This window comes from Ostrea edulis, chromosome 3 (genome assembly GCF_947568905.1).
Source record: "Ostrea edulis chromosome 3, xbOstEdul1.1, whole genome shotgun sequence".
Taxonomy (NCBI): Eukaryota; Metazoa; Mollusca; class Bivalvia; order Ostreida; family Ostreidae; genus Ostrea; species Ostrea edulis.
Window position 1 is genome coordinate 65,122,415 of NC_079166.1, and position 144,179 is coordinate 65,266,593.

At 35.1% G+C, this 144,179-nt stretch overlaps 10 protein-coding genes across 15 annotated transcripts; 4 read left to right on the forward strand and 6 right to left on the reverse strand.

Annotated features, from left to right (window-relative positions):
- The first annotated feature begins 4,097 nt into the window (after positions 1-4,097).
- Positions 4,098-9,071, forward strand: LOC125676326 (uncharacterized). The gene is made up of 3 exons (XM_048914208.2): positions 4,098-4,314; positions 5,304-5,635; positions 5,728-9,071. The coding sequence occupies exons 1-3, from the start codon at positions 4,098-4,100 to the stop codon at positions 5,854-5,856; spliced, it is 678 nt and encodes a 225-aa protein (XP_048770165.1). The 3' UTR covers positions 5,857-9,071.
- A 33,001-nt stretch (positions 9,072-42,072) lies between these two features.
- Positions 42,073-49,064, reverse strand: LOC125674843 (uncharacterized). The gene is made up of 3 exons (XM_048912152.2): positions 48,177-49,064; positions 47,874-48,002; positions 42,073-42,610 (listed from the first exon to the last, which is right to left on the reverse strand). Exons 1-3 carry the CDS (start codon positions 48,901-48,903, stop codon positions 42,201-42,203), a joined length of 1,266 nt encoding a protein of 421 aa, XP_048768109.2. The 5' UTR covers positions 48,904-49,064; the 3' UTR covers positions 42,073-42,200.
- A 1,458-nt stretch (positions 49,065-50,522) lies between these two features.
- On the reverse strand, positions 50,523-54,761 carry LOC125674840 (complement C1q-like protein 2). 2 transcript variants are annotated; one of them, XM_048912150.2, is made up of 3 exons: positions 53,700-54,761; positions 52,497-52,625; positions 50,523-52,256 (listed from the first exon to the last, which is right to left on the reverse strand). In XM_048912150.2, the coding sequence occupies exons 1-3, from the start codon at positions 53,716-53,718 to the stop codon at positions 51,847-51,849; spliced, it is 558 nt and encodes a 185-aa protein (XP_048768107.2). In that variant the 5' UTR covers positions 53,719-54,761; the 3' UTR covers positions 50,523-51,846. The 2 variants fall into 2 exon arrangements, with proteins under 2 accessions (XP_048768107.2, XP_048768106.2); XM_048912149.2 differs by having other exon boundaries at positions 53,952-54,759.
- Positions 54,762-61,395: 6,634 nt separating this feature from the next.
- On the reverse strand, positions 61,396-64,128 carry LOC125676039 (leucine-rich repeats and immunoglobulin-like domains protein 1). 4 transcript variants are annotated; one of them, XM_048913928.2, is made up of 3 exons: positions 63,814-64,128; positions 63,074-63,140; positions 61,396-62,883 (listed from the first exon to the last, which is right to left on the reverse strand). In XM_048913928.2, the coding sequence occupies exons 2-3, from the start codon at positions 63,086-63,088 to the stop codon at positions 61,453-61,455; spliced, it is 1,446 nt and encodes a 481-aa protein (XP_048769885.1). In that variant the 5' UTR covers positions 63,089-63,140; positions 63,814-64,128; the 3' UTR covers positions 61,396-61,452. The 4 variants fall into 4 exon arrangements, with proteins under 4 accessions (XP_048769885.1, XP_056014539.1, XP_048769887.1 ...); XM_056158564.1 differs by having other exon boundaries at positions 63,074-63,098; positions 63,814-64,113; XM_048913930.2 differs by lacking the exon at positions 63,814-64,128 and adding an exon at positions 63,352-63,370.
- Positions 64,129-69,686: 5,558 nt separating this feature from the next.
- Positions 69,687-73,947, reverse strand: LOC125675765 (leucine-rich repeats and immunoglobulin-like domains protein 3). Its single transcript, XM_048913558.2, has 2 exons — positions 73,705-73,947; positions 69,687-71,219 (listed from the first exon to the last, which is right to left on the reverse strand). Exons 1-2 carry the CDS (start codon positions 73,705-73,707, stop codon positions 69,816-69,818), a joined length of 1,407 nt encoding a protein of 468 aa, XP_048769515.1. The 5' UTR covers positions 73,708-73,947; the 3' UTR covers positions 69,687-69,815.
- A 1,555-nt stretch (positions 73,948-75,502) lies between these two features.
- LOC125677177 (leucine-rich repeat-containing protein 40-like) lies at positions 75,503-77,356 on the forward strand. The gene is made up of 2 exons (XM_048915153.2): positions 75,503-75,647; positions 75,908-77,356. Exons 1-2 carry the CDS (start codon positions 75,642-75,644, stop codon positions 77,309-77,311), a joined length of 1,410 nt encoding a protein of 469 aa, XP_048771110.2. The 5' UTR covers positions 75,503-75,641; the 3' UTR covers positions 77,312-77,356.
- Positions 77,357-82,518: 5,162 nt separating this feature from the next.
- LOC125677147 (toll-like receptor 7) lies at positions 82,519-84,838 on the forward strand. Of its 2 annotated transcripts, XM_048915112.2 has the most exons (3): positions 82,519-82,692; positions 82,793-82,818; positions 83,398-84,838. In XM_048915112.2, the coding sequence occupies exons 2-3, from the start codon at positions 82,801-82,803 to the stop codon at positions 84,805-84,807; spliced, it is 1,428 nt and encodes a 475-aa protein (XP_048771069.2). In that variant the 5' UTR covers positions 82,519-82,692; positions 82,793-82,800; the 3' UTR covers positions 84,808-84,838. The 2 variants fall into 2 exon arrangements, with proteins under 2 accessions (XP_048771069.2, XP_056014541.1); XM_056158566.1 differs by lacking the exon at positions 82,793-82,818 and having other exon boundaries at positions 82,550-82,692; positions 83,379-84,838.
- A 10,431-nt stretch (positions 84,839-95,269) lies between these two features.
- Positions 95,270-97,521, forward strand: LOC125675126 (uncharacterized). Its single transcript, XM_048912625.2, has 3 exons — positions 95,270-95,635; positions 96,748-96,920; positions 97,027-97,521. The coding sequence occupies exons 1-3, from the start codon at positions 95,514-95,516 to the stop codon at positions 97,092-97,094; spliced, it is 363 nt and encodes a 120-aa protein (XP_048768582.2). The 5' UTR covers positions 95,270-95,513; the 3' UTR covers positions 97,095-97,521.
- Positions 97,522-103,940: 6,419 nt separating this feature from the next.
- LOC125676045 (uncharacterized) lies at positions 103,941-104,762 on the reverse strand. Its single transcript, XM_048913938.2, has 2 exons — positions 104,439-104,762; positions 103,941-104,313 (listed from the first exon to the last, which is right to left on the reverse strand). Exons 1-2 carry the CDS (start codon positions 104,444-104,446, stop codon positions 103,986-103,988), a joined length of 336 nt encoding a protein of 111 aa, XP_048769895.2. The 5' UTR covers positions 104,447-104,762; the 3' UTR covers positions 103,941-103,985.
- A 4,633-nt stretch (positions 104,763-109,395) lies between these two features.
- LOC125677493 (four-domain proteases inhibitor-like) lies at positions 109,396-115,048 on the reverse strand. Its single transcript, XM_048915573.2, has 6 exons — positions 114,911-115,048; positions 112,735-112,816; positions 112,357-112,409; positions 111,827-111,911; positions 111,569-111,615; positions 109,396-109,560 (listed from the first exon to the last, which is right to left on the reverse strand). Exons 1-6 carry the CDS (start codon positions 114,972-114,974, stop codon positions 109,553-109,555), a joined length of 339 nt encoding a protein of 112 aa, XP_048771530.2. The 5' UTR covers positions 114,975-115,048; the 3' UTR covers positions 109,396-109,552.
- Positions 115,049-144,179: the final 29,131 nt, after the last annotated feature.

The window sequence follows — 144,179 nt, forward strand, 5'->3', positions numbered from 1 at the left end:
TAACATACATGCTAAAGTAATATCCATGCTATATTGTGATATTGATATCACCCTTAATCTGCCCATATAGTGACTTTCAAAATGGACTCATTTGCATAAACAGGGTTTCCGTACTTAAAATTTTCATCATCGGCACGACACCCCGAGGTTTTTGAGTAAAAGATGTTTGATTTATGTGGCATGTGAACTTTGGTGCAAAAGGTAAGTTATGGGAACAAATTGTGGCTTCAACAGAAAATATGTTTTTCAGGCTAGATTCAACTTGGTATGTGCAAAAATCGCTGCATCTTGCAAATTCAATGCAAAACTTAGACATGTTACAAGTCACGATAAACTTGCTCCCAACACTTTTCAAATAAAGAAATAAATATGCTTTGAAGTTATGTTAACTTCAATTTGCATTGATATCTGGATATCGTGCCGATGGAACGATTTATACATACACGGTACGATTTTATCTTGATATTTGATCACGTGATACAGCTGATGAAAAGACTGTCGGCCTGGTGAAAACTGTATGGGGGGCCAATATGCACTGAATGATATCTACATTCAGTGATATATTTTTTTACAGAATTTGTCAAAAATTGATCTGTTTATTAATGCTTTTTTTCCTGACATATTTCTATGGCCTACTTAACACAACTGCGTCGAGGGATATTTATCGTACCACACATGCTTTGACACGGCACCTCAGTTTTTGCGGTCTCATCGGAAGGACCGCCCAATTTAGTCACCATTTACGACAAGCAAAGGGTACTGGGGACCTATTCTAACCCGGATCCTAACGGGATCATCACTCCTCTGAAAGTAGTAGAACAACAGATTGAATGAAAACAAAAAATCAATTTCATAAATCCTATAAATTTCAATTTAATTGCCACATAAGTAAAGTAGAAAGTAATCTGAAAAGAACCAATACCTCTGATAGACTTAACCCAAGGTCCACAGGTACTCTTGAACCACCCAGCTAGGGAATGAAATATAAAAGTAATATACAAGTATTGCTGATGTTCATATTTTTCATTCATGTTTTAAAAGGAAGTAATTAATTATGAAGATGTGTTATTTCTCATTCGATATAATACAATATTATGCAAAGGTATCCTGAATTCATTTTGCATTGAATTTTCTATTCAAATAGTCAACTATAACAAAATGCACATGGCAAACATATTTAGGAATTTCAAGTTTGATATATTTGAATTTGATAGTAAATCAAACAACAGTGTGTTTCTATACATTGAACGACTGGATGATGCATGGTATCTATGTCCAGGGGTCCGTGTTTGCCCAACTATCTATTTTGTATAGCTTATAGGAGCTATGAGATTGATCACTGTTCGTTATTTTCACCTTTTATGGTATCTAAGGTACATTTCATCCAGAGCTATCCCGATATTTAGTACTTCCCAGTCTGTAACGTCTCCTTACTGATTTTCTCAATGCTATCTTACATAAGTTGTCTAGCAGGTTTAAGTTTGGTGAGGCCGCGGGTCATTCAATTACGGTCATGTGATTCTGTGTGACCCAGTGTCGGGTGTGTCCTGCAGTGCGGGTCTCCCAATGTTCATTTGCAGACCATACCGAGGATTAGTCTCACAATATTTGAATGCAGCAGTCCCCCACATTTCACAATTATTTATAAAGGATAAAATTCATATACAGAAACAAGCTACATCAAATCCAAGCTTATTCCACTGCACCCTGTTCCACCAGGTGAGACTTTGAGCGTCATTCCCTGACATCTTAACTCCCTTTTTGCTTGTACATGTACGTGCATGTAGTGGTGTGGTGTGAGGGTTTAAAACACCCACCCCTTTATTTTGATAAAAATACAGTAGCCTATTATATTTGCTTACATTATACATGTAAAATACATGTATTAAATGTTAGGCTGCAATAACATGATGTGCAACAGACTTTCTGGGGAAAATTCAAGATCCGCTTACATATTTGTAGTTGCGATCGCTCCAACAGGTAGCACCCTCATCATATCATTCAGATGGGATTGTGAAAGAATCGGCTTATTTGAAAGGTTTTATAGCCTCTTCTCGCATACTGTTCTATTGAACAGATATATATATATATATTTATCCATCGTCATATATGAAAGAAAGCATCAATAACCACAAGTATGCGACAGTTCCTAGTCAAGAATTCAAGATTAGACTGATTTTGTATTACTGAAAAGTATCTAAAGTATACATGGAGTTCTAAACAAATTTATCTTCTATAAGAAGAACAACGATTTAATTATCCAAGATAAACAGAATGGGTGGTGATGTACAATCATCATTCAAACCATGGAGTTTATCACTGCGTTATTTTGTTTACTCATTATTTTCAAAATATTGATATAGTATAGTATATGATTTCTTTACACATTTATAGTTACACATAATGCATAATAACCTGCTGTTAATGAACGAATGTCAATCTCAAACATGTAAATCCAATGAATAATACAAAATTAAGAGAAGGATAAACATAGTTGCCTGGACATACCAGTGGCGGGATCAGGTGCCTCAGAAGAGTAAGAATCCCCTGTTGACCGGAGACACCCGCTATGAACCATATATCTCAATCAATATACGGAGTAATCCATAATCAAAGTAAGATTGTTACAAAAGGTCTAACAAATGACATGAAACGTTCAACAGCATGTAAAAGCTTGCATTTATAAATTAAATCATTTTAACAACCACGGAATTTTACAACCTGCTAACTTTAAACGAAACTGTGGAAACCCTGTATCACCGATGAGAATTCTAACCACCATGGAGAAGAAACTTCAGGGTTACTGTGTCAAAATGTATTCGAGAAATGGCGAACATCAAGTGTGGATTCTTTGAAATTCCGAATAACTCTTAGAATTTGAAATCACAAAACTTTTCCAATGTTAACATCATAACATACAACGTTTCATCACTTTACTATATTTCCTAAGGATAGATATAAGCGTAGACTTTTTGATACCACACAAATCTCTTCCTGCAATATAAATGCAACTCGGAAACATTCATACCTTGTCATCATTAATGAAAACAGTGCAATGCTTAAAACCATTCTGATTCTATGTACAAGAGCATTAAAGATGATATTGAATAGGTGATTGAGTTCTTGATCTACAAAACCCATATAGTCATTAGAGAGCAGGTTTTTCAATTGGAATATTAATGGGTACGAATAACTTTCCTTGATTAATTTACCTGTACTTATATTCTTATAATACACGATTATCAAAACACTTCCTTATGAGAAAGTATCTGTTGTTGTGGCTTATGATTTGACATTTAGATACATCCAGGACTTTTTGTCCATTAACAATATTCATTTTCATTCATATCAACATTTGATACACCAAAACAAACTCCAAATAAAGCATCACAATAATCCACATATGTTTCAGATTTGCATGATTCATAGCAAATAGAGATTAATAGAAAATCAACAACTCAACTTCATAAAAATAAAAAGGACGACTCCTCCATTATCAACTCCATTATCAGCCCCTCCATTATCACCTCCTTATATTTATGAAGCAATATTCCATAACTGTTTCCATATTGCATCTATATTTGCCTACTAATTCAATACGCAAAAGCATATTGTGTGTATCATTAATTTCTAAACAAGGCAGACTATGAAACAAGCATTGATGTTATCAAAGTATAGACAGTTTCTTTTCAAGGCAAAAGTTGTCATATATATTGACTACAGATTTCGCTATTTACTGGATCAATATAGAGGGCTCAAGGCGGGTTTCACCGCTCAGCAGGGGGTATGTATTCTTCCTAGGTACATGGTCCCACCTTTAGTATATCGAATGTTCCGTGTTTGTCATGTTTCGATTTTATATTATTCATAGGATTTATGAGATTGATCACTGCTTGTAATCTTCACCTTTGTCATGTCTTCATATATTTCTAGATGCACAAATCGTCACCTTAGAAAATGATAGACGTGTCAACCATACCTCTGATCCGAATGGGCCATTGTATATCCAAGGAAAAAGCTATGTAAAAGAAGAAATAAACAATGATACGGAGAGTTTTCCACTGTCTTGTTCTATACGATCAACATCAAATGCCAGTATGATAAACATAGAAGTCTTCGATCTACGCTTGTCGACCAATAACGGTGTCTGTACCCAATCGATAATCCTTGATGATGGAAACAAATTCATTAACGTTACGTGCAACAATAACACCGATTTCATCAAGTTTTACCCTTTTGAAACAGATACCAGCTGTTTAAGCCTAACGTTGTCAAATTCAAGTCATGACGGATACTTCTGGTTTAAATTCACAGGTAAGCCAGTACGTAAAACTTATACAGTACCAATGTTGATGCACCAGATGAACATTTCGACAAATAATGTCTCTTCAGTGATGTTCAAGCCGAAATTTTGGAAATTCGAAATAACATAAAACTTGGTACCATATAAGTTTTACATGTAGAGAAACACGTGTTGTGGAAGAAGTGTCACAAATTTAAACTTATGAATGGTGCTCAGGGCCGTTAACTTGAGAGCTATTTATCGTGCCACCGGTTTTTAGGTCACCCTCGAAAAACTCGTAACTTTTACATCTAAGGACGGACGATTTGCAAAGACAGTCACTAATTGTAGTGAACGTGATGGGCTTAGCGTTAAACCCAGGACTCCCAAAGTGGTTACAAAGTAATTCAAACAAGGCAACCTTTTCAGACCTTTGACCTCTAAAAGAAATAATATATATATATATATAGAGAGAGAGAGAGAGAGAGAGAGAGAGAGAGAGAGAGAGAAAGAGAGAGAAATTTGTAGTTCAATTAAAACATGGCAATTTCAATATGTAAACGACCTGTTTTTCCACTGATATTTGTAGTTCTGTTTTAGTGCTACATGTAGTTTCTATTTTATCCCAGAATACATTTTATCCTACTGAAGAAGGGACATGCCGATCCGAAATCTTGAGAATTGAACATTCTTTATGTCGCTGGTCATCTCTAGTTATATTTATGTATTTATCTTTTTGACCTCGTATCTACAATCAGAACCTTTATTTTGAATGTTGATTGTTGTGGTTTTTTGTGATATATACATATGCATATACATATGCCAGAAGTGGTGTAATTCAATGTGGATTCTGATACACACAAGTACTCTAAAGTTGACCCCCCCCAAAAAAAAAGATGCTAGAGTTCCTCATTGACAATATCGTCGTAGACTTTTAAGATTTTGTTTTCCAGGTTTTTTTCGACCTGGTTTTCGCAAGTTGATTAACATGTTTCATTTATATTTTATTCACAAATTACAGCTATCGGATCTGTGTCTATTGAATGCCCCCCGATTTCTTGTTCGACTATAACAGCACCAACACTTACAACAGAAGCAACAACAAAAGGATCGACAACAACAACAAGCAGAACAACTACAGATGATCAACAAATTTATACACTAACAACAGAATCAACAACAATGACAACAGAATCAACAACAATGACAACAGAATCAACAACAAGAGAATCAACAACAAGAGAATCAACAACATCAAAAACATCATCTACAGATGATCAACTAATCTATATACCTTTGGGAGTTGTACTGTTTTTAATTGTTCTATGTGTAGTTCTCGTATTGTGCAATAAGGTAAGGTATATTATAGATGTCATTTAAAGTTTCATTAAGACAAATATGGTAAAGATATGACATAAGAATGAGTATGTTTTCTTTTCCTACAGAATAAGTGCATGCTTTGGAGAAAATCCAGGATTTATCCACTCACTGATCTTGGTATTGAGTATAGACCACGAGCAGAGATTCCAGATGCTGAGGAAAACATGTCATACTATAATATATACAATCACTGAATCCGGTTTTTTTTATGTTGCTTTTGAAATTCGCATTGCTTTCATCCTCGACATTGAATATATGTTTGTTGCATACTATTTTGATCCATTTTAGTACCACCTGTCAGCGTCATCATTACCAAATATGGAGCGGCGTCAAGGTTAACGGGTTTATTCAAGTAATGAATGGGTCAATGATATGCTATTTAATCACTTAAATCTAGTTAATATTTTTGAAAAAAAGAAAGAAATATAAATATAAACGATAAAATGTCATTTTTGGGTTCCCTTTTTCTCGGGTTATTAAAGTAGCGCTATAGTCATTACAGAAAAAATAGCATAACTGGTGGTGATTTTTTGCCTTCTTCATCCGATCAAACAAGAAAAGAGGATTTTATAGTTTAAATGATAAGCATACATTACAAAGAACCCAAATAAAGAGACACGTCTTAATATCGAGAATAGATCACGCGCAGAAATTTTAAGTAAATGCACTTATGCTTCAGATCATGATTTTGAGAGTGTATCACAAACAGAAATTTCAAATGAATGGATACACGTGACAATTTATGCTATCGAGTATAAATCACAAACAGAGCATACATTTGTAGAGGGGCATGCGATATATATTGATTTTGAATGCGGACCACGAGCAGAGTATTTAAACGGAGAGAGGCAGGCGACATGCGCCACATCACGAAACTTAAAACAAATCACAACAGTGATTCTAAACAAAACGAGTCTCACAGCACTTCATGAAATCACAAAAATGTCACGAAATGATAATCCATGCAAAGAGAGTCTCGCCATTTATCGTAAAATTGAAAATATATCATGAGGAGAGATTCTAAAGTAATAAAAACACGCGACTCATAATATTGAAAACCGATGACGAACAGAATCTGATTAAAATCAAACGTCTTTAATCCGCGCCGTATACTCTGCGCAAGAAGATCTGACATAACCCGATTGGGGGTCATATTCTTGTGAATTTTATGCTAGCCAATCAGCGCGTTGCCTATCAAATCACCGGTGCTCACAATACAAGGAAAATGGTTGCGATTGTTTGGTTTGAAAGAAAACACATCGCAGCTAGATGTAACGTTACAATGCACTGTTTACATCGAGTGGCGTTATATTCCTCGCATTAATTAAGTAAACATCTTGAAAACTATTCAAATCGTACCCATCCCTATTCATACATCAATCGCATTTCACAATTAATTTAATCTGGGTGTATTTTATATCGTACGTTTTGTTGTTTGTATGAATGGAATGGATTAGGCATTACTGAGAAAGTTTAAAATTCCTTATGTGAGAATACACAATTCTATAGTGTGGAATAATTTTGTGGGAGAGGGAGTATTGCAACCTGTTCACGAATTGTCGGGAACCGCCTAAATAGCCATCATTGTCTGTATGACGCATTGTGACTGGCTGATAGTTGTCATGAATATTCCAAGCGAAAGGTCATAGAGACATGACCCCCTATGGGGTTATGTCAGATCCTATTGTACGGTTATTAGCCTATCCTGGGATCTGATTTGAATTAGATTGATGACGAACAGAAATTCTAAACAAGGAAAGACTCGCAGCAGATTATGTAATTGAAAAGAAGAGAGATACGAGACGCATCATGAAATAGAGCACATACATGTATCACGAACAGAGACATTTGATAAAGACGGACACGAGACACACCATATCATAGAAAGAAATTATCAATGAGGAGATACACGAGACACAGCATGGTGCTGGTTTATCACAAACAGGGCAGCCAAATGAAGAGGGATATGCGTCATTCCATGATATTGAGGATGGATCACGAACAAAGAACCTTAATGAAGACCCACCCTCGATTGATTGTATATTGTTTAACGTCCCTCTCGAAAATATTTCACTCATATGGAGACGTCAACATTGCCGGTGAAGGGCTGCAAATGTTAAGCCTATGCTCTGCGCTCACGGCCTTTGAGCAGGAGGGGGATCTTTATTGTGTCACGCCCGCTGTGGCATGGGACCTATATTTTTGCGGTCTCATCGACACTCGAAACATTCTTTTGTTGAGCAATGTGCTTGGCTAAATGATATCAAGCAAGCATTACGGATAGGTCTTACAAACGAAGGAGATTTGACATTCGAAGATAATTAATCTAAAAGTCTCATCGAAAAGGTAGAGAATTTCGATACAGGGCATTTTGGGATTCAATTGAATAAGGAAATTTCACCTACATTAATAATGAGGAAAAATATGAATGAAAATAGCAAATTAAAACTGTTCCCTCTGTTTTTCTTGATGCGATGACGCCTTTGCTATTTTAGAATGTTCGTTTCAAGCCACGTTCAATTCGATCCAATTTATGTAAAGTTCATTTTTACAGAAAACGTGGAAATCGTTTTAATTGCTTTACAAAATATTGAAATAACTCTTTACCTTGTATAGCAACATGCAAAATAAATGACAATTAGTGGAAGAGAAATTATTTCAAACGAATGAATAGTAGCAGAATAAAAGCAGGGAAAATTTGAAACGTTCGGGTACTTTTATCCTATTGATGTCTGCAGGAGTGTGGTAATCACCGTCTTGTGATAATTAATTACTGTTCAATGCAAAGTGCCTTACAATACTACAATGCATGTGATGTCATCGTATTATGTTTTAAGATGTCACTCTATAATTCATTGCCATCAGTCCTTAAAATGGTCAATCTTTAGCATGATACATCCTACGAAAGTAGATCATTTATCCGTTCAAAGGCTTATTACATAAAGCCCGATTCAAACTGTGTTTACCATTTTGTCAATTATTGCACATCCCTTGTCATCAAATATTGAAAGATACTTGTGACAAGTGTCCCTGATGTGGTCGGGTCTGGGGTCAATGGTAGTGTATCAGGCAGTGTTAATTAATTAAGCTGGTTTGTTTGTTTAATTCAGTGTTTGTGATTTGATATCTTTCCTGGAATTTCTACATTTGACAAAAGTATTTTTTATCAGTATTCAAGTTATCCATCCTATGAAAACGAATTTAATACGGCAAGCTTTAATATACCCTGTTTGTTAATACTATTGCTGTAAATCCGATAAACACACCGCCAATTTCAGGTGTAAGGGGAGTAAGTACAAAAAAGTAGCCACGACATTACATACTATACGTGTTAGTTAGCAATTTTCGTTATGATTATTTCCATAGGGTTTATTCCAAACTGATACTTTCTATCATATCAATAAATATGAAATGATTTAGATTTTGTTGTATTGTGTGATTCTAGTCTTGTGGAAAAATGGAAAGTTATCCTTAAATTGAAACTAAGAGAGTCAGCAAGAAATTTAGATTATACGATTATGCTACAAGAATTGTCAGTATAAGTTTTAATAGAATGCTTGTTGTGGAATTCTGTGTTGTGCACAAATAATATAAATTCTAAATACATTATTCATTTTATTTGAAACAATCAATTAATTTAACATCAGGCTGTATAGTCTTTGCTGTCTCCGAAATTCATTAAATTATAGTGTTGTATAATTTTGCACCCACAGAAGGCGTTCACAATATGATATATAGGAAAGGGGCAACTTTGTGGCTGAATCGGGACTCGAACCCGGGACCCTGCATTACTAGTCAGGTGCGCTAGCCACTGAGTTACCCAGACCAGTATCCACAGTCCATATACTCCTAACTACTACATGTCCACCATCCTTAATTCGACTTCGCTATTGAGGACTCACTATATACAACCTAGCTGCAATAATGTAGTCCTCTCCGATTTTTCTTTGGAGAGGGCTACAACTCCTAAGGATTTTCGTAATGGTGCAAATGTGGGATTGATTCACTCCCGCAACATTTTCGATCAGTCTAAACATCTGCTGACTTTCTTTACGTAAATAAAATTATATTCTATTTTCTTAGTCAATATTTAAATTTACAACCTGCAACTTACGATTTTTGAGGCCCTATTCTACCGTTTTCAACAAATTCGATAAATTCCAATTTCTCGATTCATATTTGTGCGCCATGCTTGATGTACTGATGTTTCAACTTCCGATTGTCAAGTTATTTGCATATGCCATGTAAGGTAGTATTTATATCAATGGACGAGTACGGAGGAGAAAGCTATTTTGTCGGTGTTAAAAAGGTTTGAATCTAATATCAAGTTAAAAACCGACCAGCAGAGTGTAAATTCTTTCTGCAACCATATGCTTTTATTTTCTTTGTCTAAATGGCTCGAGTAACTACATTTTCGCGCTGGTTGACAATGTTTAGGTTTTTCAGTAGATCCATCTACGAAATATTGCGATAACAAGCATGGCAAAGCAGATGAAGAATTTTGCATGCTGTAAATGCTATTTAATGACAAACACCTTTACTAGGCATGCCCGAGCACACAATTTGTACTCCTCTTGGTGTAAACAACATTTGGGACTTAAACACGGAGCTTATTATCGGTTATTCATAAAATTATTTTGCACCATTACGGAGATCTTATGGAATTGTAGCTCTATCCCGAAAACGTTAGAATAAAAAAAAATCGGATAGGGATACATTATTGCAGCTATGTACAACCCAGATTATCCCCCTGGTATGACTTTCACCTGAAGTCCAGGGGTGGCCAACGGCATCAAATGTAATAGATATAGGAAAGGATACTTTTAGGCTGGACTGGGATTCGAGCGTAGTAGTCTTGTATCACTATCGGTAGTCAGGTGTTCTAACCACTGACCAACCCAGGCCAATATCCACAGTCAATATAAACCTATTACCACTACAACAACAAATACAGCTCATCACATAAACTCATTTTTACACTGTTGTATAAGACAACTACACTTCTCCCTATGATTGATGGCAACGATAACTATAAAATCAAACTAAGTCAATGTGAATTGTTGGCATATTGCGCCTTTTTGAATTTTAAAGGATATGAAAACTAAGTCCCTTAATATACAGTTATAGAATGGGTAGTTCAGGAAATAACTTATCACCCATGACAAAAAAAAATCGATTTCCCAAGTCAACTCGCATTTTGGTCTCGGAGAATGAGAAAATTATTTTCAGAATTAAGCATTTTTTAACTGTTTTATTATACTGAAACAATGTAAAGAGAATATGTATCAGACATTATTATAATTTGATATATCATATATTTTAACACTGACCAAATCCTTGATTATGCAGTAATTGCCATCTGTGAGTCGATGCTTTCGTTGCTTGAGAAATAAAATATCCATTAAGACTGAATAATAATTAAAACACTGTGTTCATTAAAAACCTGTCAACAATTCTTTTATCATCGTGTTTAATACTTTAAAAGATCAAAACTGGATAATACATCCCGGTTTAAATGAATTGTGCTCGATCACCTGTATATACCACTAAACTGCAAGATATTAGAAATACGAGCTCGGGTATTACTATCAAACATGAAATCCCGAGAATAACTACGGGGAATCACCCAATAAAATGATTATTATGCAGCATTATATTCTGTAAGGTTATTGCCGATGATTTGCCATGGCCGCTTATGAATATGGAAGCCAGGCATCATTTTGTACCTTACAGGGCATCCCCGAAAAATAAGCAAAATCTTTGAGCCCTCGTAAAAGATGCTAATATGCTTGTTCAACTAGTCCATAATAGAAAATAATGACTCTACTGTCAATTCATGTAAAGTTTACATACAAGCACTAGAGGTGAGACAGAATGCCATCGACATGTTGGAACTTTTGTCCGCAGACATAACGATTGAATGCCTTTGATAAAAACAGTCAGGTTTGACTTGTAATAATCAAACAAGAAAACGAAGCCGCAGTACCCGTAGAGGAAAAATAATAAAAAAGGAAAATCATCATCATCAACCAGTTTACAAAATTATGTACACGACGACCAAAATCTTTGAACCAAAGGAGGATACGGATGGGAGGGTGATTTTTTTCCGGATGAATAGGGCTACACAGCGTACAGCAAGACTTCGCGAGATTTCGTTTCTGGAGATAATCAAATGTGTCGAGTGTCACATGATACCTAGTGCGATGACATTTTCAATCTTACACTGGGGATATTACATAGTGGGAACAAATATTTTAGTATCAGATCTTGAGGAACTGTTCATTAACATACGTTGTTAAAGATTACTTTTATAAAAGAGATGTACTATGTATGGGGTAAAGCATGAAGCTCAAGGATCCATGGGAGACTGAGCTATAAAGTCAGCTGTTACGGGATGTGGAATTTTAGTCGTTTGAAAGGTAGATTATAGATTTTTATTACTAAGAAACTTTTTTTGCTTTCCATTTTGTTTAATCGTCTTATATAAAAGAAAACCATGTATACTACCTCTTCTACCCTAATTGCAATATGAATTCAAATTATATGCGCCTAGCTGTTTACAGTCATTGTTGACCATGAGTATGGATGTCATTATTCCGTTTCTCCCAAAGAAAACTACAAAAACGTGAATGACTCAGACTAACTGTTTTATATGTTTACATTAATAATCATGGAAAACAGAGCAGAACCCATAAAACTTTGTGAATGGACATAAGAAAGAAAAATCACTGTCAACCTGACATCATTCTCTATGAAAGCTGAAGATAGCGAACAGTGACCAATCTCTTAACTCCTATAAGCAATACAAAGTAGATAGTTGGGCAATCACGGATCCCCGGATATACCAGAGGTGGGACCAGGTGCCCAGGAGGAGCAAGCATCCCCTGTCGATCAGTCACACCCGCCGTGAGCCCTATATCGTGGTCAGGTAAACGAAGTTATCCGTAGTCAAAATCAGTGTGTCAAGAACGGTCTAACAATCGGTATTTTACACGTCAGACAGCATTTGACCCAATGACAGGTTGTATGGACGAACTAGATCGTTATAGCGACCATATATTTGCAAAATGCTGACTTCTATCGAGACTATTTGAATTCCTGTACTACATGCATGAATTTGTTTGTCAGTAGCTTGCCTCGATTTAAAAACTGACCATACAAAGAACTTGCTGTTGCTTATCGAATTAGTTATTACAACAATAATAATAATAATAATAAATTCTTTTATTTAGACAGGAGAGCACAATTAATACAAATGACTAGTTTACATTGTGGTCCTGTATAAAACATATTCACAGACAGATAAATGAGAGAATAGAAAATAGATAACATAATATAAAATATATACATAAAATACACACACGATATCACTGGGGGGGGGAATAAAAAAAAAATATATATATATATATATATAAATACATATACATACACACATACACATATACATATACACATACACACACATACATACACATCATATCTATATATCACTTATTTGAGAAATAATGCTGCAAATATGCTGATTTAAAAGATGTAATAGAACCACAGCTTCTGACAGACTTGGGCAACTGATTCCATAAAATTGTGGAGGATACCTTAAAAGACCGTTTATAATATTCAGTTCGAACTTTTGGTAAATATAAAATACCACTATCGCTACTTCTTGTTGTTCTGGAACTAACTTGGCTGACAAAATTAAAAACGTTCATATATTCTGGTGTCATGTTATTAAGAACCTTAAAAGCAAGCGCTAGTGTTCTATATACAAAATAATCATGAACAGGCATCCATTTAAGAACACTAAAAATATCAGCTGTAGAAGTCTGAGTTACTTTCACCTTCAATATAATTTTGGCTGCCCTTTTCTGTAACTTAAAAAGTCTGTCAATAAAAACCCTGTTTTTGGCTGAGCACCAAACTGTGCAACAATAATTAAAATGAGGAAATATAACAGTGTTATAAATTTTCAATAATGCTGCATTTGACATAAAAGTTTGCAAACGACGTAAAATGCCTATTTTCTGTGAAAGTTTCTTGCATAAAGAATCAATGTGTACAGACCAGGTTAGACATTCATCTATTTGTACCCCAAGAAGTTTGGCCGTTTTAACAGTATCTAAAACAATATCTCCTACTTTGATACACATTTTTCTACACTTTGAGAGTTTTTGTGCAGTGCCAATCAACTTACATTGTGTACATTATAAAGACATAAACACCATACGCAGGCGACAATGGAACACTGCTACATAAATATGGGAAGTTGACAATAGAGAAGCTGAAATCTTCCCGTTTGCCATATAGTTGAGTTGTCAGTTTGCCGTTAATGTCTACTTTCAATAAAATATCTAAGTATGAAGCAGAAGTGGACGACTCTGTGGTGTAACCAATTTTGATCTAAACATATAAAATAGTTAGTCCAAGTCATTCACCTTTTTGTTGGTTTCTTTTGGAGAAACTGAATACTGATATGCATACTCATGGTTTTAATATAGTTACACAAAGAATATATCATTTTCACAAATTCTATAGTCGTTATAACTATCCAGTTAGCCAATATAACCTATCATTGGGTCAAATGCTGTCTGACGTGTTTCATGCCGATTGGTAGACTGTTATCGTACCTTTCATATATAAGATTGAATTGTACTTCATATATATATAGATATATGCATATGTAGAAAGACTACAAAGCATTTCAAATATTAAGAAATGTTCCCGTTGTCTTTGAAATTAGTGTACGCCGAATCACTTATTCCAAAGACAATGGAAAATTCTTTTGAAGTTACACACAATTCCGGTAACAGATATATCTATATGTTTCAATGGTAAACGATTGTTTTCAATTTTTGGAACAATCTGATACTATGAAAAAAATTAAACAACCTAGAGATATTACCAACAGCCGACGGCAGGCCCCCGATCTAACAAAAACAAAAACATGCTCACCAAAGCCCGTTTTACAGACCCAATTTGATTTTCCTATAGGAAAAACAGAAATGCGGCGATCCTAGATGCGGGATCTGTACCTTTATCTATGAAGTAATCATCTAAGTAACGTTTCCAGTTTCACGTATGTATTTTGCAAAGTCTGCATGCAAGGTGAAGATAACGAACAGTGATCAATCTCATAACTCCTACAAGCAATACAAAATAGATAGTTGGGCAAACACTATTAAATATCAAATATTGCCGGTAATATATTATAAATCCTTTCCTATAAGTATCCCATATGGAGAGTGAGTTCCCATTGAAGATCCCTTAGTTTGGAGATAAAATTGGTCGTCAAATTGGAAGTGGTTATTTTCAAGTATAATATTTAGACCTTCAACGATAAAATCCTTTGAGAATCTTTAATAATGTCTCTAGGGTATTTCTCAATCCTGTACTCTACTGCTTACATGCCTAAATCGTGGGGAATATATGTGTGTAGACTGGGAAAATCAAAACTGACAAGAATGGTTTCTGGTTGCATTGTTTTCGGGATGTAATTCACGAAATTCATATCAGCTGCAGCATAACTTTCTTACATAGAGGTTTGAAATAATGTCTAGAAGATTGCTTAGTATCTGTGTGCTAGAAGAGGGTCCCGCTATTAAAGGACGTAACTTGAGATCTGCAGGTCTTGGAATTTTGATGTAGATTTCTTGGCAGTTCTTTATAGCAAAATTGGCCAGATAATTTAATTCCTTTTAGGTGAAGTTATCATTGTATTTCTCAATCATTGTTGAAGTTTCTTGTAGAATTTGTTGTTTTGACACTGATGAAAGGTGAAGATAACGAACAGTGATCAATCTCATAACTCCTCTAAGCAATACAAAATAGAGATAATTTCTTTTTAAGAAATAAGATATCATTTTTGAATGTTATTGGGATATGGCAAGAATTTGGTCACCTGATCAAATCCTATAACGCCCGAAGATTTTATTTCTTATATTCATATTTTCTATTTTGATTTGTGTTCTTACCGAGCTTCCATAATTGTGTAGCAGATGACCTAAATAACGATCGTAGAACACAAAATGTAGTTTTATCGAATATAAAATTGGAACAATATCAAAGACAATATAAGATATAGATATTTAATTGAAAAGGTTAATAAAAGATGAAACAGGTGTAAAATAACGGTAATTTAGAGCGTTAAGTTCACTGAAATGAAGACATGAAGAGCGGAGTAAACTACATCCATGATGTGATTTGGTTGCGATCAGCGATGGAGAAACTGGCGTTGGTCTAGTCTACTAAGTTGAAAACACAATTGTTGAGCACAGATTTCGACAGAAATTCCAAGGATCTGGGAGAATTAATGGAGGATATGATGAGTCAAGTTAACGTTAAGGTCTTAGTCAGGTTTTTGGAAAGAAACAACGGCGTGTTCATCGTTAGGACTCACGGCTGTGCATAGCCATGCAGGAGACGACTAATTCCAGACAGTAGGACATATTTAGGCAAAGTGCAGGTAGGTTGCTTCTTTTATTTACCTTCAGTGTGTATAAGAGGAACTAAAAACGTCTTGACGGAGTTTTTGTTCATTTGAGAGATTTCTGTTGTAGGATTTCAATCAAGACTCGCACCAGTACCTTGACATGAACATATAAATTTTGTGAGCCTCGAAACCAGCCTCGCTTATGATCATGCCGAGTCATAGCCGTGATGGCAGTTGCCAGGAAACAACAGGTTAACTTGTCATCATAAAGTAAATAGGCTTATAACTCTGCCTACATTTATTCGCTTCCAATATCATATAACTTTATTTTATAAATTCACCATGCAGAAGATGCAGACGGTATTTAAAACTGTCTAAAATGAAGCAACAGAACGGTATGTTTAATGTTTTTCATTTATAAATTGATGAAATTCTTGTTTGTTTACAAAATAAACTATGTATAAATATCCTGCTGCGTTAGTTTCTGTTATGATGTCATTGCAGTGGCGGATCCTGGGTTTACGAAAGGGGTGTGTGTGTGAAGGTCAAGTATTAGCCAAAATACTCAGTTATTTTGGGTGCCAATCTGGAATTTTACTCACACTATTTCTATTATTTAAATTTGCGGCGAAAGGGGATGGGTCTAACCCCCCCCCCCCCCCCCCACTACATTGCATAAGAAAGTGAATGTGCAGGAACGGACTTTTGAAGCGGTGATTGTATTCGTACGCAAGAACAAAGTAATAAGAAAGCGTATCCATATTTCAAATGATCTAAACAACATGGAATTGGGAAATTCATACACGCGATGATGCATTGCGATGCTAAATGTATTTACAAAAACTAGAATATCAGTACAGCGGAAATCCCTGAATGTTTGAAATATATGGTGTTCAGAATGTACCGTTAACTCTTTTAAATCAATATGTGAATTAAGATCAAAATCAAACATCAAAATTGGTACCGTATAAGTTTTACATTGAAGACATTCTGAAATATATCAAAGAAATATGCTTATGAAAGATGAAGATAACGAACAATGATCAATTTCATAACTCCTATAAACAATACAAAGTAGATAGTTGGGCAAAAACGGGCCCCTGGACACACCAGAGGTGGGATCGGGTGCCTAGGAGCAGTAAGCATCCCCGACCGACCGGTCACACCCGCCCTGAGCCCTATCCTGATCAGGTAAAGGGAGTTATCCGTAGTTAAAATCAGTTTGCAAAGAACGACCTATCAATCGGTATGAAACATGTCAGACAGCATTTGATCCAATGATAGGTTGTATGGACGAACTAGATTGTTATAACGACCATAGAACTTGCAAAATGCTAACTTCAATCGAGGCTGTTGAAACCCCCTAAATGTCACATTGAAGGCCAGAGCAAGAATCGTTTTCTTCTCATGTAGAAGCTATTGAATAAATTCTTCTTTATAGCAATAAAACAGCAGATCAGCTAACAAAGGAGCACAATCCGTGCCCATGGGAATTCCAACAGACTGTTGGATAATGTCGATGAGGAACTCCAGCATATTTTTTATTTCATCTTCAGAGTACTTGTGCATGGAATAAGAATGGTGTTTAACAAAGTATTATTTTGGATGACTGATCAATCGATATGGATATTTGCGTTTTCCATTTTTGTTGAAGAAGCAACTGTCTATGATGACAAAAAGTCTAGTCTTTAATTTATCGTGAGGAATGGTCGTATAAAGTATTAAAAAGTCATACGTTTTGATGTTGATTTGAGAAAAGTTTTGGTATTTCAAGTTAACTAAAAGTTCTTTAGAATTTTTTGGAATCCACATTTGATTTACACCACTTCTGGCATATGTAGTCGCACAGTGAGTTTGAAGTTTCTACTTCACAGCTGTTAATATTTTCGTGATGAGCATAGATAAGGGCTTGTTAGAGCACTTACTGGATCCAGTAATGTATATTTGTTTGTCAAGGTTTTTATGCTGTCTCCCACTTTCATGCCCTGTTCTGCAATGTTTGGTAATAAAGTCAATGATAAACATTGGAACCATTTTGAGGTTCCGTTAATTATCATATATTGCAGCTTATTGATTAATAGAATATCCATCAACGTCAGATTCACGTTGTTGTAAATTGAATTACATAGAGAACGGTATTAAGTTAAATCAAATTCATTATTCCCTCAGAAGACCACAATCCAACCAAAATAAGCTTCCTTGTTGAAGAGTTTAAGTTTTGTACATTTGTGCTGATATCACGCAGTGTATGATTGCCATGGAGTGGATTGTTTCTATTATTATTTTACATTCAGGTAATTACTTACCCCTTGCTTACGTAAAAACTTAAAACTAATGATAAAGTACTGATCAGCTAAATTGACGATAATTTCAAGTTGAGGAGTCTCACTGCGATCTTTGTATCAGAAAAAGTAAATGTTTTGGATTTCATTTCAGAAGATAAGTCGAGTATATCATCCAATGTCCAAATATCATTTAGAATCTCTATTTCAAACACCTTGAAATATGAAAAACATGTCAAAGGATTGTCCACAAACATACCTAAAGGGACTGAGTAGCATAAAAGCCATCAAAGGACCGCACCAGGACAATATCTGTGAAGATGAACTCAGCCCTGAACAATCGTATGCGTATCATGAAAACTGCATAGGACGGACACACTGCTCTCCCAATGCTACAGAATATTTTGAACTGCAGCGAAGGCATGTTTTCAAACTACACAACGTTTATGGAAATGGAATATGAATGCATTGCAAGTAAGTCATATATACTTTATATTTGAAAAAGAAAGGTTTGCGAGTAACTGGAAGGTCAACGAGCTAAACAATGAAATGGTATAGGGTTGTACTAGATGATACTCCCAAAATGCATTAAATAGAGGGTAGTATTGCGTTGCAGTACTGCCGCTGTGCACACTATGTTAGATCGTTTGAACTGAATCATTTCTAAATTGACGTTCTTATCAGCTAAACCACAAATTCAAAAGCATTACATATAATGCAATTGATTACATTGAATATAGTTTTTCACTCGACGATTTTATATCCGCTTTCTCTTAAAGGAACCATACAAATGATAAATACTTAATCATGTAAAACTTTTACGGTAACAATTTTGATGCACCAGATGCGCATTTCGACAAATAATGTCTCTTCAGTGATGCTCAACCGAAATGTTTGAAATCCGAAATAACAATGAAGTTTTAGAGCTATTATAGGGAAAAAACAGTGTGCCAAAAAAGTGGAGTCAAATTCGTCATGCATCATATGAGAGTCTCAGGACAGCTCTTTGACTTGTTCTGATACTCATTCAAATGTATATCTACAATGAAACATCAAGTCATCATATTGCATATTGAATATTGAATATGCATGATTTACAATAAAAGAGCTATATAATTACAAAACTCTGATATTTGATAGAAGTATGAATGAACATCATATTTTTTGAAAAAGTGACAACAGTGAACTGTGACTATTTTCAAAAACTCTATTGATAATACAAAATTTAGCGTATGACATTCCATACGTGGGCCCTTGGAAATCCAGAAGAGGCGCCATCAGATGCCTGGGAGAAAAGATCCCCTGTTGACCGGACGCACCTGCCGTGAGTCCTACATGTATATTCCGATCACGTAAACGCAGCCATTCATAGTTAAAATCAGTGTGTAAAAAAATGATAACACTTGATATGGAACATAATAACATTCCACCTACATGTAATAACACTTAATCCAAGATTCCTCTAATTATTTTTCTTGCTTTGCTACATGTATCATGAGATGTGCTTGGTGAGGCCATATTAAAACCTGGGAATTCAGTGAAGCCGGCTGGTGTCACTGCTTTGCCTATCCAATACAACTTTATTTTGCGGATCTACATGTAGCCTCCGAGAAGCGATGCATCAGTAGTAAAATGATTATTCTAGTCGTTAATCATGACGAACTCGATGATGTTGGCGTTTAACACCGGTTGGATTTGTTTTAGCATCAATCGAATGTCGATGAGGCAACTTCATTCAGAGTGATGTTTCATTTGTAGATGGTGGAACTGGTGTCGGTGAAAAATCCAAAATTCAACATGGCGTTTATTTTATTGAAAGGATCTGTCTATGATGTAAAAAAAAGTCTGATATCTAATTCATCGTAAGGAATTATGATATAAAGTGTTCAAAAGTAATACGTTTGATACTGTTAATTTTTGAAAAGTTTTGTGATTTCAAATTTACTAAATGTTCAAGGGAAGTTTTGAGAATTCACATTGGGTTTGTACTACTTTTCATTTATCTAGCGGTACAATATTTTGAAGTTTTCGAATCACAAGCTTGTGAAATAAGAATAATGAAAAATCCTTACTAATACTTCCTTTATAAACTTTTATCATAACATCGTTATATTTCTGTATGTCAGAAAACATTCAATCGTTTTATCACAGAACACTTTTCTTTCTGAATCCTCAGTGCGAATTACCATTAGAGATTACATTTTATCTTTGGGTGGTTAGGTTTTGTTGATGCGTTATTTGAAAAAAATACACAGGTCTGCTTTAGTTAAGCTCAGTCTAATCAATGATGTTGCACACCTTTTTCTTCTTTTTAAAAAGGTACAACCCCCTTCACAATCTACTCCCCTTTGCATTTTGCGATGCAGAGTTTCCATTCAGTCCTTTTGCAGACACTGCAATAGGCTTTCGTCAGGGTGTTTGACATAAAGTTAAAAAAAATGATATTCCTAAAGAATTACTTCAAATTAAAATAGTAGTTCCAGATCTACTTGGTAAATATATACATTAAAGGACAAATATCAGGGAATAAACAGTTTCTTAAAGGCAAACGTTTACAAATTATATGGTCGTTGTATATTATTTGCAAATACAAACTGTCATTGGATCGAATGATATCTCACATATTTCAAACCTATTGTTATGACCGTTTTCGTAGATATTGACTATAGATAACTCTGTTTACTGGATCAATATAGAGGGCTCAAGGCGGGTTTCATCGATCAACAGGGGACGCATACTCCTCGTTGTATCGAGTGTTTCTCATGCTTCGATTTTATATTCTTCATAGGATTTATGAGATTGATCACTGCTTGTAATCTTCACCTGTGTCATGTCTTCATATATTTCTAGATGCAAAAATCGTCACCTTAGAAAATGATAGACGTGTCAACCATACCTCTGATACGAATGGGTCATTGTATCTCCAAGGAAAAAGCTATGTAAAAGAAGGAATAAATACTAATGCGGATAATTTTCCACTGTCTTGTTCTATACGATCAACATCAAATGCCAATATCATAAATATAGAAGTCTTAGATATACGCTTGTCCAGCAACAATGGTGTTTGTACCCAATCGATAATCCTTGATGATGGAAACAAAACTATTAATGTTACGTGCGACGATAACTCTCATTTTGCCAAGGGTTTCTTTTTTGAAACAAACACCAGCTGTTTGAGCCTAACGTTGTCAAATTCAAGTTATGACGGATACTTCTGGTTTAAATTTACAGGTACGATAGTATTACATTCCTTATAAAAAGTGAGTCCCGTTTGAGAATTTTTCACTCATATTGAGACACATCAGCTGTAGAAGAAGTGTCACAAATTTTAAATCATGCATGATACGCAGTCCGTTAGGCTTTGGGATGCTTTATCCTCCCACTAGTCTCAAGGTCATCTCCGAAAGATTCGTAACTGTCACGTCTAATCGGGGGCGATCTGCGAAGATATTCACTATCTGTATTATAAGTTTACCCTGGCGCCGGAATTATACCCGGGCTTTCCGGTTGCAAAGTGATAATCTAATTTCTAATTTAAGTGTTTACTGGTTCAACACTGGTTCCATTGGTGTAAACATATTATACATCTCTTACTGAACCTTATCCAGTTGAATTGTTTTGTTAATTCAAACTTTGAAAGGGTTTGGCAGGGATTATAGTTTGTGGCACGAGGATTGATTAATCAAAACGTTTTAAATCTGCATGATATTACAGTTTCTGTTTGATCCAATGTATCTTCTATTTCTATACTCCAATGCGTGTATTTCAGTTTTATAATCTATTATACAAGTAATTGAAACTTACTATAATGACGTCACAATGAACGTTTTACTTTTCAACGTTACCATCTAACTATGAAATGTTCAAGAGAAATTGCCTGAAGAGACGGAAGGCGAAGGTAGTAGCAGAAACTGATCGTTAATTATAATGTGATCATTGTGGATTTTATTATTTATAAATCCTATGACAACTGTGCCGAATTTTTCATTCATTTGACATTATATATATAAACATGCTGTAATTCATGATCATTAAATTCTATTATTGGGGGGGGGGGAGGGTGGAGGGGGTCCTATAATACAAAGTATTCAATGTGATTTCGCGTATGAAACTTTTATGTTCATTAACACGACAACTAAATGGTGATGAAATAAGTTTTTATAATTATAACTATTTTGCATTGGTATTTTGGTGAAACAACACACAGTTGGTACAGTCTAGATATGTACCCAAACACTGTGTGCATTCAGTTTTTCAAACCAACATGTCACTTCATCGTACTTTGGCGCATTTATCTCACACCATCACAGTTTGGCGTGTCACAATATCGCACTTTAGCGCATGAGAGAGGACGATCACACTTTGGCGTGTCACACCATCGCACTTTGCCGTGTCACGCTATCGCAATTTGACGTGTCACATCATCGGAGTTTGGCGCAGATCATCACACTTTGGCGTGACCATCGCACTTTGAAGCCCCCCCCCACATATATATATATATATATATATATATATATATATATATATATATGATAACATCTGCAACGTGAATCCCAACGTCTTTGCACGGATTTGAAATGTTGTGCAGTGAATCGGGGGCGCTTTAGAATTATGTTAAGATTCAGATTGTCTTCTGCTTTTGTTTTATTTGAGATTCTTTTATCGGTATTTTGAGATTTTGGGACTGTTATGCTATAGGAATATATGCACGCTGCGGTACAACCGTAAATGTAATCATCTGGAGAAAGGCAGAGAAGAAATTCTTAAATGCAGCAAAAAATCAACACCCAGCTTTAACCTGACATGCAAATCTGAAATATAATATATTGCATGACCTGCCCTACCTTTAATTAAGGAATGAAGCTAATTTTGACCTATGTTATACGATATAATGTAACTTGGTACAGTTTACGCTTTATAATCCGCGAAGCTTCATTCCTTATAATTTAATGTAAAAAGACGAAACTACACTGTACAAGTCTTTATTTATACAAAAAAGTAAACAATCACTTAGAAATAGAAATCATTTGCACCGCGCAAGGATTCACTTGGCAACAGACTGAGGAAGGTTCGAGTTTTTACCGTTAATGTGCACTTATAAATAAATATGTACGCCTTGGTTAACATCGATAAGATTTTAAGTAAAACAAAGGTATTTTAAGTAGTTCCAGCTCCTGGTTGTCAAGGGTGTGTGTCCCCATAGCAAGTTATATTATACAAAATAATTTATGTTCCCCATGCATTAGTTTCAGCCAATCAAATTGCGTGTTACAAGTACAATTAAATTATTGAAAACTATATCGGACAAATCAGCAAACTGAACGCCCGTATGTGAGTCCAAAAGTAGCAAATTCGCGATCCAAGTATATCAGAAATTCACCATGTTCTGAACATTTTGCCAAAATGTATAATGACTGCGAAATTTCAAGAGTTACAAAGGAGGACTACTTTATAAAATTGTTTAATCCAAAACTTGATAGGAAAAAAACTGTTTAGAATTGAAACTACATTTTACCGAACTCTATAATTGTTCATTTATTTTTTAATAGGCACATATACAATATAAATACAGGACAATATCACAGAGGAACACATAGTTAAAACAAAAGTTGTTGTTAAATACGTTAAGATAAAAAGGATAAACTTTAACAGCTATTTGACTTTAAGAGCACAGTGAATAAATAGAGAGTAGCACATTTCCATTTCCATATCACACCCTGTATCAGCCCGAGACACCGATATCAGCCAGAGGGCCGAAGGCCGAAGGAATTGGGTATGTGTTATTATGTTTATTACATGTTTATTGCATACTTAGTAATAACATACAAAATATGTCTACTTTAACAAATATAATTTAATCAACATTGACAAGAACTTCACGAGAATGTTTAAATTCTTTTTCTGTTATAATATTCATGCTCAGATTTTTGTCTGAAAAATAATGATTTACACTCCCTTGAATTGACATCAGCGTATCAGGTTCATAGTCCTCTCCGTTTGATTTCTTTGCATTCATAAACAATCTTCATGTTCGTTCATGTTCATGTTGTTTAAATCTTCGTCTGCAAAATATTGAAGCGAAAAAAAAACAACCAGAGGAATCCCGGTTCTGCAAGTGAGTCTGATACGGATCTGCAGTGTTGATGCGGATATCAGCCCCGGGGGATGATACGGCTATTGTAAAGTAAGCTGTATATATATATATATATATATATATATATATATATATATATATATATATATATAATATACAGTTAAAGTTTATCATTGAGGGAGTTAGCAAGATTCCAGTTCCCTGAAGGCAGGACTATTTCCGAAGGCGTTAGCCTCGGGAAATAGTCTTGGCTGAGGGGAACTGGAATCTTGCTAACTCCCTCAATGATCATAATTTAACTGTTTTATTATACCGATACAAATTGAAAATATAAATAACAAATGTTTATATTCTTGTTGAATTTTATTAACATAAAACAAATATTTTGAGAAAATTAGCAGGTCTTAACTTGAACACAAAAAATCAATTCCAGAGACAAATTATTTCACTGTATACAAGTATGTCTATTTAGAAAAATTAAAAGTGACTTAACAGTTTGCAAATCTAAACAAATTGTTGCTTGTGGATGCCCAAAAGGACCACTTTCGACATTTTCTAGACTAAACTCGTTGTTCAACAGTTCATTGATTAGATTGGTTTCCAGAAAATCGGGACACGCATTTTCAGGTGGAGCTGCACTATCCGATTTTGACATGGTTTCATACATGTCAGATGTTGCAGATATACATGTATTTCTACACAAAATATCAGACATTTCCCTCTTTTTCGCCTCACTAAGTTTTGAGCTGTAAGATTTGATAGACGTTTCACTACGATGTCCACTGATTCCCATTATGTGTCTTGCCTCCACCCCCTTGTGGTCCAGGGTCGTCATAGTCATCAGTATATGTTTTGCTTAAATTGGCCTCTTTACTTAAATTTGCCATGAAGGAATGAAGTGTGTTTGGTTTTTTTCGACAGCTGAATTTTCATACCACGTTTCACTTTCGTTGTATTTCCTTTTCTTGGGACGCTGCCAGAAATTGGGGTTTTCTGGATGAAGCTTTCTAATATACTTCTTGAAGAAATTTACTGGACAACGAGGATCACCTTTAAAATAAACAAAACACAGAGTTAATCATGAAACAAAAATATTTTTCATTTTCAGTAATTTTAAAAATCTACTGAAATTGAATTGACCCCCTCCCCCCAGCCCTGGAAAATACTAGTTTGACATACGTTACACTTACCAGGTTTGTCATACATTCTGCCCTGTTTACTTGTCATATCCTGTAGGTCATCTCCCCTATTGTTTTTCGTTTGACGTTCCCTGACTGTTACATATTCCCTTCCTGTAGAATACATGGCTATAGTGAAATCGTCCTTTTGAAGTTCACGCAGATTCTCCCGTCCGCGATTGCAGAAATAATAAATGTATTCAAACATTGTCTTTTTCTGGACTTTCCAAGCTGAAAACAGTCTCGTATAGTGTATCCATGTCTTCTTGTGTGAGAGGTTCCTTTGATTTAGGTTCCCCAGTGCCAGACTTCTTCAGTTTCACCAGCACGGCTTTCAACATTTCATTTGCAGTTTTGAATCTCTCATCGTTAATAATGTCTTCTTTTCTCACCTTCAAAAAATGTTTCTGTAAACCATATCGCAGACTAATCATAGATTTCTTCGCATATCGCTCTCCATCAACTTTTTTCATCTCTGCATAGAATTTTCGCAGAACAAAAGTTAATTTGATCCGCTGGTTGTCGCTCGAATTCTGATAAAGCCATGCCTTTCTCGGTTGCATAGTTTTCTAATACAGACAATGATACCCTAATGAGTTTCTTTGTGTTTCGCTATCTCTAGAATCAAGTAGATTCTCCAATTCACTCTCACCTAAATCATAAAACCTTGTTGATGTCGACTTGATCAATCAAATTGTTGTCGTCTGTAAAATTAGAAATCACGTGCCGAACAACGAGATTTCATTAGCTGAAAAAGTATGGAGAACATTTTGGACCTTTTTGCTATATTCCAAAGTAAAATCTAGAAAATTACGGATGACCGGGAATTAGCTTTGAAAGCAGGAATTAATTCAATATTGACTAATGCACGGCAAAACGGGAATTAGTCCCGCAACGGCGATATCCAGGAAATTAACCACATCTAACCGTCTAAGTTTATATAGTGAAAAATCAGTAGAAGTATGATAAATATATATAATTAGACTGGCTTTCGGAAAATACAGGGATTATTCATCTGTGTTTAGCATGTTGATTAACAAGTTTCAAGTGTAAAATACTGATTTTATACACAAATTACAGCTATCGGGAGAGTGACCATTGAATGTCCTCCTATTTCCTATACGAATCTAACAAGACCAACACTAACAACAGAAAAAACAACAAGAGAATCATCAACAGCAACAAGCAGAACATCTACAGATGATCAGCTAATCTATATACCTTTTTGAGATGGACTGATTTTCTTTGCTCTATGTGTAGTTCTGGTATCGTGCTGCATGTACAAAAAGGTTTGCAATTCAAATTATTATTAAGACAAACATTGTAAAATATTACACAATTATTAGTAACGCATATTTTTTTTATTTTATTTTATTATTATTATTATTTTGTTTTTTGCAGATGAATTCAAGAGTTCATCCACTCGCTGATCATGCTATGGAAAATTGAGTACGAGAAGATTCAGAGCGTGCCTTAGTATAATATTTACATTCGTTGAATCATTTCTCTTACATTGCTTTTGAAATTCACATTGCTTTCATCCTCGAAATTGAATATATGGTTTGTTGCATACTATTTTGATCCGTTTTAGTACCACCTGTCAGCGTCATCATTACCAAATATGGAGCGGCGTCAAGGTCAATGAGTGTATTGACTGTTCTGTTTAAAGTAAAGAATGGGTCAATGATATACTATTTAAATTCGTAAATCTAGTTTATATCATGTTTTTAAAACATATGTGACAATACAAATAACAGAGTGTCTATGTTTCTGTTGTTCTATCGGGTGATGAAAGACTGGAGAAAAAATTATATAATCGGTTATTAATAAAAAAAATTATTATTTTTGCAATCCTTGCTACCTTCATTACCCGATAAAACAGCAAAAAAGGATGTCATTTTTTGAATAATAAGAATATATTACAAACAAAGAGACACGGTGAACACGTTCTAAGCCTAAGCACCCCACCCCACCTCCCGGGGGATATTTTGATTTATAGAAAGTGAAAATAACGAACAGTGATCAATCTCATAACTCCTATAAGCAATACAAAATAGATATTTTGGCAAACACGGACTCCTGGACACACCAGAAGTGGGATCATGTGCCTAGGAAGAGTAAGCATCCCCTGTCCACCGGTCACACCCACCGTGAGCCCTATATTCCGATCAGGCAAACGGAGTTATCCGTAGTCAAAATCAGTGTGCCAAGAAGCATGCAATGTAAACAACCGGTGATTCAGAAAATTAATATAAGTATCGCGATTTACAGAATTTGCCTCAAATCCAAATCCGTTCATATTGACCATGAACAGTGCAGAAATGCTGTTCACTTCTTCAATGTATCAACACATATTTTGCACATAACAAACTGTGAGATATTTTGTATTTTTAGAGTCTATTGATATATCTCGAAATACCAGCATTTCCCCGGGATTAACATTATTTCATCCAATCGTGTTCACCGTTAGATATAGAGTTTATGAAATTGTATTCATGAAGCATGTTTTATTTAGAGGTTTTAATTTTCAATAACTTGAGATTGATTTGCTAACAATGATGGTTGCTTTAATGTAACAATGGCGCTTAAGTCACTCCGTGTATAATGGCGGCTGTTTGAACGTATCTGGATTTTGTTACAGAAGAAATCACCAAAATCAATCAGAAAAAAAAATAATGAATCTAGATTATTACAAAGCAGTTTGAATTTAGCGCCGGGATAACTTATGACGAACCTTTTGTGTCTAGATTTTTACTGCCATGAATTCTCATTGTTACTTTAAATTGATGTATTCTTCAAATAAAAATATTTTGGTGTTTAGTTTAATTTAGTACTATGGAGTATCTGTATTTCAAACTGTCTATGTATAAATTGAAACGAACTGTATCATCTCTACATACTGTTCACATTTCCGTAGATACAATCTCGTAAGCACTTATTATAATCTTCAGCCGTGTTTTTCCTACCTGGGTTGATGTCTCGCAAAAGCAATAGAACTAGCACAATGAATATGATTGTTAAAGACACCAGTCCAGAAGCATGACACACATTGAACTAACTAAGTAATTCTTATATGCGAAATCACTCTAGCCGAAAATCAGAGAAAAAGTGAAATGCAATTACTTTAAAATGACGTAATTAAGATGCCGCCGTTTTGAATTTCCTTTAATGATTTTTTGTTTGTTTACGAGATGATTCACGCTGTCTTCCCAAAAATATCAAATGTACAATGTACCATACACCCGTAGTGGCTTCGTCTAATTGGAGAAAAGCAGAAGATTTGGTGTCTTGATAAAATGAACTGGTGTTCAATAACGTGTTGCATATTCTGTATTTTACAACATTACTGAAAGTAAGGCTATTATTTCTGATCATGTTCCTTATTTTACTGGTATCTTGACCTAGCAGGTGAGGGATTAGAACGCGCCATATATGATCCCGAAGTCAGCCCAAAAACCTATATAGAATTCACTATGGGAGTTTTATTTATAACAAAGAAATACGAACCCGCTCCAGTACCTCAAAACGATCACATCACAAGTGTTTGGGTAACTTAAAGAGGATATGATTCAATGGAAAGTGTCACATTGTATACTTGCGGAGTTCTTTTTTCCCCATCAATCTTAAATATCACGAGGAAGGGTCCTGAAGTATACCCTTTTGTGTGGTGGAACGCTAACGTGATAGGTTTTGGTGTGTTGAGTTTGAAATCTTTCACCATATTTGGAGTAAAGTTTAATTTCAATTAGATATGCGTATAAAGAGACAGATTTCCCAGATATTTTTCACAAATTCATACTCAAAATACGGAAAGAAGTGCCCGAATTGAGGCTGAATTTACGACTTGTACCTGCACGCATAGCCATCAACCTAAAATGTTGTCAGGATATATTTTCCCTAAAAGGTTATATTAGTGTTATCTATGTTTATTGTCGAAATGTGTGTTATGTACAAATAAGATACACTGAACTTTATTTGAAATAATCAACGAATTTAATATCAAGTGGTATAGTCTTTTCCGTCTGCAGAAATTATCAAATTATATTGCTATATAATGTTTTGGAAACATAGTTTACTGGACTAAATGTAATATGAATAGGAAAGGAGAAAATGCATCGATGGACAGGAAATGGGACACGGGATCCCTGCATTACTAGCATGGTGCTCTAACCACTGAGTTACCCAGGCCGATATCCACGGTCTATATACATGTACAGCCCCTACAAATGGAGGTCCCGTCTCGTGTTGGCACGTTAAGGTCTAACCATGACATCCAGACTGGCTTTAATTTTTTTTTAAAAACTCCAAAACTTCCAGACGTCTTACATTGCTTTCCCTGGGTAAGGATATATATGAAGTTATCAACTAACTCGGCACTCCTCTGCCTCTTACCCCCGCTTTTATATGGTGACATGTGCGGGGGATGTAGATAGTATAACAATTGATTGATGTTATGAGCTGTATTTGTTGTTGTAGTAGTTGGAGTTGTTGGTTTTGGCCGTAACAGTGAGGATCCCTGAGACAACCAACCTCCTCCAGAACTAAATAAAATTTACATTCGTTAAGTCTCTATGCACATTGTTATTTGAATCAGGTCCAGCAATTGTCATTCTATTTCCCCCAAAACAAAATGAATAAATTCTTAACAGCCTGTATGATTATCACATAAAGTTGCAACCATTGCGTTTTGTATAATATGACAAATGCACCATTCTCTCTATTCGCATATTTAGACTACATACACGCATGTGTAACGGGAACCAGTGTATCTCCAGGGACTAGAATAAGCCAAACCTTTCCCAAAGTACAAGATCTAATCTTTCTGTATTTATTTAATTGATTATGGATAGTACTTGGGATCGGAAGGACTTATTAAATTATTGAAAATGTAAATCACACTGGTTGAAATGTATACCCAAGTTCTTTAGTGATTCCCAGATTATGATCATCACCTTATTTTGGAAATGAAAAGATTTGTAAAGTTTATCAATTTATTATGACAAAAGTAAATATGATTTTAGACTAGTTGATAACAAATAACAAATATGTTTTCTAAACATATATATATATATATATATATATATATATATATATATATATATATATATATATATATATCACAACTGGAATTATCCAATATAATTTAGTAACAAGATATATGAAAAATAAATTATATTGTAAAACTTTAAATATGGGAGAAATGTTACTTTATCAAAAATATGTAATATTTGCGCTAAAGAGCTTCCATACACCCAAGAATGTAGACCATTGTTATAAATAAACATGGGGATAGCCTAAGTGTAAATATATAACCCAAAAATGAAATAATGTAAGGGATATCTAATTCTACCCTGCACCAATGGGTGACTCTACTATGGTTAACTACATTCCTAACTTTCAAACTCTAAACTTTGCTATCGAACATGAAGTTCTTAAAGGCACGAACCTTAACGTTCTTGACCCCTAGCAGTGTGAATTTCACTCTTCTGGGTAGCTCTATTTATAGGCAAAGCAAGCCAATAAAATACCAACAATAAATGCCTAATCCAATTAGTCAGGACTTAGTCTCTTAGCCAATAGAATTATAGAATACAGATAACGCTTGGGATGACTGGCAATATGGCGGGTATAATGAATTACTTAAAGAAGTGAAAGGTAAACATTTGTAATATCAAAATATTCACTTTATATGATTTCAAAATGACTTTTGAAGTAAATAAATATATAATATTTACTGACTATATTTCCAAACTTGTTCAATTTAACACTAGCAGTTTCTTTGATATTTTCATTCAAAGTTTATATTTTTTCATCAGCTCCATTCTTATATTTCAAGCTTACGGCTGATTCTGATTTTATTGGATATAGTCAATAAGAGATGTTTTATCTTAACAATGAAACACCGTAGTTGACACTAGATAATATCTAGAAGTCAGAACAGTAAACTCTGTTTCTTATTTAATTCATCTAACTTCAGAATTATGGATAATGATTCATTGATTGAAGCTACAATATATTTGTTGTTCAGTAGATGAACAGAGATATTATCTTAATTTTCTGTTAGTTAGATTACAACCCAATAAGTTAGATATCATGATTATTATGTAGTAGTATAACAGTAGAGGTATCTACACATGCTAAGTCAACTTATATCGGTATATTAACTTAATAGCGTATTTGATATATAGCATGATATATATCTAACTTACACTTAATTCTGTTTCAAATAATTATTCTTATAGGTGGAGTTTTGGAGAAATATGAATTAAAACAGTCTGGTAGAATGATTAATTATATTTTGTCTGCATCTTGTCTATATTAGAATGGAAGACGTTCTAAAATTCACTGATTTTGACTGCGGATAACTCCGTTTACTTGATCAGGATATGGGGCTCACGGCGTGTGTGACCGGTCAACAGGGGATGCTTACTCCTCCTAGGCACCTGATCCCACCTCTGGTGTGTCCAGGGGTCCGTATTTGCCCAACTATCTATTTTGTATTGCTTGTAGGAGTTATGAGATTGATCACTGTTCGTTATCTTCACCTTGCATAATAGACATATTATATAAACTTAAGAGCTGGAAATCTGATATCCTAAGATCAGTGAAAAGCACAATTGTCACATTCCTCACTCCCCCCCCCCCTCCCTTAAAACAAAAATTACAATTTTTGTATAATATTGTATAACATTTAAGAGACAATTTTTATGTTAACCTAAAGAGTCAAAGTTTAAATCCACCATGAGGGAACCTGTGATCACGGGCATTGTAGTTTTCCGTAAGGTTGATGAGGGATTCTCTGGGGAGGCTATTTCAGTGAGTAATCCTAGCTCGTTCTCTCTCCTCTCTGTGCATCCTTTTCTTGGGATATCTGACGGATCCAGGGTTGACAAATTTCTTATTTTCCACAATCTTCCAAGGGATATCTTCTATATATTTTTTCCTTATGCTTTTTCTTAAAATGTCTTGTTATTTCAGATCTTTTAGCGTCTTTGACCCCACATATAGGGCAACTGAATAACTGTATTCTTTTTCGGTGGAAGCGGTCGTAATGGGCCTTATAATTTCCAAGATGTTGAAAAAGATGCCCCTTAAAGCTGCATCCAGATACGGGACAGGTCATGCCCCTTTCAGGCCACTCATCTCCTTTATCTTCCCCTAGAAGTTCTCTGAGTTCTTCCTCCTCAACATTTAATTTTAGAACGTCTTCCATTCTAATATAGACAAGATGCAGACAAAATATAATTAATCATTCTACCAGACTGTTTTAATTCATATTTCTCCAAAACTCCACCTATAAGAATAATTATTTGAAACAGAATTAAGTATAAGTTAGATATATATCATGCTATATATCAAATACGCTATTAAGTTAATATACCGATATAAGTTGACTTAGCATGTGTAGATACCTCTACTGTTATACTACTACATAATAATCATGATATTTAACTTATTGGGTTGTAATCTAACTAACAGAAAATTAAGATAATATCTCTGTTCATCTACTGAACCACAAATATATTGTAGCTTCTATCAATGCAAGGTGAAGATAACGAACAGTGATCAATCTCATAATTCCTACAAGCAATACAAAATAGATAGTTGGGCAAACACGGACCCCTGGACACACCAAAGGTGGGATCAGGTGCCTAGGAGGAGTAAGCATCCCCTGTTGACCGGTCACACCCGCCGTGAGCCCCATATCCTGATCAGGTAAACGGAGTTATCCGCAGTCAAAATCAGTGTGCCAAGAACGGCTTAACAATCGGTATGAAACACGTCAGACAGGATTTGACCCAATGCGAGGTTGTATTGACGAACTAGATCGTTATAACGACCATATAATTTGCGAAATGCTGACTTCAATCGAGACTGTTGAAATCCCTGTACCATCAACTTGTTTGTCAGTAGCTTACCTCGATTTAAAAACTGACTATACCCAGAACAAGCTCTTGCATATCGAATCAGTTGAGATATATAAACACCATATGCAGGTGATAATGGAATATTGCTACATAAATGTGGGAAGTTGACGATGGAGAAGCTGAAATCATCCCGTTTGTCATACAGTTGAGTTGTTAGTTTGCCGTTAATGTCTACTTTCAATAAAATATCTAAGTATGAAGCAGAAGTGGACGACTCTGTGGTGTTCTTTATTTCGAGCTCACAGGGATATATCAAATCGACATATGAATGAAAGCTATCATTGTTAATAGACAAAACGTCATCGATATATCTAAAAGTCGAATTGAAGGTCACAGCGAGAGATTTTTTCTTCTCACGTAGTTTTTGAATAAATTCTGCTTCATATGAATATAAAAACAGGTCAGTTAACAAAGGAGCACAATTCGTGCCCATGGGAATACCAAGAGACTGTTGGAAGACCTGATCACCAAAGACCACGAAGATATTGTCAATGAGGAACTCTAGCATATTTTTTATTTCAACTTCAGAGTACTTGTGCGTGGAATCAGAGTGGTGTTTAACAAAGTAAGTTTTTGAATGACTGATCACTAGATATGAATATTTCCGTTTTCCGTTTTTGTTGAAGAAGCAACTGTCTATGATGTCAAAAAGTCTAGTCTTTAATTTATCGTGAGGAATGGTCGTGTATAGTGTTGAAAAGTCATAGGTTTTAATGCTAATGATTTAGTGAAAATTCTGTGATTTCAAGTTTACTAAAAGTTCTTTAGAATTTTTTAGAATCCACATTTGATTAACACCACTTCTGGCATATGTAGTCGCACAGTAAGTTTGAAGTTTCTCCTTCACAGCTGTTAACATTTTCGTGAGGAGCAAAGATAGGGGCTTGTTAGGGCACTTACTGGATCCAGCAATGTATCTTTGTTTGTAAGGGATTTTGTGTAGTTTAGGAATCCAGTATAGGTACGGTAACTCATATTCATTCGACCCATTGACTGGAATATTAAATGTGTCTAAAACTGAAGCATGGTTTTGAAGAATTTCGTCTTTTGAAAGGGCAGTTGGAGTATAAGTATGATTACCAAACGTGGAATTAATGCCAAGTTCGTTTAAAATACAGTTGTAATAATGAGCCTTACAAACAAAGACAATGTTGTTACTAGCTTTGTCAGCTGGAACCAAAACATATTCCTCATGTAACCTATCTAATTCTTTTATCACTTCTGGTTTACTAAACACAGAAGGATAGATGGTACGTGCTTTTGTTTTCATGTGTCTAATGCGGGATTTTAATATCCCTCTTATGCTTTTAACCCATTCTGACAATGTATCAAGTTCTTCTTTTTCATATTTAGCCCCTCGTCTGGCATAATCTTCGACAGAACTCATAATAGAGATGAAGTTCTGTCTCCAATTAAAAGACCGAGGTTCTCTGTATTTAGGACCTTTAAGAATAAGTGATTTGAGGTCCTCATTTTCAACTATATCCATAATTCTGAAGTTGGATGAATTAAATAAGAAACAGAGTTTACTGTTCTGACTTTTAGATATTATCTAGTGTCAACTACGGTGTTTCATTGTTAAGATAAAACATCTCTTATTGACTATATCCAATAAAATCAGAATCAGCCGTAAGCTTGAAATATAAGAATGGAGCTGATGAAAAAATATAAACTTTGAATGAAAATATCAAAGAAACTGCTAGTGTTAAATTGAACAAGTTTGGAAATATAGTCAGTAAATGTTATCAACTATATACACCATATCTAATTGTCTAATATAGATATATACATAAAAAAAAGATTGGCTCAGGGAGAATAGATATCCCTAGGTTTAATAGCCCTGCCAACTCTGGACCTCTTAATTACTGGACTGGGGTGTCTTAAGGGGTGTGAAATCAATCCATCTTCACTAATGAGTTTATTTTCTATAGGGGTAATTTCTAAGTTTGAATTTGTGTTTTCGGGGGAAGTAACTTCTTGTATCCAACTGTCTGGTGGAGAAACGCCCTCATAAGGTTTCAGGTGATCAACATGCACTACTATACATGAACTGTCTGGTGTTTTCTTAATCATATAAGTGACATTTGTAATTTTATCAATGACTTTATATGGACTAAACCTAATTTTACTCCTGCTGTTGGAGGATACCATCTCCAGACAAATTCATCTTTTGAAAATGTTCTTGGTTTCAAACCACTATCATAATATTTCTTCTGTTTTGCTGCAGCTTGTTCCAGATTTTAATGTACAAAACGAAGGGTAACAGCCAAAACACCTTTCAACCATTCTACATATTCGCTTGGACAAATTGGATTGGGAGTGTCAGGAGGATTGCCTATAATTAGATCTATAGGACTGTTATTTTCACGACCAAACATGAGCATGTTGGGAGAACAGCCAGTACTTTCTTGTATCGATGACCTGTACGCCATGAGAACATAGGGCAAATTCTCATCCCAATTATTTCTGTTTTCAATTGCATAGCTAGTTAGCATTTGCTGTAAAGTCCTATTAAACCTCTCTACCAACCCATCGGACTGTGGCCTATAAGGTGTAGTCCTTGTTTTTTCTATCCCTAGCTTTTGACATAATGTTGAAAAGAGTTCCGACTCAAACTCGCGACCCTGGTCAGTATGAATCTGCCTAGGAACCCCGAAAGTACAAATAAACTCGGAGACAATTTTATCCCCAACTGTTAAAGCTTGATGATCAGAAACTGCATATGCCTCAACCCGTTTAGTAAAATAGTCACAAAGTACTATAATGTATTCATTTCCATCACTGGTGACTGGAAGGGGACCTACAATGTCAATTCCAACCCTATCTAGTGGAGCACCTGTGATAGTCTGACAAAGAGAAGATATCCCTACTCCTGGACCATTTTTAGCTCTAGCACATGTATCACATTGTGCACACCAGCGTTTGATATCTGATGACATCCCTGGCCAATACACTCTACGTTTAATGGATCTGAGGGTACATGTACGTTCTCTACCTAAATGACCTGCAGTTCTATTGTTGTGAAATTGTTGGAATATTGTCGATCTGATTTCTCTAGGAGCTACAAGCAACAAAACTTCTCTATCATCTGACATTTTCCACTTATAATACAGAATGCTGTCAACTACTTACTGTCAATGACTCCCACAAACCCCATAATGTTTTTAAATTTTGGGATGCATCTAGTACAGTGTGACGAGGTGGTTTTGTAATGTAAACTTCTTTGAGTCTAATGATATCTCTAATTGCTGGTTCTGCTTGTTGCATGTTTTTCAACTCATCATGTGACCATGTGTGCAACCAATTTGTGTCATTATCATGAAAAGAATCTGAAGTTGGATCTGTTTCATTATCGCTAACGGACTTACTAGAAGCCCTTACAGGAGCTATCCTACCAGATTCTGTATGAGAACCATTGTGGATAGATTTTGCCCCTTCACAACTATGCTTCTTTACATGACAATCTGGACAATCTTGATGTTTCCAATAACTGGCAGGTCTTCGAGATAAGCTATCTGCATTACTATGTAACCTGGTCTATGCACTGTACTAAAGTCGTATGATTCTAAAATGGAAAGCCATCGAGCCAACATTCTTTCAGGGTTTTTAAAATTCTTTAGCCAGATTAATGATGCATGGTCAGTCCTAACTGTAAAGTGCCTACCCCACAGAAAATGTCTGTACTGCCTAATGAATGTAATTACAGCTAATAGCTCTTTGTATGTTGTACAGTACTTAATCTGATGTTTATTTAAGGTGCAACTAGCATGTGCTACAACTCTCTCTTCACCATTTTGTATCTGAGACAAGACAGTACCTATACCAGTGTTAATAGCGTCTGTATCTAGAATGAACTCTGAATGGTTATCAGGGTATGCCAAAATGGGAGCTGTAGTAAGTAGTTCTTTGAGTTTGTCAAAAGCAGCTTGGTGTACAGGGGTCCACACAAATGTTGTCCTCTTTCTAGTTAAATATGTCAGAGGACTAGCAACTGTTGGAAAATCTGGGATGAACCGCCTATAATAGCCTGCAAGCCCCAAGAAACTACGAACTTCTGTAGCATTACTAGGAACTGGCCAAGATTCAATACTGTTGATCTTGTCGGGATCACACTGAATCCCTTGTTTTGATACAATGTGACCTAAGAAAGAGACTTTTTGTTGACACATATCACACTTAGATGGTTTAAGGGTCAAATTTGCTGATCTTAACCTATCAAACACTGTTTTCAAATTTTCTAAAGCCTGTTCAAAACTGAAACCAAAGACAATGATGTCATCAAGATAACAAAGATATTTTTCCCATATGAGACCCCTTAAAACTAGTTCCATTAATCTTTCGTAACAACTAGGAGCATTAGAAATTCCAAAAGGTAAAACTTGAAATTGATATAAACCCATGTGTGTAGAGAATACAGTCTTAGGTTTATCTTCCTCTCCCATTTCACATTGCCAATAACCAGAGACAAGGTCTAAAGTACTGAACCATGAGGCACCTGCTAATGCATCTAATGACTCGTCTATTCTAGGCAAAGGATAAGCATCCTTTTTAGTGACTTTGTTTAACTGCCTATAATCGACGCAAAATCCCCATGTCTTATCTTCTTTTCTACCAATAACAAGGGGGCAGACCATGGACTTTCACTGGGTTCTATGATGTTGTTATCTAACATTTTCTTAATATCTTTTTCCACTATTTCTCTTTGTGCAAATGGTAGCCTACGAGGTGGAATCTTTATAGGTTTGTGATCACCAGTATCTATCCTATGCTTGACTAATTTGGTTCTACCAAATTTTCCATCCGGACCAACAAATATGTCCTTGTAGGAAACTAGCGAATCGAACAAAATTGATTTTTGTTCTTGTGTCAAGCATTTGGATGACCTATCAAACAGAGAATGCAAATGTTCAGGTAATTCTGGTGAATCATCAACAACTAACTCACTATTGGGATTTGACTGTACAATATTTATAGGTTGTAATGAAGCAACAGTAGTATGCTTGTCAAATCTTATTGCCTTGTCTGAGATATTTGCAACAGAAAATTGTATATTTTCTGGATTAACTAAGGTTCTGGCAACTAATAGACCTTTCTTTTGTAGAAACTGAAATGGCTCAACAAGATTATTTACAGATGTGTCCTTGACACCTACAGCATAACCTGGTACAATGGCTTCACTATCAGGTGGAATGACGACTTTCTTAGACAGCTTGACCCTAGTACAAACAGGAGTGTAATTTCTCTCTAACTGAACGTGTTGCTGATCGGCAAACGTCAATAAGCCTTGTGCAACCTGAATTGTCACATTATGTTGCTCGAGAAAATCCATTCCCAGAATATCCTTAAGGTCATCTACCTCTGCAACAATAAACTCATGACAAAAACTACCATTTCCAAGCCTAAATTGAAGGTCAACTGTGCCTAAAATGTTCAAACTAACACCATCTGCTGCAGTAAGACTTGAATCTGTTTCTACCAATGTTGGTCTATTTTTCAAAGTCATAAAAACATTTTTGGATAAAATACTAGCCACTGAACCTGTGTCAACTAAAACTTTATGTACAACATTCTCTATAGAACAATTTGCGAATAGACAAGACTTTCCCAGAATGTTGATCTTAATAATCTTGCCCTCTTTTCCATTACAACTTTGGGTCACACTATGGGCATCTAGAGCAACCCCTAAATGTTTTCCTGATTTCCCTGTTTATTTGTCTTTTCAGTTGTAGAAAATTTGGAGCCTTTATGAGGACAGTCCTTAGCTATATGCCCTAAGTTTTGACAGTTATAGCACTCTATATATGACATTTTCCCCGAATGTTTCTTTCCCCCTCTGTTTGTTCTATTGATTGATTTGGATAGTTTCTCTTTACAAGATTCTAATGTCTTGAACAGTTCACTCAAACTTTTCGACTCAAGTGGAGAGTCTTGTTGATGTTTATTTTGTAGGGAATCTACCTGTTGAGAACCACTGTCTGATTTAGATTGAACAATATTAACACCCTTTACTTTCACTGGTTTTGACACATTCACCTGAGTACCCTTAACTGCTTCAAATTCAATAGCTAATGATATAGCAGCTTCTAATGGTTGCGGAGGATGAAAAATGACATGGTCATGTATTGCAGAATTGCCTATCCCATTGATAAACTGTTCAAGGACATTGATCTCCCTATCCTTATATGTCATGTCAGGAAATTCCAACCACCCTAGCCGCCTTAAAGAATAACCATAGTCAGCAGAACTCTCACCAGACTTTCTTCTACGTGACCTAAATTCACATCTATGAGCTATAACTAACTCTTGTGGATTGAACTTTTTGGTCAAGATGGATTTAATTGAATCATAGTCAGATCTCTGTTCAACTGTACGATCACCTAACAACTTCTGAGCTTCTCCTCTTAAACACATAACTAATTATTGACCCTGTACATGATATGACCACTTATTCCAGGAGGAAACTTGTTCAAAATGCACAATGAAGTATTTCCACTCTACTGATCTACCATCGAACTTATCAGGTTCTTTTTCCTTTCTAACAGGTTGACTATGATCTGACCTATTGACTCTAGATGTGTCTACAGATGTAAATCTATTTGACCTTTCTGAAGGAAGAGAGTGTAGTGTGCCTAACTGTGTAGGTGTAGTCCTAGCTGTCTGAGTTGTGCCTATTTGACTAGATGTATCTGCCACAGACTTGTATGCATCTAACTGTGACCTATGTAGTGCTATAAATAACTCTAACTCCTGTCTCTCTAACTCCTTAATTTGCCTCTGTAATGCATCCGTATCTGTTTCCCTACTATGTGAAGATGCACCCAAACCTACAGGAGAACCTTGAGCTGAATCCTCAAAAGTGACTTTCTGGTCTATTCTAGCACCATTATCAACAAAAGCATGATCACCTAATTTGGCACTCTTGTTCCGATGCACTGACTTTCTCTTCTCATACTCATTCTTCACTCTCTCATAACATGCAGTCAGTTCTTGAAACTCTCTGTCCATCTCTTTCTCATTCATGCTATCGGGCTCTTTTTCAAGGGCTACAAAATCAGGGTAAAGACTATCATCTAATGCATGAGAACGGGCACCTTGAAAATGAATCTTAGGCCTAGCACCACTATCTTTGGGTGTGGATGTATGGAAGGGAGGTAAAGGCGAAGTCATGGTTTCTGTCTAGGAATCCTGGTTTCACAGGCACCAAAATGTAACGGGAACCAGTGTATCTCCAGGGACTAGAATAAGCCAAACCTTTCCCAAAGTACAAGATCTAATCTTTCTGTATTCATTCAATTGACTATAGATAGTACTTGGGATCGGAAGGACTTATTAAATTATTGAAAATGTAAATTACACTGGTTGAAATGTATACCCAGGTTCTTTAGTGATTCCCAGATTATGATCATCACCTTGTTTTGGAAATGAAAAGATTTGTAAAGTTTATGAATTTATTATGACAAAAGTAAATATGATTTTAGACTAGTTGATAACAAATAACAAATATGTTTTCCAATATATATATATATATATATAATATATATATATATATATATATATATATATATATATATATCACAACTGGAATTAATTATCCAATATAATTTAGTAACAAGATATATGAAAAATAAATTATATTGTAAAACTTTAAATATGGGAGAAATGTTACTTTATCAAAAATATGTAATTATTGCGCTAAAGAGCTTCCATACACCCAAGAATATAGACCATTGTTATAAATAAACATGGGGATAGGCTAGGTGTAAATATATAACTCAAAAATGAAATAAAGTAAGGGATATCTAATTCTACCCTGAACCAATGGGTGACTCTACTATGGGTAACTACAATCCTAACTTTCAAACTCTAAACTTTGCTATCGAACATGAAGTTCTTAAAGGCACGAACCTTAACGTTCTTGACCCCTAGCAGTGTGAATTTCACTCTTCTGGGTAGCTCTATTTATAGGCAAAGCAAACCAATAAAATACTAAAAATAAATGCCTAATCTGATTAGTCAGGACTTAGTCTCTTAGCCAATAGAATTATAGAATACAGATTACGCTTGGGATGACTGGAAATATGGCGGGTATAATGAATTACTTAAAGAAGTGAAAGGTAAACATTTGTAATATCAAAACATTCACTTTATATGATTTCAAAATGACTTTTGAAGTAAATAAATATATAATAGACATATTATATAAACTTAAGAGCTGGAAATCTGATATCCTAAGATCAGTGAAAAGCACAATTGTCACATTTGTATATTACAAGCAAAGAATTATAACTCGATAATGTACACAGGGATGGCCGAATACTAAGATATCACGCATATTAATGACGATTGTCATATCTTCACTGATTATTCTCTATATAAAAGTACTACATAAAACTGTATATTTCCCTGAAATTAACTATTTCCCCCATCTGAGGACTACTCACTGCAAAATCAGTGCTACTCCCTTAGACTACTCAGGAAATCCAGTTTTAGCCATATCAGCATTTTGGAGAACAGTTATTATACACTGATGATGTAATGATATTTTTTTTCAAAGAAATAATATACAGTTATTAATTACAATGGTGTGAGTAGTTTTTGTAAGTATTGCTTAACTTCCAGTTATTTCTTAATCAGAACAATTTAAATCCGGAAAAGGTCGTAATATGACCACCATCACTGTAGTACCCAGTACCTCCTCCCCGCCTCACCCACACTCTGTCAGCTTTCTGTAGAGGCAGAACAACAAGATTAGTTCCCGTCTGATGAATCTGAATTTTAGACCCACTGTTATACCAGGCTAAAGCCCGAGCTTTCGTAGATCCGTTTAACACTATATCAAAAGAAATGTATTTCTGAGAGGCAGATTGAACAGAAATATAGAAGACATAAGTCCCTGCAGAGAGTGCAGTGAAGACACCAGTATTAGAATTGTAGCCCCCTCCTTCATTGTAGATGGCATGGGGGAAAACGAGAGTACTCCCAGTCCAGCTACGATCACCCGATTTTATCCCGGCAGTAAAGGCCACATTCAATCCGTTATCTACAAAGAGAAAATGAAACTCTTTTTCATGTAATGGTTTATGCTTAACGTCTTGGATATTTTGACGGAAAACACATACAATCGACTGTTTGACGGTTGACTGAAAAACAATCATATCCACCTACTCCCGGAAATATTCCCCTACCCAAATGCATAATTAACACACCAGTATATGGATTTATAATGCATGTGATTGTAGGCAATACAATAAAGAAGTAGGATACATTGATTGGTGAGATTTGTACATGCTCTAACCAACAAACTTAAAACAAATGTCAAGACAGTGGCCCAATTCCATGACCTATATATAGGGCAACAAGGCTCATGTAAAGCCTTTTCGTGATGAATGCTTCAACATATTGAATAATCCATGTAGTACGAAACTATAAAAGTAAAAAAGCAATTTTGAGTACAGTCTCCAAAAGAATCTTGAAACACATAAATCCATTTTGAAGTTTGACAGCACAGCAAAGAGAAGGACTGAACATCAACAGCTTCAAGTAAAATATTCACATACAAAACTAGACTAAGCTAGAGCAGAATATGTTTAGCATATTTTGTACCACATATTTTGATAAACGTCACTTTATACATGTACTACCAAATGGACTAGATTTAGCTACATAGATGCACTGATATTATGAAGTCACACATGTGTACACAACATCGTTGCATGCGTGACAAACTTAACAGTGTGATAACCTTGACACTCTTATGTCACTATATTTAGGACACACCGATGTTTAGGTGATGATTAAAGTTCTACAAATATACACACATTAAAACTTCACAAAACTACGATAAACAAATTAAGCTCGAAAACTTACTCTATGTTGGTGGGATAAAATTGCAGAAAGTGTTGGAAAGGCAACATCATTTGATAATGCCGTCCTGGTGTGATTTATCAAAAATGCAGAAATAGGACTCCATCAGGAAACGATACCAAGAAAGACAACTCTATGTCGTAACATTTACAGCTCACCCAAATCACCTAATTCATACACATATGAAACCTGAAAATATGGTGCAATAGCAGTTTAAAACTTGAATATCTACTAAAAAAACAACATTCAAAGCTACCTATATTACACACCTTACATGTACATGTAGTTTTGTCGGGGCGTCGGTATCGAGGAGCGGAACTAGGGCTTCTCAGGTAAAAGTAAGCGTTCTAACCACTAGACTACCGATTTCTTTATAGTCATATACAAAATTTCAAACCGTTGTTTTAGCCTTATTTTTGATCGGGGACCTATATTCTGCGCCAAATGTGGATATTCCAATTCTAATATATGAAAGTGTGCTTTAATAGATATCAATAAGATATCTAACACAAACTCAAGGTCCGGGATGAATTTTCATGGATTAAAAAAAACATTAATGTATGCTAAAAGGGGATGTTTTATGATTCTTTTAAGATGTAACAGTAAAATCTCTATTGAAGTTCGGTCATGACCCACGGGTCCAGGTCCATACAGTCTTGACTATAGGTACACTCTACATGAGTAATTGACAATTTGTAGCATTTTAATTCTTGAAAGAAGAAAAAACCATTCCAACATAAACAAAACTCAGACTGTGGCTCCACCCTGACCCAATTGGTGACCATTCTGGTCAGGTTGTTCTTGGGAAGAAAAATGAACATCATCCTTCATTTGAATTTTTTTGAAATTTGCATTCCTTTTACAGAAGAGTGCTTTTCACAAAAATTCAGCTAATATGATTGGTAGTTCTGGAGAAGTCGAAAATGAGAAACACCGACGAATATAACAGGCATCGTATAACCCGCAATGCTCATGTGTATCACTATATGGCTCATCAGGTGAACTAAAACCTGGCCATGATACTAATGCATTAGAGCTAAATGTATGTTACTTTCTACTAATTTTGTAACGTAAGTGATCTCGAGAAAGGCATTTAAACATTCCACAGTTCTGACTTTGATTGAAGATCGTGAATCACTTTCAGGTCTTACGTGATTACATCTAAAACTGCTATTGAAGGAAAGAGAGTATACTTAAATCATTGAAGGATCTAAGTAACACTTGCCCTTGATTTCAATCATATGAACTTTATTCACAATCATTATGCATTTCTACGTTCTAAACAATAATGAATCTTAGCCTGATGATTTAAAGATATAAAAAGTGACAGTAGAATGAAAACGAGATTACTACAAGTATTAAAACACGAAGACATAAAGATTGAGATGTTGCACTTTGTTCAATCAATACAATTCCTCAATATATCATTAAATCAAGGCTAAAGGCTTAGATGTGAGTTTATAAATATAATAACCACACATAAAAATGATCTAAACGCCAAACTCCAAGCAGACAAGATATATTGACTAATATCACACACAGTATTTTCTTAATTTTTGTGAAATAAACAATGAAAGTTTGTTTTTACTTTTGCAGACTCATGAAACTCCGAAATAAATTTGAGCAACTTCCTGTTACACTAGTATTTGTCTAACAATATTTTAGACCAGAGCTTTTAAATAAGGTATTCAAAGTCTTTGTTGACTGTTGACTGTTATAACGATGGCAGACCCCAACGCCCTCCAGAAGATGAGAAAACATGTTACTTTACGAGGTGGAGGGAGACTTTGACTGCATTAGATTGCATCAAACTCCATGTTATATTTCCTAGTTCTTCCTCAGTTGGGATCCCAAAAACGATCTTGCTAAATAAATGAAACATTTGGACATATCGCGATCAGCAGACATGACCTTCCTATCCAAAAACGTCTCAGTTTTTCTTGGATAATTGATGTCAACATTTCATTTTTAAGATCCCCGTCGAATGTAGGTCTTGAGCTCGCAGCACGCTCTGTCAATCATCAACAGTTCATTCGATCCAATTGGGTTCATTTCCTTAATTGCTATGCAAGGAAATATGTTGCTTTGGCAAATTATGACCACTCTATCCCAGAGCATTGGCTGTTAAGAACCACTTCTTGCGTTGTTTCGCTTGAGGTGGGAACACTTGGTCAGATTTCCCCACTTTCTCGGATTGTTTCAGCATTCCACAACTGTGTATGGCTGAATCATCACAATTAGAAGTGAACATTTTCTTCGACGCTTCAAATAAGCAATTGCAACAGCATATTTGAAAGGATGAGGACATCAGTGATGTGAGCATTTTCATAAAATAGGCAAATGGTTCCTCATCCCATGGTATTTCAATCCTGAACTTTAAAATGTGCATAGCAGTAATGACCTTTGGGAATACTGAGATTCCGAAGGAACAGCTGAACAACAACGTTACAGTAATAGCCAAGTTGTTCATGATACATACACATGTCGCCAACGAAATCAGACACGTTAATGAATAGAATTCAAACATAGTGTTACATGGGGCATATGATTGATAGCTACACGTATCGACAGACAACATCCCGCTGAACTAGCCACTCGTCCTTTTGATTCAAAGTGTATTTCATATATTACGTGTATTAAAGGGTCAGACTTCTTCACAAATTACACATCTGTAACAAATACATTGATTATCCTATATACGGACAGAGACACGAGATCTAATTTAGCCACATACAAAACAGGGAAATATGGCCTGCATGCTTGGTTTCAATGGGGATTCATATGTAGTATTGAAACGATGAGAATATCTTTTCTTTCAATAATGCAAACAAACTTTTCGTTGCTATCAGGGGACCTGTACGTCAGTTTAACTCTGATACAGGGATTAAGTGTGTGGGAACTGTCAATGAGTTGTGAAGAATCCATCCGTGTTGGGTTTTTTTTTTACTAAGAAGGCGAATGCCTGTAGCCCTTTATTTCTCTATATGTCTCCTATTCCGTGAGTGACCCGCCAAAGAATTAGGATTCTCAACAACATACTACGCATTATTGCGAAAACCCTACACACGAGACTCACAAATTTCATGGCGGAAGCAAGGGTAGTGATGAATTTTAGTCCCCTAATTCCTTCGAAAGAGGATGCAGAGATAACTTACTATCTTGACATCGTCCATGTTACGTGCCCATGAAACTAACATACCTCGTATTACCCGAATTTATTGCATTGTGGGAGCAAAAAGGGATCTAAAACTCTCAATGACGGCATGTTCCAACTAGACGTGTTCAGATGTTGCAATTGATATATGTACCTGATGAGACAAACCAAGTGAGATATCCTTTTTACGTGTATATTGTGGAGTGGAAAAGAAACTTGCATGTATGATTAGAGGAAATGATTTCTGGGGGAAATGGGAACAAGAACATGTGTCTACCCTACAACCATGGCGTAAAGGGACATGCGAATATGACATTTCTAGGGAAGAAGGCGTAGTTTTCATGAATAATGCTGATTCTTTCAGAAATGTGTGCCAGGCCTTTAACTTTTGTCAAAAGAACCTCTCCTTCAGCTGATGAACGTGTTAGTGAAGTAGTGACCCGAAGAATCAAGGGAAATAATCACGTTATGTAAACCAAATTTGTTCTGAAAACAATTGAGCTTATCAAAAAATTAATTTCATTCCAATTCTCGTTTCTATGCGATTAGTTATGTGCACACTGTAGTAATATCACTAGTCAAACGACTTCCCAAGGAGACAGTAGAAGAGTGTGATGATGTCTTCTTCTTTTTTCGAATTGGTTCAAATTTCACTCTAAATTCTAGTGTACAAGCACAACGAGTTTAGTAAACATTTTCTCGTTGGTTATTAGTTCAAACAGCACAGTATGTAAATTGTTTTTGGTATCTACAGCGCTGTGATTATTTCAATCCCTGCCTTAAACATTATAAACATTATCAATCGACGTATTTTGACAAAAATTACATTTCTCGGAATCTGTAAATAAACCATATGGGCATGCCTTTGTATAAATAGTGGACTGGATTATACTAGGTGTAAATATATTTGATACGATTCTTTATTCGCACCATACTGCGAATTCAGATGATGTAATTCAACAATCGCTGCCATAAAAGAGTAGTTTTGCGAAAATATAGATCATTTAAATCATCTTATGACAGGATGCAGCTAGTATATTATAGATTTGAATTATGGCATATTGTTGCATGTATAGATAGTAATTTTTCCGCTGTGTTAATAGAAGGTTTACGGTATTTGAAATGCGCATAGATCGACTACAGGTGAGGATCGATTTTGTGTTTTGCTTTTCATTATTTTTGAAGTCTTTCAGCATTAACTAGGAGTAGCATTGGCGCTAGCATTTGTAAAAGTACAACTCGTTTGATGACAGCTTACACAGGGTAGTTGTAAATTTCATCTTACCACAGTTTGATTTTGAAACATTCATCCTGAAAACCTCTAACGATGAAACCGCAGATGATAATTTGAGCTGTTCATCTGTTGTCTTCTTTGCCTGACTCTCCAACTTAATCACGGTATTGTTCAGGTTTTCTGTAATACCAAGCAGTGCACATTTTATTATTTAAATATGCAGAGATGTAAAGTTCTGTATGCAACATTCTAACTTTTAATCATACTTATATTCCACCCGAGATGTAAAGAATTTTATATTACGAATTTATATTTTTGATACGCAGACTACAATAAAAGAGAAAGGTCTTTTACCCATTAAAGTTCTGTTCATTTCTGATTGTGAATCCTGTAAGTGCCTGATCAATGCCGATAAGTTGCTGAATTTTCTTCTAGTTTCCGATTGTTCAAATTTCAGATGTTCAATTGATGTATTCCAAAGACTTTCAATTTCACGACTTTTCTCATCTTTGATTTTATTTTCGTTTTCAATCTTCTCCTTTAAATCTAAAAGTGTCACAGAGAGGTATCGCACTTCCATTTTAATATCTCCAACAACTTTATTCGTTTTGTTAACGATGCTTTGTCTTTTCTCATCATTTTGTCTTACAATAGAAATTTGGTTTTCAGTAATAGTTGTAATGTTTTTGTCGACAATGTTAAAGTGGTCTTCAAATTCCTCTATCTTACGATGACACTTCATATTACCGTCCTTAAGCTTTTGATTTTCCTGTTGCAAAGTGTCCATACGTATTTTCAATGCAGCTATCGTCTGCTGAAGACTTGATACCGTGGTCTCGGTGGACACCATGTTTCGCTTCATGGTCTGAATATCGTTCAACAGTGCGTGGACATTCTTGGTCAGAGCTAAGCGAATCACGGTTTCCTGGTTGATGATCTGCCGTAAGACATCCACATCTTTTATTTCGCGCCGGTTACCTTCCAAAGCAGTGGAGTTCTGATCCTCAATATCAGTTAACAGCGAGTAAGTCTCCGCTTTAATGAAGACAGCTAAGACTGCGCAAAACCTTAATAACTTCATACTGCCTCTACAGTGAACTGTCCTAACAGCAACAGAAGTTTATATATGATATATATATATATATATATATATATATATATATATATATATATATATATATATCCCTCTTTGTTTGATATGATTGACATTCCTTAACTTAGGATAGGCTGGTGGCCACTTACGATTCAGTTCTTAGTATTTTCACATTGCACGCATACGGATATGTAACGTATATATGCTACTCTCAGTTTAAACAGTTCGCTTTAACATAATATTAGTATATTTAACATGTTCCCCTAAAATTGATAGAAAGATTTATTTCTGGAGGTTTTTTCCGATAACCGTGAATCATGTAAAATCGCAGCGAGGGTAACCTACTGAAAAACTCTGAATTTCGATAAATGATCCAGCACTTTGATTACATGCTAAACTCTGAATTTCGTTAAATGATCTCTGATTACATGTTAAAGGTAGTTGAGTGACCTAGCGCTCTGAATACACACTGAAGTCTAAAAGTAAAGTGATCCAGCGCTCTGGTTACATGCTGAATATAGTTGCGTGATCTACAAATGTAGCTATAATAACACTCTGATTACACGCTGAAGTCTGTAGTTGTGTATTCTAGCACTCTGACTTCATGCTGATCCCCAGCTTATTCTTCCGTATATCATTATAGTGAAGTATGGTTTACATTAGCCACGGTGCCCGTGCAATTGGTTTGTGGACGATTTTTCGGATCTCGTAAGAGGACTGACGTTTACATTACATATGGACATGGTGGCATTTCTGTGGACTCCCGTGAAGTGGTCGGGTTAAACCTGCATTTGTGATGGCTGTGCGGAAATTGTACAAACACTGTGCAGTTATACGCGATCTCCGCAACTTTCTCTACGAAGCCCTCGCGACTCTAGTGGAAGTGCCGTTCGATTGTCCTACGAAACTGGACGACATTAATGACATCGATGGTTTGGCTACACGCTTCGCAACCGGGGATGGGGGTGGAGTGGGGATCTATTCCGTTCCGGTGCAACGTCAATCCGATGACGGGCAAGCAAAAAAAACCAAACAAACGACCTCGAATGTATTCCAATAAGCTCCATTTTTATATCAAATTCACATTCAATAAAAAAAGACTTACTGTCTTGTTTCTGATAAATATTTGATAGAAACGATGAGATCTCCCTATTGTACGTTTAAAACATGTTGATAATAACTAAGTAGGGATTTATACAGAGTTTGGAGGCATTGATTTTGTATAAATTCCGCACAACCGGAGGCGGAGTTTGTATATTACATGTAACAACAACCGGAGGCGGAGTTTGTATATTACATGTAACAACAACCGGAGGCGGAGTTTGTATAATACATGTAACAACAACCGGAGGCGGAGTTTGTATATTACATGTAACAACAACCGGAGGGGGAGTTCGTATATTTACAACAAGTATGTATATTCACGAATTGGACTACAAGCTGATGAATCAGATTCATTTTGGGTTGATATCGTCACACTTAAGTCTAGACCGTTCATTATAGGCACGTTTACCGGCCTCCTCATGATCAAAGCTTTTTATAGTGTTTAGAGGATAAAATCAGTCAACTAAGACTATCATTATTGGTGATTGTAATGTATTTCTGCAAAATGTTTCAGTTTCTTTATTCCGTGACACTTAATATATCATACATGTAGGCATTACAATGCATGTACAAAGCATATATATTATTATATAATACAATTACATACATGGTATAATAACATCATATATTATTGATTTCTTTTTCAAAATTGCAATCGTAATTGTGTTTTGCAAAACTATTTTTTCCTAAATTAATTAATTACTACACATTAACTGTATCATCATGAAGACACTTTGTCTTCAGGAGTAGTATGATTCTTGATATACTTTTATTAAATAGTTCGCATGCATACCATAGGAATTACAGAAGCATTTTAAATGTATTTGGTTTTATACAATTTATGGAAAATCCTACAGGAGCAAAAACAAATGCATGCCGTTAATAGATCATATCTTTGTGAGTAACAAAGACAAATTTGTACAGCCTGGTACAATTCTTTTTGGCATGAGTGACTATGATATGATATATTGTACAAGGAAAATATGTAAAGGTTAAATAAACAAGCACAATCCTGTCAGAATTAGGTGGATGATTTTTTAAATTCTGACCACTTTGTGAAAGAGCTTGAGAAAAGTAACCAGAACTCAAGTATGGTATTTAATTCTGTTTATACGAATTGGGATAGATTCTGAAATTTCTCCAAATATTTTGAATACTTATATTACACTAAAAGAAGTACGGTTGAAACAGGGAACAGAGCTCGGGTGTGTTAGAGAATTTCAAAAAGATAGGTTTTATATGTTTTTCGAGAAAAGCAAGAATCGTCAAGATTATTCAAAATTTTGTTAAGAAATTTGGCCCAAAGAAAGATGCATATAGCAAAAGCTGCCCATATTTCAGAGAAAATAGATGAGAGCAAAGACGAAAATAATAACCTTAGTTTACTTTTAAAAGATTTGGGATACAGAAGCCAGAAAAGGGAAGATTCGAAAGACATATTAGACAGTGATGGTCAAACATGTCCTGACACGGTCGATATAGCAAAATATCTCAACTTATTTTTTACCACTCTTGATTCAAAGCTTGCGAATGCCCTTCCCTTTGCGTATGGTTTTGTGGGGGTCATGTCAGATTGTTTTAAACAATATTATGAAAATAGAAATGTAAACAATAGCATTTTGAAAACATTAAGCTGTTTAAATGTGTCTAAAAATACAGAAATCTGTGCTGCTGAATTTGAAAAAAAGAACAATATATAGATAGATAGATATATGCTCAGGTTACTTTTGGAAATAAGAAGTTAATACAGTTAATACAGTGGGACATGTACGTGTTCATGCTTCTCAGGTTCCGGTTGGATTACTGTCTACAAGTATTAACAAAAGGTTAATAAATCTGAAAACCAGAGAAAGTCATGATTGGAACTGATTGAGAATAATATCCTGATCCACTATTTCTTTTTACATATACCCTATCACCGCGCTGTAGATGAAGGAGAACCATGTTTGCGGCGTTCTGGTATATATTAAAGGAGGGTGATCCAGTTATATACGCCATTGTTTTCACTTTGGCGTTGTCATTATGAACAATATCGAAATATACGTATTTTTTATTATAAGATTGTGCTGAAAGAAAGAATACGAAATGTCCCTCAGAAGGAGAAGTGAAAATCCCTGTTTTTGAATTGTATCCATCTCCTTCGTTGTAGAGAATTGTTGAGAACACTAGCGTGCTTCCGCTCCAGCTACCACTGCTAGATGGCATTCCAACCGTAAAACCAATTTTCCCCTTTTGATCTGTGAAATAAAATTTACAAATTTCGATGCAAATTTAAGTGGTCATTAAAACCTGGACGTGGTAAATGGAATAACACAGTGATAGTTAGCCATCTCATTAATTAATTGACCGGTGCTTTGTTAAAAAGTATCTTTTTAACATTTGTCTTACATAGAGCACATCGATGCATGCAGTTCAAATTCAAAGTTCTAAATGAGGTGGATGTAAAGTTGAAATGTCAAACAAAAAATGACACGTACCACAACTGTTGCTGGAGAAGTTAATTCGGAAAACCTCCAGGGATGACACGGAGGCCGACAATTTCAATTGTTCAAACTGCATCTGTCTTAATTCTGCCCTCAATTTGTCTATTGTTTTGTTAACGTTCCCTAAAACATACCATTACATATGAATAAATAGTAAATTTCATCACAATAAATATAATCCTGTTACACATGCTGACTATATTGGTTTCGTGTATACATATACAAGTATTTAGATTGAACATCGCATTTGATGCCGGTACAGCAATATGTATCTTTGAGTTCTGATATATTTTAATTCACTTTATATTTTATCTAAATTATCTATCATGCCACTGATTAAAAAGTAACATTATCCTTGTTATAACATATGATAAAAGGGTTTAGAAGATTACGTAATTTCTAATTTCTAAACCTTTGTTACAAATTGCTATTAGGATATAATCATCATAACGAAATTTGCAATGTATAAAACAGATGATAGAATTCTGAAATAGGGGAGAAGAGTAATGAATGGAGTAATGAATTGGCAAAATAATGTGGGACAAAAACAACAGTAAGATGCAGAACAAAAATGTCTGAACTTTTCACCGTGAGGTGAGGTGACGGAGATTATTAGAATGCATGTTTATAGCTTGTTTACAAGATCATGAGGGTGAAATCGATTTTGGTCAGAGGAAACGTGTAACCAATCGGAGTGTAAGAAATCAGTCACCAGAGGTCAAGCATTTATATATATTATTTACAAGAAAAATGAAATTAAAAATTATGCAAAACCTTAGAAGTAAAGTTGAGTATGCAACGCTAAACTATAGATTTTTCAAGGAAATAATTGTGTTGGCTTTGAGTTTGAATTAAAAGCCAATGTCAATATTACAGATTATTAAGATATAACAAATATGGTAAGGAATTTTGGAGGATGTACGGGGGTATAAATACGAGGAACAGAGACAGAATTCTTCATTAGCTGAACAGAACTTTGTCTTTGGCCTTTCATTTATACAGGTAAGATATTAAGTATAATTGCGCATTTCTGAAATAACTTTTTAATTTTTCAGATGGTTTCGCTAAATTTTGTGTGTGAACTTTTATATTAATGCTTGTAATTATCATTGTATATTGTATAATATAAATTGTAATCAATAATTATAATGATGAAATGTTTAATTTCTTTAATAAAAAAGAGTAGCTGAACAGAACCTTGTCTTTGGCCTTTCATTTATACAGGTTGAACGAGATAGAGCTACTCCGTTCGGCCTGTGAACACACAAAGATCCCTGGTACCTAATAAATATTTGCATATCACGCTTTGTGCCATAGCTGACTCCAAAATACTTCTTCCCCCAAACTTGTGTATGAGCTATTACGAAGTTCGAGTCAGTTATGGGGCGAAATAGGATATGATGTCACACTTAAAGTGAATTAGAGAGGAACAAAAATGCTATATTCTACCCTCGACATCTGAAGACATCAAAGAATATCCTTTCTCTATGGCTGCTATGGTGTTGTTTAAATGTTCCTGTTTCTTGTTAGATGCTACTAAATTGCCCTCAACCTTCATCAAAGACTTGTTCAAACGTTTAGATATATTATTGTACATTTCTTCAACGCGTCCAGGAATCTCTTTTCGTATTTCTCTGGTACTTTCGTTCAAATCAAAGAGTGTAATTGACAGATATCGAACTTCAGTTTTAGTATCTGTTAAAATTTGAGACATGTTTTTCTCAAATATTTCCCTTTCCTCGCTAAATCTGCGTTGAAATTGTTTTCGATCGTTCCTGATTTCTTCTAAGTTTTTAATGATATCACTACTTTGATTACTGATACCATCGGTCTTTCCTTTCAGTTTCTGATTGTCCTGCAGCAGTTGTTTATTTTCATCCTTCAGTGTTTTTATTTCCTGTTCGGTTGTCTGCTTTAAATTAGAGAGACCGTTTTCGGCAATCGATAAACTCTGCTTCAATGTAAGCATGTCTTTCATCAGAGCGTGTACATTTTTTACTAAAGTCATCCTTATAAGCGTTTCTTGGTTCAAAAGCTGTCGGAAAATTTCGACATTATTAATGTCGCTGGCAGAAACTTCCATTTTTGTAGCATTCTTTACTTCGTCTGTCACAAGTGATACCCCCTCCATTACTTGGATCGGGATGACCGAAACCAAATACACACAGAGGAGCGGTGATAACATTTCAAAAGATTCAAACTGGAAAGCTTAGAGTTATTCCTACTGAATATTCGCATCTAAATGACAGGTCTGACACTAATGTGTGTGTATATATAGTTTCATTAGTTCGTAGTGTATTCTAGTCTCTGATTGGTTAAATAGAAACTAGGATATGCAATTTATTTTGTATAATATGGTTTAGTATGGGGACACACACACCCCCGACAACCAGCATCCGGAACTACTTTTCTCACTTTCGTTTTGATTTCTATAAAATAGAAAGTCAATGTGTACAATAACATACTTCTGTTTAATACACAGACTTTTCTCTCGATGCTAAGCAAGACGTATTTAGAATCTATCTATGCTACATGTACTTGAATAATAGATTAAAACAAATTAGATATTATATTCGAATTAATGGTATACCGAGTACATTCTATATTTGTAAATTTTGCCCTATTCATTTTAAAATACATTTCTTACTGGGGAGAGGGATATGTTTGATGCGTCACAATTTAACAGATGACGTCACCTCACAATTGACTTGTGGATCGCGATTAATCGGGCCGCGCAAGAGCGCAGTCTAGACGGCATTAGCCTAGACGGAATCGACAAAAGTGATCGAAGTGGTAAACTAAATAGACTTTGATGTCACAGAAAAGAAAACGCGGGAAAATATATCATCCGGTAAATAGTTTCGAGACTATTTCTCGAGGGTGAGATAGTTTAGAAACTATTTCACGACTAGCGTTATCCAGAAGAAATAGCAAATCCATTCACCTAACATTTATATAGCAAAAACATTCTGAGGTATAATAAATATATAATTATATTAATATTCAAGCATTCCCAAATAGCCCTGTTTGAATACTAAAATTGGAAATAAGTGAATTATTTTTATTTCTTTTTTCGGATTTACCAAACTCGCCCGTTTTCATTATTTCATATAATTTGTAAGAGTTGTAGAACTTTGTTTACGTGGCGTCATCGTATGAACGGGAATGTTTACAGATCTGATGCTGCTATTTATTTGCTTAGGGAATGTTACCTTATACTGAAGTAAGTTTGTTTTTTTTACCGTTTCCCATCTGTTTAGCATCTATAAGTCGTTGAAAAACGTCGGAAGATATTGGTTCTGCTTTTCTCGTTTTATTGCCAAGTCCTCGGGATTTTAGATTTCAGAAATCGTTTTAATTTTCTACATCAAAATTACCGTAAATTAACATTTTGATCTCCATTAGGACCGGGAATTTCTAATAATGCTTTAGTATCACCCTCCATAATCCTCCTACTGTTTTCTGTCGCCTAGAACGCTGATTGTTTTTAAATGAAGTTAAACGTGTTATTGTTCTAAATAAACAATTGTTACTTGGGTTACCCCCCTTTGCTTAGATACTCACTACAATTTAGCGCTGTTTTTGAAAACGTTTTTATTTAATTCTTCTGCTTAAATTAAATTTTGTCGTGGAAGAAAGCATTATATTTGAAAAAAATTTGTGTCTAACATATTTTTTTCATGTAGTTATGTTGGATTTCAAAAGATTAAAGAAGAAATAGCCATTTGAAATTCGAGGGCGAGACAGCCCCTTGACAACGGGCCGAGACAGAGATATCTCGGCCCTTAGGGCGAGACAGCCCTACCTACTTGCAGCTGTCTCACCCTAGCCAAGATAGGTGTATCAGGGCTGATACACTACTAGGTATATGATATATTATCAATTGACATGGGGATTTCACATGGGTGGAGGCAAGTCTACTTTTAATTCACATGGGGGTAGATCTATTTATGATTCACATGGGCATAGGGGCATAAGATATACACGTATATATGCTTTCCGCACCGTATCTTTACGGTTATCATCATCTTATTATATTATACACTTCTGAAGATATTTTAAAATCAGCCCTTAAATATCCAAACTTGCTAAACAAAATCATTTCATTTCTTTGGTAAATTGTACATGTGTAATTAATATGTCTCAGGGCGTGACCGTGTTTGAGGGTGAAGCAAAAAGTATTGGCATTAGTATCTATATCCAAAACAGGACCAAAAACAACCCGAAGTTAGCACAAGGACAGAGTTCTATCAAAGTATCCAATTTTGGACATATGATCCGCCTGTATACTGAACGCAGGAAATATAACGCGATTGATGTAAATAGTCATTGTGACGTCATATTCAGTGTCGTTATTTAACAAATTTGCAAACATAGGAGACAACTCAGATATGGCACAATCGTGTTAATCGATGAGTGATTATATATTATTAAGAAAATAAGATTTACATGCTTTTACGGATTTCATGTAACATCTCAGAACGACGTGAACTACATGTCCACGCGCTAATATTCAAATCGACGTCATTAGGACCAAAATTTTAAAAGTTCCATAGGTATGGTTTAATTTTTCATTAGTTTTTTTTTTTTATATTTTCCTTTTAAACATGTATATACGTGTTACCTAAAGGGAGAGTTCCGCCCTTCGGGCCGTGAAAGGGCTTCGCCCTCTATTATCTGTGTCATATCATTTCAATTTTTAATCACTGTAACATTCGCAGTTTTCGTCATACTTTTTGACTGCACATCTACATTGCACCTAAACTGTATGCATAATATACAGTGAATTATGAATGCAATCCATGTTTTCCCCCATTGTATCTCAGTCATATTGTCACTGCCACCTGGGTGTTATGTAGTCCCTATCCCGATTCATACTACTGACAAACAAGTTGATGGCACAGCATTCTGCAAATTCTATAGTCGTTATAATGATCTAGTTTGCCAATACAGCCTAGCATTGGGTAAAATGCTGCCTGGCGTTATTCATACCGATTGTTAGACCGTTCTTGGCACACTGATTTTGACTATGGATAACTCCGTTTACCTGATCAGGATTTAGGGCTCACTGCGAGTGTGACCGGTCGACAGGGGATGCTTACTTCTCCTAGGCACCTGATCCAACCTCTGGTGTGTCCAGGGGTCTGTGTTTGCCCAGCTATCTAATTTGTATTGCTTATAGAAGTTATGAGATTAATCACTGTTCGTTATCTTCGCCTTTCAAACTCCATGACGTAATGCATTTTTTGCCTAATCCCGTGGGGATCCGGGTTAGAATAGGTCCTCAGTACCCTTTGCTTGTCGTAAAAGGCGACTAAATGGGGCGGTCCTTCGGATGAGACAGCAAAAACCGAGGTCCCGTGTCACAGCAGGTGTGTCACGATCAAAATCCCCCCTGTCCGATGGCCTTAAGCGCCGAGCATAGGGCTAAATTTTGCAGCCCTGACCTTCACTGGCGGAGGTGACGTCTCCATATATGAGTGAAATATTCTCGAGAGAGACGTTAAGCTGTATTCAAACAATCAATCAAACATTCTTTGCCTTTAATTGATATAGTCCTTTTGCTATTCCCCTTCCTTTATCAGAATTCTTGGGGCTGTGGACACAAACCCCTGCTGTGCCTCCGGTCCAATAATTTGACCTATCTCTAATTAAACCGAAGATTAGTGGAGTTAAATCAAAGATAGGTGTTTATACTTGTACTTTATGACATATCCACAAAATATTTCAGATTTAATTCAGTTACATCTACTTATAAATCAAATATTTTCCACTATTTGGACTTATCTGCAACGTAATTGGACTTGTCTAATTGACTTTATACTATTCAGTTGAAAGAACCTGATATTATGATTGAAGCTATCATTTATCAAGAAAGTCTTTGATTACTTATGCCTATCTTCAATTATTTGAAGATGGGTCTAATTAATGAAAATTAATTTAAATATTGCAAAACATGAAATATTTCTACACACAATATTCACAAATATTTGACACTATCTTAAAAAATAATTAAAGAAAGGGTCAAATTCTATTAAAGATGGGTCTCAATTACTAACATTAACCGGGAAAAAACCCATTCAAAATAGAATTTTACATGCTAAAAACCATTGCATATGATATCAGCACTCGGGCCCCCATATCAACCATCAGGATACACACATACACACACACAAATATATATATATATATATATATATATATATATATATATATATATATATATAAAATTCCCGGTTGAAATGCTTAGGATTCAAGCATATATATATATATATATATATATATATATATATATATATATATATATATATATATATATATTAATAGCAATGAATTCTTAAATGAGCATAACTGCCCTAAGTGAAGATATATTTAATACAAAGCACAGAAACTTTCACTTCATTTGGATACCCACTTCCGCCCCTACCGCCCGCCTGAACTCACGACCTGCGGAACCAAATCTCCTAGCAGCATGTAACCAGCGCAATAGACCGCTCGACCATCTAAGCAAGTCTATATATATATACGATGAAAATATTTTCATGAGAGTACATTATTGTTATACAATGAGATCACTCTTATTGTGGTATCAAGACGGATTTTTTTCTGTTACCAGTTAGATTTATAGTTTTGGTCGAGGATAAGATTTTGATTAATACATTTACATATTTAGTGTAGAAACCACCCATGCTGACTTGTCATATCATAATCAATATCACTTTTGAATCCTAAGCATTTCAACCGGGAATTTTACACCTCTATCATTAATCAGTTGTTCTTAACTTGTCTTTAAGGATCTTCAAAATGCTTCCAGTAAATATCTACATAACAATGTTTTACTGTCTAAAATAATTAGAACTTCAAGTCTTACATATCATACAATTAATGACCCATTTGAAACCACATCTTGACTATTTCGTAGTGGTGTCCTTGGATAATGCACTTGAACATGTCTGTTGCACTGATAAGAAATTGCGTCGATCCCCGATATTTGCTTTAGTTGTCCGTGGAACGACTCGTGGTGACATGTGCAAAAGGTTATCGGACGACCTTCTTTGGAGTACAAATTTTGTGATTGGTGGAGAGATTGACCAATCAAAGAAACAAGGAAGTTGATGTCGAGTCTTATCAAAAGACGTTCCTGTGCTTTGTAACTTATATATGAAATATAGTGTTTACAAAGGTCAAGATTATTTCAGTCGTCGTACAAGATATACATTGTACATCAATTTCATTTCTTACTCATTAAAAGCTTTCAATGTACAATGGTGTCTAAGTGTTTTAGGTCAACAAAATGATTGATAAGAGTTAGTGCCGGTTCGTCCGTTATCAGTGTGCAGTTGACGAAGAAACTATCCAATTTTTATCAATTTATCCTTATTTGTGATTGGTATGAACACTTCTGAGAGTTGTATAATAACATGATTATCATTGTCTACTTTACAAAACACCCCAAATCAGAACATTATCAGTATAGCTACATATACTCGCTTCCATGTAACGTTTTGTGGCAACAGCATGCATCTAGTTATAATGAACTTTAGGACCTTTATTATGGAAATTGTGAAATTGAAGACCATGGGGGTCAGGATTTTAGACATACGTGGGAGCTATATACTCAAAAAAGGAATTCATGAATTAAGAATGCAAACAAATAGTTTACGGTTTACAGCTGGGAAACTAACTGGCTTCATGGTTATATTAAGAAGAAAAAATTCATTTTTTGAAAATACATTAGGGTATGAACTGCGACGGACTTCATGAAGAGCATTATACCTTCATGAAAAGTGTGCTGACGAGAAGTGTTGCGGTTCATAACCTCATGTTTTTTTAAATAAAGGTTTATTTTTATATTTACAATCTACTTTCATTTCTGTCGAAATTCTCAGACGTTGAACTATAGACGTACTATATTTATCAAGATTCAAAAGCGAATTGTTCATACATGTATAAATGCAACGCTTTCATGAGAGAATATCTACAGTATCATTACAACATTTCCAGATTGGAAATGTAAACATAAAACAAAATGTTTGCATGGTTTTACGTACTTTTAAGTCTTTTTCACTTACATTGATAAATTACCAACTGTAGGTGAAGTACCACAAATTTTGACATACAATGTATGCATGGTGTACAAAACCGCTTCAGTGATCATTTTATTCAATGAATTAAATATGTATAGCAGTGAGGATTAGTAATCATGCTAACGCCTGCTGCGACACGAAGCCTCGTTTTCAAAGTGTCATCCGAAAGCAACAATACGGAAGTCTCTATCACAATACTGAGTTAATGATGAGGTCTAAGGGTGAATCGATGTGGATTTGATAATACTGGAAATGCTTATCAATTTGCTACACAAAAAAATTGTGAAATAAATGCGTTTAGAATCAACCCCCAATATTCGTCATATATACTGTATCAAATCATTGAAAAGTTAGATAAAAATAGAGCGGATAAACTTGTATGTAATGAACAGTGAGGCGAGCTAGTGTGAACTACTTATCCCTCGGTCACGGGTTCAGGCCTCATGTAGCAGGCTTAATGAAAATGAATTATTAGTCATTCCTAAAACAAATTAACAAATAAGTTGGATGCCTGTCAATTGTAGGTAACAAACTTGTGAAATTTCATGAATTCTGGATCAGGAGTTCAACACACTGAGCCAAAGTTTTTGTATTTCGCATGGACTGAAAATATAGTGAAAGTCAATTCACCAAGCGTAGAAAATCACCATGTACACATGTTTTATGATTTATCAGTGTTAGTCTACGATGATTTAGTTGACAGTGAGAGTAAGCCTGTTTTATATACATGCCTCCTACACAGACAATGAAATACATCTCATGCTTTCATCGCTGGTTCAGTCTGTAAAAATCACAATAAACTATAATGATTTCTGCAAAAATCGTTTATTTACAAACGAAACTTGATTTGTTATACAGTTGTTTTATGGGTGGGTTGTATGGTTATAGGGTGGGATATTATGCAACTCTTTATACTCGGGACATCTCGGGATGTATTCCTCAATATAATGCTCAACCGTGTCAAGAATTGTATCACAGACACCTTGTATTCTTATGGGAAATGCGCTTCTCTGACAGGTATCTCTTTTCTCACGGAGCCACACAAGTGTTTCACACATACAATCCAATCTGTTTTCATTTAGAAGCACGTGTTCTATGCAAGGCCATACAGAGTTAATCGCTTTAGGTACTGTTGTCAATTGTGTATATCTGAAATCTAGAGTTTTCAGTCTAGGTACTCTGCCAAACGCTTTTTCAGATATATATTTCAAGGAAGAATTCTGAACAATGAAATGTTCTAAATATCGGAGGTCCTGCAAGTCGTTCTCATCAATTGTTTCTATATCATTGAGGGACAAATCTAAATCTTTCAAATATCGAATTTCAGAAAGAGCAGCGGGAACTCTCAGAAGGGAACAGTTTCGTAAAGTTAGATTAGTCACAGTTCTTAAATCACCAACATTCAAATCACTTAAATATCTTAGATTATTGTCATCAATACTAAAATTTTTCAAAGCTGGTAGGTAGATTAAAACTCGGGGAAATTGAGTCAGAGAATCGCCATTCAATGACAAAGTCTCCAAGTAAGGGGACTTTAATGGAAAAGACTGAATCAAAATTCCGCGATCTGTGACGTAACGATTCTGATCAAAGTGTAGCTCTTTTAGATGTTTTAGTTTGCTAATTCCAAGCGGAACTGCAAGCAGATGTGTGTTCTTGATGTTCAAATACTGAAGCGTAGTCTCGAATCCATGAAAACTTTCAGCTGAGATGTCACGGACAAATCGACTTAGACCGTCTACAGCAAGTTTATTTAGTATCGGTAAGTGATGTAGCGATGTCGGCCATGATGTCAAATATTCATTTCCAATTCTAAGGTCGGTCAGTGAATCACCAAGAGCATGCATCACACTCTCTGTATAATCAGTACCACGAATCATAGGGTTGTGAGTAACATCTAGTGTTTGTAAGACAGCGAGTTCTTCCAGCGATTTCGGTAACTTTGTAAATTTGTTGTAACTCAAATCGAGCACTAGAAGAGTGTTCTGAACATCTTCAAACGCAAGTGAACTGATATTTTGTAAGAGATTTCCTTGCAAGTAAATTTCTTTGAAATGTGTTCCCTTAAATGTTTGAGACGGGATGCTTCGAATTTGGTTAAAGGATATATCGAAGTAGTCATATGATGTGGAGAAAGTGGGATCCGGAGGGAATGCTGGGACAGACGAGAGATTTCTATGGCTACAGTCTACATATCTATCCCGACAAGAGCAGTATGAAGCAAGACCTCCGGGACATTGTGCGGTTACTATCACAGGAAGTCCGAGGAAACATGTAAAAATCAGCACAGGAAACTGAAACGAAATTTCCGGATTTATCAAGTCAATATATTTTGAAACATTTTATTGTTGTTATACTTTAGAATTGTTTAATTTGATGATTGAAACTAAATGTAGATTGAAAAGAAAGTTTGATGTACAATGTATTTCGTCCGTGCATCAAACACATTAATTATATCAAAATCATTTGCGTATAGTTTCATACCTTGCAGAGTTCCATATTCTCCTTCCTATCGTTTGGATGATAACAGACTGACAATATTAATAGTCAACTAAAAAGAAAAAGCTGCTTAAATTCGTCGAAGGTAAACACCTAAATAAACATACCTAAATTGTCTCGAAATTCAAGCACTCTATGTTGAGAAAGAGATATCTTAGATGCCTCGTTTATCTAACGCTTAGCCTGATTAGATTACGTAAGCACCACATGCAACATTTTTGAATTTCTTTATGAATATAAAATCGTCTTTGTTTGTAACTTACACGTACGATTGAATATCTCCAGTAGATTATAATATGTCTCTATAGAAACTGAGGATAAAACCCCATACTTCCTTTTAATAAAGAAATACACATGTATATGCATATGTATTTCTTTCGGATAAAATCACTTATCCCAGATTCACATTAAAAACGTACACCATCCTGCATCATCAAACCAAATCATAATTTATCACGAAAGCATATCTGAATTTGTCATCAAACCATATCAACATTAGCACGTATATCAGAAGACTTTGCTATCAAAGCATATCATCATCTAATACATATTATCAAAGTATATCGATATTTATCACCAAAGCATGTATCAATATTTACCATAATTACATATGTACTTGCAATGAAAGCATTTACAAGCATTCAATATTAGAATTTGCTAATATGCTAACAATATTGATTTTTGTAATATGTACACGACAACAGTACATGCACCGAAATGATCACCTGCATCACTGTATCAATTGACACACGAGTGCTAATCATTGAGGAGACTAGAAGATCTGGACCTGACTCCACAGGACGATTCTTGTATATCTACACTCGTACAATATGTAGTCCGTATAACTGGCACAAATATTGTTTTAATTTTTCTCCCTGTAGTTTACATTTTAGATACCGTATTCAGCACAGAAAAGTATATTGCAACAGAGTTTAAGCCTATAAACTTCATTCCATAAATGATTACACTTATATTATGCAGTAGGCGTATCCAGGCAATAGAAAATGTTTTTTCCTGTATGGTTTACGGATCCACTCTGATTTTTATCGCGCGTTGAACGAAATTTGTAGGGCATGTCATTTCCGGATTACAATAACAACTAAGTAAACAAGCATGGGATACTTCAATTGCTATTTTCAAAGAAAGGAATCACTAAAACCATTTATAGGAAAATACATTTGATTAAATTATGTGAGTTGGCAAGGAGAATAGATAAATGGAATATCTTGAGGATATCGGTAAAACCTCACGCCTTCCATCCAAGGATACACGTCTAAATGCGCATTTTCCTTCAATCTAATTTACACCAAGATACTAAGCACCAATAGTGACTTGGATCGTCATCGTGGGATTGCGCATATCTATTTACGGATCGTCTTCTAGCGAAACCCCAGTTGTCTCGATGTCAACTTTGCCCTACAATTGCTTACTATCGGGTGACCGCGGTGTGTAAACGTCAAGTCTAATCGGTTGTTCCGGCACATCCCGAAAGTTCTGTATTGTGGGAAGCCTTGGAACCAGGAACCATAGTTTAAATAAACTAAGATAACATTACTTGTATGTGCTACAAGAGAATCTTACATAGTAATTTACAACGACTTCCTTTCGTTATCTTGAATGTTTTCCCCCAAAAAATCCCCCTTTTAATTTGCTATCCACATATATGCGTCCACCTTGATTTCGAAAAAAAAACAAAAACCTCTACGTGAATGAAAGATGAAGATAATGAACAGTGACCCTCTCCACTTGTATGCGTCCACCTTGATTTCGAAAAAACAAACCTATACGTGAATGAAAGATGAAGATAATGAACAGTGACCAATCTCATAACTCCTATAAGCAATACAAATCTATCACTATGATGGTGCGCTCTGATAAATCCAATAAATCGAAGACGTTTGGTTCTTGAGAAAGGTTTTAAAAAAAACAAAATATCCTTTCTATTTCTGTGTGTAATACTTTGGATTCTGATCATGGTCTACCCTGGTCCGACTTCCATGGTTTGTTTCTAATTCTGAATTTACTCGTACATTGAGATTCAGGATTTCAAGGACAAGTTGTTCTAGGGAAGATTTTAAAATTAATTTCACAATATCCCAATTAACTACCCCCTGGAAAGAGGCAAGAGGTTGAAGGGTCCTCTGAATTTGCTTTATTTATTGATAGGTGGACTTTGTGACAAGATACATATGAAATACCAAGAGGTTCTGAGAAGTCGGAAATGTGTATACTACATCGACATAATGGCGGACGTCCTTTTTGAAACATGAATGATGTTGGTTAGTTGGTTATTTGTTTTACGCCCCGTTTAGAATTTTCACTCATATTGAGACGTCACCAGTTGTAGGTGAAGTACCAGACCCAGGGCGGATCCAGGAATTGCGGTTACAGGGGACGCCACTTTATGAGGAAGTGGGCCCAGCCCTGGTGGGGGTCCAGGGGGCGAAGCCCCCGGAAGCTCCTAGATTTTACAGATTTTATGGGGCTTGAAATATTTCTCCTATTTAGTCATTTGTACTATTTTCTATCATTTTAATAAGGTGAAATTAATAAAATGACCCAAATCTTAAGGGTTTTTTGGAAAAAATTAAATTTTCCCAATAAAGTAATTCAAGAAATCAAAAGATTTTGTCATTTATTTCTCCGGGAGTGGAAGAAATTATTGCTTCTGTTATGGTTTAGTACATTTTCCGAAACAAGATACCGCGATTTACCTTAAATTTGAAAATTTTAGGGGGGGGGGGGCGGCTGAGCTCCCCTCTAAATCCGCCACTGAGACCTATGCTTAGCGCTCAGGGCCGTAGCAGTGAGGGTTCTTTTACGTGCTAACACCTGCCGCGACACCGGACCTCCGTTTTTATGGTCACATCCGAATGACCCGTGATTCTCACTTCCAAAAGTAAATAATGATTAAGTTACATGTAGCTCTATCCTTATAAGTTTTTACAATTTATTTAAACTTTGTGCATGGTAACGAAGCGCAGACCATTAACTTTGGTTTTCAGGGGGGAGGGGGGGGGGGTCCATCCTCATCATGCGTTATTTTCACCTTTTTAAGCAAACTTTTCAGATGAAATTGGGAGGGGGGTCCAAACCCCGCACCCTCCACCCTCTCCTTTAGATCTGCCACTGGTAGAAATACATGTATATCTTTGGTAGGAATTTATTTCACTGGGTACGATGAAAAAATTGTTAAACTATTTGATACTAAAAAAGTTTGTCTCCTATAAATAGATAATCCATTATCTCTATTTTAAGAAAATGTCATGGGTAATCACTCCTATGCTGGTTCATGTATCTTAAACGGTTAGAATAAAATTTTGACATTTTAACTAGTTTTTATACATCTTTTATGCTGTTTAATAAAAGTATGTAATTATCTGATGTTGATATAATTCTGTTTACGTATGCCTGGTGTCTTTAAATAAGTAGCAATATATACATTTTATTGGATCATTGATTAAATCGAACAGTATTTAGTAACAATTTGGTTGAAATCAGATCCTTTGATCCGCTCATGTAGATTGCTACCTTGTTCAGGAGCGGATCCACGAATTCTGGTTAGGGTGTAGGTGTGTGGGATTTTTTCCAGAGGAAGGGGGTCTGGGGCCGCCCTAAGGCCCCTAGTGGCCAAGGACAAGACTCTGGTGGGGGCCCAGGGGGTGAAGTCCCCTGAAGTAAAACTGTGTGAACAACACTGTCTTTGAACATAAAACGCATTTCAATATAATGATAATTAAATTTTTAATAAATCAATAAATTCAACACTATTGCACATATATGCGCGCAGATCCCGCCCCACCCTATGCGTACCTATCTAATTTTAAAAAAAAATGAAATTCATATAACAATCCCCTTGTAGCAATGGCATGTTTTCAGAAGAGAAAATTAGAACAATATTTATGATATTGTACATAATCCTAGTTGTAACACCATGATGAAATCTTTCAGCATTCGAATATTATGGAATAAATTGCAACATATTTGAGCCCCTCTCTGCTGTTACAGTAAGGGTACATTAAGATTTATTCACAAAACAAGAATTAATTAATGATTTTCAGTCGTTAATAGCAAGTGGCATGGTTGGTTATCAGGGGGTGGTTTGCATTACCGGACGTGCCGAGGAAGTTTTTAATATTTTTAGACGCTGGAAAAAAAAAACCCCTAAGATTTTAAAAGAAATGTTTTCGATACGGCCGAATTCCGTTTATTTATTTGTAATTTTTCAAATAGGTTAAATTCACATATCTACAAGTTCGTCCTTTTTTTTTTTCTTCTTATAAGAATAATCAATTCCTTTTGAGACTATAGTATTTTAATCAGATTAGTAGTTTGCAGTAAATTAAATACAATTTGTACTCGATGCGATATTACGTATGCCTAATGTTTACGTATACATGTTTTCTCCCGGTAGCATGACTTTTACAAATGGAAATAACAAGTATTTAGATCCGCCACTGTCAGTCTTATTATGACGTACGTCAAAACGTAGACATGATGTCACACATCATCTTAGTCTGCCTTTCATCAACATTGCACTTCGTTAAACATTTTTCGCCTAATGGTGCACTGAATTTTGGAGCTAAGAGGCCACAAGATTAGGATGATAATCCACGTAAGTTCACAATCATATTCCAAGGTGTGACTTTGCGAGATCTCCGCCATTTTTGACAAGGGACTTCTGGGATTGGCGTAGTCTCGTGCAACCAGACGCTCTGCTTTTTCCGTAAATATCCGAAGAGCAGAGAGTCTGGTAAGATACGCGATAACGTTTGTAACGTCAGAACGAGGCTTACCAAAATTTCGGTATTTAATTTGATTGGTTGATTCAACACACCTTCAAAATAACGACTACCGAAGAAATTTGTAATAGATTGAATTTGCCGTTTAAGCTCAAGGATTTACAACTAGAGTGTTTATAAAAACTTTTGTAAAGGAAAGGATTTATTTGCTGTTCTACCGACGGGAAATGGTAAAACCGTTTTATCAAAATTACTTTAGGAGGCAAAAGTGAAAGTACAATTTCCAGCTGACAAAGAGCGTATTTTTTTTTATTGTACATGTAGTAATGATTTTCCCATTAGTATCACTATTGAAGGATCAACTAATTAGCATCAAATTTCGGAATTGACTGTTTATGTCAGAGAGAATCCAACGGAAACTAAATTAGCGCTCCCTAGCGGTAACAGTTATTATCGCGTGTCTTTACCAGACTCTCTGCTCGTCGGAGATTTACGGAGACAGCCGAGTGTCTGGTTGAACGAGACTAGGATTGGCGTCAAAAAATTTTCCTTGTTAGAGGTTTAGATTTAGCTCGGATTATTTCCCGCGCTCTAGTCATTAAAGCTCGCAGTACGAGCCAGCGCTTTGCGCTGGCTCGCTGCGCTCGCTATTATAACTTATCGGCATTTCATTATAGATTTTCTGCATGGAAAAACGATGTCACAATCACATTCGTTTACACACTGCGCAGGGTTTCACGAAAGTGAATGAGTTATATACATGTAGGAACTTTATGTATGTTAATGTTCACCTTTTAGAATCAATTATTGTAGATATGATTTGATTTTCCCTCTTTTTATAGTACGCACTGATTTGTAACCCAAACTTTGAAAATTTCAGAGGGGTGGAGTTGTGTGCCCCCCCCCCCCCTCACGCCCCTCTACTTCCGCCAGTGCTGTGTAGCGATCTACGTGAGCGGAGGAGAAAGGATCTGATTTTAATCAGATTGGTTAAGTGGAAATCGGTTTTTTTCTCACTTTGAACCCATAATAAGCCATAATAAGCTGTTCAGGTATATTTCAAATTATGAAATCAAAATTTGTCGAAGGTGAACGAACAACCCACAGCAATATTGAACACAAAGGGACGTAAAAAGGCACCTGGGTATTCCGTTATTATTGATTCGCAATGCATATAATAATGAGTTGTACACAGCTTGTGTGTTTATATTTGTTCTGTAGCTTTTTGTATGAATATTTGATACAACATAAACATTGTTTTACGTACATATTTTTTTGGGATCATAAACAATATTTCCTTTGAGCCCCTCAATATTGTGTAACGATGTTCTCCTAGAGGTGTCCCTTATTTCTTAGCCAATCAGAGAGCAGTAATACTATTACCTAAATCTTTCGCCAGTTTGTTGGCAAGAAGCAGAATGTTGTCTTCTTTATTTTTTTTTTTTTTAGAAAGATATCGTCTGGGACGAATTTGTGTTAATTGTGCTATCGTTATTTGTATTTTATTTTGTCCCTTTGCAAATTAATAATGGGTTGTTTATATTATATATGGAAGCTGTCCAAGACAATTAATTTTGTACATTTTGATTATTATGGCCTTTGTTGAATTGTAATAATAAATGACATGTCCACTTAAACAGTTTTGCAATTTTATTAGATATTTCAAACAGTATTCAGATGCAAAAACTAAGCAAAAAATATGCTACGGAATTCCAGAGTTTTTTTCGCATACGGCTGTTTTTATCTAAAAATTGTTGGATATAAATTTGAATTAAGTACCCGATAAAATGCCTGCATATTGTTATATGTTTAACCACACCAATGTGCTGCTCTCCAGTTACAATGACAAAACGAGGTAAAGCAAAGCCAAATTTATTTTTGAAAAGCGTCAGAGTTAAACATACAAGCTGGGGTACATGATAGAAGTCAAACAAATGTTGCTAAACGTTTCCGGAAAGAAATATAACTGATTAGAATCTAGAAATTTATCGACCATTGTATGGTGCGATGTTGTGTTCTTCTTTATACTGAGGACATCTGGGAATGTATGTTTTGACATAATTTTCAACGCTGGAAATGATTGTGTCACATTCACCCTTAATTTGCATGGCTCGTCCTGATCTTCTACATTCCTCTGTTTTATTGTTTAACCACACGAGCGTTTCGCACATGCAATCTAGCTTAGTCCCGCTCAAATCTAGACTGGTAACGCACGGATGCAACAGATTGACAGCTTCCGGAACCTGCGTCAATTTCGTATTCTCAAAGTTTAAACTTGCCAAGTTATTGAAATTTTCGAAAGCAGTTTTTGAGATGTATTCTAACGATGAGTTTTGAATTTTCAAATGTTGAAGATATGGAAGGTTTCGTAGATCGTTCTGTTCAATTGTTCGTATAGCGTTTTGGGATAAGTCAAGACGGTTAAGGTAGTCCAGGTCCGCTAGTGCTCCAGGGATTCTATCTAAACCACAGTCGATCAGGGAAAGGTTAGACACGGTCACATTACCACTGATGGAGGCATCGCTGAGAAAATCGAGAATATTTCGATCTAAACTCAGATTTTTAAGTGCTCTTAAATACTTCAGCACTGGAGGGAATTTTGTCAGACCATCGCCATTAAGACTAACAGTTCTCAACTTTTGGCTTCTGATGGGGAAGGACTGAATAAGGATACCCCTATCTGTCACTTGAGGGTTGTCATCAAAGTGTAGTTCTTGGAGATTCCTTAACCTACTTATTCCTAAAGGTACAGCGACCAACTTTGTGTTCTCCATCTTCAAGTAAAGAAGAGTTGTTTCAAAGCCATGGAACGATTCAGGCGGCAAGACTTTTATGAATCTTCCCATTTCAGCCACATGTAGACTTTGGAGTTGAACAAAATGATTCAGAGTTGTTGGCCAACTTAGCAATTGGCTACTTCCAAATGTGAAACTTGTAATTGTGTCCCCCAGAGCTTTCATAACTTCATCTTTAAAGTCATTTGTATATCGCATTGGATTATGGGATACATCTAAATCTTCAATTTTACTTAATTCTTTTAGGGCAGTGGGAAGGTGGCGAATGTTATTATGACTCAAATCGAGATGAGTGACAGAGTCTTTCAAACCATCAAAAGCCCCCACAGAAATTCCGCTGTCATTCAATCCATTGTTTGAAAGATAAACAGTCTTGAATGGAGCGTTGGCAAAACTCCTGTTATTTAAAGACGTGATGCTGTTTTCACTCAGGTCTAACACATCGTAATCTGCAGCCACGTTAACGCCGGCAAAGGAAGGGACGGAAGTGTGTCGTCTGCGGGCACAGTCAACATAACGACTGCGACAAGAGCAGTCCGTGGGACAGGCCGCATCTGTCACATACAGCAAGACACTCACCACCACGAACCAAATCTAATGATATCAACAAGGTAGATTACAACACAACAGTAATATGATGATGATGCTTGATTTTTGCGGTCCCCATTTAATCGCCTCTTACGACAAGTAAGGGATACTGAGGACCTATTCTACACCGGATGCCAACGGGGTTCATTGGTCGAGATACTTAGATTTCTTTTGACGGAAGTGATTTTGAAAAATCTTTTAGCATATGAAATGAATAATACAATCTAATTCAATCAATTAATCTTCACAGAGATTACAATACAGTCGCCGATCTCGGTAGCCCAGTAATTGGGGCGTTCACTTTGCAACCGGGAGGCCCGTGTTCGATGGCTAGTTGTATTCGACACGTTTGTGTGTAACAATTTTTCTGAAGAAAATTTATCGCTTATTCTTAATCGTACGTTTCAGGCTCGATATCTCACCAAATGTCGCACGCTCTGAGTTACAGTAAGGATAGTTTAATATACATGTGTATACACAGACACTTGAGGCATGGATCATGTAACACGCCCACCCCCTAACCCTTTCTGATCTAGGATTTACACACTTTTTATTTGCTTTTGAATTGTAAATATGCATTAAAGATGGTCAAATAATGTATTTTTCGTCTCTGTTACGTACTAATAAATATCACATTTTCAGCGACTGTACATGTACATGTAAGAAGAAATAGTATTCACTGATAACGAGATCCTTACAATACGTAACAATATATAAGGCGATAATATTTGAAGTATATTTACAAAACATAAGTAAAAAGAAAATAAATGTGTTGATCCCAGATTAGAAAATAAAAATAGTGGTAGAGTGGTTGCATGATCCATAACGGCACGCCAATGTATAATTTCAATCCATTCTCGTATAGTGCAAATACTGGCCAGTTTATTTGAAATTTTAGCACACCTTTATCAATATATCAAGTACGCCAGCTAGGGTTTCATATGCATGGTTTCGGTTTTATATGGCAATTGTAGAAATTATATTGTGTTGAAGGAATAGGGGGGGGGGGGGGGTCTGGTTTCAAGTGGGCACAGACGAGAATTGAAGTAAATATATTGAAAAATATGACATTAACAATTTGAGTATGAATCATGACAATTGATAAAAATCTGACGGCTGATTAACGTAAGACAGTGGAAGGAACTCTTGTAAAATTTATTCATTCAGCAAATGGATACTTGTGATAAAAGTGGAAACCACTGTGTGAAGTATCCTCGAACCTAAAATTGTGCATGCTTTCTTATATGAATATGAACAGGTTAAGGCAAAATATATATCAATATCGTGTTTTATTATAGAGCCCGATTCCAAGTAAAACCTATCGGGAGGCTCGTGTTTGATTATAGAGCCCGATCCACGTAAACACACAGGATACTATCCACCCAACCCCCTTCTGATATTTTTGCGGCAAGAATTTCTCCGAAATGTGTGGATTTCCTGTCTATCTCACCCCAATTTTGATTTATGTAATCATTTCACACTTTTTGTAAGATTGGCCTTCTAACGCTATAATAAAATACACAAGGCAAGAAACGGACATTTGTAAACAAACGGCTTCGGGGCACTGAAAACCCGTGTGATCTCTTTTATTTGTCACAATTTTGCGTGCATGGGTCAGAGAAGTCACTGGCGGGAAACGAGGAAATCGGAGCATATGAATATATTACGCGTCGTGTGATTGGCGATGAAAAATCTGGAGACTTAACAAATGTCAGAACGGACCAATCACATGTATTAGTATCCATACATCAAGTACCTGCGGTAAAACCTATTGGGGGTTCGCCTTCGATTGTAGATCTCCATTCCATTTATAACCTACCGGGAAATTCGCTTTCAATGAAATAGATCCCGACTTTACGTGAAACCTACCGAGAGGTTCGCGTTCAATTATACATCACAGATTTCTACTCCACATAAAACCTAAAAACTTTAACATTGGTGATATCAGTTTCTTTGCCATGTGGTCTTTATTAGAAGTGAAATACACGTGTCTTTCAGTAATGACCTTCAAAACGGAGGTTCCGTGCCATTGTAGGCGTTGGCACACTTGAGAACCCTCATCATTATACATAGATCAAAATTCGTGGCACTTCACCTATTTAGCATACACGTGTCTCTATGATGGAAACATTCTGGATGGGATGTAAAACATACAAACAATATAATTATCTACATCCATCTGCGCGAAATAATCGCATTTTATCGGCTCACGGACAGACAAATACCATGTAAAACAAGATCCCGAACTTCCGCTAAGACTGAAAGCTGCCTTAGTTTGAGACTTAGGTCTATCTTATAATTCAATCGCTGCGTGCGAGTTAAAACATCTGCCATATAATATAATTATTCTAATACACCTAGTGAACCGAATGAAAACACAATCATTTTTCTTGTATTGAATGGTTTGGATAAAGGAAACTTTGACATATACATATAACATTTCAAAGACACGATGGTATGAATTTCCCTATCAAAAAATAAAACGCCTTACCATTTCCAGCCTCGTGTTCAAAGATATGAAGAAATTATCTTTGAATAGAACAAGGTATATCTTTGTATCTGACTACCGAGTTATCTCGATAGACACCCAATGAAGTGATCTTCTAACTTCCTAGCAGTCATACCGATTATTATCTTCATATTCCAAGTACGTACAAATGTTGTACCTCCACCTTAACAACAAACGCATCTCGGGATTTGTTTACCACCACTGAAGTGCGTTGCACTGAACAATAAGCAAAATTGTATATATACAGTATTTGTATTTGAAGACAGAATGGTGGTAATTTATGTAATGTATAGACTAAGTGTGTTCTCGGCTGGTATTAAATCGAAAAGCAGTTCTGTTGTTTGTTCACATAATCTAACAAGATCTGCTTTGCAAACTGAGGTACGTGTAATACCTGCAAGTGTTATTAGAAATGCTGTTTAAGCACTAGTGAATTAAAGTGTAAAAATATGTCATGTCTTTTAACTTTTCTCGACTTAGAATGACCTTTCCAGAAACTGGAAATCAAGAAGGGCTAAAATATTGCAACAGCGGGTATAAAAGTCGGGGGGTGGGGGTGGAGAGAGAGAGAGTTTCTATAGTAAATCAAAACTCGAGTATTCTCGCCACACAGTCACGTGCTACAAGTCAACTAAGAAAGGCACGTGAGTTAGATTTAAGACGATCATACAAGATACACACTGCATTTATTCTATAAAGCAGGAACATTGCGATTTATAAAGTCAAAATTAACAATAACTACCCCAACAGAAGAAACATTGAATAGATATATTGTATATATAGATAAAGATAAATAGATTGATTGATCAATAGTATATGCGAATCATTTAGCATTTATTTTCTATGGAGTTTCTGTGCATTCATGTCTTTATATATATATATATATATATATATTGTTTATTCACCAATCAAGGTCCCTCGGAGGGCATGTGCAGGTTAACAAGCAATTAATTATAACAATGAAAATAAATAACAATCATTCAGAAGTACTAATACTGACAGAGTTCACACTTCTACACTGCACTGCACATATCTATAATTATATATGAAATACTGATTGCAGACAAGATTTGAATTAACAATATGATATATACAATAAAATAACCGAACTGCTTCACACATCAGTTTCTGAGACAGCGGACAATGGTAGTGTTGTGTGAATACATATAAAATTGTAATGAAATCAGTATAATTATAGTTTAGTAAGTACAGTATGCAAGTATAAAACACATGTACATGTAGGATCCAGTTGTTCTGAATATTTTATGCTAATGCAGGGAGATTAGAATAGAATAATTATATAAATGAAAACAATTGTACGGAGTGTTAAAGAAGGTATGAATTGTTGACTTGATTTCAGGGGGCACCAAGGGACAGTACCTGTTAACAGTCTGGTAATAAATTTATTGTACCAGACTGTTGGTCTTGTACTCCCAGTAACTAAGACAGCTTACGAATGTAAAGCAAAGGAAATGTGTACAATGCAAAGACATGTACTTGCAGTATCACATTACACTTTTCAAAATCATCTTACTGAATACAGCATGTAAGTATAATACATATGTACACGCAGGATCCAGTTGTTCTGAATGTTTAATTTCTAAAGCAGAAAGGTTAGAATACTTAATATATAAAAGAAAATAATAGCATTATATGAGAAAATTATAATAGTGTGCAAGAAAGAATACAATATTTACAAGTAACAAAATTAATGTTATCTTGTTCAACTTCCTGTGGTTTTTCGGAGAATTGAAGTCTAAATATGGTTTCCCATTATCAATTTTACCTAGACATATTGTACCTTTCACGCATGCTATTCCACGCACCAGGTCAACCAGTAGGTTAAACGTTGTTGTAAACGGCCCCTTGTGTAGACAAGACGTATCTTTGTAAGCACAAACAGCAACCTGTATGAAAGGATGATTGTATGTATTTTTGCATCTGATTTATTTTCGTGTGTGATATACCTAATTCATAATATGTCCAACAAATTAGATATAAGCATTGCTAAAAAGAATACATGTTGGTTGTCATTGTTCCAAGTATTTTTGAAATATTGAAAACATTATTGCATACATTTGATTTATGCTGTAAATATCCCCTTGAAATTGTAATTAAATCATTTAAAAATAACTGCTACGCTTCGCTTTAATTATTTTTCTTTTGCATTTTTTTCTTAAACCAGGCCTTCGTTTGGTTGTCTCTGTGTGGTCTAATCACCCATGCCTTTGGGCAGACAGATTATTCGTCATGTTGCAGCAATTTTCCTGACAGCAGTTTCTGTGGCTGTGAGAACGCCGTTATCCAATGCCATGGCCTCATCACCACCCCAAGTCTGAGACAAGATCGTCGATGTCGGGTTGTAGATATCAGAGACAGTAGTTTACCAATCAAAGCCTATGATTTTAATCACATACAGACGGACAGACTAATTCTTAGCAACAATAACCTCAACGACTCAAATATCAACCCCCTTGCATTCAACAACATGAAAGGCACCTTAAAGGAACTCGTGTTGTCTAACAATTCCTTAACGGCTCTGCCCGCCTCAGTAAAGGAGTTGGAGCACTTAGAACTGTTGGATTTATCGGGAAATCCAATAGCGTCCAACAATTTTGATGATGATATCCTGAGGGACATCGGCGATACCTTAATCGATTTGAAAATAGGTGGACCCAATATAACCTCGTGGCCTTCTTCTTTTTACCATCTTCAGGCATTGCAAAATTTGACCATTACTGAGTCGCACTTCACATTATTGCCAGTTGATGCTTTCCACGGATTTCAAGGGACACTAAAGGAGCTTACTATTCAGCACAGTCAGTTGACGTCAGTTCCCCTAGCTGTGGCTAGATTAAGGTATTTAGAGGTGTTGCGTTTTGATGACAATTATAACGTCGGTGACCACGGTATGAGAGCGCCAATCGTTCCAGGCTTATTGCCCTATCTGTACAACGTGTCCTTACAGGCAGACAACATAACCGTCTTTCCACAAATTTTAGGATCTTTTGAGAAACTTCAAAATGTAGTTCTGGACAGAAACAGACTGAAGTTTGTCAGCGACGAATCAGCAATCGCTGTCAATCGGGCATCAACTTTGAGTCTTCGCGACTCCGGATTGACGAGAATCCCCGAAGCCATTCAACGAATTGCCGCTTTGGACGCACTAGATCTCTCGAACAATAAAATACACAGCGTGGAAACTAAAGACTTGCGGCAGCTTGTAAGCTTAAAGTCCCTTCTTTTCAACAACAATCCCATTCTATACATGTCACCGAACGCACTGGACAACAACGTATTGTTAGATAGAATAGAACTACGATCCACCAACCTTACCAAAGTTCCTTGTGCCATCAGAGGTTTGATGGCAGCCCATTCACATACTGGACGAAGCTCCACCATCACTGTTGATCTCCAATTTAATCGCATTCAATGTACCTGCGAACTTCAATGGCTCTATGCAGCCATTACTAGCATGCCTTCCATTTCTATTACATTTGAAGGAACTTGTGACACGATTGTAATGAGTATTCAAGATTATATCGATTCGAATTTATCATCATGCCCCAGTGGAGGTCAGTGTTCCTAAACACCTCCCAATAGAAATCAATAAAATATTGTTTGTATCTTGAAACATACTTGTGTGTTCTCTGAATTCATAGGCATTTATTTCGAAAGAAGTTTTTAAAGAGGTTCGAAACTGAGCTTTTTAGAATTATCAATTCTCTTTTAAAACTTTATTTCTACTTTCTACATCGAAGAAAAATGATCACAAGAAAACTAATCAAAAGTACCGATTATGAATTATTATAACAAAACGAATCAAAAGTACTAATTATGAATTATTATAAAAAATAACAAAACGAATCAAAAGTACTAATTATGAATTATTATAACAAAACGAATCAAAAGTACTAATTACGAATTATTATAACAAAACGAATCAAAAGTACTAATTACGAATTATTATAACAAAACGAATCAAAAGTACTAATTACGAATTATTATAACAAAACGAATCAAAAGTACTAATTACGAATTATTATAACAAAACGAATCAAAAGTACTAATTATGAAAGAACTGCCTAGCGCAAAGAGTGTGACTTCTGGCATTTATAATGGACATGACATTTAACTTCACTTTGGCAATATTTACAAGGCATAATACTGCAATGTTAGTGCTGAATACTGTGGAATCACCATTGCTTGTGGGAGATTGATGTTCATGGATATCATGAGTCACTCTTACCCACGAATTTACGTGTCTTCGAACATTTTTTTTAAACCAAGTAGAGTTATCTCTCCCAGTGCATCGTATCGCATACCCACGAAATTACATCCCCACGAACCAGGAAAATTTTGCTTACCCACGATCATTGGCCCCACCAATTAAAATGAGTCTTCTCTATTCTTACAAAATGACAAGCAAATACATTTGCTGACTAGCCCAGGTAGCATATGCGGAAGCCAGGAGTTTATTATACCGACACGAAATGTATGAAAATGTAACAAAAACAATATATGATACACTGTATGAACACTCTACATGTATGAACACTAAAATAACAATAGTTGTGACTGATAACATAAATGAATCGAGTATGCTTTCATTAACGACGTCACCGGCCAGGAAACACAAGAAGTAAAAATAAACTCTGGAAACCTGTGTCCCATACCATGTCGAAATCGCAAATGCGCGCCATCTCCAGGATAATGCAGGGACTTCGTAATTAAAATCTTAAATATGAACATTAAGTGACAAATATATGAAAATAAATGATGAAAGGCGAAGATAACGAACAGTGATCAATCTCATAACTCCTATTAGCAATACAAAATAGAGTGTTGGGCAAATTTGGACCCCTGGACTCACCAGAGGTGGGATCAGATGCATGGGAGAAGTAAGCATCCCCTGTCCACCGGTCACACCCGCCGTGAGCTCTATATCTTGATCAGGTAAACGGAGTAGAATTTTAGATGTACATGTAATCCGTAAAAAAATCATACATCTGGAAAGAAAAGCACAATGAAATCATGTGATGATATAGATATAATATTCAGGCACGATGCATCCTTTTTCAAAAAGAAGTAAGGGGGAGGGGGCAGCCGGTGGAGGTGACTTCACAATTGTCTGAAAAAGACACCCCCCCCCCAATACCAAAGCTATAAATCCTGGCCTGGGGTAAGGGGACAAGTGTTGATCATTCATTTCTTCTGTTAATTTTACATTTTCTATTTCGATGCACTACAGTCTACTATGTAAAAAGGTAGAGAACCAACCTATTCGTACAGATGGAACTTTTCACGTAATTATCTACCCGTGCGATACTCGCACTATATACCTCTAGATCTGTCAACAGCCTTATACAGAAATCTTGTAAAGGTTTCTAATATCCAACAATTGTGTTTTGGACTAAATATTTAGTCCTATTATGAAATGTTTTTGGTGTAGTTAAATTTATGCTTACTGTAAATTGTTTCAAATCGGTTTTCGGATCCTAAAGGAACTACTTCGTAATATGCGTATGAATGTAGGACATCCACGTGCTGGAAATTTAATGTAAACATGGAATCAAAAGTAAGGAAGGCTGTAAAGATACGATAAATTTTGTAAAATAAGATACAAACAGGTACATGGTAAAAATGTACTTAATAAAGTACCAGTAGGCTTTGAAAAGAGTCTGATGTATCACTTGTTGCCAGAACCTTTAAAGGGAAAGGAAACGAGAATGACTGTTTATATCATGTCGTTATATTGTCACGTGATTCCAAGCGTTGACGGAGATGTAAGTGAAGTTTGCGTAACGTGCCCTCTGGTGAGAGAATGTGGCTACCGGTAGTCCCCACCTCGACCCTAATTGCCACATAACTGCAATACAGATCAGTTGATATACATACATTTATTTTCAAAAGACGAAATCACATGTGAAATAATATCCACCCAGATTTCAATAGAAAGAATACATTAGATATACTGTACATTAGGGGTGCAATGATTCACCACGATGCATCAGAAACCGCGATTCTGTCAGCCAAATCGATTGAGCGAATTCGTTTCGGTCCAATAAAAGGTGAAGATAACGAACAGTGATCAATCTCATAACTCCTATAAGCAATACAAAATAGATAGTTGGGTAAACACGGACCCCTGGACACACCAGAAGTGGGATAAGGTGCATAGGAGGAGTAAGCATATAATACAAAAGAATAGAATGTGTATAAGTTATCTATCCACTTTTCACTTTACAATGGCGCCTTTGATTGGCTAGAAAACGTCCAATCAATACTTGGGGCACTAATACAAACACAATGGAGGAGCATGATGACACTCTAGTGCTCAAAGATCCTCCCAAGATTAAAAAAAATGTGAGTTTTGTTTTGATTATTCCAAATGATTTGCTGCAATTTTGAAATGAGTGCCATTGAGTGGTTAAACAACTTCTTGAGTCAAACTAGCATATGTTTTTAAGTTTTTTTTTAAAAACTATTTGTGATAGTATATATCTAATTTCTACAAGTTTCTCTAAATCTAAGTTACACTGTACTTAAAAAGTTAAAGGAATTTATGTCAATTTAATTTAGTCGAGGATGTTTAAAATTTGTCCTTTTTTGAAAAAAAAATTCCATTTATTTATTGAAAATCAATAACATGATATGTAGTGATTGAAAGTAAATTATGAATAACCAAGTTACTATTAAAATAATCGAATCGAATGATTAAAATCGAAATCGAGTCGAATTGAAAAGTTGGTGAATCATTTCAGCTGAACATTATGTGTAGTTAATAGGATTCATTCATTGAATTGATGATATGCTAAAGACATCTTTATCGTTTATCCTGATCTAAACAAGATGAGGACTAATATCTACAGACTTTGTTACATAATGACCCAACATTGCCTGCGAAAAAATCATACAATGGTCACTTAAATGTAAATCACTGTACAGTCATTAATTACGCTTAATTCTTAGAGAAATTCTGGAACTTAATTACAATAAGATGTACATATAGTAAATTTTCCATCTATTCCTTATATTGACGCAATGTATATTCAGGACCGTAACGTGTTGTGCACCACTCGTATTTAGGGTGAAATATCTCGTGTTACAATGTGAAAAATGAATATAGACGATGTTAAGAGCCGTGTTCTTTTCGGAAAAAATAGATCAATGAAACAAATGAATTTACAACATTTGAAATTGAACTGATTCTATAGTATTTGTATCATAAATTACATAGGCAAAATACATGTCTAGTACAAGAATTATTGAGAATATAATGAAATAAAGATGACAAAATTACGCAAATTCAAAGCGTTTTGATAAAAAAAAACAACTTCCTCTGCGAAATCGAATGTAGTCAATTTCAACCCCTTTATTTAAATCTAAGTTAATATTATACATTTGTTGACTGCGTTTATGGTCAACATGTGTTATGTTGGACCTGAGGATCAAACTCTTGCCTGAGGCCGAAGGCAACAGTTTGGTTCGAGGGTCCAACATAACACTAGTTGACCGAAAACTCAGTCTAGAAATGCTTTGTTATACCTTCTCTAATAATATATAATCAAATAATAAAACGTTTGCTGTTATATATGTATGTATGGTATGTATGTATGTATGTATGTATGTATATATATATATATATATATATATATATATATATATATATATATATATATATATATTATGTATTATGTATTATTCAATCAGTAACAATTCATTGTTCAAACGAACCTGTCCATTGCAAAATCTTGTTGCATTACTCTGTCGAGGTGTCCGCCTAAATTGATCGTATTGTCGCAAATGAGGCGTGACGTCGTAGGTCAAAAGTTGACTCGATGTTGACTGAGCAGTCCAACATAAAAACAATAAGGGACGGTCAACATTTACTGTGAGAACATTTGAATTATTGGACTTGCTATTATATTGATTTATATAGAAAGTGTTTAATAAAGGTATAACAAAAATGATTCAACTGGCCACGTGTAGAATTGTTGGATATTGTTTAACATCCCGCTCTAGATTTTTTCACTCATGGAAACGTCACCATCGCCGGCATATCTTTATCGTGCCGCACCTGCTGTGACATGGGGTTTGGTTTTTTTTCCCGGTCCCATCCGAGGGACCATCCTAATTAGTTGCCTTTTACGACAAGCAAGGGGTACTGAGGACCTATTCTAACCCGGGTCCCCACGGGCTTCATGTGCAGAATCAAGAAAAAAAAAAACACTTCATAACATATTTTGCCAGTACCATACATGTATGTACTGAATTAAAACCTACATACATGTAGCTACATATAATTTATGCCATCTTATGCACGTGAGCTGGCTCCCTTGAAATGTTGATATCTACATATTGTCGTTAATGTGAAATAACTTTCCACTCTATTACGATTTTACGTCTTTTGGTTGATTTTCAAAGTAAACTGTCAATGAGATAGGAACTATTCTATGAGAAATACAATGTTTTCTCTTTCTAATATGTACATGTAAATACTAATTAAAAGAATAGATGAATGCTTGCTTTGAAAAGGATCTTATAAATTCTATATATTTACAATGTAACATAATAAACTTAAGTCATATTCATCACTTAAAGACTCAATGTTATAAACTTATAGAATTTATAACAAGTTTAAACACGATATTCTATGATATAGAAGCTGAACAAGAGTTTATCCAGTCTGTTCTCATACTATGTTTGTGCATATACACGTGGAAGCATAAGCATTGTATGTCACACCCTATGAGACTCTAATTTGGAAATAAAGAATTCTCTTCTATTCTCTAGGATTGATCAAGGGATTCTCTTGCTCTATGTTCTTGTATGATTCATGATAGCGAAGTCGTGTATCTGTTTGAAAGAAATAAGGGAAATTTCGAAATAGGATTGACGTTTCCAAAGTCAGAGATAAGACCCTGAGAGCTCTACAGATCAGAAGGAATTCACCGACTGGCAGTGCAGGTCAGTTATAGATATTCAAAAGATAAGTTTTCAAGTTTTTGTCTTTCAATTGCAGAAATTCAGTGTTGTACAGTATTACAGTAATGTTGTATTTTTGTAGATTTTACCATGTTGACTTCGTTGTTGGTATGTATGATGTATGTGTGGTTCTCACACACGAATGTGAAGTCCATTTTATAATAACACTAAACGCTAATAAATGTTTATAAGAAATTGATTCAATGATAATAAGGATAATGATTATAACGAGGAGGATGAAAATCAAACCAGATCACTACACCTCTAATGGTATATATTCATTTCAAAATGAAGGATTATCTCCCTCACGCATAGCTCTTATCCTTAGACGAATTTGACTCCACTTTTTTGGCACACTGTTTTTTCCCTATAATAGCTCCAAAACTTCATTGTTATTTCGAATTTCAAACATTTCGGTTGAGCATCACTGAAGAGACATTATTTGTCGAAATGCGCATCTGGTGCATCAAAATTGGTACCGTTTAAGTTTTACATGAGAAACATTCTCCAATTTCGTAATTAACAATTGTAACATAACATGTATTCTCAAACATATAATATCCTCTTCCTGCGTTAATGATTTTATTTGATAAAGGAGAGATTTTTGTTTGTTGAGATGTTGAAATATATGCATTGGTAAAAGGTGTACCATTTATCAATTGAATTAGAATGTTTCATTTTCGTTAGGTGTGCTTTGCCCTGCTATATAAAGAAGTAGAACCTAGCATTGTTCCAGGAAAACGCGCATATTGTACTCCGCCAACTTCCTATGATGGCACGTGCAGTTGCGAAAATGACGTCGTGACTTGTACCGGGCAAACGAGGGTGCCAACATTCTCCGGCAGTATTCACTACAAGAAAGTTTCATTTGTCAAGGGTAACTTTAGAAACATTACCAGTTACGTTAACCCATTTGCAAATCTTCAAACAGATGAACTAGTTCTTCATGATATGGTAATACTGGGAATTCCGGATCATGCATTTTTACCTGTGAAATCCATGTTAAAGAAACTGGACCTCTCTAAAAACTATCTCACCGCTTTGCCAAAAGCACTAAAAGACCTCGACGTTCTAGAGTCCCTTGACGTTTCTGATAATTCTATCGGAGACAAAAATTTTACAGAAGATGTTTTGAGAAAAATTGGAGCGACTCTGACATCATTAACCTTTGGCAGTTACGATATACTAAATTGGCCACTGACTTTAAAGCATCTTCAGATGTTACAAAATCTTAATCTGACCCGAGCAGCCTTCCAGTTTATGCCTCAGGACGCATTTCACGGATTCGCCGGGACGTTACTGACCTTAAGTCTCAGTAAAACGGGGCTTAAATCATTGCCTTTAGCTGTTGCTCGGCTAAATTATTTACAATCCTTCAACTTTGATCAGAATACCGGTGTCGGAGACTACGGTATGAATGTCCCATTACTACAAGGTATAATGAATTACTTGACAAACGTTTCTCTGAAGCAGGACAGTCTTAAAACATTCCCGGAGGCTCTGTCTGTGTTTCATAATTTGAAATCAGTTAGCATGGACTTGAATATGTTAGACTTCGTAAGTGACCACGCAGCGGGGTCTGTGAAACAGATTGAGAATCTAAGCATGCGCAATTCTAACATATCCCGTATCCCGCAAGCTTTGGCTGACATCACCTCTCTAAAGTCTTTGGACTTGACGGATAACCGTATACATAGTATTGATGTTCAGGATGTCCAAATTTTACACTCGGTGAAAGAAATCAAACTTAATAACAACCCCATCCTTTACATTTCAAATCATGCCTTTGACAACAATGGAAATCTGGAACGACTAGAGCTGAGAAACACGAGCTTGAAAGAGGTACCATGTGCTCTAAAATCTGCCATTGAAAATTTGACACGTGTAAAACACCACTTTCCGTTGACAGTGGACTTATCCAACAACGACATCAGATGCACCTGTGAGCTGAAGTGGCTTGCTGAAACACTCAGCTCACATCAAAGCAACATCACGTGGGACATTATTGGAGATTGCGAGACCATCGTTATGAGTATCAATGATTACCTGAATTCAGACAATCTTCTGGGTTGCCCCTCATCAAATATTTGTAATTGAAATGAAATTTTATTAAAACCTGATTGCTCTCTGTCACGCTTATCTTTACAATCAGTTGTTTGTAATTTGTATAGAGGTTAAGGAGGCATTGACATGCGCAAAGTAGCGTTTGTTATAATGTTATAGATTTACTACATATATATCCACTACGAATGAATGTGGAAAGTTGAATGAATAGTAAACAAGAAAATGTATTGATGCAAGCATTAATTCGGCCGCATCTATTTGGTAACTATCATAACTATGTAAGGTGGAAAATTGAAGAAAAGGAACGGTGACCAATGTCATGAATACCACGATGAATATGAAATTGAGAATATTACAAACATGAATACCTGGAAATATGAGAAGTGTGATCAGGTACCCAGGAGTAAGCATGAATACCTGAAAATATGAGAGGTGGGATCAGGTACCCAGGAGTAAGCATGAATACCTGGAAATATGAGAGGTGGGATCAGGTACCCAGGAGTAAGTATCCCCTGTTAACTATAACTAAGCAAACCATTTGATAACCTTCATGTTTTAATTTTGAAACTTATTTTTCCTGCATAAGTCCTTCACTATAATTCATTCTGGCAAGTTAATGGTATTGTACACACTTTAGATAATGTTCCATTGTGTTAACTCTTTAGATAATGTTCCATTGTGTTAAGTATATAGCTTTCAAAATACTCATATGTAAAATGTATTTAATTATAACTATATAGAAATGGCTATTTCAGTTTTTAAGTAAGGTATGAATGTAGAAAAAAAATGACCAAAATAAACCGTACAACAAAGAGAAAGTAATTTCTACAAACTCTGATTACATGAAATAAAACCATAAAGCTTTTCATGCGAAAATAAATAGTACGAGTTAACAGATCCCGGACATCGAAAATTCTTATTGTTATTTATCAAAAAATCATGATTAGGTATATGTAAAAACTGTAATCCAAGTCAATAAAATAATCAAATGGTAATAATGGCTTTGGATGTATATAATTAAGTTTATTATTTCATAATGTAGGCCTGCAGTAAATCACAGTCGTTTTTCTAAAACCATAACATATAATCGCCTGCCTCCTGGAGGGGGAGCGACAAACGAGCGTTACGAAACTATGGAAACGACATAACTCCATTTCATTTTAACTCAAGAATAACCATTTCGTAAATACAAAGATAATCGTTTGCTTTAAAGGGAAAGACAACCCTAACCACATTGTTCCTTTTATGAATAAAGTATCACTTACTGATATCGTAAATGACAGTCTTTAACAACAAAAATCCTTGCTTAACAATTAAATCAATATTAATCTATCATGTATTTTAAATTACCCACCGCTAAGAGAGCGGCCATTGGTGTTTAATTTATGACGCCACACCGTATGTTCCGGTTTATTTCATCAGTAGCACTGTAAACATGACAAATCACGAACAGTTGAGTTTTGAGCCGTATAGATTTGAGCCCGTTCTTTCGTAAGAAGAAAATGAGAAAAGAAAACGCTCAGTCGACTTGCAGACCAGGCAGACGGTAAACGTTTCTTCATACAAATGTCTCGAACCTCAACTTGTCATTACGCAAATGATGGATCCACAGCGGTTTACGTAGTCTTTTTTTTTTTCAAATGACTTGGTTGGGTCGGGAAATTCGAAAGAAAACTTTTTTTCACATCTCCCTTTCGCATTAGTGTAATTAACTGCTTGACAGGTCGGCACCAACATATTATTCGGAAGATCGACCACATGCACATCTTTGATGGTCTTAGAATCTCATCAAAACCGGAACAGACGGTGTGACGTCAAAATTATTGATTTTTGTGGTCTTGAATACAAAAGCGCTCCACATCATGGCAGCCTCTATAGATCGCGGGAATTTCAATTTTTAACGTTTTCAAATTAGTACTGAAGCTTATCTAGGCCGTATATCAACAGAATAGTATGACAAATCTTTATCATATTATTAATCCTATCATTTATCATGTAAAAATCTTTGGGTTGCCTTTCCCTTTAATGCAGTATTTAATAATTTCATGTTTTGTATTTGTAATGATATGTCCATTTTATAGAGAAGAATTTATATTGCACACATACGTACTGAGAGTTCTAAATTTGGTGCACGTACGCACCCCTACGCACACACAGGAGAGCGAAAACAAGCCTTCTGTAGACCTTAACAAAGGGACCCGTATTCAGTAACAAACCTAATAAATGTTTTGTTTTTCTAAAGAAATATTTAGACTTCAATCATGTGACAGTTTTATTCAATGACGGACCGTCATTCTAGTCCGACACAAAACAAAATTATGTGTACACACAGGACACGTGATTTTGTTTGGGGGACATGCTATGCAAAAAAAAAAGTTGTAGGTATCCAATAAAGAAATCGAAGTCATTGTCGAAAACTAGAAGTTATAGGTCAAAACTCGATAATGGTTTTAAGTTTTTGATGTAAATGAGTCTCCTAGATACATGCAATAGAATAGGAGAAAAACAAAAGAATGCGATCAGCAATGACAAAAAATTGAATTTTAAAAACTAAAGGCGAAGATACCCATTTTGAATCATTCTTGACCAACCATCATACATGTAAAAGTTTAACCCAGATATAATGGGTAAAATAATAAGATTAAGAAAAACGAAAACAAAACACGAAATGTGGGATTATTGCCATCTATTTCGCAAATTCCATGGTCGCTATGGCGATCTAGTTTGTCAATACAAAATATCATTGGGTCAAATGCTGTTTGACGTGTTTCATACCGATTGTTACGCCGTTTTTGGAACACTGCTTTTGACTACGGATAGCTGTTTACCTGATCAAGATATGGGTCTCATGGCGGGTGTGACTGGTCGACAGGGGATGCTTACTCCTCTTAGGCACCTGATTCCACCTCTGGTATATCAAAGGGTCCGTGTTTGCCCAACTCTCTATTTAGTATTGCTTATAGGAGTTATGAGATTGATCACTGTTCGTTATATTTGGCTTTTTTCTATCTTTACGACATGTTCAGCTCACTTTCTATAAATTACAAAATAAATAAATGTTTTTAAGAGTCTCGTAATTACATACATCGTTTGTGTTGATGGTAATCAAATATTCGTTTATTTACATTTCTCAAATGTTTTATTTTGAACAAAGCTCCCTTTGAAATGTATAAAACTAAATCTCCCTACCATCTTCATTTATAGGGAATCCATTTGCGCCTTTGGTTAGTGTATGCTAAATAATTATAAATAGAAATAATGTGCACCCTACGAATATTAGGTAAGTTCTCCTCTTGAAATGTTTTGTTGAAAGTAAGGTTATAAAGCTAGTTACAGACAAATACTAATATAACATGTTTTAAACACATGTTCTGTTTAATGACAAGATCATCTCATAACTCGTAGTAGAAATCTCTGTTTGCCTTGGACGTTTAGAAGGGCGTGACTTTCTTGATGCATCATATGTGCCAAAAGGTGACCTAGGTTCTCATTCGTTAAGAGTTCAATCGCATCAGCGATTTTGGATTGTTGCTGACAAAAGTCGAAATCCACTTTAGCCCCACCTCTTTATTGTAAGAAACGCTGTCATTGGTTTCTCGCATCAATCTCATGACATTTGCGCTGTTGTCTATCACATGTATATTACTCCTGAATAAAAAGCATAAGTGTAAATTTCAGTTCAGAACATTCAACATTGTCAGTCTTATGTCGTCCTATGTAATTTGACCGACTTTCAAATCAAAATTCTAAACATGAAATGGCGATCAGATCACAAAATTCCTTTGCAGTTAATGCACTATTCAACTGTTCAAGTGATAAAAACAAATATTTGGTGGCGAGAAACTCGGGAATGGGGTAGTTATTTGTGATCTGAATTGAGTTTAAGTGTCTGATAAAAGTTTTCAACATGAACCATTTTAAATTTCAGTCGTTTCGATGAGGTCCAATTTGACCCGACTTACAGGAAGCCGTTTATAATTTGCAAATCGTTGCTTATACGACGGTAGACGCTTTTGTAAACTCAACACAATTTTTTTTTACCTCGTAATATCTTTACTGTAAATTTAACGATACTACACTGGTAAAATTGTAACATATGTTTAACATATGATTAACATATGTTTTCAAACATATGTTAATCATATAAAAGGAGCACTTAAAGGTCAACGTATGTTTTCAAAAATATAATTAACATATGTTTAAAATATGAATAACATATGGTTGTATTATCTTATGATAAACATATAATTTGTTCATATGATATTCACATGTTTTTCTTATTATTGTAACATGAAGTTTATATTAAACATATGGTTAACATATATCAAACATATGTTTAACATATGAATATCCAAACATATGTTAAACATATGTTGCAATTTTACCTGTGCAAAATGTTAACTGTGAAGTACAATGTAATTCACATAATGTTGGTAGATACTTTAAACATCAACTATTTGACTTACAAGTTCCCTTCTTTGATAATTTACGTGTCTGAGATAAGGATGATAATAAGATGTAAATATTATAGGGATATTGACAATAGAGAGAATATGATGATATAACACTGATATTGAAAGTAGAGAAAATATAGTGATTTTGTAGTGATATTGAAAGTACACTCTAAAAACAATGTTTAAGTTTGGAACACTTTTTAAACGTGTTTAGGTCTAAACGTGTTTAGGATTGTGCTTATATCCTAAACGCGAAGTGTAATAAACATGTTCTACCCTAAACATGTTCAGACTGAGAACATGCTTAGCTATGCAAAAATACAGTATCTAAACACAAAATAACATGCTAAACACTTGCTAAACACAATCCTAAACGTCTAAACACAATCCTAAACGTCTATGCGTTTAGGTTTTGAACATGATAAGCTTAGTAACATTGTTGACATTAGTTTTACAGTCTTCATGTAGAATATTCCTGTCTTCTGTAAATGAAATTCGAATTGCAGAAAAAACTGCATGTCAGAATTGCCATACTTCAAACTGCTATAGTGTACCAGGCCCCGATAGTGACCATAGTGTACATCATACGCTGTATTGCAAGTATACACTGTCGAGGTCGATATCCAAAATTGATGGAACCATTAGAAGAGCCGTCTATGGGCTTCAACCCTTTCCTGTTGGAAATGAGCAGAGTTTAGGAGTATCCAGAAAATTTTGATCTGGAATTCCATTTCAACTTGAACAGGTCTGGACACATACATATAGAATTAAAAAAAAAAATAGTGTAATTCATTGTCTCTGGTATTAGACGTGCCTTTAGTGTTAATTTAAACCAATGCATCACTCTTACTTTGCATTGGAACAAAATTCATTTAAATCTTGTGAAAGAGAACATCAGTTGCAATTGATGCCCCCCCCCCTTTTTTTTAAATTCAACATCTGACAGTGCCTGTTATGCGAAAACTAGCATATCAAAGACAAAAAACTTGTTGAAGTTGTACTTGCCGGAAGATATTTAACCATGTATAGTTTACTTCTTTTATGTGCATACGTGATTTTTAATGGTTTTGTCTTTAACATGTATCGCGGAAATGTCAACCGTGTTGTTTCGGCAGCAATTAGAATATAGAAATAGAGTTATCGGACTTGCAATGTAATTTGAGAAGAACCGCGCAAACCCGCATTGTTCGATTTGAAACATCATGGATCCCATAGACACAGTTTGTAATACAAGGGATATTCTTGCTAGATTTTGCAATGTTATTCTCCTATAATAGAAGAGAAAGCTACTATTTAAGACTCTTTAATGCTGTGGATTGAGTTTTAAATAGAAGGTTAGCAAATCATTTTGTAATTGAGACAAAGTCAAAACCTAAATACAAGGAGAACTAAACATGTTCAAAACCTAAACACAAAAGAGGTAAACGTGTTCAAAACCTAAACACAATAAGGGTAAACATGTTCAAATCCTAAACATAATAAGGGTTAAACATGTTCTACACCTAAACATAAAAAGAATTAAACATGTTCAAAACCTAAACACAATTAGTTAGACATGTTCCAAACCTAAACACAAAGAGATTTAAACATGTTCAAAACCTAAACACATTGGGTTGAACATGTTCAAAACCTAAACGTAAAAAGTGTTAAACATGTTTAAAACCTAAACACAAAAAGTGTTAAACATGTTTAGATTTAGAACGCGTTCAAAACTGTACACAAGAAATGTGTTTAACTTTGTGTTTAGGATCTAAACACCATTTTTAGAGTGTAGAGATCATACAATATACTGATTTTACATTGATAATGAAGATAAAGGGCACATTAAGGTAATTCCACCCCTCTAGAATTATAGGTTCAATCATATATTTGATTGTTGATTCTTCAGATAATATATCTTGGTAACAAATAAAAATATGTTGCAGTATTATTATTTTTTTCTTTATCAATTAGCACACTTTTACCTGTTATCAACGTCAGAAAATTGTAGTTTTCCTTAAACAGCATAATCAATATTTCATTAAAAACTGGTTAAAACGATGTAATAGTATTCATAACAATTTCATGAAACTGTTTTTTTTTTTAAAGTTAAAAAAACCAAACAATATGTTTGTGAAAATAACGGAAATCTATAGCAAAATGAACTAGATAAATAATTTGATGAAAACAGAGTTATTGCCCTTGGTTTCAATATTTTGAAACATATAATTGATTATTCCCATATAACTCAGACTTTTGAATTTTTTTTTTTTATAGTTAACAGGATTTTTTACAATAACTATTGAAAAGACAATAAGTAATGCGAAATCAATAGTGATAGAGTTAGTTTTTTATTTATTATTTGAAGCTAACGGCAGTGTCACTAATTTGCGCATTAACTAGATCCGACCGAGACTGAATGTGAATTTCCAGACATGGAGGGCCTCCGTGGCCGAGTGGTTAGAAAATTGCGCTCAAAATCACACGGCCTCTCACCTCTGTCGGCGCGAGTTCAAATCCTGCTCGCGCCGGTAAGTGAGAAAGTTTCCCAGTTTACTATCGGGAGGTCGTTGGTCTCTTCCCAGGTACATTGTATCTGGGTTCTCTCTTCTCCACCAACAAAAACTAGGCGCCACAGATAACTGAAAAATTGTTGAGTGTGGCGGAAAACATCAATCAATCAATCAATCAATCTGCTCCGAAATTCGGTGACTATTCAGCCGAGCCGAATCTCAGCCGAGAATGGCAGTCAATGAGCTTGTGTAGTATGTGACGTCCTAAAATATTGGCGAACAAAAACCAATCATCTGAGTTAAATTGCAACTATAGAGAAATTTAATTTTGATGACGAATAACGAAGGAATTTACATCAGGCATCACTCTAAGTGGCCGGCTAGTGGTAGGTCTTTGTTGATCACAATCTGTAAAACATGACTGGAACTTCATGCGGCAAGAATTTTCACAGTTTTCATTTTGACAGTGTGTGACAGCACAGTTGTAATAAGAATCCCCGCATATTTGGTGACAATCTTCAATTTTTTGCAACAGAACTGGACTTAATGTTGTTTTTGAGAAAAACATAGGGAATGCGTTTGGATCCTGAGCAGCGATTAGAACAACAGTGCATATATAAATGAATAGAATATTCCATGATTCTCGCAATCTGTGAAAAGGAACATATATGTCATTTTTTTCTTTAAATTCCAATTTCTAAAGTAATAGGTATTAGGAACAATGCTTTGAAATAACGGAACGTAAACGACATACCTCATTTTCACATGCGTTCATTACACAGATATCGAAATTGCCATTATCGCAAAATATAGGTTGCAAGCCAAGGAATGGTTGACTGATAAGATTTACACCGCGTATTTAATTGCTTATTGTTACGTATGGTTCTGGATAACGGCAATAATGACGTGTCCCTCTCCGAATTTTAATATGCTGGGAGAGGTACAATTCCCTAAGGAATTTTCATGGGTGGAAATATAACCCAAATGAATTCCGATAGCAAAAGCTTTATTTTCTAGTCACTTGGTTCATGGGGGTCAAGTGAACATTTTATTTCAATCACCACACTATTCTTTAAATATAAAAAGTCAATGGAAACGATTTGAAAATAATTACACGCATCCACATCTTCAGTCATGACAAGTCTCGCGAGAGTTACTCTTCCAAATTCAATGAGCTTTAGAAAATTCATATACTGAGATACTTTAAGAACGTAATATAGTGAATGGTTTTCCATTGTTATCGATTAATTCAATTGACAAATACCTATGGTGTATATACTCTTTTACAATAAAGTTTGATATCCATGGATTTTGAATGTCATTCTATTTCCTGAGAGGCTACATGTAAAATGGAGTCAGGAGGGGTGCGTCAAAAATGTAGTTTTGATCACTAATATTGGAGTTTTACAAAGGCTTACTTTTACAATCACAATTTAAAGGGACAAACTTCAAATATGAAAAATTTGGGAGTTGTATTTGCAAAATTCAAAGACTTTACCGCAATCAGTTGCTGTATATATTGTTTAACGTCCCACTCGATAATTTTTCACTCATATGGGGTCGTGATAGCTCAGTAGTAAATAGTCCGACATATATATATATGATTTTGATACTTACCGTGGCAGGGTAAATATCAAAATCGTAAAAAAGCCAGGAAAACGTCAGATATTTCGGACTAAGAAGTAGAGTGCTCGCTTCATTGCCGGGAGGTCGTGAATTCAAGCCCCGCTTGTGCCAATCAAACCCAAGATTGATTTAATATTGCCTAACGGCTAACGTCCCTCTCGAGAATTGTTCACTCACATGGCAAACTTAAGACTTGCTTCTTCGCCAAGCGCACGGTATTTAGAAGTGAGAACCATGGGTCGTTCAGGTTCGACCTTCAGATATGACCTTCAAAACGTAGGTCCCGTGCCGCGGTATGCGTTGGCACGATAAAGAACCCTCACTACTACTGCGCTGAGCGCTAAACAAGGCGGGATCTACATTTGTGGTACTTTACCTACAGATGGTGCCCTATCAATATGAGTGAAAAATCCAGAGAGGGACGTAAAAGCAACCGATCAATCATATGGAGATGTCACTATTTCCGGTGAAGGGCTGCAAAATGTAGGCCTATGCCCGGAGCTTACGGCCTTTGAGCAGGGAGGGATCTTTATCGTGCGACACCTGTTGTGACACGAGACCTCGATTTTTCCAGTCTTATCCGAAGGATCGCCTCATTTAGTCGCCTTTAACGACAAACAAGAGGTATTGAGGACCTATTCTAATCCGGTTATCCACGGGTTACGGTATTTCTCTCGACAAGCCTACCCCCCTCAACTTTTTGATCTAGTATAGATCTGCCGTCCAAAGATATGTGTGTGTGGATGGGCGGCAGGCAGAGTCCTAAAATGTGATATATAGAGAACTTTTAAGCTTTCAGGGCTGATGACACATTATTTAGAAATCGTCAGGATAACTTGAATTTGCCTGCTTACATTGAGCGCGCTGTGGTACACTTATGATGTACAGTAAAACTTAAAATAACTTTATTTTTAGGGCAATTTTCTGAGTCCCTTTATCCATTTCACAGCTCGTCATTTGCATTATATTTGAATATCGATAAATTTTCTTCATAAAAAATTAAAACGAGTAGAATCTAGTGCATTGCGAAAGTGTCGAAAGAATAGGAATTGCCATAGAGTTTACAATACTGTATTAATAAAATATAATTGTAGGTTTAGTGGTTTTACTGAAGCAGTCTGTATATTTATTTCGGTCCAATTTCTGTAGTTGGAGTTAATCCCTTTAAATTGTAAAATTCAGTCGTCGATTATAAAAGTAAGCCTCTTCTTAAAACTCCAATACTGGGTACGCCCTCCATTGGTGTTGATACCGGTGCGTGAATAACTGTTTTGACTGACCGACTCTCCAAATGATCCTTTAGGGAATACCCAGTCACTCTCCCAACAATATCCTTCCAAGTTATTGCGGGTCTGGCAATCCGACGCCTTGATTTCGGATCTCATTATCTAAAGGCGCCATAGTCTTACTTTTTATCTATGTTGCTGATTTTGCATCTGCACAATTGTATAAGTACGACAAATTCGTTTTTACCTTTTCATTTGATTTGAATAGCACCTGGGAAATTTCACGCAATGCTACCAATAGCGTGTGGATAATGAACGCGGGCACAACAAGTCACGGATTTTAAAAGAAGCCCATGGGCCACATCGCTCACTTGAGTCACCTTGGCCTTGCTATCATTCAGCTGTTGTAATTTTTAGAAGACTCTTTTAAAACGTATTTTCCCCCTGATAACATTTAACCCCATATTGCGGCCCAACTTAGCCCCAAAGAGTCACGACACAACCAAACTTAATTTCACACAACACAGGGATAACTCAATACAGATATGATTAACATGATCTTGCTATTCTGGAGATGAATACTTTCTAAAAGATCTGTTTTTCCTGTTTGCATGCATTATTTTATATTTGATCCATTCTAAACCCAAGGATTGATTATATGAATGAAAAAAGCTTGAATCCAGATAACTTAAGGATGGAGACTTGTCAGCGTTTTTTAACGTAAGTGGGTCTCCATAGTTTGAGTGACGTAAAATTTCTGTTGTTAGTTTTTGGAGAATAAACAATTAATAAATGATTTTATTGAAATAGAAATAGCAATTTTGTATTATTTCCTAGCAGAATTCATTGAATTTTCAATGCTTCGATAAACGCACGAAAAAACTTACGACAACCATCTTAGCTCTTGCGAACGTGGGAGAAAAGCATTGTTCTTTTACAGCATGATTATGCAATTTCCTGAGTTTTCCTCCGATAAAGACATCAACAGCATCGCTCCACACCTGGCACCGACAGACGACGCGACATGTCAAATGACAATAATACTGTCACACACGAAGAAAATGTAAGTGAAATGTACACCATCTGTTCTTTTGGGAATAGTAAATCTTTAATTATTATCTTCCGTAAGGCCAATACAACTCCAGTATATACTCTATAAAATCGTAGGCCTGCAAAATATTTGTGTACACATGTATAACCTACATGTACGTAGCTTATACATCAGGACTCTTTACTAGTCAGTGCAGTGTAAATACACGCACATTCACATGAATTTTTAATATTCAGGTACTCTGACGTAATTATGTATCAACCAAATTAAACATCGTCAATGAAACAATGATAATTACGTGTATTAAAGATGTACATATTCTCAAAACCCCATTCCAGTGCTCATATGTTTATAATTAGAGAGAAAAAGTATGGTGTCCCAGGCAGGTATAAAATTAGTAAATCATCTGATGTGGATTTTTTAAGAATTGGCTCTTATTAAAAGTAATAGGCTTGATCATTATCAACAAAAGCACTATATTAAATGTGTTTATAATTAAAGAGAAAAAGTATGGTGTCCCAGTCAGGTCTAAAATTAGTAAATTATAATGTATGATGTGGATTTCAAAAAAATTAAATCTTAATTGCTCTTATTGAATGGAATGGGTTTGATCATGAACAAATTACAGAAGTCTTTTTTATTTTTTTTTTAAATAAGTGATCATTTGAGAATCAATTATTTTTAACTATTATAAATATTTTTGAGATGTGAAAATGCATTCATGAAATGAAGGGATAGAATGCTTTTCATTTTATATTGAAATAACAATTCTTTCTATGGTGAACTGATCAGATGTGTCCAATGTCACTTAGATGCCCACTGTTTTGGATGGGCTAAATTGCTGTAGAAAGGACGATAAGAATTTAGATGCTCATAAGTATTCAATGTTTTATTAAATTGAAATTGCAAAAAAATATTGAAAACATTCTATGCATGTTTAAATTATTGAACTAATTTTTTCACAAGGTATATGAAAACCCCTAGGGTAAATTCACAGTGGAGAACTGGCAGAAGATTTAATTTCCAAATTAAAAAAAACTTGATACATTTCTTTTATTAAAAATGTAGACTTCTCATCACAACATTTCATTAAATCTAGATAATGACGACTATCAAAATTTTAGGAAGCAATCAACAGTACTGATGGAGATAAAAGAAGGAGAAAATTTCAAGTGTGAGATTGCATTTGATGAGATTGATATGATAATGGTACATGCACCAGAGCAAACTGTCAAACAGCACTCCAGCCAACAACATTTTCCTCTTGTATTCTTTGACTTGGAATCAAGAGGACTGGGTTTGTTACTTTTTACTACCTGCCCAATATTCAAATTGATTGTTCAGTTGAGAAAAGTTCTTAAATGAATACATGTATTATATTTTGGTGTTAATTCATTTTCCAGCTAGAGATTCTCATATTACACAGCTGCCATGTGTGGTGAAGAAAAGTTTCCCATATATACCTTTCTAAAAATATCTATAACAGCAAAAGACTCAGAAATAACAGAAATCGAAAATGTTAATGGAAATATGTTTAGCAAAAATTAAAAATGTAGAAGTCAATCCTTGGAAAATGGATGCTCCTCTTGATTTTGTTTCAAAATTTCAAACTAAAGTAATTCTGCATTTACAATAGCAATGTATGAATGTTAACAAATATGAATGTTTATTGTATACTATACTCAATTTAACATGTTCTGTTTATGAGAGAGAGAGAGAGAGAGAGAGATTATTGCAAGAATTGGAAAGTAACTGCAAAAATTATGTGCAAACTGCACCAGTAATGATGTACACGGTGGTGATATTGTTCTCTGAATTTTGATATAAATTAATGTACATGTACCAAATGAAATTATCCTATTAAATTTCCATTTCAAATGAAAATGAGTGAATTTCAACACAATGTGTTTTTATTTATTAAAATGCAAGGTGAAGATAACGAACAGTGATCAAACCAAGTTATAATTAAAAATAAGTTTAAAAAGAACTCTATTTCAGTTTTAAGAACTAATGATGGAGAAAATTCGGATTAGACTGCTTGAAAATTCTAGTCCACGAAAGCAGCTAGCTTGTGATTGTTGCTTAGAAAAAATCATATTTTTCAAAGCATCATATTAAACAAGAGGCCCAGGGGCCTTATAGGTCACCTGAGTATCATGTAACAACCTTCCAATGTTTGAATTAGGTTTGTGTTTAAATATAAGAATTTTACTTTTGGATGGAAGAAACATTGAATAGCTATGTGGTCAGCCCCGCCTTTGCACCAGAACCCCTGTCCCAGGGGCCATAAATTTCAGTTTTGAAAGAAGCATCCTTGATCATCATTATCATACTATTAGTTTGTCTACTTAATACCCAGCAGCAGAGGAGAAGATTTTCAAAGAAAGAAAATGCATTTTCACTATATGATCAATAGGGCCCCACCCTAATACCAGAACCCCTGACCCAGGGGCCATGAATTTCACAATTTCGAAAGAGGCATCCTTGCTCATCATAACCATGCTATTGGTTTGTCTACTTAATACCCAAGGGCAGAAAAGAAGATTTTCAAAGAAATAATGCATTTTCACTATATGACTTATAGAGCCCCACCCTAGCACCAGAACCCCTGATCCAGGGGCCATGAATTTCACAATTTTTAACAAGAGGTACTGTGAGCAATGCTCACTAAGAATACCCCCCGCTTACCCCAATCTCCCAAAGGGTGTTGGTAATAGGTATAAACTACCTCTTTTCTGAGTGTTGCTACTTCGATGTCCAGTGCGCATGACCTTTGACCTTTTGACCCCAAAATCGATAGGGAACATCTTCATCCCATGGGTAGTCCATATGTATGATATGGTGACTGTAGGTGGAAAGGATAACGCTTTAGAGCCCGGAAACCATATTGCTACTTCAATGTCCAGTGCGCTTGACCTTTGACCTTTTGACCCCAAAATCGATAGGGAACATCTTCATCCCATGGGTAGTCCATATGTATGATATGGTGACTGTAGGTGGAAAGGATAACACTTTAGAGCCCGGAAACCATATTGCTACTTCGATGTCCAGTGTGCTTGACCTTTTGACCCCAAAATCGATAGGGAACATCTTCATCCCATGGGTAGTCCATATATATCATATGGTGACGGTAGATGGAAAGGATAATGCTTTAGAGCCCGGAAACCATTGCGTCTACAGACGGACGGACGGACAGACGGACAACCCGATTCCAGTATACCCCCACAACTTGTTGCGGGGGGTATAAAGAGGCATCCTTGCTCATCATTACCATGCTATTAGTTTGTCTACTTAATACCCAGAGACAGAGAAGATTTTCAAAGAATTTCTACATTTTCACTATATGACCAATAGAGCCCCACCCTAACACAAGAACCCCTGCCCCAGGGGCCATGAATTTCACAATTTTGGTAGAGGGCTCAACGCTCATTATAATTATGCCCACAGTTTGGCTTCTTGATGTCCAGGAGTAAAGAAGAAGATTTTTTAAAATTACACTCATTTTGATGGTTTTTGCCCCACCCCTCAGGCCCCAGGGGGGCAGGGACCACGAATTTCACAATTTTTGTTCCCCTCCACCCTCAGATGCTATATGCCAAAATTGGTTGAAATTGGTTCAGGGGTTTCAGAGAAGAAGCTGAAAATGTTCAAATGTTAACGCACGACGAACGACGACGGACAAAAACAGATAGCAATAGGTCACCTGAATGAATTCAGGTGACCTAATTATGACCGATAATTTGCTTGTAACACTAATAAATTTTGATATTGTAAATGTAGTCGCTTTAAATGAATTTAAAATTTGAATTTGAAATAAATCTCATTATTTTAATAAAAATTACTTTCTTAAATGGGTGATGACCTGCAATTTTTTTCCTTAAGGAATAAACTATAAGGAATTGCCTATCTTTAGGCAAAATTATAGGAATTTGTAAATATATGGTCATTGTATAATTTTCATAAGAACTTTTATTGTTTTGGCTCAAAAAAGTAAAATTTTAAAATTAGACAGAGGAAATTCGAATTAGAATAGGAACAAGTTTTGGGTATATATTAATAAAAATTTTCCCTAAAATATACAATTGCTATATCATACTGTATATTCATACTAAAATATTTGAAAATCAACATCAAGAATTTTTTCTATGAACACTTGTGTAAGGTATGGTTCAATTTTGCAATTTTAAACGGAAAAAGTGCTATTTTTAGAAAGTGAACTTTCGCTCACTTTGACGCAAAAATAAGGCTGATGACCCCATGTTTTCTTCATCTTTTTGAATTAAGTGTATCTTAATTCACATTCTGTGAAAAAATGAAAACTTTTTAATTACAATGAAGTTGACAAGACTCCATCCTTAAGAACATTTTCATTTTGATATTATTCAGTGCCAGGTTTGATTGAAATTGGCCTAGTGGTTCTGAAGAAGAAAACGTTTACAGACTGACGGACGGACAGACGACTGAACAGCAGATGATCAGAAAAACTCATTTGAGCTTCCAGCTCAGACAAACTTTCAAGGTAAATAAAAAATAGTATCAAAAGAAAGATTCACAAGGAAAGATTCACATATGAAATATGAGAGTCCAATCACTCAACCCTCAAACGTTATGGACAAGGTTAACATTTTAAAGTTTTGTAATTTTGGTCAAACTCCGATTTTAAAGATCCTGGTAAGAAATGTAAGACCTTGCAATAAGGAAGTTCTATATAAATCATAAAAGCGCAGCCTCAAATAGTTCAAGAAATATTGTCTTGGTTAAGGTTTCTTCAACATAACATTAACTTCAAGGTCAAGGTCACAATATGAAAAATAAATGAAAAGTTTTCTCACAAGAAATGTTAATATGAAAGCTCTATCACTCACTTTTCAAACTTTATGAGCAAGGTTAAAGTTTCGGACAGACTGACAGAACAAACTACGAAATGTACCCCTCACCACCCTCGACTATAGCATAAAACCCCTTGGATTCACACAACTTAAGAACGTTTGCATTTTGATATTATGCAGTGTGGTCATGCTACTCTTGAAATAAAATTGTTTAAATTAATTTCCTGTATATTCCCATGTAAAATTTTCATCTGCTATAATAGTCCCATTATAACCAGGGGGCTCCAAGTTGAAGAGAAAACTTGAATCTATTATATATCAGGAAGCTTCCATGTAAATTTCAACTTTTCTGGCCCAGTGGTTCTTGAGAAGATCCACATAAAAAGATTAAATCCCCTATTTTATGTCAATGTACACCCAGGGACCATGATTTGAACAAACTTGAATCTACTCTATGCCAGAAAGTTTCCTTGTAAATTTTAACTCTTCTGGTCCAGTGATATACGAATTTGAGAAGATAATTTTGAAATAACCACACTCTATTTTTATCTTTTCTTGATTATCTACTCTTTGAAGAGAGCATGGCCCTTTATTTGAACAAACCTGAATTTACTGTACCCATAAGTGATTTCTACCAAGTTTGATTGAAATTGGCCCAGTGGTGCTAGAGAAGATGTTACTGTGAAAAGTTCTGTGTGGCAAATATGTCCTCAGAATTAACTATGTCCAACAAGATATAAATATTTCAAACATGAAAGTAAAAAACAAATTTGTTCAATACCCATACACACACTCTGTAAGACAAGAAGGTCCCTATTTGAAAACTGTGGAAGCAGTTAAACGGACAAATCATATACTCTTTGTGTAATATCTACTCAAAACTGACTAAGTTTAACAACGTGTAATTTTCTCAAAAAAATGGAAGAAAAGCAGAATCTTTGCCACATGCACATTTTCAATACCCACAAAAATACTCTGCAAAAAATAAGAAGGTTCTCACTTGAAAATTACCCAGACAAATTACGTACCCTCCATACAACATTAAGTTTCAAATAAAGGGCAACACTCCTGACAGAGAAGTTATAATGGATCAATATTGTTACATGATCTAAAGTGATCCACAAAGAAGCTACCTAGCAAGTTTCAGCTAGATGTGTGGCAGAGTACTGAAAAGAAATACAAAAAAAAAACAACAACAAAAAAAAAAACAAAAAAACCAACCGTACGGACAGCTGGACGAATTGACAGACGTACAGATATCGTTACATGATCTAAAGTGATCCACAAAGAAGCTACCTAGGAAGTTTCAGTTAGATGTGTGGCAGAGTACTGAAAAGAAATACAAAAAAAAAACCTTACGGACAGGTGGACGAATTGACAGACATACAGATATCGTCGAAAGACGGACGTATAAAATTTAAATGGTAAGAAACACAACCTCTGTTGCAGCAAAGAGAAGACTTTTAGAATTGTAGTCTTCCTACAGAAATAAAATGTGGGAAGGCTGTATCATTGCAACTAGGCTTCATAAAGTATAGCATTAGTGAATATCATTAACAAAGAAATAATAATGGCCGCTGAATAATGTATGAAAAACACAAATCTGTACGCGTGTGTCAAATCAAATATATCTCTTCAGAGTTTCTTTCTTTACAATAAAGAAAAATCCCAATCTTTATATTTTTGAGATCTGCTCTAAATTTGAAAGTTTAGTTGCTGGATCCAGTAAATCTTCTATCAAGCCCCTTAATTTGCTTCTCATGAAAATATTAATTGCTGTAAAGGAGAAACTTCAAAAGTATTACCTGCCGGAACTGGTGTAAATCTAATGTGTATTCGGAAACATTCTAAATTGAAATTACAAAACCTTCCTCTAATCAAATACATCAAAACATGTGACTGTTCAACACTTTAAACGACCATTCATTTCACGATGAATTAAAGAATAAAATTTTTGAAGTTGCTTCAATAAAAATAGAGAAAGGAAATATTCATATGTTGTGATCAGTCATTACAAAAAGTTACTTTGTTAAAGACCACCGTAACTCTGATTCTAAGCAAGAGTACTCTGCAGTTAGTATTAAAAATATGTTAGAAATCCTCATTGACAATATTTTCGCAGTCGTGATCATGTCTTCCAACAGCCTGTTGGAATTCCTATAGGCACGAATTGTGCTCCTTTGTTAGCTGGCCTGTTTTATATTCTCATGAGGCAGAATTTATTCAAAACCTTCTACATGAGAAGAAACAAATTTTTGATGTAGCCTTCAACCCGACATCTAGATATATCAACGACGTTTTATCTATTAAATACAACCATTTTCATTCATATGTCGATTCGAAATATCCCTGTAAAGTCGAAATAAAACACACCAGTTTTCCACGTCTGTTTCATGCTTAGATATTTTATTGAACATAGGTGTTAACAGCAAACTAATAACTCAAGTTTATGGCAAACCTACATGTATCCTGACTTCAGCTTCTCCATCATAAACCTATATTCATGTAGCAATATCCCATTATCACCCGCAAATAGCATTTATGTATCTCAACTGATTCGATACTCAAAGGGTTGTTCAGGGTATGGTTGCCATTTTCAAAATGGCAGCCATATACAGAAATATTTCATAGTGTTAAAATAGCTACAACATTTGAGTCCACAGGTCATATATAGCATCAGTGCTGCTTTCCATTCAATTTTCAAATGTTTCAAATGACTGCCAAATATTCAGTCTGTCGAATTTCGATGAAGGATACTGACAAATAAGCTGATAATACAGGGGTTTCAACAGTCTCGTTAAAAGTCAGCATTTTGCAAAATGTATGGTCGTTATAACGATTTAATTTACCAATACAACCTGCATTTGAGTAAAATGCTGTCTGGCATGTTTCATACCAATTGATGCCGTTCTTTACATACTAATTTTGACTTCGGATTACTCCGTTTACCCGATCGAGAAATGGAGCTAACAGCGGGTATGACCGTTAAAAATAGCATGCTTACTCATAGTCACCCGATCCCACCTCTGGTAAGTCCAGGGGTATGTGTTTACCCAATAAATTTGTATTTCATATAGGAGTTATGATTGTTTCGTATTACCTAAGCTAGTGAAAACAACACGTCTTGTCATTTCATCGTTACTTGTAACGTCATAGCACGTCAAAGTCATTATGTCGTCACATACACCCACACAGCAATACATTTCGCGACAATGAGATTGATCACTGTTCGTAATCTTCACCTTTTCTTAAGTGATGGGTAATCACAACAGATTTAGGGATCAATTTTTCATCTACGTATAAATACATGTAAATAAAGTTTACCCCAAAGAACCGTTATACATGTACTTTTCATGAGATAACTGATGTATATTTTTAGATCACATGACTTCATTGATATCCACAAATACACCTAATGTGCACAATTCAGTGTTAATATGATTTCAGATAAAACCCATCACGCAGGTTAAGTATTTGATAATTGATGGTTGGTTGCATTGAACGATTTATTATTTTTAATGGCATTGCATAATTTATGTGTTTTTCATCAAATTTCGCTGTTGAAAGAAGAAAACATCTGGTGGTGCAACTTGAATCGGTTCAGGCTTAGGAACGCTGACGCAAGCATCATAACACGACCGGAAGTCTGTAATACACATGCGCTGGCATACATCATCATCATCTTTACACGTTGCTGTTGCACAAGTATAACATATATCTCCACAATTTTCTCGACAATCAGATATTTCTTGAACTTCAGTTGGATTCTTTGTTGTACCGATACCAAAGAAAGGATTCTGAGACCTCATTCCGTCCATTACAGTAAATATTACGAAAAGACTGGACACATAATGATCCGTCCTAAAATTCAAAACCAATAATCACAACCTTTGAAAAACATAGAAATGCTCCCACTTTTCATGTAAAGTGAAAATCATTTTTCCAATGGGTAATATTTCAACAAATAAAAACTCATGCATACTCACCACATCATGATAAGAAGTGTAATCAATATCCGTCCTCAATAATTAGATAAACAACACACATTATGTCCAGGTACTGAGGTACGAAAGATTGACCGCAAAAAAACTATGAAATAGGGATCATAGAGTTTTATCTATATTAGCTGCTTTTTCAACTGAGCGAAGCATTTGTTGTAAAAGAGTTGGTTATCAAATTTCTTGATGATAATGCATTCACTCTAGTCACTGAATTATAGCGATCCAAAATCAGTAACGATAAAAGGTGATCCTGTTTTCTGTTATCACAATTAAGTAGGTCTGCTCATTGCTGAAGTCTAAAACGATAAGACCGTTTGTCAAATGTTCCATTGAACAGGCATTCAGGTTTTGTGCAAAATACCTTCGTGTACAAGTAAAATAGCTGCAATCGAAGATTTACAATATATTTGAGATACAGTCACACTAATGTTAATTTATTGTCCATATTAATTAGCGACATCTTCCAAAAACTGCAGAGGTATGTTTTAGCTCACATGAACACACTATATAGACGCGGGGTTACACAAGGTTAGCAAATATTTTTGATTATGGCAAGGGACGATTGAAAACAATAATTAAAATATACTATAAACAATATGTGTTTGTGAAGCACTGACGCCCCTGTGCAGCAGCGAAGTGATTCTGATATGCAAAGAAAGATTTAATTTACGTCCCGAAAAGATCTCTTCACACATAATGCTCAAAGAAAGGTCTTTTCACAAGGAATACACATATTAAATATGAAAGCCGTAGAACAAACATGTCATAAATTATGACCAAGGTTTAAGTTTTCGCAAGACTAGGTCAAGGTCACAAGGTCAAGAAGTTTGGTGCCAATAGAATGGTCTTGTCTCACAAAATACACATATGAAATATGAAAGCGCTAACATTATTGGTTTAAATGTTATGGCCAAGGTTAAAGTGTTTGCGGACAAATAGATACGACTTACAGACGAAAGAGTAAATCTAATATATATGTTAACGGCAAACTAACAATTCAACTATATGACAAAGTAATGAATTCAACTTCTCCATTGTCAAATTTCTATATTTGTGCAGCAATGTTCCATTATCCCTCGCATATGGTGTTTATGTCTCTTAATGTAAAACTTATACGCTACCAATTTTGATGCACCAGATGCGCATTTCGACAAATAATGTCTCATCAGTGATGCTCAACCGAAATGTTTGAAATCCGAAATAACCATGAAGTTTTAGAGCTAAATATAGCCAAAAACAGCATGCCAAAAAAATGGGGCCAAATTCGTCCAAAGATAAGAGCTATGCATGAGGGAGATAATCCTTAATTTTGAAATGAATTTCTAAATTTTATAACAGCAATTAAATATACATCCGTATTTTCAAGCTAGTAACGAAGTACTTAGTTACTGGGCTGTAGAGACCCTCGGGGAGTAACTGTTTCGATACGCAAGAGCATGTTCCGCGTATGATAGATGTTTAAACCGAAGCAGGATAATAATATAATAAAAATGATTGGTTTTTATATAGCGTTTTTCCAGCGTATACTGCTCAAAGCACTTTACAATATACTATTACCCCGGCAGACCGTATATCAATCTAGAGCTTTCTCAGCTTCCTGGGAAGCATACAGTGCAAGCTGCCATCACAGGCGCTAGAGCACTAACGTTCTAACAATACCCTGCACTGTCTATAGCCAGGTACCCCTTTTACACTTGGGTGGAGTGAGGAAATTCGTGTAAAGTGTCTTTCCCAGGGACGCAACGTTGACCCTGCCGCGGCCAGGACTCGAACCCATGACCTTTCAGTCGATAGTCTGACAGGCTAACCACTAGGCCACCGACGCCACTGACAATGATAAATGAGTTGATTTCACAGAGATGTCAATAGTCTTCTTTAAAATCAGCATTTTGCTAATTCTATGGTCATACAACATGACATAAGATCGAATGTTGCCTGGTATGTATTAGGCCGCTCGTTAGAAACTGATTTTCACTATGAAGTACAAGTAATTCATTTACCTGGACGAAATAGAGGGCCCACAGCACGTATGACGGTCAAGAGGGGAGGCTTACTCCTTCTAAACATCCAGATCCCACCTCTGGTATTATCAAGGTCTGTGTTTGACCTACTCTAAATTGTGTATTCTTTATGAATGTAGTATTTATAACATTGAACACATTTTGTTACATTTACCATTTTTTCAGGAAAGCACAGAAATATCAGATTATCATAGCTATATGTAGCCCTCTCCCAATCTGGCGAAGAAACTGCGATAAAAAAAAGTCGTATGTTGAGAAAACATGTCGTACATTTGTATGATAGTTGTCTGACTGACGTGGAACTCCGGGTTAGAATATGTCCTGAGTTCCCCTTGCTTGACGTAAGAGGCGATGGGGCGGATAAGACCGCAAAAACCGAAATCCCTTGTCACAGCTGGTGTGGCACGATAAAGATCCCTCCTTGATCAAAGACCTTCAGCGCCGAGTATAGGCCTAAATTTTGCAGCCCTTCTCTGGTAATGGTGAGGTCTCCATATGAGTGAAAAAGTCGCGCATTGGACGTTTAACGATATACAACCAAAGTACCATCGTATGGATAGAGCTGATCCTTCGGCTGCTAACATGTAAATGTTATTTTACGACAGTAAATCGCTTTATGGTTGCACAAACTATGACCAAATACAAATAACAGAATGGAGAAAATGAATGGAGTCGTTCTGTCGACACTTTTTGAAGTCTTATTTATTCTGGTTTTACACATCTATCGTACGTACAACTCACTATATATATATATATATATATATATATATATATATATATATATATATATAATTCAAACATGTTTTTTCATAAAAACAGCAGTTATCATTCAATTTTATTGATCTTATGGGTGAACAACATCAACGTGATACCATAATGTCAAACAACCAATCACGTTGACATCTCCCAATATACTCGTAAATCTCACCAAAGCAATCATTACCATTTTATGACTATTGAATCATGTTGAAAGTTGTAGGAAAAGACGTACAATGATACCCCTCAGACACTACATTTATATCACAGGCACTCGACGTTTTGAATATCTATAATAAAATCAAAGTACTTAAAGTACTCGTGGGAGTTGAACATTGTGGAAATTCAGTTAGAAAAGATAGTAATGGAAGGGCAGGGGGATAAATGACTGAATATTATCATGATTTTAGATACAAATCAACTGTTGTTGTTTTTCAAAGCGTTACAACAGCAAACATGGATAATGGAAGGCCCATGAGCCACAACGCTCCTCGAGTAACTGAAGTTGTGTTGTTGTTTTCTAGAATTTCACCCCTTTATATTCTCATGAAAAATGTGACCACATATTATGGCCCAAACATTCAAATCAATATGGTTATCAATGCCTTGCATTGATTATATCCGATAAATGGACTTTATTTCCAGTTCACCACGACGATGCGAGAGGTAAGACGTTGACAAAAAGAAAACCAAGATGGCGGTGTGATATACCTTGTGAATATTATGTTTATACAGGAAGACAATTTTTTTTTATTATAGATATTTAAAACGTCGAGTGCCTGTGATTTATATATATTGAATTAATTATAGGCATTATTACTATTTGAAAGGCATTGTGTAATAATTACATTCACTGTGTGTTTTCTGCTTAATTTCATTGCTGGTCATTTGTAATTATTAAGACACATTGTGATTCAATCTAGTTAGATCCGGTTTTTAATACATTCTGTCCATGTATGGATATACATTATGTATGCATTCCACGAACTCCGCGACATTGTTGAAATAGTTGGGAAACATGTTTTCTGGTTTATTTTTACCTTTTATTTGAATAAGTATAATAAATAACGTTTACCTATATTTTTTATGATTTATTAAATATGCGTTTTGAGTGTGTCCTTCTTGGACTACGTGTATTTTCCCTTACCATCGTTCAAATATGGAAATCATTACCAAATATGAACATCATTAACAAATATGAACATCATTACCAAATATGGAGAAAAGTCATGTGATTTTAGCTGTTACGTTGGGATAACTTCCAGATCAATAATATATTTATTCAAATTTGTATCTAAGAAAGTACAGGAAAATATAAATGATAGAATAAACGTTTTGTTTGGTTTGTTAACATGGGTTATGAATGAGTTATATTCCGTTAACAAATCCGAACATTATGTCACTGTAGAAACATTTGATATTTAAATAACATTGATTGGTTGTTTGTTTGCCTTTAGAGACGTCGACAGCTGTAGGTGAAGTACATATACTTAGCACTCGGGGGCGTAGCGGTGAGGATTCCCTAACATGCCAACACCTTCCGCGACACGGGACCTCGGTTTTTCAGGTTATACCCGAAAGACCCAAGATTCTCACTTCTAAATGCCGAGCGTTTAGCGAAGGAGCAACCATTATTTATGTTTACGTCTTAGGTTTGACGCGGCCATGACACAAGCGAGACTCGAACTCTCAACCTCCCGGTTACCAAGCGAGCGCCCTACAACTGAACTAAATAAGTCTTTGTCGGAAGAGTTGGAACACAATAGAATCTGCCATGATTTGTCGCACGATCACTTACAGTCCATCAGTGGATCTAGACCAACCTTGTAGCTAAACTGTAGGTTTTGTAGGCAGTGTTGTTAAGGCAGATGACTTGAATACGCTACTGTCCTGTGGCACGACTGAGCAAATCGCACGACCTAATGGAATTGTGGCTAATGCATTAAGGTGAAGAAATGGTTCATACTATACATTTGTTCGAGGACAGCTGCGTTTTTGAAGGATGTGTATCATAGTCGATCTCTTTTCGATCACGTGATTAATAATCCACCTCGATATCTCACATGGTTTTGTACAAAATAACACCAGCTAATGTCAAATGGATCCTCTTTCTTCAACTTTTAAATGACTAGCTTTCAAATAGCCATAGAAAAAACATCACAAAGTTTAAAAGTTTGTAGATTTATTTTGAAGAAATATATTTTATTTTTGCAAATTCATTGGATGCGCCAACTTGCTATAAATTTATCGGCATTAAAACAAATACTTCCAGATCCACAGTAAATATTCCTCCATACAAACGGTGTCGTTTTTGCCTCATTACTATGTTTCTGCAAGAGATTTACATTGTATTGTCATTGAATTTGATAAATACAATATCATTTTATACACACAACATTAGTTAAAATATGCAAATCATTAGCAAAAAAGTGATAGATAATTACGATGTTTTAACAATCATAACATCCAACAAGTGTTTTGTTTGTAACTTTGTATCATATCTTTATATATCTCGCCGTGTCTGTCTATTGAGATTTTAATTCCATGGCGGATTTAGAGGGGTATGAAGGTTGTAATCCCTCCTTTCTTGGTTAAACCTTTTTTGAGAATTTGCCATTTTGAAATACCCAGTCCTTACCCCTTTTAGCCAGAAAAGGTACAAACTTGGGTCGCATCCCCCTTTCAAATCCCGTGGGGTTACGGGTTACAATATGTCCTCAGTGCCCTTTGCATGTCGTAAGAGGCGACTACATGGGGTGGTCCTTCGGATGAAAGCATAAAAAAACCGAGGCCCCGTGTCACAATAGGTGTGCCACGATAAAGATCCCTCCATGCTCAAAGGCCGTAAGCGCCGAGCGTAGGCCAAGATTGTGCAGCCCATCACTGGCATGCTGACGTCTTCATATGAGTGAAAAATTCTGGAGCGTGACGTTAACCAATAAACAACCAACCCCCTTTCAATTTATTTTTGGATCTGTTCCTGTAATTTGAGTGCACCTCGACATTATTTTCAATTGTGAAATGAACGCAAGTCCCAGGATTTGGAATTGAAAGGTAACCACAAAAAACAAGTTAACACCAATACCGTATATAACGGCTATTTCCTGCTGTTGTCCATTTTTTGCGAATAAAAAAACATCCGCAAAAATTGCACTCACAGATAGATAGATTGACATAAGTATATAAAGGAATATTTGGAAACGCAGGATATAATTTAAGGGGTCAAATCGCAAAAATTTCCACCCACAAAAAAATACCCGTTATACGGTATCTATAAAATATAATTTTTAAAAAAAACAGTTTAAAGACAGATTCAAATTATGTGGAAATATGAATGTATGTGAGTAATATTGTCTTCAGTACAGAAAGGTCATTGAGGTAATTTTTGTCAAAAAAAACCCCAGAAAGAAATGAAACCACTTTAAAAATACCGTGAAATCGGTAATGTTTTTAATACTTATTTGCCATTTATGTGTGATATCGTAAATGCGTTAATTACATATAGGTCATAATTGTATCAGAATTGACAAAGATAAAAGCGTATTCCAATACGCAATTTCCGAGTTGCCCAATAGTGGTTTCTCTTTGTGGAACTCTTACACAAATTTTGTTTTCCTACACATGTGATGGGTACAAATTCTTATCGCTGCGTTCATACATTGTCTAAAAGATGATTACCAACTTTCACGAACCACCTTAACTACAGGTAAACACAAATTCAGATTATGTCTGGCTGTTTGATAATTAAATAGCGCAAACAAAAATCGCCATCTTTCTTCAATAAAAATACCACTTGGGAATTGTGTCGAAGAGGAAATAGATAACAATTACATATTGAATGGCCTGATTCAAACAAATTATTCTTGATATGTTAAGTTTATATATAAATGTACCAACAGCTGATAAACACAATCTGTCTAATATGTGTATACATCTTGTACCGACCTATGCTTTCAATGGAATACTAAACATACACGTGCGTCACAGAAAAGCAGTAATCTCGGAAATTTCGTATTACTATAGTCTTCCGAAAGTGAATACATATATATGATAAAGTAATACTTAAATGTATAATATTAGTGAACGCTTACATGTGCTCATATAATTTTTGGTCAAAGAAAGCAAAGGATATTTTAAATGCATTTTCTTGCGTACTTCATCATGTTACGCATATAATGCGCATTATCACACACAAAATGCGAGCGCTTTTTGCAGAATATTGATGAATTCCATATCCTCCAGTTTTTAAGTCACATATAAAGGAACAGAGATTTTACATATGTATCTGTTTGAATTCATCTCTCTGCCGTTTTTGCTGAACGTTATGTAGATACTTACTGGGCGGACACGGGCATCCCCCTTGGCACGCTACTTTTACCCCCGGCCTTTAAAACAAATAATTAAAAACGATATAAATCCCATTGATGAATATGGATGCCTAAATATTCAAAATGATCCGTTAGTTGAATTCTAATCTTTATTCAGATTTATTTTGAAAATCTCACTTTTGACTTCTCACCATTCACAAAAGACCAAATGCGATTATTTTTCTATGCCACCCTAGTAGGCTACAGGTATTTCAAGTTATGTTCTTACTTGCATCTCATGCATGAACGACTGGGGTACGTTACACCGTCCGTACCACACACTGGAGCAAGTTCCTGAGTACACACACAAGGTTCTGCAAAAGCAAGATCAATATTATGAACCAAACAAGGGGACTATTGTCAGGGAAACGTGCAAGTATATCCCCATTCTGTTGCAAGTACATGTATATCCCCATTCTGTGTAAGTTACGAGTAACTTGTGCGCGGTGTAGAGCGCGAAAATGAAATGTGGTCACCTGACTAAAATCTGATTTTATATTTGCTATAATAAAAGTCATGCAATGAACACTGGTCATGTGACGAAAATTTTATTTTATAATTGATGATATTGAATGTTTATTTACACTCGTCCAAATAAGTCATAACACACCGACATAAATGAACGATGGATATTACTTTATCTAAAAGTATATTGATATTTTCATTTGTCGTAATTTGAATTTTCTTTTTTACCGCAGATTTTATTCATGTTTGTTGGAGATGTTTAAGCTATTGTTTGATGTATATGTTGTTACATACTTGGAGGACAGGGACATTTTCCTTTACAAGCCACTTCAGCATCAACACCTGGCCTAATGAAAATCAGAAAAACCAAAGCCAGTTATTCTAAAAATAGGAATATACTATTGTTAATAGAACACTGACATTTTTTTGTTAAAACATGCACATTTCTGTTCAGATTTTTTTTTTTTTTACTATATGGTTTTGTTGATAAACCAATGATGAATTAACAATACACGTTTTATTGGTTTTGATGATGATCCCTGCGAGAGAAAGTATTTTATAAAATTTACTTACATATAAAACAATAGCTATTCAAAATCTTAGAAGGTTATCACAGTCTGATACACGTGTCTGGATGGAAGAGTGAAAGTGAAAGTAAGAAATGTGCCTTACGAGCATTTCATGCATCTTTCGTTGGGATACATTTTCCCGTCAGTGCCACATACTGGATCATGCAATAGTGGGCATGGGCAGGCTAAAATGAAAATGAAAGTCATTTGATAACCGAGCAGTCGTTTTTCAACGACCTTAGGTCATGCCAATTTGTAATCTAGTTCGTAGGATTCGATGCTTCTATTTGTAATAAATACAAATCATAATATTATCAAAAAATGATATCCGCCCGCGTGTCCAAATATATTTGTGTAAAATATTTTCGACTTTTTACAACAAGCACACACACGACCTTGATGCCTGTGGCTGACAAATGACAGAAGCGCGGTCTCTCGAGAAATTTCCTAACAGTGTTAATCACGGTGTTGTATTATAAAATATATCTTAATATGTACGATACTTCATAACACTGGATTGGAAGTTGTTCCTTATACTGCAATCGAACTGGAAGCCGATGAAAATTTTGAAGCGCTATTCGATGCCACTATTTTGAGAACATCGGCAGCGTTAGCCGTATGATTGATTGATTGATTATATATTGTTTAAAGTCTCTCTTGAGAATATTTCATTCACATGAAGACGTTACCATTGCCGTTGAAGGGCTGCACAATTTAGTCCTATGCTCAGCGCGTATGACCATTGAGCTAGGGGTAATCATTATCGTGCCACACTTGCTGTGACACGGATCTCATTTTTTGCGGTTTCATCCGAAAAACCGTCCCATTTATTCGCCTCTTAGGACAAACAAGGGGTACTGATAACTATTCGAAACCGGACCGGTAGTTAACGACAAATTCACAAAACGTTTGGTGGTTATTGATTATGTGTGTTCTATCAAAATTCAAGAAAATGCTGAAAGCGATGCATTGGAGATTTCAAAAGCAATATGCATAGACCTGAATCGAAAGTTTGTAGAAATGAAACTAAAATAAAATTCTCCAAAACGACCTTATCAGTTAATATTGCAAAGTACATGTATTAGGTATGAAGAAAGTAAAGTCTTTGTAACCCGGAATACTTCTAATTTATCGTAAACTATATCAACAAAGTTGAGAAATATTAAGTTCATATAGTAAACAAATGATATCTGATGATTTTAGGTCTTTCATTCTTACTGAAGTGCTCGCTTTTTTTAAAATCACACTTAATTCAATTAAGATTATCTATATTTCTTGTATTCGCTCGCCTCATATTTTTATCTCCAAAATAAAAAAATAATATTTGTAAAATAATTTCGCCCTTTCGCCTCACTTTTTTTATTTGGAAATCCGAAGAACTATTTTACAAATCGGTGTGTCCTTATAACATTAAACAATCTTTTAGCAACTTTCTGACAATTATAATTGATTTCATTCCTCTACATGGATTGTATTTTGCTGTATAAACTGCATTTTCAAAACAGAGAACAAAAGCAAATACACTACTGACAGCCGGGTGTTTATGGGGATACACTAAATTGTGAAGATGCAGATCTGTAGCTCTCTGGGAGGTATTGGAACAGACTAGAGAGCTACATATCGTAACCCCTTATAAAAATATTCGATTTACGGCGCAGAGAAATGTGCGCTAATTCGGAGCCTTATATCGCTGTGTGCTAGCCTGCATCGCCGTCTTAAAAAAATAATATAAGGAATTTCTAACACATGTTCTTACTATAGATACGTGCATTGAAACATATCTTAAAACATTCATTTAAGCCCCATGTAAACTGAAAACGAACAGATTGAAATGATATCGATGTTTCGACCATTCGCTAAGCACGGTTTGAGGACACTTACAATGTAGCTATTTGTTGTTGTTACTATAAAAGGTTTCACAAAATGGCGACCTTTAAGAACTCAGTAGGATATTCGCTGGAATTTGTGCATGTGTACAAAGTACTAATATGACAGTGTCTGAAATGGGATCTGAAAAGGTCTGCTTCGAAATAGCTGTAGTGCGATATTCGATACATGTACTTTCCCTGGTCAAGTGGTCAAAACCAAAATTATGGAACACAAAATCACTTACAATAGATATGCTGTCTTTTGAAATTGGGATCTCTTTTGATCCACATCGAATGACTGGTTTTCAAAAACCTTTGGTTGTATCGAACAATGTCACCCGTTTTATGAAAGGTATTTCAAATACAGTGTAAACAAAAACATATTATCTATAGATAGGACAATTAACATACCTTTTCGATTGCCAGCTACGATGTACGTTACAGCTAAAAGCAGCATTACATGTAAACAGGCCATTTTGAAAAGACGATATAGTATCACTGAGCTATTTACTCAGACTTTATACAAGTTAATTAACGAACACAAACCGATAAACTCCACCCTCAAATGATTGAGCTTTTATTGTTTGATAAATGATGCAAATTATAAAGCTATATTTTTTTTTCAAAATTTAATCATGGGAATGCGATTGAATTGTGACACAGATTGCACGAGCTAATTACGTCATAAATCATTGCCACGTTTGATTTCGTTATATAATAGAACCCCATTTACAAACAGATGAGCTTCAGTGTAAGCTGCAGGCATGCTATCCATAGAATGCAAATAAGACTGCCCATTAACTTCCAAAGCATGAACACGTGTTCTCTAAAGTGCATGAGATGTGTCACCGTCGGTCTCCACTCCCCCCCCCCCCCCCCTTTCTCATTGTCTCCTTGCTACTTACTTAGGTCACGAGTACCTGATGTGTTGATAGGCTTATATATTGTACATGGGAAAGGCTATAAGCCCGTGAACTGTATCAGTTCACGGGCTTATAGACCCTGCCATTGTACATAGCACCCCCCTCCCGAAATAAAAAAATTTAATATAGAACCAAAAATTTATTTAAAATATGTGATTTCCCCGCCGATCACCTTTATAAGTCGTTCTGCATAGTAAATTTCTACTTTCTGCAAGCACGTGTATTCGCCCGGTTTTGAATTCATCTATTTAGAAGGCTAAAGTACATGTAAAACAGAGGGGATTAACCTAGTGTACATGCAGTATCTCGGAAAGGTGTAAGTATTTGTGAAGTGTTCTTATACTATTAGTTACACAGTTAGTTAGTGACCTGATACGGAAAAATACATGGTGTGAAAAGAAAACCGGTATTCGCCTCGCCCGATACGGGTTTTCTTTTCACACCATGTATTTTTCCGTATCAGGTCACTAACTAACTGTGTAACGAATTTATCACATCGAAGACCTCTAACTGTATATGTGGGGGTCTATATCATACAACTTAGTCAAATGTCTTTCCTTTTGACACGCCTGCAAGTCGAACCCGACGATAAATAAAATTACTCGCCCAATACGGATTTTACTCGCATGATACGGTGTTTTTTTCACGGCGTCATGTGACCAAGATTTCAACAATTTTGTCTGAGGCGTGATAAAAGTATGTGCAATCTCAACAAAATATATAAAATGTCCCTTTCCGATTGTTTATAATCAAAGGTATAAAATTCTTGTATATCATTTGTAAATCATATTTGCGATCATTAATGTTTATGCAAGATATTTAAGAAATTCGTGCGATATACACTGTAGAGAAATGTGTAGAATGGCACAACTCCATGGCATTACAAATACATGTATACAATGTACATGTATTGTAATCTGAGGTAAAAATAGGGGTTAAACCTATGTTCATTGTTCTATATATGAGTGTAGAATACCAATTATAGCCAATATGATCCAAAGTGATTTCAGACGAAATTTAACAAAACCATTTTGGAATAGCACATGTAAGGCTTTTAGAATATAGAAGAGGGATGCAAGATTCTAGTCCATAAATTATAAGCCAACGTCTATTTCATATTTACATCAAAAGACCCGATGGAATAGTTTATGCATGTTCTTTTCATTTACGGGTAAATCTGTTGACGCGGTTTTTTCCGCGTGAGATTAATTCACTTTATGCAGGTAATAATTTTGAGTGGGTATTCATAAGCGGATCCAGGAATTTGTGAAAGAGGGGGGTCTAGCACTTGATCTTTTAGGTACTTTTCACAATCTCCACCTCCACCCCCATTTACTCCCTTTGCTTAAATTATGTACATAACATCTTAGGGGGAGATCTTGAGACAGTTTAATACACGAAATGCTTTGTGTGTATTTACTACTTGTCTCCCGAGTTCAAGTCATTGATATCACTATACTCTGATTGGATATAATAATAATAATTAAAAAAATGATTTAAAGGTTACTTCCATAAGCCAGTGGTCTAGGCTGCCCCCAGAATACTGGTGTTGATAAATTTGAATGATGCAATTACATGTAAGTATCCACCTTTCATATCATTTTGACTCGTTGAAATTGAATAACTCAAATGCTTGGCCACAAAAAAAAGGGGGGGGGGTTGGTCCCGGACACCCTGAATCCCTCCTTGGTATTTGTCGCAGCGTCAAAGAGATAAAATGACATTCAAAGAAACCCTCGTAATTTCTTCTACCCGTGGATTAAGCAGAAGTTGTTATTTCGCGGAACTACATTGTATGACCACGTGGAAAAAGTACGTTTACTGCACATGCTTATGTAGTAGAAAACGATACGGTATATACACTTGTATTGTGTTTCTTTTCTCTCTACATGTACCTTCGCGCGTTATAGGATTTGATCACGTGACCAACTTCATGTCATATCCCAATAACGCTCAAAAAATGATAACTTATTTCGTAATTGAAAGATGTTTGAGTGGGACGTAAAACAATGTACCCAAACAAATTTTCATTTTAAAAGCAGTTTATGTGTAACGAAACATTTTGTTTTCAAAATAAAGGGGTCCCCGAAACGAAGACATACGTATTTTCGGATTGCTCTATTTGTGCTTTTCATTCACGGATTTCAAATTTGTTAAAATCAAACGAATGCTTAAGTCCTATATTTGCTACGATATAGCTGTGAGATTTTAAGAAGTCGCAATTACATTGGAAGCGGTAATAATACATGTACATGTACGTCGAAAAATACACGTAACAGAGTTTTATCTCTCAGTAGATTTTATGCCAATTTATATCAGTGTTCAATAGATTTATATTATAAGTGCAACAATTGTATGCGTATGCATTGTTTCTGGATGATGATTACAATATATATATACATATAAAAATATAAAAATTCGATACACAATAACCTGAAATCTTTGAGTTGTAGAGGATCTATTATGTTGCTCATTTCAAATGTAGTTTAAATCCAAATTTTAAATGTGTTATCCTGCACACATTTCTTCTATATAATGAATGATTTTTCATTTATACCTATAGATTAACAAATTTTCCTGTAAACACTTGCTCCAGAGTTACTGCTTGCACCTTTAATATTGTTCCGTGTGTAAGGTGAATTCCATAAGTTATAATAGAATCCTACTTGATTAGTAAATGTCGTAAAATTAATTAAAAACCTACTTTCGTTTTTGATAAACTATCCTGAAGCAAAAGCGAGAGTACGGTGGCAGACACGCTTTGGCGGATCTAAACCAGTTTTCTTTTTAAGAACAACTGAAGATAATACGATATGAAGTAAATCCGTTGTTTAACGATGCTTGATTTTGATCTTGCAGGAACAATTAAGTTTCGATATTTTTTTTATAAATAAAATATGCTTGTTCGTTTCTCCAACCCGTGATTTAGTCTTGAATGGACCTTATGAAAATTTCCAGAACGAAGCTCCAAAGGCATTACATCAGGATCTATAGACGCTTAGGTCTACACCAGTCGCACATTCTTGGGCCTTTCCTGCAAGCCGAGGAGTTGCGATTGGTTACAACATGATCAGCATAAAATTGTTTAGGTGTTCAGTGTTAGTTATACTTATAATAGTTTTGGCTGGGCCCATATTTATCATTTTATGAAGATTAATAATTATATTACTTCAACGAAGGACACCTCTCTCCCGAGACCAACGATCTGACCCATCGATAAATCTTTAAATACGATATTCTTCTGATATTTTCGATGTTCCCTGTGATTATAAAAGTTACTGTTACGACTTTTTTAAAGAATTCATTAACTGATATGTACAAACGCATGGATAAAGTTAAACACAAAAAGTTGGGTTTTTCTTTCTTTCTTTCTTTTTTTTTTTTTTTTTTTTTTTGGTATGCACTGGTGGCAGAAACATATAAGACTCGGGAAATTTGTCAACATCGAAATAAATGTTGTGCATGGTGAATAAACTGGCCCCTAAAACCCAGGTTTTTAAAAATATCGAACACTACTTTCACAACGGGTTGATCTACGAAGGTCGCATATGACGTCACTGTACCACGTGACTAACTAACTAATCAACTAGACTTTTTGAAATCAGGGCTTAGATTCAAGTCCGCATTGTGGTTAATTATCGCAATATTTCGGCAAACGAACTATTAGCATTAATTACTATAAGCACAAGGAAGACGAAATGCAAATAAGTTTGTATACTTTCAAAACATGAGATGTGTCCTTTAATTTTCCCAGTGATTATAAATTAAAATTACTGTTACGAATTTTTGTAAGAATTCATTAACTGATATGTATAAACATATGGATAAAGTTAAACACAAAAAGGTTTTTTTATTTGGTTGAACATGTTTTGTGATGACACAGATCCTAAAAGTAATTAATAAAGCGAAAACTGTCCAATACATGTACGTCGGATATGGATGGTCCGGGGTTGTTCTGGAAGATTGCGCCTTATAACTTAAAACATTTTCCCGAATTAGGGTTATACACTACCTGACAATGTCCAAGAGAGCATGTCACTGTTTACAATAGAAACGACGATATAAATAGAAATAACATAACTAATGTACGCAATTATTCAAAAACTGTTCTTAAATTCATTTGAATTAAAGATATCGTTCATTCAATTCATGTGCGCAACGATTCAAACACGCATTATCAAAAGTCCTTTCTTTATGCAATATTATTTGTGACCACCCGTGCTTGCACGGGGTTTCATCTAGTATTGTTACATAATTTCGTTTCAGCATATGTTGATTTGTGCAATTGTTAGATTTTGTATGTTACGCTATGCCCACATATTTTCAAAGATTGTATGCAGAATCAACCCTTTAAACTGAGCAGCTTAATGTATTGCACCGAATGATCAGCATATTGTATTGCTCCAGGGATGGATATGCATGTAGAATATTTAATGATATAACTGGAAACCATTCATCTTTCAATACTACTAAAAGCGCCGATGTATCATTCGAAAGGACCTTGAATTGAACAAAACACAGTCTGCTTACATGGTGATACGTTGAAATACCGAGTACTTTTACATGTAATTCATGTATATAATTGACCATTTGTTTAAAAGCATATTCGGTAGAGAGGAAAGGAATTGTATGATGTTTAACGTCATATCTGAGTTGAGGATTTAGTGCATGTAATTCTACTAATTCGAAATCAAGAAAATATTACTGTTGGCGGATGGAATCCCTCAAAAATACATACAGAATATATATAATATATATATATATATATATATATATATATATACAACGTAAATTTTTATAGATCATCGGCGTTATTGTCCTTTTTGAATTTGTGTTTACTGTGATAAATAGCACAGGTATATACTGTTAGTAATTTTCATTCACACGAATTAACCATCGCATATTTAATTCATAATTTAGAATACATGTAACTACGTGGAATAAAAATAAGATTTATGATGAAAAAGTGGAAAACGTTTATTTTCATTACTGTCGACATGAATGCCTAAATGTTTATTGTTTTAAAATTTAGATTTCTGTTTATTGTTTTAAAATTTAGATTTCTGTTTAATGTTTTAAAATTTAGATTTCTGTTTAATGTTTTAAAATTTAGATTTCTGTTTAATGTTTTGAAATTTAGATTTCTGTTTAATGTTTTAAAATTTAGATTTCTGTTTAATGTTTTGAAAGACTAACGGAGCGTTTGTTAACTCTGCAACAGAGCCATATTTAGATTTAACTATTCATATTCACAACTGTATTGTTCAAATTCTCTTTTTGTACTCTATCATCCGATCCCATAACGATAAGTTCCGGTTTCTCATTTGTTACGAATTAGAATGTGACTTATTTCTTGTAATTTTTTTTTTTTTTTTTTTTTTTTTGCATAGTCAGCATTATCTAGAAGGGAGACAAGAAATTCCCGGGATGAATTTGTATTTCTAGACTTCAACATTAACAAAAATCGGACAAGTCGCCCATGTTAACGTTACAATTTCTGAAAGTGGTTATCATCATATTCTGGTAACAAACGTTCATTTCACATATTATTGGCTTCTACCTGGATATCACTACGCCACGAATGAACTCATGATTCTGGGATATTGATCGATCAATATTCATCAATAATAAATTATCCATAGGTGATGAATAGAAATTAGAAATTAACCATAGGTATCCAATGATAAAAAGTATCAACAAATTATAAACGCTGCCAAAAGCAAAAAAAATAAATAAAAATCTCCAGGTTACCAAGTTACCACTCCCGTGGGGATCCGGGTTAGAATAGGTTTTCTGTACCCCTTGCTTGTCGTAAGAGGCGACTAAATAGGGCGGTCCTTCGGATGAGACCGTAAAAACCGAGGCCCCGTGTCACAGCAGGTGTGTTACGATAAAGATCCCTCCCTGAACATAGGCCTAAATTTTACAGTCCTTCACCGGCATTGGTGACGTCTCCATATGAGTGGAATAATCTCGAACAATAATCAATCAAGCAATTAATCCATAGTTATCACGATAACTAGATGTATCAAAGATTTCATATATAGGTTATACCATGGTGAATCAGTTTCATTATAATTCATTGGTGTTGTAAACCAATTGTTATTCGCGTGCGAGAACTTTTCACCAGATCCTCTTACTCGCGAATATTTCTCACCACGAACCAGTCCTTTCATACCCTTCGTATGTGTTTAACATTAGCGAAGGGAAGTCGTCGCGAATAAAAGATAAATAAATTTAAAGCATACATCAATACAGACAATATATATGGATGTTTTAATAATAACTATATTTATTACGATCATTATGAGATTTCATCTCATGTTTATTTCGTTAATCTCAACTCATTGATTTAGATATATTAAATATGAATTTCCCATCACACCCATAGCGGAACACCTGAGTGTTCTCTGACTTTGTAAACCGTTGTATGATCACAAATGTCCTGCGATTTCTGTTTCGCTATATTAGTGAATAGTGAATTGGTCCCTAATCGCTTGAGGTCTACGTACCAAGTATTGAAGTCCAATAGACGAACTCCCTGTAAAGCCGGGACCAATAATGGCGCTTGATTTGGCTAACAAACTTCTTTCCAAAAAAAAAAGAAAAAAAAAAAAAAGATCGGATATATGTTTATGCTTTAGTTCTATCAGAACAATCGAATTTCTTGCGTTTAGAACACTATAACGTATGTAAACACAGTACAGAATTGGCGAAGTTCTTGTGAACCGTTTATAATGATAACTTGCAATATGATAAAAAAAAAAAAACTTAATCATTGCTGTTTAACCATGTAAGCTCGAACAAGCATCTTCTTGTATCTGTAAACTATTGTATTACAACAATCTTCAACATCCATAATTCACGAACATTGATATCATATATAAAACGACTTGACATGAACATACTCTGCATACTTGGGGGGGAGGGGGGACAACAACATCGATATGCAGTACCAACCACTTTTCATTTTATTTTCATAAATGATGACATCCCTTTAGTAGTTGTCTCACCAATAACATGGACATGTCCCAAAGCAGGCCAGCTGGACGCGACTGTAAAGGAAAGAGACTTTCACGTAAATTAACTTAAACGCAATCTATAATTCATGATGTAAATTATTGTAGAAAGACGAATAACCAAAAATAATAAGTATTGTTGTTTTGTTTGTCTCTTGCATCAAAACATGCCGAGTTCTCTGATAGGCTGAAATATACATGTAACGTCCTTTGAGTGGACTTCACCAATCAAATCCCAGCAAGAGAATTTCTCCCTAGAGACAGGATGTTAATATGTACAGGATGTTAATATGTGTTGTCTATTTCAATGGTTAAAGTATCACAGTCTTGTACATTGACGGGATATTGATCTCACCTGCTGTTAACCAGTGTTTAGATGTAGAATTCACACGCAGTCTTGTACATTGACGGGATATTGATCTCACCTGCTGTTAACCAGTGTTTAGATGTAGAATTCACACGCAGTCTTGTACATTGACGGGATATTGATCTCACCTGCTGTTAACCAGTGTTTAGATGTAGAATTCACACGCAGTCTTGTACATTGACGGGATATTGATCTCACCTGCTGTTAACCAGTGTTTAGATGTAGAATTCACACGCAGTCTTGTACATTGACGGGATATTGATCTCACCTGCTGTTAACCAGTGTTTAGATGTAGAATTCACACGCAGTCTTGTACATTGACGGGATATTGATCTCACCTGCTGTTAACCAGTGTTTAGATGTAGAATTCACACGCAGTCTTGTACATTGACGGGATATTGATCTCACCTGCTGTTAACCAGTGTTTAGATGTAGAATTCACACGCAGTCTTGTACATTGACGGGATATTGATCTCACCTGCTGTTAACCAGTGTTTAGATGTAGAATTCACACGCAGTCTTGTACATTGACGGGATATTGATCTCACCTGCTGTTAACCAGTGTTTAGATGTAGAATTCACACGCAGTCTTGTACATTGACGGGATATTGATCTCACCTGCTGTTAACCAGTGTTTAGATGTAGAATTCACACGCAGTCTTGTACATTGACGGGATATTGATCTCACCTGCTGTTAACCAGTGTTTAGATGTAGAATTCACACGCAGTCTTGTACATTGACGGGATATTGATCTCACCTGCTGTTAACCAGTGTTTAGATGTAGAATTCACACGCAGTCTTGTACATTGACGGGATATTGATCTCACCTGCTGTTAACCAGTGTTTAGATGTAGAATTCACACGCAGTCTTGTACATTGACGGGATATTGATCTCACCTGCTGTTAACCAGTGTTTAGATGTAGAATTCACACGCAGTCTTGTACATTGACGGGATATTGATCTCACCTGCTGTTAACCAGTGTTTAGATGTAGAATTCACACGCAGTCTTGTACATTGACGGGATATTGATCTCACCTGCTGTTAACCAGTGTTTAGATGTAGAATTCACACGCAGTCTTGTACATTGACGGGATATTGATCTCACCTGCTGTTAACCAGTGTTTAGATGTAGAATTCACACGCAGTCTTGTACATTGACGGGATATTGATCTCACCTGCTGTTAACCAGTGTTTAGATGTAGAATTCACACGCAGTCTTGTACATTGACGGGATATTGATCTCACCTGCTGTTAACCAGTGTTTAGATGTAGAATTCACACGCAGTCTTGTACATTGACGGGATATTGATCTCACCTGCTGTTAACCAGTGTTTAGATGTAGAATTCACACGCAGTCTTGTACATTGACGGGATATTGATCTCACCTGCTGTTAACCAGTGTTTAGATGTAGAATTCACACGCAGTCTTGTACATTGACGGGATATTGATCTCACCTGCTGTTAACCAGTGTTTAGATGTAGAATTCACACGCAGTCTTGTACATTGACGGGATATTGATCTCACCTGCTGTTAACCAGTGTTTAGATGTAGAATTCACACGCAGTCTTGTACATTGACGGGATATTGATCTCACCTGCTGTTAACCAGTGTTTAGATGTAGAATTCACACGCAGTCTTGTACATTGACGGGATATTGATCTCACCTGCTGTTAACCAGTGTTTAGATGTAGAATTCACATGGAGTGTTTTGTCACGCCTTTTGTATGTTCCCATTAAACTCACATGTATGATAAAAAGGAAATTAGAATAAGAATAATTTACACGGATACCAGTGCTGTGTAGTAAAATTTCCCCCATAGTTACATGTACTTTTCTCCCCGGAAAGTTAGCCATATAGTAGACCCCACAGGAGAATACTATATTTATCCCAATATATTAGATTTTCCCCTCGTGTTGGTATTTGTTTTAGTTAAAGTTTTTGAAAAGTGTTTGACGTACAGCGAAATTGATTTGGGCTTTTAATCGGTTAATACGTTATACGTATTTGCATACAAAGTGTGTATTTTCGATTACGATTACGAAAAATGAACTTTTAACAATGTTTTACTTTTGTCCGTCACTTTAAGTAAAAAGCTGTGGATATTTATTTGGGTTTGTCCGTCTGTTTTGTTGTCTGTCACACACAGTTCCAAATAATATATCTAGAATCCCCTGCGCCTTACAATGAAATTTTATGATATATATAGGTTAACAACACGCGATACTCGTAAGTGTCAGGTCCACAAGGCGCATACACGTTAAAAATGGGGACCAGCTCATTGGACGAAAAGGATGTGTTCTAATTCGCTCCCTAGAATACACACAATGATTAGCAAGCCGAAATAACAATAAACTTGCTAGAGCTATTATAGGGGAAAACAGAGTGCCAAAAAGTGGAGTCATATTCGTCTAAGGATAAGAGCTATGCATGAGGGAGATAATCCTTAATTGTGAAGTGAATTTCTAAATTTTATAACAGCAATTAAATATACTTCCGTATTCTAAAGCTAGTAGCGAAGTACCTCCCTACTGAGATGTAGAGACCCTCGGGGACTAACAATTAATATAATTAAATACAATATGTAGGCTCTTTTAAAAGATATGATGGACATAATTTCACAGATGAAGAGTGCTATGATTTTCACATGAATAAAGTGGCGTTCACCATTTAAAGTGATATTAATTTTCTATCCTGTCACCAACCGGCTTCCGTACATTTTGAATAATGTGGAGGAAGCCAACTGATCGCCCGTTTTCCTTAACTTAGTGTTATTGGAAGGTCACTCTATTTAGAGACACGGCGATAAACCACTTTAAGAGGCAAAAGCAGATACACGTAGGAGGCTTCAAGGTAAAGTCATCTCATGGATATTGACTAGCACTTATTTAAATAATTGGGATTCCATAGAAACACGGTTATTTTTTAATGTAAACAAGGACAGTTTTAGAAAAAAAGGTTCATTCCCCCAAGAGTTTGGTTTTTATTGCAATTATTTTCAATGTGTGTGATTCTTTGTTTGTTTTTTTTCTTCTTCAAATTTCGTAATGTTTTCAAAATCTATTTTCATACGGAAGAATGGTAGGCTTTCAAATATAACTTCATAACAAAATTTTGAATTTATGCAAGTGATTTAGCAAAATCTCAGAGCCATAACTTCCTACGTTATTGGACAATGTTTATGAATGATTTGGACAGCAGGTAATCTTTGGGATGTTAGCCGTTGAAAGCGCATACTCCAGGTTCGTTGAAGTAAACTTCACCATTTCCTCCATGTCAAAGGAGTCCTAAACAACGTATACGTATTTTCCCTATTTGTTTCGAGATACAAAAACGTTATTCTAAGTAACCGGTCCCAATGAGCGAGATTTGTTCAAAAGTTCAAGGACAAGCAAACCACCATCCGAAGTAATTGATATAAGATTATTAATGTTTTTCATATGTATTTATCTAACCATTTACCCAAAAGTGTTAGCGGAAATAACATCAGTCGCAGATTATCTCAATTTTATCAAAATGCATATACGTCTAGCTTAAAGACATTTAGCAATGATGTTTATGAAAATGTAATCTAATAAAAGTACGCACATTTCCTTTTTGTTTTAAATAAAGTTTTGAAAATGAAAAAAAAAATCACCACACAATTACAAGTAGCTACTTAAGATTACAAAAACGAAAATAAAAACGTATTTATCGCCACAGAATTTCATGAAAATATTCTGTAAATAATCAGTATATTATTTGTGGTTAACTCTTTCTATGCCCTGTGAAATAATGTAGATTTTTTAAAAATTGAAATGCAAATATTTCAACAGGTATTTTATATTTGTAACAAATCTAAAACATCTATACGTATGAATTAAAGCATGTTACAAGAAATTATTATCAAAGTTTATGAAACATTTCAAACTTGGAAGTAATACATCGAAACGTTTAATTCTATCTTTGAAATATGATTACTCTTTTCCAACAAAAAATAGCAATGACTGTTTTTTACAGTACGTTCCAAAAGTCTGCACTGTTCCGCTTCGCTATGTTTGACGAGATTTGGTTTTCAATTTAATGCACGTTTTGTTATTTCCTACATTTGTTCAATAATTTACTGCTTGTGTATAGTTCTAAACCTGATGTATGTTGTAAGTGTATTTGCAAGTGTATGACGTCATTCGCAGTAAACGCCGCCTCTATACAAACTTTATGGACAACGTCTTATATGAACAAGTGAAGACAACGTTCAGTTATTAATGTCATACATGCTATAAAGAATGCAAAACACACGGACCCCTGGACAAACCAGAGGTGGGATCAGGCGTCTAGGAGGAGTAAGCATTCCCTGATGACCGGTAACACCTGCAATGAGCTTTATATCTTGATCCGATAAACGGAGTAATCCGTAGTCAAAGTAAGTATGTAAAGAATGGTCTAACAATTGGTACAGTATGAAACACGCCAGACAGCACTCAACCCAGTGTTACCAGGTAGCTCGTATTTGATGGTCATATATTTTGAATAAAAGCTAATAGATTTAAGACTTTGTTTTGATAAATTTATAACAACATACGCGCATCCCAAACATCCGATATTGGAGTATGTTCGTCCATTAACTCCACAAACAGGATCATAATAAGCGGCACATGCACATCCTCCGTTTTTGTGACCATATCCATGTTTAGTGTAACGCCCTTTAACGAAAACAATATTTAACGATAGTCAATTATCATCGCAGCATTGCAAATTCTGCAGATAGTTAATTAAATAGGTCTTACCTTCACTTGGCGCTAACAAGACGAACGCCACAACCAAAGAAAACACGACCAGAATCTTGGTAGTCATGGTTGAATTAAAAAGAAATTGTTTGAGACAGCGCGAAATCAGATTTTATACTAGTTTACTTGAAAAGCTCCTCCTACTTTTGTTACGACCTTAAGATATCATGCAATGTATCTTAATTCCCCTGAAAGAGTGACCTATTAGATAATTACTGGTTAAGTGCCTAATTAATGGGGAAAATATTGTTAATTTTGAGAATAAGGAAATATAGAAAGACATGGATACAAAGGTCATTACATAAGGCATAGTTTATGCTTACGGTATGCAATGATAGGGGAATCTTAGCGACGTTTGATTGAATAATAACAATATGCAAGACAACTGCAATGCTACACAGGTATTTACTATGCATGCATCAGCAGCACACATGTATGTTTTAATCTTAGCGGATTCAAAATTTGGCATAATTGAAGCTGTTACACTACTTTGTGTGGCCATGATTTAGTGCCTATTCTATGCATAACAATGGATGAAAGGTGAAAATAATGAACAGTGATCAATCTCATAACTTCTATAAAAATACAAAATAGAAAGTTGGGCAAAGACGGACATGAATAAAAATGAATTTTTATATATTAATTCAAGCATAGAAATGGCCCCTCTTGCTACCATTAAAGAAGAAAAAATCGCTAAAATGTGCTGATAAAAACGCACAGTTCAATTTAGTAGGAACAAAGTATGAAGATTGTATATTGATATTCAAAACATATCGGAAACTTTAAGCATAGCAATCCTGTTATAACGATTTCTTTTTAAACACATCTGTAAATCAATGTGTAAGCTGAATAGTTTGTATAAAATGTTTTGAGTGTTTGCTACATGTATAACAATGACACGAAATGTAATGATTCCATATCAATTTCTGCTGAATATTTGTTTTTTAAGTTAGCAATCATATCTTCTCATTCTTGCTATATTTTCTCCGTACGTTGCACTCAAAATGTCATTAGTGATATGTTACTTGCTATATGTTTATATATTTATAAAGTAGAAATAAATCTGTTATCGAGAAACTGATTCACTCAATCTGAAAACTCATCTTGATCACTTAACTTGTATCAATGAATGGTTCTCATTAAAATAAAATATCGAGTTTTCTTCTTGGTAGGAAAGCCTGCTCTGGGGCAGATAAAAATCGAAAAGACTCCACAGTGCTATGATTTCTTCATCGGGAAAAATTCTGTTTAGGTGTAGAATATCCAGGACAATCGGTATTGTGTATCAACATATCAGAAGAAATTTCTATTCTGATTTCAAATATCCGGCGAAGTTTCTATTCTGGTGTAGACCATCCAGGGAAATTACTATCGTGGTGTAAGATATTCAGAAAAATTTCTATCTAAAACAAAATGTCCAGATTTAGATAAATTTTGATTTGGAGATAGTTGAGGAATCCTACAATATTGGAAATCAAAAGGTGAAGATAACGAACAGTGATCAATCCCATAACTCCTATAAGGAAGGCAGAATTAGGAATTGAGAAAACACAGATCCATGGATATACCAGAGGTGGCGTCAGATGCCTAGGAGGAGTATGCATCATCCGTCGACCGGTCACACCCGCCGTGAAACCTATATCTTGATCAGGTAAGCGGAGTAATCCGTGGTCAAAATCATCATGTAAAGAACGGTGTATCAATTTTTTATGAATCACGACACACAGTATTTGATCCAATGGCGGATTGTATTGGCAAACTAAATGTTATAACGACCATAGAACTTGCAAAATGCTGACTTAAAAAAGATTATTAAAATCCCTGTAACCTTAACGTGTTTGTCAATAGCCTACAAGTACCTCAAATTTAGTTGAAGTTGATTTGATTGTTAGTTTGCCATCAACATCTATGTTCAATAAAATAATTAAGTACTAAGTAGATATGGAAGAATTTGTTGTGCCCTCCATTCACTGGGATATATTGAATTCGACATACATGTATGTACCATGTGAATTATTATTGTTGATAGATAAAGCGTCATTGGTATATCTAAATGTCGAGTTAAAGACCAAAACATACATTTTCTTCTCATATGTAAGCTCTTGAAAATTTCTGTCTCATCAGAATATAAAACCAGGCCAGCTAATGAAGGAGCACAATTTGTACCCATAGTAATTCCAATCGACTGTTGGAAGACCTGATCACCAAAGACTATGAAGATATTGTCAACGAGGAACTCCAGCATCTGTTTAATATCAACTTCAGAGTACTAGTTCGTAAAATTACGGTAATGTTTAACGAAGTAATTTGTTGAATGCCTGATCCATAAATATGGATATTTTCCCAGTTTTGTAGAAGATGCACCTATCTATGATGCCAGAATGTCTAGTTTTCAATTGATAGTGAGGAATGATCGGGTAAAATGTTGAAAATTCATATGTTTTGATGTTTTGAACATTTACAGGGTAAAGCATTGTATCTTTGGCTGTAAATGTTTTTGTGAAGTTTTGGAATCCAGTATAGGTACGGTAGCTTATATTTATTCGTACTATTGACTGTGATACCAAATGTGTATAAACTGAAGCATGATTTTGAAGAATGTCATGCTTTGAAAGAACATTTGGAGTATAAGGATAAACATCAAATGTGGAAGTATTGCCCAACTTCGTTTGGAGTACATTTTGTATTGACGAGTCTTACAAACAAAGACAATATTGTTACAAGTTCTGACATCTGGAACCAAAAGATATTCCTCATGTAACCTATCTAATTCTTTTATCACTTCTGTTTTATTAAACGCAGAAGGATAGATGTACAGTACACGACACGAGTTTTATGCGTGTTCCACGCAACGCGGTGGAACAAATTTGCCCCAAACACGGTGGACCTTTAAAATTGTCGGCACCTTTGAAGTCCTATTTTTCCGCGCGAGCTAGACATTGAAGTCCACGGAGGATCTCCGTGGATGCCACCGCGCATCTCCGTGGATGTCACCTGTACCTCCGTCGATGCCACCGTGTACCTCCGTGTGATAAAACAAAGAAATAATTTCCGAAATGATTCACCCAAAAAACCTTTTCGCTTGGCCAGCATACATGCCCTCACCCCATTACTTATTTAGAAATTAGCTATAAATCATTCAATTCTTATAATTGTTGTTTAATGATACGTTAGTGTTTTCGGTTCATATCCGTATGTAGACTTCCCTGCAGACGTTCACACCTTTTTATGAAACGCCCAAATTCTCGACATCCTGTATATAAACACCTGTGTTATTCCTACCACTCGTCGGTACATCGTTTCACGGCACGTGCAGCACAATTTCACCAAATAAAAGAAGGGTCATGAACAACGACAATCACATGCCAGTAATTTCAATTTGATAAACAGCAGTTTAAAGAAATGTGTACCATAAGCAATAGTTTATTTTTACGTAAGGTTTTCATTGTAATTAGGAATATGTGATTAAGGTCAGCTATATACATGTACATGTTTACATTGGATATGAATTTCATTATGTACTCAACTGTGAAGCAATGTGAGCAAAGAATCAAATTTTTATCACTTAAACAAATAAATATTAAAACTATCTTTACTTTTAAACAAACCTTTAGAAAACTCCGTACTTTCATTAGGAAAATTTCATTAGAATGCCCATACTTCACATTAATAATTACACGTTTTTTTAAGGTTTTTTTTTTTTCTAACTTGATAAATACTTTATTACACGCATGTATTATATAATAATATAACAGCTTTTTGTCTTTATATTTTTATATACCATTGCATAATGGTGATGAGATCCAATAAATTGAATTGAGTACATGTAGTCTTGAAATATCACAAAGTAAAGAGTTGACAACGATTGAAATAAAAATGCAGACGTTTTCTCGTTTATTCAGTAACTCAATAACTTGCGCGTCTTCTGAATGAAAGTTGTAAAACAAACGTACTAGGTTTTGGTCAGTTATAACATAATACGGGGGTAAAATTCATCTAATCTCCGCTAGCAATGGGTTTTGAGTCAACTGTGTCTTCGTGGACGAATAATCTCGGCTAATGAAGATGAAAAAAACAACTATTTTTTTATGATTACCAATGCTCTCTCTCTCTCTCTCTCTCTTGCTTTCATTATCTAATGCATCTAAAGATTAAATTAAAGATTTTAATAATCGATAGCGTATATGAATAAAAGCAAATAATCGTTAAGTCATTTCTGTTTATATTTATATTAGTTTTTTTTCATGAACTAGTTGCATTTGACACCGAGGATTTACATCCTTAAATATTGATTACAAGCACGTAGAATCGGAGAGGGTGTACTTTGAAAACTTGAAAGGTTTTCGTAATCGGACAATTTAAGCACCATTTTTGTTGTTATTTTATTGCTTGTCAAGAAATTTACACAACTTAACCGGCAACATACCCCTTCTGATACATTGAAAAATATAAGTAATGTTAGCACAGGGCTCTATAAAGCTCAATCTGTTGTTTGGTCATACTTCGTCATTCAATAACTTATTCAAAATAAAAATAAATGTTTGTCGGGTTAGCGGTACTATGATGTATGACTATAACAATGACCTGTGTATAACTTGTACATTCCATGCAAATTCGAAGGGGTTTCCACCTCAGTAGAACAATGGGAGTCAGCTAATCCGTGTATTTGAAATCAACAGAAGTGCTTAGCTTCTTGCGGAAAGTGTGAAATATATTGGGTCGGCGTAAGATACCCGTGATCTTAGACTAGATCTGATATCGCGCCGACCCAATATATTTCACACTTTTCATGAGAAGTCAAAACCCAAACTTGCTAACCGTAATTTAGTTATACTGTGAGAAAGACCCTAGGAATTTGCATGGTATATACTTATTATACAAAAAGCATTGCATTATCCAGACACTCCCGATGAACATTTTTTTTATTTTATGAAAACCTCTATCAAAGTACATCGAACATAAGTCTCGGTCAAATGTAATTAACTCGGGATTTTAAAAATAAATCATTCGATGGTTTGTATTTTTGCTTCTATTAATTACGTAATAAATTAATTCCAATTTGTTAATCATCGACAATGCTCTAATTTCTATATTGGATAAAGTTATATTTGTCAAGATGCATATCAACACAATATGCTGGAGGTAATTATGTTAAACAGCGCATTGGTCACAGAGAGAGAGAGAGAGAGAGAGAGAGAGAGAGAGAGCACTCGGTAATTATTAAATATCCCTATCACATGTTGTACATGTATGTTTTTCATTTACTGAATATACTAATTCGCATTCAAAACAGGAATTACCTGCAAGTACGCATTATTTAAACATAGAATTTAAGAATATTTTAATGAAGAAAGAAGACTAAAAGAAAAAAAGTCAAAACCAGGTTTTCTTAAAAACATAATATATAGTGTTTGGTATCGTTGGAATCGGCTCAATATGCTGAAAAACAATATAAGTATCAGGGGGGGGGGGGGGGGGGGGGAAATATTGACATTTTTTCTTTTCTTAAAATTCCACCCTTATCTTGATTATTTGGCCTGCGGCACATTTTCACATCTCCCGCAAGGCGCCCGTGGCCAGAACAAAGCTCTTAGCAGCTGTGTGTATTCGCAAATAACACACACCGTGGAACACGGAGGACACGGTGTATCTCCGTGGATTTTCCTCCGTGGTCTTTCCACGGTGGGGTGTATAAAACTCGTGTCGTGTACTGTACCAAGTGTACTTCTGTTTGGATATGTCTAATACTGGATGTTGATATTCCTCTTTTACTTTTTATTCTTTATGACAAGGTATCAATGTCTTCCTTTTCATATTCAGTCCATCGTCTGGCATAACCTGGCATAATCTTCGACATAATTCATAACAGAGAGACAATTCTATCACCAATAACACAATATGAAGTTAATAAGAAATTCTGATGCATCACACTGTACATGTAATTTCTCATGTGATATGTAATGCGTACAAATCTAGATGTACAATTATACATATAGCAAAATTACATTCTTGAATTTACATGCGTGCATGAAAAATGAATAGCAATGTTTGAATTTTCCAATGTCGATAAGTATTGATGATATGAAGTTTCAACGTACATGTATTTATTTAGCGATGAAAGCATTGATCATACATATTTCCATTGAAACATTGTTTTCAAATATAAAGGATGAATATATGATGGATCCGCTGGCTAAAAAGATGTGTCCATATGTCCGTTGTGTTCATGCTGCCATAACACGTATATTTGTTTCGTTAACAGACACAATAATGATTTTTGCGATTCAATGTACGAAACAAAAGTAAATATATTTAATAATTTCATTCAATGTATAGAGACAAGAATTGTTAATGAGCCTTTTTTATCGCCTTTATCTCGTCATTTATAAAAACATTTCAAATTTAGCTCCGATGATCACGACGTACGCAGTGTCTAGAAATTTCCCATTCAGATGAAATTGTTTTAATCAGCGTTAGAAATGATATCTTCATTTTCACAAGTTAAGTTTTAATTTTGATAATTTACATAGACAATGATGAATTCAAATGAGATTGATTGCTATTCATTATTTCATTCAGCTGTCCAAAAATAAATGAAATGAACATACGAAAACCCAACCAAACAGACAAAAACGAAAGAAAAAATGAAAACATTGCCCGTAAGAAATAAAACAATATTTTTCATTCCAGAAATTGTTGAATAATCTCAAAATGAATAGATAAAATAATAGTTATAATCATTATCATTTTAATACAGTATGCAAGACAACAAACCAGAATTGAAATGTCGCCGGTAGAAAAAATCTGATAGTTTATTTCAGAAAAGGAATTTCTTGTCCTACATCCTTACTACATGTATGTATGACGAGATGACAAATGAAGTTTTCAATATTTTGGATTTATTTACATGAAAGGTGAATATCATGAACAATGATCAATCTCATAAATCCTATAAGCAATACAAAATATATAGTTGGACGATACATAGGATATTCTCACTTAAGGGTGATAATGCATTGTCTTGACATAATAGAAGAAACATAATTATATACTAGCTAACATGGAAAATTTAACATGAATCTTTGCTAATTGCAATGTTACAAATATACACAAATAACGCACAAGACGGTGAAGTCTCAAGCTTCTAATATTGCTTATCTCCATTACTTGTTCTGTTCAGTATCAGCTTGTATAAACATAGTACTATTGTTTAATACTCTAAGAACTGAAATCCAATATATAGATAACTAATATTATGTGTTGATACATGTAAATCACACGTCGCAGTTTTTATTAATTGATACGGTGAACGTTCTATTGCAAAAACAATACACTGGTTAAACGCAATTTATTTACACTAAAATATTAACAGCTGTGAATGAGAAACTTAAACGTACTGTGCGACTACATATGCCAGAAGTGGTGTAAATGAAATGTGGATTCTAAAAAATTCTAACAAACCTTTAGTAAGCTTGAAATCACGAAACCTTTTTCAAATCAACAATATCAAAACGTATGACTTTTCAATTCTTTACACGACCATTTCTCACGATAAATTAAAGACTATACTTTTTGAAATCATAGACAGTCGTATCTTTAATAAAAATGGAAAACGTAAATATTCCTATCTAGTGATCAGTCATCCAAAAAATTACTTTGTTAAAGTCACTCTTATTCCACGCACAATTACCCTGGAGTTGAAATTCAAAATATGCTATAGTTTCTCATTGACATTATCTTCGTGGTCTTTGGTGATCAGGCCTTCCAGCAGTCTGTTCGAATGCCCATTGGCACGAATTGTGCGCCTTTGTTAGCTAACTTGTTTTTATAATCCTATGAAACAAAATTGATTCAAAAACGTTTACGTGAGAAGAAAAAATATCTTGCTGTTGCCTTTAATTCGATATTTAGATATATTGACGATGTATTATCTATCAACAATAATAATTTTCATTCATATGTCGATTTAATATATCCAAGCGAACTCGAAATAAAAGACTCACAGAGTTGTCCACTTCTGCTTCATACTTATATATTTTATTGAAAGTAGATATTAAGGGTAAATTAACAACTCAACTTTATGACAAACGGGATGATTTTAGCTTCCCCATCGTCAACTTCCCATATTTATTTCGCAATATTTCATTATCACCTATATATGGTGTTTATATCTCAACTGATTCAATACGCAAGGGCTTGTTCTGCGTATGGTCAGTTTTTAAATCGAAGCAGGCTACTGACAAACAAGTTGATATTAAAGGTGTTTCAACAGTCTCGTTTAAAATCAACATTTCGCAAATTCTATGGTCGTTATAACGATGTTGATTGCCAATACAACATATCATTGGGTTAAATGTTGTCTGACGTGTCTCATGCCGATTGTCAGGCCGTTCTTGGTCCACTGATTTTGACTACGGATAACTCCGTTTTACTGATCAAGATATAGGGCTCACGGCAGGTGTGACCGGTCGACAGGGGATGTTTACTCCTCCTAGGCACCTGATCCCACCTCTGGTATATCCAGGGGTCCGTGTTTGCCCAACTATCTATTTTGTATTGCTTATAGTAGTTATGAGATTGATCACTGTTCGTTATAGTCGCCTTTCATTTATAAGTAATTCGTTTAGAATTAGACTGCCTATCTGAGTTCAACATGTGAAAAGTAAATTAAATGGATGTGTTGGAAACAGCCCAGTTGCAATTCAATACTAAAATTAGACAAAATCTGAAACTAAGATTATACCTACAAGCACATGCATATTTCACGCAGAAGAAAATGCGAGAAATTCTACAGATATAAATACATGCAAGGAAGGAATATCATTGTGGGAAATATCGAATTTCTGTGCAATACCTTCTTTACATTTAATATAATTCTGCAATGTTATATGATGATCCCGGTGATATAATGTACTTAAAACACATGTATGGACTAGTCCAATTAATAAAGAGTCACGTGATTATCGACCACATCGATATGCACCAATACATGTATAACCTACGGAATGTTTTGTTTCATACCTTTGCAGTATTTGAAGTGAGCCTCGTGTATGATACTTTATGTGATATCTATATTTTCAAATTTAGGACAGCACGCCTATATCATGCTATCATCTTCATTAACTGGGTCATGATTAGTAACAAAATAAGGCTTCATATCCACGTCAAGTAGATCCCTCTTTTGAAAAAAAAAGGCGACAAAATATTTCAACTTCGGACGATAGATTCTAAAGTTTCTCAAATGATTTCCTTGTTCTGTACTTGGTTACGAATTCTGAATATTGAAAACCTTCGTTCAATGTAATTATGTATCAAGAAGCCAAATTAAACTATGAATGATATCTCAATGAATCTTTTCCACTGCTAACATTTCATGTTAATAGAAGTCTGTGTTTCTTTTTCAACTTTGATACAGAAATTTTAATCCGAACTTAGCTGTATCTGGTCGGACGTTTTGTTGAACGACATTTATGTTACTGAATGATATAATCTATTTAGGATGGGATTTACACAAGGTGTGTGATGTGTACACGAATACAAGAACATGTGCTGAAAAACACGGTAGAAAGATTCTATACGTGCTAGTGTAATGTCATCCTGCACATTGACAAGAGATAGGAAAGACGAAGATAACGAACAGTGATCAATCTCATAACTCCTACAAGCAATACAAAATAGATAGTTGGGCAACCACGGACCCCTGGACATACTAGAGGTGGGATCAGGTGCCTAAGAGGAGTAAGCATCCCCTGTCAACCGGTCACACCCGCTCTGGGCCCTGTATCCTGATCAGGTAAATGGAGTTATCCGTAGTCAAAATCAGTGTGCCAAGATTTTCGTTTTTGTGTATAATCACAGAGATGACATTCTTCCAAAGATTTCAGTGTTGTTGCAAGCTGGAATACCTTTTGGATGGAACTGTCAATCGAATCCTCTGTTGGTGTTTTCTTTTTCATTAAGGTGTGGGGCATCCTTGCGATCTTCCATCTCATCAAAGTGAAACACAATGTGTTGTAACCTATCTCCACAGTACAAAAATGCCAATTTTAAAGTAGCTATCTACACTAAAGTGTATACCCTTTATGGCACTACGTCACAAGATGGCGATTTAAATGTTTTGTGGAATTATTTGTATCGATCAATTTGTTTGTCTATCATCGTAGCTCAGTGGTTAAAGCATTGGGCTTGTGAACCACATATCTTTTGTTGAATTTGAAAATCATGGTGTTATCCAAATCTGCCGATCTTCTGCCACTTTGGCATATATACTTAGTATATATCATCATATCTTCTATGATTATAATAAATCAATTTGTACTGATTTGAGAAACTATTTCAAGGTGTAATGAGCCACCTTAATTCGTGATGTTAGAGTAAAATATCAATTTTAAATGATTTCATATGTCTTCATACTTTCACACTGTAAAAATACCATTTTTATTAAATGGATAAATTATATTATCTCACTGTTGAAAAAGTAATAAATAGCAATGTTTACATTCTAATGGTTTATCTGTAATAAAGTATTGTATTTTAATATATCTTTTTTCTCGGTGAAAGCACTGTCAATTCAAATTCTCAATGGAATTTATGTACATGTATTTGAATATAAGGTTGTTTAAATAAACATGTTATGGCTTTGCTGATTATTACGTCATACGTACGTTGTTTTAATGTCGTCAAAATATATATAGTTATTCTTTGAATAGAAAATGCATTTCCTTTTGCTATGATTGTGCAGCACAAAATGCAAATATATGTGACAAATCCTTTCAATATAAAGAGACAGGAAATTGCAATGGACTGTAATTTGTATTTCCCCATACGACTTTATCGCCATGACATTCATAGTAGCCATTTATATTTAGTCACCGTGATCACGACATAATTAGCAATGCTTAACAATTTCCTCTTTAGTGCAATCTGTTTTAATTAGTGTTTTAAATGACCTCCTAATTCTGCAATGAGTTATAATTCTATTAATTTATTAGGCACATAATGGTGGAAATGTGGAAAAAGAAAGATGTTAATTTGTAGAAACCAAATGATAGGTTTTCTTTAAAATGAATTGTTGAGAAATCCTGAAATTAATAAATTCAAATAATAATGATAATTCTAATAAACAAGGCAAACAACCTGGAATGAATTGTAACCGGTACAATATTTTATACTTTATCAAATATGAGAATTTTTAGACCTACACGCTTATCACAAGTCATAAGATGACATACGAATTTTAATGGATTTTAGAAAAAATATATAATTGAATGTCACATCACGTTTTGAAACGCGTTGTTAATTGAAACAATTTATTTGAATTTTGGTCGGATACATGTGTACATGGCATTTATTAATTGATTGTCAATATCTAATCAAATGACGGAAATTAAGAATTTGGGGGCTTTTTTTTGTCTGGGCGTTTTGGAAAAAACTTGAATAAATGTCCTTTTGAAATGCACTTTATTTTGATTATCCATTATCAGGCTGGTTAATTAACATTTTGATGACCACTGCACTAGAATAGGTCTTAAGCACCTGTGTAGCATACCTTGCAGTATATGTGATCCAATTAAGTTTAAAGTACATATTTTCAGGCGATTTCCACGTACTGCAAGGGAAATTACTCGTGAATGAGAAAGAATGAATAACAGATTTTTTAGTTACTATCGGAACACAGTTTTACCCCGAATTTGATACTCTACACTGCATTGAGCTCCGTGGGATTCCGGTGTCTTGCAAGGTTATTCTAAGCTGTAGAATACGTGAACAGAAATTTGATGCGATTAGTGATGAACAATTCTCGTTTAATAAGCAAAACAATTTGAATTTTTAATTTGTCCTTGTGATTGATTGTTTCATTAATAGTATGCTAACATGTTTTTGCTCATGCAGGAAATATTTAGCGTTGGAATTAACGTACATATCTTAAGAAGTATACATGCATGTATCGGTACTTGAACGGTGAGCAAACGCTGAATGAACGCAGATCAAACAGTGTGTGGACGCTGAAAAGGTAGTGAACGCTGAACGAACGCAAGCGCAAAGTGAAAGACGAATTATCGGTGAATACACGATAAACTCAAAATGAACGATTTATTCGGAATGTCTCTAGTGTTTTCTGTGCAATATAAATTGAATTCCATGATTATGGATATTGTCCATCACATGTTCGTTAAACCGCTTCGTTTTATGGATGATATTCCTTTCAAATCATGCTGTCAGATCCTTAAACGTAAATACATTAACAAAGGAATAGATAACATCGATATAACCAACAATCTTCGTCATAAAATGTTCAGCTTTGTATTCCAGCATAGTTCAAGTTCAAGTCTACACCCTGTATTTCCTACAGATATACATGTACTGATGCAACCAAACGTTTTAATTACAAACTTTGCAGCGTTTAGATTTAGACCATCTTATACATAATCCAACCACCTGTTCTTGTTCTTCGTCTTTTTCAGCTATAGTCCAGCTGGACATGTTATTCGGGACCGGTCAATATGTATTGGGGGGAGGGGGGTAGGACCGGTGCATTCCATATTTCCATTTTTAAAATCCCAATGTCCTATCTTCTAAGAGTATAAAGAATTGCTGTCTTATCTCAGATGTGTAATAAAAAATGTGTGTCCTATCTAATATATATATATATATATATATATATATATATATGCATGATTAAACAACAATTTTATTTCATTTTAAAATCTCTGAAGTTTTTCATAATTATCACTTGAAATGTTATATCAGCTGAGGGATTCAAGTTCCTGAGAAACGTTTGTTTCCTTTGTCATGTTCGATAATTTGTCTATTGAAGTTACAAATCCCATTATTGTCATCTTTTTTTTTTTTGTTACATTGAAGTTACAAATTCCATTATTTTCATCTTTTTTTTTATTACATCGAAGTTACAAATCCCATTATTTTCATCTTTTTTTTTGTTACATTGTTGTTTAAAGTGCTACATTTTGCATATCGTGTAGTTACAAGTATTTTTCACATCTCAGTAATCTCTATGAGAGGTGAAGATAACGAACAGTGATCAATTTCATAACTCATATAAGCAATACAAAATTGAGTTGGGCAAACACAGACCCCTGAATATACCAGAGGTGGGATCAGGTGCCTAAGAGGAGTAAATACCCCCTGGCGATCGGTCCCACTCTTCGTGTGCTCTATTGCTTGATCAGGTAAACGGAATTATCCGTAGTCAAAATCAGTGTGTCAAGAATGGCCTAACAATCGGTGTAAAAGAAGTCAGACAGCACCTGACCCAATCATAGGTTGTATTGGCAAACTCTCAAATTATCAAATATATGTTTAGACTTAGGTTAAATTCTGGTCTTTATCCTTGAAATTATAACCAACATGATTTACCATTTTTATTTTCTATGATTGAAATTCATACTCCATGCAAAACTTATATGTAATATGTGCAATTTCATTCACAGCTGAATAGTTCTTTTGTGATTTCTAATCACATGTTGTAATATCAACAAAACAAAAAAAAATTCAAAGGTCCAGTATTTTATTCCAAATTGCCTCTAGTATATCCAACTTGGACATGAAATAAACCATGCACACAATTCAGTATCTTTGTTTGTAAGATATCTGAATAAAAAAAATACGTTACAATTGCTTATTGATACATTTGCAAAAATGAATATAGCTGTCATATCAGTGTTGAATAAAGAAAAACCCTGGAGTTCTATCAGTCTGTAAGCCATAATAAATGTGTGTCCTATTGCATTTTGCACCGGTCACAACGCCCCAAAATATATTGACCGGTCCCTTACTGGTTATTTTTATGTAGTTGAAAATGAGGTCCTGAATCACTTATTTCAAAAAGGTTCTAAGTTCAAAGATCATATCGGTCTTTCAGTTGGCGACAGAAAATATAGATTATATAGACGATTATGCAAGTCAATGGTCTACAAAAATGTAAATATAGAAAGAACTTGAAACCTTGTCAGAATGGATAAAATCTATTAGAGGAATATTAAAATCCTGTTTCAGACAAATCCAAACAAAAGTACTTACAATATATCCTTCTGTATTTAATAAATCAGAAGTGATTAGATAGAAAGATAGGTTACATGAGGAATATGTTTTGGTTCCAGCTGACAAATCTTGTAAGAACATTGTCCTTCTGTGTGAGGTTCATTGTTACTTCGTATAATTCCACAATTGGTAATCGTACTTATACTACAACTACCGTTTAAAAAGAAAGAAATCATTCAAAAATCATGCTTCTGTTTTAGACACATTTAATATGATCCCAGTCAATGGGATTGATGAATATGAGTTACCTAACCTATACTGGATTCCTAAATTTCACCAAAAAGCAATACAAGGAAAGATTGCTGGATCCAATAAATGTTCTACCAAGCTCCTATCTTCGATCCTCACAAAAATATCAACAGCTGTGAGAAGCGTCAAACTCATTGTGCCTTAACTTATGCCAGAAGTGATGTAAACCAAATGCGGATTCTAAATAGATTTAAGGAACTTTCAGTAAATTTGAAATCGCAATTTCAACACATTACACGCACATTCCTCACGATAATTCGTAAACTAGACTTTATGACATCATAGACAGTTGCATCGTCAACAAATATTGAACAAGGAAATATTCATTCCTGGTGATCAGTCATTCAAAAAATTAATTTCTTAAAAACCACTCTGATTCTACGCACAAGTACTCTGAAGTTGATATTAAAGATATGCTGGAGTTTATCAATGACGTAATTTTCGTAGTCTTCGGTGCTCAGGTCTTCCAACAGTTTGTTCGAATCAACTATGGCACGAAGTGTGCTCCTTTGATTGCTGACCTGTTTGTATATTCATATAGTGCAACATTTATCTAAACGATTCTACATAAGAAGAAAGATATATTGCTGTGACTTCAACTCTACATTTAAATATATCGACGATGTTTTATCCATCAACAATACTTATTTTCATTCAATATGTCGATTCGATATATCCCGGTCAATGCGAAAGAAAAGACACCAAAACGTTTCCACATCTGCTTCTTACTTAGATATTTTATTAAACATAAATGTTAATGACTAACTTACAACTCAACTAAATTGGATGACTTCAGCTTCTCCGTCCCCAACTTCCCATATTTATATAGCAATATTCCATTATCACATGCATGTGGTGTTTATCTCTATCAACTAATTTGATAAGTGAGAGCTTGTTCTGCGTATGATCAGTTTTTAAAGTTGGGGCAGGTTGCTGACAAAGAAGTTGATGTTACAGGGATTTCAAAAGTATCGTTTACCAATACAATCCGTGATTGTGTCAATGCTGTCTGACGTTTTCATACCAATTGATAGGCCTTTTTACACCTTGATTTTGACTATGAATTGCTCCGATCATAGCAAGATTTTTTTCATGCTTTCGAATAAATTCTGTCTCACAACAATACAAAAATAGGTCTTGAAATCAATGGATTTTCTTAATATGGGGTGTAAAGATATACATCAAATATGAAGATTTTGAATCACATGTAGATATGTGATTTGTTTAATGCAAGGTGAAGATAACGAACAGTGATCAATCTCATAACTCCTATAAGCAATACAAAATAGATAGTTGGTCAAACACGGACCCCTGGACACACCAGAGGTGGGATCAGGTGCCTAGGAGGAGTAAGCATCCCCTGTTGACCGGTCACACCCGCCGTGAGCCCTATATCCTTATCAGGTAAACGGAGTTATCCGCAGTCGAAATCAGTGTGCCAAGAACGGCTTAACAATCGGTATGAAACACGTCAGACAGCATTTGACCCAATGCGAGGTTGTACTGACGAAGTAGATATTTGATAATCATATCTTCTCATTTTTTACAACCCGAACGATACTCCCAAAAACCTAATAGAGTCATATTACTTGTCAAAACTAGATAGTAGAAATAAACCTATCGTTTAGAACATAATTCACTTGATCCAAAATACGCATTTCAGTCATCTTACTTTAGATTAATATTTATTCCCCACGAATTTCCATATTGAGTTTCCAATCTTGTGAAGAAATCCTACTCAAGGGTTAAGAAACCGAAAAAGCTCCGGTTATCATTCACTCCGAGGGGGGTTGGGGTGTTATGGAGTCGGTTATCCAGAGGTATTCTGGAGTAAAAATATGCTGATTTCTGAAATCTGACTTCCTTCAGAACAGTTTTTAGGACTTGATAGAACATTTATTGGGTCCTACAATATATTTCTGTTTGGGGTTAGCTGACAAACATTCTGATGACTCCTACACTGTAAATAAGTAATATTTGCGTAGCACACCTTACGATACTTGGTCCAATTAAATACAGGATCCCAAGAGTTTCACCATGTTTATATGGGCAAGGGAAATCACTCGTGGGTGATAGAGAATGAACTATTGTAACATGCTAGAAGAAGCATGATTATGTATCTACTGTTGATGAAACATTGAACATACACATATACGCAAATAACGTGCAAAACATTGAAGGCTTCCAAGATTGTTTATCTTTCGTATTTGTTCATTATGTTTTTATGAATGTTTCCTTGAAATTCTTTAAGAACTTAGATATTAATAAATGGATAAATAAATTATAAGTATTG

Coding starts and splice junctions, on each gene's coding strand:
- LOC125676326 (XM_048914208.2), top strand. CDS start 4,098: ATGATAAACATAGAAGTCTTCGATCTACGCTTGTCGACCAATAACGGT. Junction 4,315..5,303: donor CTTCTGGTTTAAATTCACAG/GTAAGCCAGTAC, acceptor CACAAATTACAG/CTATCGGATCTGTGTCTATT. Junction 5,636..5,727: donor TTCTCGTATTGTGCAATAAG/GTAAGGTATATT, acceptor CTTTTCCTACAG/AATAAGTGCATGCTTTGGAG.
- LOC125674843 (XM_048912152.2), bottom strand. CDS start 48,903: ATGAAGTTATTAAGGTTTTGCGCAGTCTTAGCTGTCTTCATTAAAGCG. Junction 48,003..48,176: donor AATGAACAGAACTTTAATGG/GTAAAAGACCTT, acceptor TTGGTATTACAG/AAAACCTGAACAATACCGTG. Junction 42,611..47,873: donor TGTTTCAAAATCAAACTGTG/GTAAGATGAAAT, acceptor TTCTCTTTGTAG/ATAACGGATTGAATGTGGCC.
- LOC125674840 (XM_048912149.2), bottom strand. CDS start 54,687: ATGTTATCACCGCTCCTCTGTGTGTATTTGGTTTCGGTCATCCCGATC. Junction 52,626..53,951: donor GATGTCTTCAGATGTCGAGG/GTAGAATATAGC, acceptor GGTATGTTTTAG/GGAACGTTAACAAAACAATA. Junction 52,257..52,496: donor CTTCTCCAGCAACAGTTGTG/GTACGTGTCATT, acceptor TTTATTTCACAG/ATCAAAAGGGGAAAATTGGT.
- LOC125675126 (XM_048912625.2), top strand. CDS start 95,514: ATGATTATGCAATTTCCTGAGTTTTCCTCCGATAAAGACATCAACAGC. Junction 95,636..96,747: donor CTGTCACACACGAAGAAAAT/GTAAGTGAAATG, acceptor TCAAAATTTTAG/GAAGCAATCAACAGTACTGA. Junction 96,921..97,026: donor CTTGGAATCAAGAGGACTGG/GTTTGTTACTTT, acceptor TTCATTTTCCAG/CTAGAGATTCTCATATTACA.
- LOC125677493 (XM_048915573.2), bottom strand. CDS start 114,974: ATGGCCTGTTTACATGTAATGCTGCTTTTAGCTGTAACGTACATCGTA. Junction 112,817..114,910: donor CGTAGCTGGCAATCGAAAAG/GTATGTTAATTG, acceptor TTTTCATTTTAG/CCTGCCCATGCCCACTATTG. Junction 112,410..112,734: donor GAAAGATGCATGAAATGCTC/GTAAGGCACATT, acceptor GATTTTCATTAG/GCCAGGTGTTGATGCTGAAG.